Source organism: Ovis aries, chromosome 8 (genome assembly GCF_016772045.2).
Source record: "Ovis aries strain OAR_USU_Benz2616 breed Rambouillet chromosome 8, ARS-UI_Ramb_v3.0, whole genome shotgun sequence".
NCBI lineage: Eukaryota > Metazoa > Chordata > Mammalia > Artiodactyla > Bovidae > Ovis > Ovis aries.
The window spans coordinates 71,927,274-72,071,452 of record NC_056061.1 but is presented as its reverse complement, the minus strand read 5'-3'; the positions used below and the strand labels follow the sequence as shown (position 1 = coordinate 72,071,452).

The 144,179-nt window shown below is 40.9% G+C and overlaps 1 protein-coding gene across 1 annotated transcript; it reads right to left on the bottom strand.

Moving 5' to 3' along the window:
- Positions 1-64,135: 64,135 nt before the first annotated feature.
- Positions 64,136-132,640, bottom strand: SAMD5 (sterile alpha motif domain containing 5). The gene is made up of 2 exons (XM_027972533.3): positions 131,959-132,640; positions 64,136-72,328 (listed from the first exon to the last, which is right to left on the bottom strand). Exons 1-2 carry the CDS (start codon positions 132,412-132,414, stop codon positions 72,266-72,268), a joined length of 519 nt encoding a protein of 172 aa, XP_027828334.1. The 5' UTR covers positions 132,415-132,640; the 3' UTR covers positions 64,136-72,265.
- Positions 132,641-144,179: the final 11,539 nt, after the last annotated feature.

Below are 144,179 nucleotides of genomic sequence, written 5' to 3'. Positions count from 1 at the left end.
TTCCTGGGATGAGTGATTCTCACACACATTCTTCTATTCACCCAAGTCAACATCTTTTCTAAAAAAAATTTCCCTAAATCTTTTTTTTGCATCTGAATTAAATATAGATTTAAAATTTGTCTGTTGAGCATGTCAGAACATTAGGCAGCAGCAGGGGACTCATGTGTCTTGGGAGCTGTTGATCAAGGGTTTAGATCATACTGTGAATAACAGTATTTAACATCTGATAATTTTCTGCCACATGACTGACCCTTTATGAAGATTACTTGGTGCAGAAAGGCTGGACCTTCACCCAGGTTTATCTGGCCCCAGCATCTAAATGCTTAACCACTGGGCAACATCATGCCAGGCAATGGCCACAGGAAAAAAATTGGCAAGAAGTGACAGATGCAGGAATCCAATGACAGGTATCTTCTTTTTATGATCCAGGACAAGTGACATAAAAAGAACAGAATGAGATTTCATATTTCATCCCTACGGTTTCACGCAAGTACCTCAATCATATGTTGATACAAATGAACACTTGGGAGATATCTCAATTTCTCAATTTTTACTGATAGCTTTCTAATTTCTAGAATTTTGGTGAGCATGTCATCTCTGTTTACTAAAAACATGACAGTCAAACCTCACGAATGTGTACTTTTCTTGGTGTTCAGCAGAGTTTAATTCTCTTAGTTCTTACATACATTACTTTGTATTCTCATAGTCCCCCAGCCTTTCTGGATTATTCCAATCAGTCATAATATCCTCTTCTTGGAAATTCTAGAGCATAGACTTAGCTACTTGCTTGGGCACTGACAGGCACTTTATCCTGTCTTCTAATAACGTTATGGACACATCATCTTTCCTGACTTTCCAAAGACAAGATAATAAAGACTTTACTGGATGCATCTTTATAAGCCCAACACATGCTACCGTGACTGACACAAGGTAGACAAACAAGTCCACCTTCGTTAAGTCAATTGCTAACTGATGAAACAAGTGAATACTGTTATAATACTCAATACTGCCACAGGAAGTCAGTGTAACTAGCCGTCTCACCCTGGTTGTTTGCAACGTCAAGCATTTAGTCTCTCGCTCTTAGATTTGCATAGTTAAGCTGATCCGGGTGGGTTTCAGGTTGAGGGTTAGCTGGAGGTGATGCCAGACAGGTCTGCTCAGGTCTGCTCCATACATATTCATTTTTGGCCCTAGTCTTGAAGGGTCAGAGGCTATTTGGGCATTCTCTTTTTGTGGTGGATGTATGGTGCATGAAAGTTCAAAGAGTGCAAGCACATTTAACGCCTCTGCTTAGGTCATGTCCCTTAACGTTCCATTGGCTGAAGCCAGTCACATGAGCCCCAATTAATGGAATGAGAAGAGCATGCCACCTGAAGGGAGAGCAGGAGGGATGTGAACGTTTACTGACAAGTACCCATAACTATGAAATTATTAGTTATTATACCATAACTATGAAATCATCACCAAGTCAAAAAGGGACTGAAACAGAAATTAGACTAAAAGGTTAGGAGCTGCAACTAGAAATTACTTTAAAATAGGCATGGATATCAGAGTCCCTCAAATCTAGTTAAAAATCCAACCTCACTTTTCTCATATGTATCAATAAAACTGAGGATATTAATAGGCCCTACCTCACAGAACTGTTAGGAAGACTAATAAAATGATCCATGTAAAATATTTTAGCCTAGCATCCTAAACACCAAGCAATGGTCATTTTCAATATATTTAAATATGCATTCGATAAGCATGATACTGTAGCTGAAGGTGGTGGTGGTAACAGGGGTGACATGAGGGCGATGTCAATGATGGCAGCAGTGATGACAGTGACAAGGCACAAAAAATTTCAATTATTCATGAATGAACTAATTGCAATTTCAACAACTTCATGATATCTACAAAACTAAACAAACAAAGCAAAGCAAAATTTTGGCAGTTGTCCCTGCCCGTAAGCTGTGACAAACATTCTAAAATTTTGGCTCAACTCAAACTGCTCCTATGTGTCTACATGTGTCTCTAATTGGCTACTCCCACTCTTTGAGTCCTCTTTCCAAATCCCTCTGTGCCCCTCTAAGGAGTTTTGCCCCTCTTCTTTATATTATTATAATTTTTTTAAAATTTCTTACTCATTCAATCTACAATGTCAAATAATTTCTCTCATGGTCCCTTTTATATCATTTCTTCACAACCTTCATTTTGTCAAAACTAAAAGAACAAACTCATTTCTTCCACATCTACTTCTATAGCATCAGTTCAACACTACTGAATTTGTACTGTGTTCACAACCAAGATAATCACGATGGTGTGATCATTCACCTAGAGCCAGACATCCTGGAATGTGAAGTCAAGTGGGCCTTAGAAAGCATCACTACAAACAAAGCTAGTGGAGGTGATGGCATTCCAGTTGAGCTATTTCAAATCCTGAAAGATGATGCTGTGAAAGTGCTGCACTCAATATGCCAGTAAATTTGGAAAACTCGGCAGTGGCCACAGGACTGGAAAAGGTCAGTTTTCATTCCAAGCCCAAAGAAAGGCAATGCCAAAGAATGCTCAAACTACCACACAATTGCACTTATCTCATATGCTACTAAAGTAATGTTCAAAATTCTCTAAGCCAGGCTTCAGCAATACATGAACCGTGAACTTCCAGATGTTCAAGCTGGTTTTAGAAAAGGCAGAGGAACCAGAGATCAAATTGCCAACATCCGCTGGATCATGGAAAAGCAAGAGAGTTCCAGAAGAACATCTATTTCTGCTTTAGTGACTATGCCAAAGCCTTTGACTCTGTGGATCACAATAAACTGGAAAATTCTTCAAGAGAGGGAATACCAGACCACTTGACCTGCCTCTTGAGAAACCTATATGCAGGTCAGGAAGCAACAATTAGAACTGGACACGGAACAACAGACTGGTTCCAAATAGGAAAAGGAGTCCATCAAGGCTGTATACTGTCACCCTGCATATTTAACTTCTATGCAGAGTACATCATGAGAAATACTGGGCTGGAAGAAGCACAAGCTGGAATCAAGATTGCCGGTAGAAATACCAGTCACCTCAGATATGGAGATGACACCACCCTTACCGCAGACAGTGAAGAGGAGAGTGACAAAGTTGGCTTAAAGCTCAACATTCAGAAAACTAAGATCATGGAATCTGGTCCCATCACTTCATGGGAAATAGATGGGGAAACAGTAGAAACGGTGGCAGACTTTATTTTTTGGGGCTCCAAAATCACTGCAGATGGTGACTGCAGCCATGAAATTAAAAGATGCTTACTCCTTGGAAGGAACGTTATGACCAACCTAGATAGCATATTCAAAAGCAGAGACATTACTTTGCCAACAAAGGTCCATCTAGTCAAGGCTATGGTTTTTCCAGTGGTCACCTACGGATGTGAAAGTTGAACTGTGAAGAAAGCTGAGTGCCAAAGAATTAATGCTTTTGAACTGTGGTGTTGGGAGAAGACTCTTGAGAGTCCCTTGAACTGCAAGGAGATCCAACCAGTCCATTCTAAAGGAGATCAGTCCTGGGTGTTCTTTGGAAGGACTGATGCTAAAGCTGAAACTCCAGTACTTTGGCCACCTCATGAGAAGAGCTGGTTCACTGGAAAAGACTCTGATGTTGGGAGAGACTGGGGGCAGGTGTAGAAGGGGAAGACAGAGGATGAAATGGCTGGATGGCATCACTGACTCAATGGACGTGAGTTTTGGTGAACTCCAGGAGTTGGTGATGGACAGGGAGGCCTAGTGTGCTGCGATTCATGGGGTCGCAAAGAGTCGAACAAGACTGAGTGACTGAACTGAACTGAACTGGCAGGTGTTCTGTTGTATGCTGGAGAACATATAAGCCTCATAGGAGAAGAATCTGTCCTCTTAAAGTACTTGTAATCTAATAAACTGACTCGATGGACGCAAGTCTGAGTGAACTCTGGGGGTTGGTGATGGACAGGGAGGCCTGGCGTGCTGTGATTCACGGGGTCGCAAAGAGTCAGACATGACTGAGCGACTGAACTGAACTGAGCTGAACTGAATCTAATAAACGAGCCAAATCTTCGATGTCTCAAGAAGATGAGAGAATGGGAAAAGGGTAAGCTCTATGCAGTGGAATATCAGTCAGCCATTAAAAAGGCATGAAGCATTGACACATGCTTCAGTGTGAATGGACCTTGTAAACATTATTTTGAATAAAGATGCCCATTATAAAAGACCATCTATTAGACCATCTAAAAGACCAGATAAATGACTCCACTTATATTAAATTTCTAGAACAGAAAAACCTCTAGAGAGAAAAAGCAGATTAGCAGCTGCTGAAGGTTGGTGGTAGATGGGAGCTGAGGATAAATAAGGCGTGACTACCAACACATACAGGATTAATTTTTTAGGTGATAAAAGTATTCTAAAATTGGCTGAGTTGTAGTTATAAAATTCTGTGAATATACCAAAAAGCATTGGATTGTATACTTTAAATGAGTGAATGGTTTGTGGATTGTATAGTATGTGGATGACATCTCAATAATACTATTTTTAAATAAAGGGGGGAAACACAGTTTGCACCAATAATTTTAAACTTCTCAAAATGAAGCAAAGGAAAGGGAAAAGAATAAGAAGGAGGAGAAGCAGCAGTACCATAACTTTTTGGAATGCTGTCAAAAAATTATCTGGAATGTTCAAATTATATGCAAATTACCAGATCAAGTTACATGCTTTGCATAAAAGCTGTTGTGCATTGGCCTCTAGAGAAAACTATTTCCATACAGATATCAGAACTTCAGTTGGGAAAGTTAGCAGTTGTCAGCTCATGGGGGTCTCCACAAAAGGCTAGACTCGTGAAAGCAGATGATGTCCCCCGTCACTCCCTACCCACTCAGCAACCGGCAAAGCTAATGCTGTCATTGGCCACTTCCCCCCGGTGACAGAAGGAATAAGAAATTGCGGCCTAAGGGTCAGGAAACCTCATAAAGAGAAGTCAGAGCAGGAGGTGCCAGCTGGAAATTTCCATATTCTCAAAGGAAAAAGAGTATAACCCTGATGAGAGTTTATCTGCAATAATTACTACAGTTTTAAAATAAAGAACTAGGCACTTTGCCCCCAAAATGCTGTATTTGGTGCATTTTGGAAGAAACGTCATTGAGTCTTAGGCATGGAGTAAGATGGTCTCTTTTAAGAAAATAACCAAAAACTAAAACTGCCTTCTATCTGTCATTTCATTCAACTGTCTGCTGCTACGACGGGTTACACCTGAACGCTGACTCACTGACCATGCTTTGTTCTTTTTGTTTTCTAGAACCTGTGGCAAAGAAATGCTTAATATGTGTTGAAGGAAGGAAGGAGGTTAAGACAGTGGCAAGGGAAGAATGTAAAAAAGAGAAAGGAAGAATTAATATAAATGAAAGATTTTAATTAGAATAGTCTGTTAAAAATTTAAGTTATGAGGTGTAAATAGTGGAACTGATCTAATGTCCTCCATAGCCTGAACTAGGAAAGAGTATTATTTTTAAGGCTTATTATGTTTAAATGAGCATTAGCCATTGACAAATGCTTTCAAATTTTATGACTCAGGGCTGGATTAGAAGTGAGCAGTCAAGAGCAGTCTGTTGTCACAGGACCCATATCAAGCCTATAGTCTGAGTCATCCCTGATCCTTTGATTTCTTCTTCTTTAGAACTGGGGGAAACTACGCCAGCTTTGTCTTAAGAAAATCAAAGGATCAGAACTCACTGAAAACTCTTCAGTGGACGGGAGTAGGTCTTGGATATTTCAGGGCAACCACTGCTGGTGACTAGGATGGCACCCAGGATATCCCCTCCATACCCGCTCTGGGCTGTGAGAAGAGGGGACAGGAGATTCCCGATGCACCCACACAAGAAGAATTCATAGGGTCAGAAAGCCAGGGATAACAGTCCACGTGAAGTAAAAGTAAGTCTGACACAGAGCAAGCATTTAACAACCATTATGACCACACTGAACCCCACAATTCAGATCGGTTCTGACAATCAGTATGGGATCACTGTGCTGTCCATTTTTAGACATTATTATTTTACTACTTTTGACTAGTAGTCATTTTAAAATGGACTGAAACCCCCAAACCTCTTCACACTTCACTGCTAAATTACACCCTGTGTCTTGTAGGCATGTGACTGGCGTTAATAACCTAAATGCGGGGCTTTTCCTCTATTCCACTGAATTTCATTCTATTGGACTGCCTGTCACTCTACACCTAGAGAGCTGTTTAGAGTCTGATTTTGTCATCCAATATATTAATATTTTCCCTAGCATCATATTCAGGGATTTGATCATCACAAATACCTTTATCCACCCAAGAAAATTAGAAAATGGGGAGCATGAGAAACAGACGATGAATCTCTGTGATGTTCCACTATAGGATGTATTCCAGAATGTCCTCAAGATAGCAATGGGCACTACTTGGATATGGTCATTCAACCAATTAGAACCCAACCAGAGATGTTATTCTGTAGGCCAGTGGTTTCCCATCTATCCTCTGTAGAGTATTAGGAGTTCCAGGGACTGCAGACGAGAAGGGAGCAAAGGGTGGGAACTCTCTCATCTCCCTAAGCCAACTCTTTCTCATTTATTTTCTTTCTTTTTTTTTTTTTTCACATATTGTATTTCCTCATGATGCTTTGTTTGAAAAAAAAAAATCATTTGTGTTCAAATCTTTGAAAACCACTGATTTAGACCAAACTTCTCTATTTTCTATGAGTGCATTATGAGATCCTTTTGACAAATATCTTTTGAAATTCAGATAGCCTGTTCTGACCTCCCCTCACCAGCACTCCCTAATCCTACCATCAAAGCAAATCATCTTCCCAAGTTCAGTTGGTTCCTGGTGATCGGCTTCTTTTTCTCTTTTTAATTCCCCAAATATGTTTGTTTAAGGAACCCTCTTACTGGAATGAGCATTAAGATTATTTTAAAATTTGGGGACACACTTGCCAAGCCATAGAATTTTAGAAATTATTAATACTATTTCAAATACCATACAATACTATTTCAATACTATACAATACTATACTATTTCAATACTATACAAATTCTTAAAAATGGTCAGTAATGGTGTAAAAATGCAATTTTCAAGTTATTTCAGTATGTTAGATTGCAAATCATTCCTACCAAAGGGTGAAAGTCATTTAAAGGAGTCAGGAGCTCTCATATAATCTCCTTGTATTTGGAGCCTCATTCCTCTACCTAGGACTTGTAATGAGATTAAAGAAACTTCATCAACAGTCAGGAATCAAACAACAAGCACACCTATCAGCATTATCAAATGGCCTATAATAATAATAATTTAATTCATGAGGAATTATACATCTTCATAGACTAAAAATATTTACTAGGCTTTCCTTCAATATTCCATAACTATTCTGAACAAATCCCAGGCACTGGGCTAAGGAGGCTGACATTATCAACCTTTCTGCACATATCAAAAATGTAGAACAATAATCGAGTGATAGGGAATATCTGTACAAAAAAAAAGGAAATAAAACATCAGTGAAATGTGAACAGTGTCTTTAAAACTCTGGTAAAATTTCATTTTTTGCCAATGAAAATGGCAAAATAGCTTACAAGAAATAGCTTGGTTTCTTTTGAGCCAAATTTCATGTAAGTATAAGACTGGCAATACTTTCGTCTGCCATCCAAATACAAAGAAATGTTCACTACAGATTTACTAGATAGCACTGCAAAATCTAGACTGGGCATCATAAAGAACACAGGAAAAAGGAAGGATAATTATGTAAAGCCAACATTTGAATGCATTGTGTGTGGCTGGCAGACTTCTCCTGACTCACATTAATATTCACATCGGGCACTGTTTAATGATGCCATTCAGAATGGGGATATGAGCAGGAAGAGGTATAGAGGCAATCAAAAAATAATTTATTGCAAGAGAAATATTCCTCCCTTTGAAGCTTCATTTTAAAAAGAGGCACTTTTTTTACCCCCTGTACCTAATTTTACTAAATAGATTCTCTTCCCTGTCAAAACCCCAAGGGTACTTTATGAGAAATATAAATTGGTATGATAAAAAAAAATCCTACACAAAATGTATATCACTCAGGTGACACATCACATGGATCCTTTAAAAAAAATCAAACTGTGTTAAACATAAGCAGGGGCCTTCAGTTAGCAATAAGGTGCTTTTGTAAATTTTTCCAGTTTACCCAGGTAACTTTCAAACCTGAAAGAAATGCTTCCGTTGCTGTCATTATACTCCAAATCTGTCCAGTATCAAAAACCCAAATTCAAATTACATCAGGAATGAGAAACCATCAGGCTTTTTCCAACACTGAATTTAAAGGTTCAAGTTTCTCCTCCTTATGTAAGTACTTCCTAAATAGTTCTAAAGCCATTTGTACTATTAGTGAAGTGGTACAGTTCTATATTTAACTTAAAATGTTTATTTTTTGTGGAAGACCTAGAGAAAGAAAGAGGAGGAAGAGGAAGAAAAACTGAAGAATTATAACAATAAAACAACAGCAACAATACACACATATTTGAGCAGTAAATATGTGCCAGAGTAACGTTAAGTCGCTCAGTCGTGTCCAACTCTTTGCAATCCCATGGACTGTAGCCTATCAGACTCCTCCGTCCATGGGATTTTCTAGGCAAGCGTGCTGGAGTGGCTTACCATTTCCTTCTCCAGGAGATCTTCCTGACCCAGGAATCGAACCCAGGTCTCCCGAATTGCAGGCAGACGCTTTACCGTCTGAGCCACCAGGGAAGCCCTAATTATGTGCCAGACACTTTGCTAAATGTTTTATATGTATTAATTTTTAAGCCCCAAATGACCTTATAATGTAGGTACTATTATTTTTCCCATTTTAGAAATCTGGAAACTGAAAGGATAAGTAATTTTCCAAGGTTGTGGAGTTTATTTAAAATGCATAAGTTAATACAAATTACAAAGGCTAAATCTGTATCTTGGGTTTCCCTGTGGCTCAGCAGGTACAGAATCTGTTTGCAATGAGGGAGACCTGAGTTCGATCCCTGAGTTTGGAAGATCCCCTGGAGAAGGGAAAGGCTACCCACTCCAGTATTCTGGCCTGGAGAATTACATGGACTTTATGGTCCATGGGGTCACTAAGAGTCGGACATGACTGAGCAACTTTCACGTCAGTTTTGCCAGGACGAGATGGCCGAGTGGTTAAGGTGATGGACTGCTGCTAATCCACTGTGCTCTGCACACGTGGCTTTGTATCCCATCCTTGTCGGCTTGCAGCTTCCACTTCCTGCCTTCAGCTTGGGCTTCCCACGTGGTGCTGGTGGTTTTTAAGAAAAAAGCAAAAAAAAAAAAAACCTTCTCTTGCCAATGCAGGAGACACAGGTTCCATCAGGAAGATCCCCTGAAGGAGGGTATGGCAACCTACTCTGGTATTCTCGCCTGGAGAATTAATTTCCCTCAGCAAAGGCAACTACTTTTGGGCTTCCCCCATAGTTCAGCTGTTAAAGCATCTGCCTGCAATGCAAGAGACACTGGTTCGATCCTTGGGTTGGGAAGATCTCCTGGAGAAGGGAAAGGATACCCACTCCAGTATACTGGCCTGGAGAATTCCATGGACCTTATCATCATGGGGGTCACAAAAAGTTGGACATGACTGAGTGACTTTCACTTCAACTTCAAACCTGTATCAGTGTTAAGTAATAAGGAAGTCGGGCAATCATGGATAAAAACAGAGGCTAAGAAAAGTCCAATAACTCTTGATTGACCAGAAACCATTTCCTTTGGGGAAAAAAAAAAAAAACTGGAAACAATTGAAATTTTTCAGTCTGGATAGTGCCCTTATCAGTAGGAAGATACTTGATAACAGATAAAACAATTTCAGTGCCTTAAATAAACATAGATTTAATTTCCTTACACATAGCAAGATATCTTGAGATAGGTGGTTGCTGCTCTTAGTTTTATAATGTTAAGGCCAATGACCCTGCAAACCTTGTGGCCATTTCCTCACTGTAACAAGAGAGCTGCTGCAACACCAGCCATCATATCACATTCAAAGACATGAACCAGGTGTTGTCAAATTAATACACCAGAAAAGCAAAAGCTTTCCTCAAAAGACTCCCAGTCCCCCAAGCCAAAGATTTCCACTTAGAGCTCAAAAGACAGAACTAAGTTACAAGTCTATTTTTAACAACAAAACAGGCTGAGAAATATGAACAGAATTATCATGACTGACTGGATGATTTGTGACAAGTTGTCTGGAGCTGCACACCCTGCTGCCTGGAATTAAAGTGGGGTTTTGTTAGCAAGGCTGAGATTGGATCTGGAGTTACACAGTTGGACATCTGCCTTCAGGGTCTTTATTCATATAAAGAAACCAAGAGTAAATATTTTAGACTTTGAGGGCCACGTATGATCTTTGACATATATTCCTCTTTGTTTTTGTTTGACATATATTCCTCTTTGTTTTGTTTTTGTTTTCATGATCCCTACACAACTCAGCAACTAAACAACAACAAACAAAATATTCTTAGTTCCTGAGCTATCTGAAAATCAGGTATAAGTGGGACTGTACTTTGCCTGAGGTTTCAGATAAGGATCCAGATATAAAATACAGCATTGAAGAAATTCAATTAAGTTAAGACCGTTTAGAAGTATTAACATATCCCTATATCTAAACTTTTATTTTCTCAAAAGGAATAAGACTGTAAGTTAGGAAAACCAAATTCCTAGCCTAATAAATTTATTAATAAATTAACTAATAACTGAGTGACTTAATAGCTAAATTATTTCAGTAACTCACCTAATAATCTTAACTCTTTCAACCAGACCATATTCTGCAGAGTAAGAGACCAAAAAAGTCCCAAGTCCCTGCCAGCTCCAATCCTGAGTGATTCTAACCCTATGAAAGCATAAAAGATAAAAGCAGCAGCATTTATCATGATGACTAAAAGCCCAAACCGTGGGACCATACATCCATATTAACCAGAAAATATTATCAGATTGATTCTACAATCCTTGGGAGACCCTGAGCCCTTCACAGACATGGAATATTCATACGGATATTCCCTGGTATTCACACAGACTCTCCACATATGCCCCCTCCCCCATAAAATCCACACCAATGGAATATTTTGTCTGAAATAATTTACCCATTTCTTTCAGTCTCCTAACTTGAATCTCATTCCAACTCTCCACTTCCCTACAACTCCCAGCACCACAATGTCCAACCAAGGGAGGGGTGCCCTAAACAGACAATTTTTAATTTTAATAAAGTTTAATTAAAAAAAAACAACACAAAAATCAAGAGCTTCTTGTATTCACTCTATAATGTATCCCTGTTTTCTTTTTTTAATTTTTTAATTCAAGAAAAATGGCTTTACAGAATTTTGTTGGTTTCTACCCAACATCAACATGAATCAGCCATAGGTATACATATGTCCCCTCTCTCTTGAACCACCCTCCCCATCTCATCCTTCTAGGTTGTTACAGAGGCCCTGTTTGAGTTCCCTGAGTCATACTACAATTTCCCCTTGGCTATCTATTTTACACATAGGTATCCCTTTAACACAAAAATGTTTTTCATGACTTCATATTAAGTAAAACCAGTGCCCCAGGCAGATGAGCCCTGGTTCCCAAGGCCCCACCAAAGGACCCTGTTATTAGCATCTCTGGATCCTCAAGGACGAGGCGGAGGAATGCATGCACCAAGCTAGGATCCACATTCAGGTTCCTCGTAAGCCTAATTGGGGGTTTTTATATTCTTCCCTCTCCTTTGATTTCAGTACTACAAAAATTCAGAAAATAAATTTAGCCAGGAAATAAACACAATAAAAACAAATGTACATGCCCTCTGTTAAACTTCAGTCTAATTGAAATTGGCAGCTACCATTTACCGATCCTTCATTTCTCTAATGTGAGCAATCTTACTTAAGTTTAATGGCCCTTTGAGATCATAAGTCTTCAGATACACTAGGCATAATGCGGTCAGAGTTATGACGAGCAAATGCTTATTTTTCCACAACGTACACTGTTTTTAGGAAGAATTGTTACAAGGATCTGCTGAGTTATATTGGTTTTTTTTTCCGATGAAAATGTTCTCACAGGAAAACAAATCATGGAAACAGCAAAGATAATATCACATTACTCCGTCTACCCTATCCCTTCCTGTATTATCTTCAGTGGGAAAGGAGCCAGTCACCGCTTACAATGCTAATGTACTATTCTTACAGCTCAAAAGCATAGCATATATCCTAAAATATGGGCATACCATTTTTATGTCCAAGTCCTCTGGAATCAGAACAATGATTTTAACATTAAAATGGTTTGCCATAGGCGGCAAAGCTTCGCCATTAAGAATCCTATTGTGTGTGAGGGGTTATTGAAAACTAATAACCAAGTAAACAGTGAGCATATAAGAACAGTACACCTATTCTGGGCGTATGGGCAGCTCACAAGGACCCCTCCTGCTTGCCCCCGGCCCCCTCTCCCCAATATCCACACACACATACAGCTGCCCTCCTTGTAAACTGTGGTCTTACCATCCTGGGCAGTGAATTACACCAAGCCAGACCATCTGCCCAAGAATGCAAGATTGCAGTCAAGTAACTATATTCCTTTGGGTTGGTCTCTGGAGAAGAGAGACAGGAAAAGTTTCCCGGTGCCTTTGACAATGAAGGATTCAGCTCAGTCGCTCAGTTGCATCTGACTCTTTGCCACCCCATGGACTGCAGCACACCAGGCTTCTCTGTCCATCACCAACTCCCAGAGCTTACTCAAACTCATGTCCATTGAGTCGGTGATGAGATCCAACCATTTCATCCTTTGTTGTCCCCTTCTCCTCCTGCCTTCAATCTTTCTCAGCATCAGGGTCTTTTCAAATGAATCAGTTCTTCGCATCAGATGGCCCAAGTATTGGAGTTTCAGCTTCAGCATCAATCCCTTCAATGAACACTCAGGACTGATCTCTAGGATGGACTGGTTGGATCTCCTTGCAGTCCAAGGGACTCTCAAGCATCTTCTCCAACACCACAGTTCAAAAGCATCAATTCTTCAGCACTCAGCCTTCTTTATAGTCCAACTCTCACATCCATATATGACTACTGGAAAAGCCATAGCTTTGACTAGATGGACCTTTGTTATCAAAGTCATGTCTCTGCTTTTAAATATGTTGTTTAGGTTGGTCATAGCTTTTCTTCCAAGGAGCAAGCATCTTTTAATTTCATGGCTGCGGCCACCATCTGCAATGACTTTGGAGCCCCCCAAATGAAGTCTGTCACTGTTTCTATTATTTCCCCACCTGTTTGCCATGAAATGATGGGACCAGATGCCATGATCTTAGTTTTCTGAATGTTAAGTTTTAAGCCAGCTTTTTCACTCTCCTCTTTCACTTTCATCAAGAGGCTCTTTAGTTCTTCTTTGCCTTCTGCATAAGGGTAGTGTCATCTGCGTATCTGAGGTTATTGATAGTTCTCCCAGCAATCTTAATTCCAGCTTGTGCTTCATTCAGCCCAGCATCCTGCAGAATGTAGTCTGCATATAAGTTAAATAAGCAGGGTGACAGCAGAAAGCTTTGTTGTACTCCTTTCCCAATTTGGAACCAGTCTATTGTTCCATGTCCATTTCTAACTGTTGCTTCTTGACCTGCATATAGGTTTCTCAGGGGCATGTCAGGTGGTCCGGTATTCCCATCTCCACGAATTTCCCATAATTTGTTGTGATCCACACTGTCAAAGGCTTTGGCGTAGTCAATAAAGCAGAAGTAGATGTTTTTCTGGAACTCTGGTTCTTTTTCGGTGATCCAGCTGACATTGGCAATTCAACCCTACCTTACTCCTTATATACAAAACTTCAAAACCTCCCCCAAGGACTTCTCCAGCCCATCTTCCTTTCTACCCCAAGAAATACATAAGTATCTAAGAAGCTTCGCTCTGATTATCACTCTCCACAGGCATAAACTTCACCAACAACCCGGACTTCAAAGTAAAAGTCAAGCTCAGGACCCTGGAGTGTAAGAAAGCCCTGCATGATGGCGCACTGATCCATCTTTTTAGCCTCATTGGCTATTGCTACGCACACAAAAACCCAGCCATATCCACAAAGATAAAAACACAGACGAGTCTCTACTGCCTCCCTCCAACCTCGCCTCCCTTGGAACTCTCCCTCAGACCCACAATCCCGACGTCCAAATCTAACTCCTCTAAAAAAATAAAAATAAAAAGTTCCTACCATTTTCCCATCAGGATACACGCAGGAAAATATAACTCTGTACTGTCCACGGAGGAAAACTGGTCTACCTCCGGGCGTTCTAGTGGGCTGAGCACAAGAGATGAGCTCACCTGTATCCTATATGCAGCAACCAGGGGAAGAATGCTCTCTGCTTTAGGAACACGGTTTCCTTCAGGAAGTTTCTCTGGGTCTTTCTGCAAGTGTTTCGCCTTCTGTAATGTACACGCACGTGGGGCACGCGATTTACACGCTCTTGCGGCCTCGAACCCGCATTAGTTATTCCCGTATGTTATCTCCTCCATGGTGAACGCCCACCAGGCTCCGCCCACGATGCCTGCTCAGGTTACAGGAATGAAGGTGCAAAGCAAGCACTGTGCTCTGTGGTCTTGGTTCTGAGAGCAGAGCTGAGTAGAAATTGGGCAAAATCTGTGGTTGAGGGGTCCGCCAGGAGGAAGGCTAAGGCTGGAATCTGTGAGGAGAAGAAGAGGAGGGAGTCCTGAGAAGAAAAGGGGCAGTTTAGTCACGCAGGCTGAGCTCCAAGTTGAAGGGGAGCAGACAGCAGGCTGGATAGAGGCAGGGCAGTTAGTGAAAAGGAAGGGATGAGACCCACAGGGTGGCCTGGGGCCAAGGAAGAGCACGGCGCCTTGGCCCTTTCCCGCAAGGAGTACATGTGGCTTAAAGGAGGAAACACCAACACTCAATTGATTTGATGAAATAACATTATACTGCCTACAGAATCCACAACAACTGAAACGGTGATCACGTATCACCTGTCCATTAACGAGCAAAGAACTGCAGTGGAAGCTTCCCTAGTCTACTAGGACTCCACCAGACCTCTCCAGGGGGCATAAGCCTGCAGGGGCTCCTGGAACCCTAATGCCGGGGTGTCAGTCTTTTGGGTAATCACCACAAGAAGGCGCCCTCCTTTGCTAGGCAGCTTAGCTGAGACGCAGTTGGCCTCTAGACTGAGGATAGCGGTGACTATGGTCCAAACACGCCTGCAGCCAACCGCACTTAAACAGATGTCTCTAGTCACTGATACTGAGAATAGCTCCCCTGTCTGCTCTGTTCCTCAAGAATTTCTAAAGGAGGCTATTCTCCCTCATTCTTAGAAAACACAATGAAACACAATTGGTCCGATTTCCCCTCCAATTCATTTATTTAGAGACAAAACCCAGGCATCTCGTCTTGTATTAATTTGTGGCTTTAGGAGTAGCAAGGAGTATCTTTTCTTGAAAGTATCCTCAAGAGTAGCATACCCGCCATGCTTGTAGAGAAAATGCTTACAGAGAACTCAGGAAAGTTTCTCTCCAGATCAGGGGTTATGCTTCTTTTCTGTCAGGTTATAGGAACTAAAGGATCCGGAGCATTTGCCTTTATACTTTGGCTTCTAGAAAGTTCAGTGATAAATGCAATGTTCAATTAAGTATTTAACTCATTTCAAGCACATGATGACTTTCTATTATTTTTATTTTAATTTTCCAATCTCATATATTTCTCTCAAATAAGAATGGGGAAGATGTTATTTTTGAATGGTGTGAAAGCATAGCTTCCATTTAACTATGTTTTTGCAAAGAATTTCAGTTTTCTAGTTAGAGGCACAATCTCCTTAAAAGATGAAGTAACTTAAGAAACATTGTCGAGCCAGGGGAATGTACCAAAGGAATACAATACTTGAAAGAGATGAATCCTATAGGCAGACTCATGTTGCTCAAATGGCTTAAACTGAAAAATGAGAAGCTCAGAAGAACAAGCTTGGACATCCAGGTACCCTGAGGGACACATCCCACATTGGCAAAGTAAGTCATTGGTTCTAAGCTTCCTCAGAAACCGAAGCTCTCCAGGCTCCCTAGAAAATGGGTTCCCCATTACTGTCTAGGCAGAGGGTCCTCTCTGTCTCTTCATATATGGCTTTGGGAGTGGACAGTCCCCCCGAGTTTCTGACCTTACCTTGCTCTGTCTGTTTAGTTCTTGATAAAATGTAAAGCTCACTTTATTTTGACTTCTGATAGTTTAACCACTGGCTTCAAAGTCCAGCTGCCTGGTGTATGCTCCAGGCTCCCTTTAGTCCAAGCTTTCTCCCAAGCCCTTGGAACTCCCCTTCCCCATTGTTTGGTCCAAAATGCTTCCAGGTGTCCTTCCATGGAGCTCCTTGAGGACCAAGCCAGTTCTCATCTTCAGGCCCATCAGTTTTCCTACTCTTGTTTTCCCCACAACTAGGCTTTAATGTTCTCATACTTCAGGCTGTATCTTATTGACCTGTGTGTTCCTACCACCCAGCACAGTGCAAGCACTCAAAAAACACTGCTTTTATTTATATTTAAAGCACTTTTTAAAGTGCTTTAGATTTAAAGCACTCAGCAAATGCTGATCAAATCATTTCACCTCTGTGCCTCAGCTATATCAGTTTTCTCACTTATAAAACAGAGATTATAGGGCTATTGTGAGGATTAAGTGAGCTAAAACATAAAAAATATAATGTTTTAGCATATTCTAAGCATTCAATAAAAGTTAACCATTTTTATTTAGCACTCAATAAGTAACCAAATTATTAGGCATTTGATAAAGGTTTATTGAATAAATGACTGTGAATATAATGACAAAGGAATATAATGAATATAATGTCATTATCGTCCCTGGGATTGGAAGATCCCCTGGAGATGGGAAAGGCTACCCATTCCAGTATTCTGACATGTAGAATTCCATGAACTGTATAGTCCATGGGGTCTCAGAGAGTCAGACAATGACTGAGTGACTTTCACTTTCACTTTATAATGACAAAATCAATATTAAGAAGTACAAGACACACATGCCCAGTAGGCTTTGCCTTTTATACAATCTGTGTCAACAAATCTGTGTGGCAATCATGGAAAGTGCATGCATGCATGCTAAGTCGCTTCAGTCATGTCTGACTCTTTGCAATCCCTTGGACTATAACCTGCCAGGTTCCTCTGTCCATGGAATTTTCCAGGCAAGAATACTGGAGTGGGGAGCCATTCTCTTCTCCAAGGGATCTTCCTGAGCTAGGAATCGAACCTGGGTCTCCTGCATTGCAGGCACATTCTTTACCATCTGAGCCATCAGGGAAGCCCCATGATGAGAAGTAGGTATTATTATTGTATGAGGCACGGGGCTGGAATGCCACCAGAAGTATGCATTGTATGGAAGACAGAAGCCAAATTCCCTTTCTCCAAGGCCTGTGTGCTTTCCTAGAATCCAGGCCAGTTTGACAAGTTTTACATGTGACAGTGGAGAAAGTGACCCCCATAAGCTAATGTATCCCAGCATTTGTTTCCAGCATCTGCCGGAGCAATTTCAATTAGCTTCCAGAATAGACACTACCATGTGGCTGACGCAGCAATTTCCACTGAAAGCACTATGGAGCAATTTCATTTCATAAAGCAGTCCCCGCAGCTTAGATTTGAGAGCATGCCGCATTTGCGAAGATGGAAATGACATAATTATGTTCTAAGTTGAGTTTATAAGTCACAAACCAATTCCAAAGGCCAATGAATCTGAAAAGTTGCTTTTCCCAGGTATCTTTTTCAGCCCTGTGGGGCCTCGTGGCATGGCGGCCAGTGCTGTGCATGCAGCCTACACAGGAGATGCTGCTTCAACTGAGGTTCCTGTGTTTCTCGCTTCCTTTTCAAGACATACTATTAATTTTTCTTAATATGTTTTTGGGTCACCATAGCCTATGCAAATCTACTCTACAGGGAACAGCATCTTTACACCAGGTAAGAGTTGCTCAGGAAAAGACTACAGTATCCCTCAGATGATGAAGAGAGAAAGCCACATGACTCCAATTATTCAAATTCACAGATGAGAAACTTGAATCCCATAGCTTCAACTTGCTAGGTCCCTCCCACTTGAATGTATTTATTAACACTGAAAACAAGGTAGAAAAACTATCTGAACCAAAGATCACTCACTCTCTTCTTACTAATGTATATTCTGGAATTACCATATGGCACTTGAACAGAACTATTAAAAGCTACTGTAGTAGTAGGGTTAGTCACTCAGTCGTGTCCGACTCTTTGCGACCCTGTGGACTGTAGTCTGCCAGGCTCCTCTGTCCATGGGATTCCCTAGGCAAGAATACTGGAGTGGGTAGCCAGTAGCTGTTCCCTTCTCCAGGGGATCTTCCTGACCTGGGGATCGTACCTAGGTCTCCCAGATTGCAGGCAGATTCTTTACCATCTGAGCTACAGGGAAGCCCCCAAAGCTACTGTACGTATAGCGAATAAAGGGATCACAGTGGCCGTGGAATTCCTGGAAAAGCAGGAAAGGAGGAGTGGAGAGAAGCATTCATTGAGCACCTGTCATATGCCAGACCCTGTGTTTATAGCTTGTCATGCATTCGCATCTCACGAGGCTACACATGGAGGCAGGTACTAGGAGCTGGGATTCCATTTCTCAGTAAGTCATTTAAGCAACACATGTCTACCCAGGGATTCATCTCTTCAAATACGAATCCCTGTTTTTCCATGGTACATTTCCATGGCTCAACAATGAGGTTTTCTTTTTCTTTTTCTTTTTTTTTTCAGCCACAAGGCATGTGAGATCTTAGTTCCCCAACCAGGGAGTGAACCCAGGCCCCCTGCCCTGGAAGCACAGAATCTTAACCACTGTACAGTAGGGAAGTCCCTCGCCAATGTTTTTTAAATTACTTCACCCTTCAAGGACATTGGGGCTTCCCTGATGGCACAGCAAGTAAGGAACCCACCCACCAATGCAGGAGATGTAAAGAGATGCAGGCTCGATCCCTGGATTGGGAAGATCCCCTGGAGGAGGGCATGGCAACCCATTCCAGTATTCTTGCTGGGAAAATCCCATGGACAGAGGTGTCTGGTGGGCTACAGTCTATAAGGGTTGCGAAGAGTCAGACAAGAATGAAGCAATAAGCACACAAGGGACGTTGAAACTTTTTGTAAAAACACAGTTAAATGGGAGATGTGCTTTCAAATCATTCACAAGTAACTTCTTCCTCATTCGTATTTAAAAGAAATATACAAAATTGGGAATCTAAAGTGAAAAAAATAAATAGAAACTCACCATATACTTGGAATGAATTACGTACTTAAGTGAACATGCATTTATATCTGAACTTCCTAATAGCCAAGGGAAAGGGGGAAATGCATTGGGTTATTTAGTCCCCTGGGACCTTTGCAGCATTTTCTCTTACCAACATAGAAGTCAAGATTAAAGTCATGACCTCGGTCTAGAGCCGCAGAATTCCAGTGAAGAAACTGTTTATGTCTTTGGTATATTTCAAACTATGCCTACTATAATTTATTTATTAAAAAATACTTATGTATACACTTTCAGTTCACAAAAAATATGAAACTTTCCAGCCAATATTTTCACATCACTATGTTAAGGAAAGTATGTTTATACTGACACACACCCCAGGCATATTTCAAAGAACTAAACATTTATTAATATTTGGATTTTGCTAGTAGAGCGTGCACAGCAAATTCCTCAACTATTTCTGCAGGGCGTTTATAAAAACAAGTTCACAGTCATGAATGAAATAATGGATACTTTGCTCCTCAAATAAATAAAAATCACAATTTTTTTCAATTTTACTAGTTGTTGATATAAATAAAAATGAGTACTTTTCCCCAAGTCGTAAAAAACAGGTGCCCAAATGGCATGAGACAAACATTACCAGTGATCTATTTTTAAGTTGATAAATATTTAAAGGTACTCGTTTATTAAATCTAACCTTCAAATCAGAACTATAATGTATTTGTATGGCACTAATGCAGCTTAATTTTAAATTTCAACAAGCTTCAAAAAACCAGAAATATACATTTTAAAAATCAGGGTTAGTTGTCTAATAGACTTTTTGTTGGTATTTTAAGTGTACAATTCTATATGTAAACTTTCTTCTACTTAGTATTTTTTAATTGCAGTATATTTCAGTTATAATGAAAAGCAAAAACCTTACGTGTGCAGAATGATGACTTTTTACATACGCATGTTCCCATTTCCTCACTATCCAAATCAACACATAGCAAATTTACAACATCACAGAAAGTTTTTTAGTACTCCTTGTCCCATGGAATATTACCCTCAATTCCAGGTAATCACTTTACAGCTTCTAAAATCAGAGATTAGTTTTGCCTGTTCTTCACCTTTATAAAGGGCTTTCCAGGTGGCCCAGTGGGTATAAAATCCCCCTTCAATGCGTGACACACAGAAGACACCTGGGTTGGGAAGATTCCCTGGAGGAGGGCATGGCAATCCACTCCAGTATTCTTGCCTGGGGAATCCCATGGACAGAGGAGTCTGGCAGGCTACATACAGTCCATATGGTCACCAAGAGTCAGACATAACTAAAGCGACCGAGCAGGCATGCATCCGTATAAAATGGGGTCATAAGAATGCCTCTTTTGCGTCTGGCTTTGACTCAAACAGTGTTTCCGAGATTCTGAGACCACGGGGTTGTATGTAACAGTAGTTCCTGCATTTGTATCAGCTCATCTGTTTGCCCAGTAGCAAAGAATTTACCTGCCAATGCAGGAGTGCAAGAGATGGGGGTTTGATCTCTGGGTCGGGGAGATTCCTCTGGAGTCATTAATGGCAACCTACCCCAGTATTTCTTGCCTGGAACATTCCATGGTCACAAAGAGTTGGACATGACTAAGCACACACAAACACACACACACACACATCTTTTTGCAGGCTGGACTCAACTCAGATGCCTCCGTTTTTGCCTAACACAGCCTGCTGATCTTGCTGGGCTCACCCAGGGTCATCTCCTTCATCGAGCACTTCTCCATCTCTGCAGATATTAGCAGCTCCTTTTCTGATCATGTCTTTTTAAAACATATTTTAATCTGCTTCTGGGGCTTGATGCTCCCATTCTGTAGAGCAATTGCCCAGAGAAGTAAAGGAGGGAAGACCAGATGGATAGTCACTTAGTGGATAAATATGAACGGGCGGTACAGCTGTGGAGCGCTGATTGAGAAAAATGTGTAATTTAGGCAAAGAACTAGTCTCACACTTTCCTTCTCTCCTGCCTCTTCTGCCACCTTCCTTTCCTCTGGCCTCTCCTCCTCTCCCTCTTCTCTACTCTTTCCCTCCCCTTCTTCCTTACCCCTTCCATCTCCCCCTGTGTCTCTTAATTTTCTTTACTTTCTTTGCATTCAAATTTTTTTTTTTCTTTTCTTGTGTTAGTTAATTCACTTGAAAAACATTTAATGGAGTATCAGGCTACTGAGCCCAGACAATAGGTCACATGACTAGTGGTCACTGAACAGGGTATCACGAGGAGAAAATGAGTTACTCAAGTATGCCCATGGAAGAGGAGAGCTGTTAGGAGTACAGAATAATCCCTGCATGCATAACCAGGGAAGCGCCCAAATATCTAACTGGCCAGGAAGGTGTTAGACCGTGACTGTGGGTTAGACTGGTCTCCCAGTGCATGGGGCTCAAAGAAGGCATTTAATAAGAGGCTCAGGGCACTCAACAGGGAAGAAAAGCTACAGGTTCACAGGGCTCCCCTGCACTGCACAGCCACTAGAAGGAGTGCAGGAGTGAGGGGACAGATTATAGACCAAGTGACTCTATATAATATCATCACAATGAACTTTCAACAAAAGCTGAGATTTCAAATGCAGTGACATCAGAAAATAAAAAGAGAGATAAGACTGAGTTCAGGCACTGGTTCAGCCCTCCATGGGATATAAGAGGAAGAAAGAAACTTAGATAACATGATGTACTTTAGTATATTTTGTAAATGAGACAATGGCCCAGAGATGACTAGTAACTTATCCAATATCACACAGCAGTTTCCTCTGTTCTCCAGTATTGTCGCTTTTTTTTTTTTTAAGAGGCCAATGCTAGCATTGTGCCTACCACATTTCTTTAAAAAAGAGGCTCAGGAGTACAATTATTAGGGAAATAAATTTTACAGCAATTCAAGATATGAGGGAAGGTCAGAATAGACTAGTTATGGAAGGGGAGGTGAGGAAAGTAGTCTGAGGTCAGATTACTAAGAATTTGTACTCCAAGTAAAAAGTGCAAACTTGATCCTTGGGAAACAGTAATGAAAATAAGGATTTTTTATGAGAGGAGATTCAAATAAAAACAATGTTTGGGGAATGCATTAGTCCAGCACTGATGCACACTGTGACTGATGGTGCTGCTTCTGTTTGGGTGGCTGGGTCACAGGATGGTACAACCTACAGCTCCTGTCACAAGCACCACACAGGTGACCGCTCCATTACAGCCAGAGATGGGTCCTTGACCCAAGATCAGCCCACCTTCGTGCTGGACAGCAACTAGGTGATAGTCAAGCCAACTAAACCAACACCACCCTTGCTTTGTGGGAGTATGAACTTGAGACCTATGATGATAGATCAGTAATTGGTGGGGGCAATGGAAGCCAAGACAGATAAAGGAAAACAGAATCAGAGACAGACTTGAACTGCATCAATGGCGCCCCATTTGTTTTTTCATTATTTTCAGTTCAGTTCAGTCACTCCGTTGTGTCCAACTCTTTGCAACCCCATGGACTGTGGCACACCAGGCTTCCCTGTCCATCACCAAATCCCAGAACCTGCTCAAACTCCTGTCCATTGACTTGGTAATGATATCCAACCATCTTATCCTCTGTCATCCCCTTCTCCTGTCTTCAATCTTTACAGGGTCTTTTCCAGTGAGTCAATTCTTCGCATGAGGTGGCCAAAGTATTGGAGTTTCAGCTTCAGCATCAGTCCTTCCAGTGAATATTCAAGACTGATTTCCTTGAGGATTGACAGATTGGATCTCCTTGCAGTCCAAGGGACTCTCAAGAGTCTTCTCCAGCACCACAGTTCAAAAGCATCAATTCTTCAGCACTCAGCTTTCCTTATACTCCAACTCTCACATCCCTACATGATTACTGGAAAAACCATACCTTTGACTAGATGGACCTTTGTTGGCAAAGTAATGTCTCTGCTTTTTAATATGCTTTCCATGTTGATCATAGCTTTTCTTACAAGGAGCAAGCGTCTTTTAATTTCATGGCTGCAGTCACCATCTGCAGTGATTTTAGAGCCCCCCAAAATAAAGACACTCACTGTTTCCATTGTTTTCCCATCTATTTGCAAGAAGTGATGGGACTGGATGCCATGATCTTCGTTTTCTGAATGTTGAGTCTTAAGCCAACTTTTTCACTCTCCTCTTTGACCTTCATCAAGAGGCTCTTTAGTTCTTCTTTGCCTTCTGCCATAAGGGTGGTGTCATCTGCATATCTGAGGTTATTGATATTTCTCCTGGCAATCTTGATTCCAGCTTGTGCTTCCTCCAGCCCAGTATCTCACATGATATACTCGGCATATAAGTTAAATAAGCAGGGTGACAGCAGACAGCCCTGTTGTATTCCTTTCTCGACTTGGAACCGGTCTGTTGTTCCATGTCCAGTTCTAACTGTTGCTTCCTGACCTGCATATAGATTTCTCAGGAGGCAGGTAAGGTGGTCTGGTATTCCCATCTCTTGAAGAATTTTCCACAGTTTGTGGTGATCTACACAGTCATCTGTTCCCATATTGTCATAGGAAATAGGTGGGGAAACAGTGGAAACAGCGGCAGACTTTATTTAGGGGGGCTCCAAAATCACTGCAGATGGTGACTGCAGCCATGAAATTAAAAGACGCTTACTCCTTAGAAGATAAGTTATGATGAACCTAGATAGCATATTCAAAAGCAGAGACGTTACGTTGCCGACTAAGCTCCGTCTAGTCAAGGCTATGGTTTTTCCAGTGGTCACGTATGGATGTGAGAGTTGGACTGTAAAGAAAGCTGAGCGCCAAAGAATTGATGCTTTTGAACTGTGGTGTTGGAGAAGACTCCTGAGAGTCCCTTGGACTGCAAGGAGATCCAACCAGTCCATCCTAAAGGAGATCAGCCCCGGGTGTTCTTTGGAAGGAATGAGGCTAAAGCTGAAACTCCAATACTTTGGCCACCTCATGTGAAGAGCTGACTCATTGGAAAAGACTCTGATGCTGGGAGGGATTGGGGGCAGGAGGAAAAGGGGACGACAGAGGATGAGATGGCTGGATGGCATCACGGACTTGATGGACATGAGTCTGAGTGAACTCCAGGAGATGGTGATGGACAGGGAGGCCTGACGTGCTGCAATTCATGGGGTCACAAAGAGTCAGACACGACTGAGCGACTGAACTGAACTGAACTGACACAGTCAAAGGCTTTGGCATAATCAATAAAGTAGAAGTAGATATTTTTCTGGAACTCTCTTGCTTTTTCAATGATCCAGTGGATGTTGGCAATTTGATCTCTGGATCCTCTGCCTTTTCTAAACCCAGCTTGAATATCTGGAAATTCACAGTTCATAAATTGTTGAAGCCTGGCTTGGAGAATTTTGAGCATTACTTGCTAGCATGTGAGACGAGTACAATTGTGCGGTAGTTTGAACATTCTTTAGCATTGCCTTTCTTTGGGATTGGAATGACAACTGACCTTTTCCAGTCCTGTGACACTGCTGAGGTTTCCAAATTTGCTGGCATACTGAGGGCAGCATTACACAGCATCATCTTTTAGGATTTGAAATAACTCAACTGGAATTCCATCACCTCCACTTACTTTGTTCGTAGTGATGCTTCCTAAGGCCCACTTGACTTTGCATTCCAGGATTTATTAAATAAGAAAACTTACTTATTCAATAAGAACTTGAACAGGAGAGAAAATAGATATTTATTTAAAGTCTGGTGAGCTGGGGAGGTGGGAAAAGAATCAGAAATCCCAGCTGCCTTAGAGCCCTGATGACAACCATCCTTTTCCCAAATGACATTTGTATGACTGTTCCCAGAGCTCTAGGCAACTGAAGTGAGATTCCTGTCCCAGAACCTTATAATGAGACTGTACTATTCCAGGTGACTTCAGGGAGTCTCTGTTCCTCCTAAATAAATAATTTAAGCAGCAGAAAAGCTGAGGACTGCCTGGCTCCATTCTAGTCTTCAGAGAAGTCCATCCCTATCGTGGAACACCTCACTGAGGTCAGGGTGATTGCCCCTCACTCTCTCTGGGTGGATTTCCCTGCTGGTTCAGTGGTGAAGAATCCCCCTGCCAAGCAGGAGGCACAGGTTTGATCCTGGGTTGGGAAGACCCCCTGGAGGCAGAAATGCCAACCCACTCCAGTATTCTTCCCTGGGAAACTCCATGGACAGAGAAGCCTGTCCAGAGGCAGGCTACAGTCCATGCGGTCACAAAGAATCAGGCATGCCCGCTGCCTGGGTACGTCTAACCAGCTTCCACTTAATCAGTCCTCAATCTCTTCACTCACCTTCTTCACTTGCACTTTCCATCTGAGAATATCTGGTCACTCCAGAGCCAGGTCTAATTTCCTATGAAGACCTCTGACTTTTACGGACCCCCCAGTTCTTTCTTCCTTGTCTCCCCTCGGTAGAACACCCATCCCAGGTCATGCCCCTGGGCCTAGCCCCAAATCCTGATCAAATCTTTGTGGCATGGAGGAAAATGAAGGTCAGACCCTCCCCCAAATGACTGGTTCAGGGACCTCAGGCCATATCATAAGACTGCGACTCCAGGACAGTGTGCAAAGGTCTGATTTAAAGGACTAGTAGGTGATCTGAATTTCAAAGATCATCTGGTGTTACTTTGACATGTCCAGCAAGTGTCTCACTCATAGTAAAATACTGGTAATAAGACAAATTTCAGTTCCATGCTTGAATACAATTTTGTGGGCGATTCATTGCACAACAGATGGTGGCGGGGGTGGGGGGGGCACTGCTGGAGAATCACATCCCCCGGGCACTGCTTACACACAACATCGCCCGGCTTGACAACTGCTCCCAGGAGTGCAGTCACGGCACGAGACCCAGCCATGTCCTGAATAAAGTCTCTGCTGAAAAGGGACATTTTTCTCCTGTTTTCACTCTGATGGGGCGGATCAGCTAGGAATAATAAAAGTTGCAAAGGACTAAATGCTTCAGGTAAATTACTTCCTTCCCTCCACTGTGTGTGTATCAGCCAGCCCAAATACTGTTCACATATAAACGTAAATGGAAACCTGAACACGGACAGTGTCAGATGTGTGACAAGAGGTGTGTGCCCGGCATGGAAAGTATCTCATAAGTGCGAAAATTATGTGCCTCGTTTACAGAACACAGCACAGAGTATAATGTGGGATCTTCACGCTTTGCTGGTGGCTCTTTTCCCAACTGTTTAATGAAAGCGACAAAAGTCGCAATGAGTTGTGTTAACGTAAACGGGACTGTGAGAAAAATTAAAGCCAGGTGTATCTGAGGAAAATAAATATTTCATATGAAGCAACTGTTTTCTCTTATCTACCAAATATGTTCTCCTGTTAGGGACCTGGTAGAGATGTAAAGTAATGTCTTTTAGGGAGTGCACTACTTTGCTAGCACAAGTAGCTAGCCAAGTAGCACAAACTCAATGGCTTAAACAACAGAGATTTAGTGTCTGATGATTCTGGAGGCTAGAAGTCCAAGACCAAGGTGTTCACAGGATGGATTCCTTCTGTGGCCAGTGAGGAAAGGACCCATTCCAGCTTTTTCTCCTTGGCTTGTAAATGTCCGTCTCCACGTTCACCTGGTGTCCTCCCTGTACATGTGTCTCTATCTGGATTTCTCTTTTTATAGGGACTCCAGTCATTTTGGATCAGCACCCACCATAATGAGCTCCTGCCAGTGCCAGAGCCACAAGAGATGTGGGTTTGATCCCTGGGTTGGGGAGATCCCCTGGAAGAGGAAATGGCAACCCACTCTAGTACTCTTGCCTGGAGAATCCCATGGACAGAGGAGTCTAGCAGGCTCCTGTCCAAGGGGTTGCAAAGAGTCAGACACTAAGCACGCACTGTTGTATTGTATTTGTATCTAATGAGCTCATTTTAACTTGATTACCTCTATAAAGACCGTATCTCAAGGAAGACCACATTTAGAGGTATTAGGAGTTAAGACTTCATCAAATGAACTTTAGGGGAGACACAGTCAAACCCATATCAGGGGATTTAAAAATAACAGCTTTTCAAGGTGGTTCTCACCTACCTAATAGAGGAAAGTAAGCAGCTTTTAAAATGTAATTGGAATTTTAAACTCCACCAGAGTTTATAAAAACAATTCTAAACACTAAAATGGAGTAGAAACATGAGCTCCTCTTGCCACACATACAGCGTATAGGATAGGGGTCCCCAACCTCCAGGATCTACTGCCTGATCATCTGAGGTGGAGCTGATGGAGTAATACTAGAAATAAAGTGCACAATAAATGTAACGTGCTTGAATCATTCCAAAACCATCCCCCACTGTCCCCCCCTCACCCCGGCTCATGGAAAAACCGTCTTCTACAAAACCAGACCCTGGCGCCGAAAATGCTGGGGACTGCTGGAGAGAAGATCCAGTGAAGGCCACCCAGGCCTGCCTCATCTCACGCATGGCTTTTTCATTTTGTTTTGTTCTGTTTCAATAAATCCAAAGGCACTGGTATAAAACCTCAACACTGGCCAAAACAGAATGAGGAAATTGAGTAGGAAGCCAAGAAAAACAAACAAACACAGAAGATCACTTTACAGCATGTCAGAATCAAAAGAAAAAAGAAAAAGCCAGCAAACTCCCCTGACCCCATCTTCCATGCACTTCTTGAATCCTCTCCATGGCAACCACAGCAAAGGGCCGTGCAGATTGTACTACTCAGCAAACTCACCCAGAGGATGCTGGTCCCTCTTTATACAGTTGGAAGTTCTCCCTTTTATTGAGTAGACAGGATCCTAACTCTATCTATGGAACAAACCTATCTAATTCCTTTCACATGACAGTCCCCAAGCATTATGAAGACTGGTTTTCACACATTCAACAAATATTTGCTGTGTACGTACTATATGGCAACACATTTCTACTCCAACTAGAGTCTAGTCTATGGTAAACAGTCTTGTGCCTCAAACATCCTTCATGGGAAATAGTTCTTTTCCCTTTACCATTCTGGCTTTTCTGCTTGAAAGAGGAATTTTTCTCCTTGTAAAGTATATTGCCCATAACCAGATAGAATCTTTATGGTTAATTTATCTTTCAGTCCTAACAGTTAATTTATTTATCATTTGGTTCAGCTCATCACTCCATCTTGAATTACTGCATGGTAAACTTGCAAAATGTTGTGATCTAATTAGTGTAAATTCTGTTGCAGAAAACATAATGAAGTAAACGATTGCTTTTTATGGAATTTCAATAATTTTTGTTAATGTGTTAATATGCTTTAGAAATATCCCTTCTATCCTTCACATTTTTTGTAGGTTATTTTGTTTTAAAAAACTGGAAAAATATTTAAATTTCAAATATCCTACATAATTCTTTGGTTTCCAGAATAAGACTAAAGCCACAGAGATTACTCAATTCTTCACCATCCATTCTTACCAACACATTTTATAAAATTAAAAATTAAAAGCAGCAACATGAGCACAACATTGACCTGGCACTGAATGTGACACACAGATAGCGTCAGAGAAACCCTGGATGTGAAAACGCAACCAGATCATATTTTAGTGGTCAGAGCTCTGATTGTCCGCCACAAGATACAAATCAGTGGCCACAGTTCCGAGCTTCAGAAGTTCTCACAGTAAAAATTTTTGTTCTCCACTTTTAAAAATAATGATCTTTCTCTCTTCACTCCAGTTATCCAATGAGGCACAGCCTAGCGTTTTCCTAACAACAGCATGTGTGGAAAGAAGGTGTTGTACTTGGGAAGCTGTCGGTAAGGCAATTACACCCGACGTGAATTCATTTGGTAAATTTGCCAAACTTGGTTCATAAATTCCATGATGCTGAAGCTTCATTAAGTCAACGTGTCAGAGGATCAAAAGAATTCTTCCCACCAAGCTGAGCAAAGGATGCATGGTACTTGAAGGAAACATAAGCCAATGCTAGTCCCCTCCTCAAAACCTAGAATTGAAACTGAACTCCCATCTAACACTGCGGGCACATGCTTATGTGTTTCAAAACTCCCCAAACCTGACAACTGACCTCACCCCCGTACCTAGAAAATGACTTTGCAATTACATAGCACTTAATCTGACAAGGAATCTATCTCCTGGCTCCAATCTACCTGGTTGGAGGGAAAAGGATATAATTTCCTCACAATCTCATACCAACTGCAGAACACATGCGCTGTCTTTTCAAACTATATCCATCAAGAACATCCAGGTCTTTATAGTAGGAAAAATTAAGAGTAGTATTAAAGATGAGATTTTTACCTATTACTGATCCATGTTGACCTATGGTAGAAACCAATACAATATTGTAACTATCCTTAAATTTAAACTAAATAAATTTATTAAAAGTGAGATTTTTTCACAATCTTGTCATAGCTCACTTTTGATGGTTTCATTAAATCTAAAATTCTCCAGCTGTTGGTCTTCATGTTAGAAATGAAACATTGCTTTCTACTAATATTAAGTCTATATCCTAAATTTAAAAAAATATTAAATTTAAAATTGTGTATTTTTAATCTAGCCTCTGTGGAAAATTAAGGCCTAAAACTATACACACGGCCTCATAAACTAACACAAAATTTCTTTTAGAAAAATTCCTAGAGGATATTTCCAGTGAAAGTTAGACGCACACAGGAACTAAGTCTGTCATGCCCAGTTTTCAATTACTGCATAAATATGGAAAAATCTAAAAAAACCCTCTATCTCCCAGAAAAGGTAGTTTTTTGTGTGTGTATCAAATGACTTTGCTCCATTCACAGATCTGCTAAAATGTTAATGTACCTGAAATCTTTGTGTAACAACTTAATGGAAAACTAATGGTCAGGAAATTGGGAAACCACTATTCCAGACCTGACTCCACAGAGAACTAGCTCTGTAACATAGCAGGTCACCCTCCCTCAATGGACACTGAAAAAGCTAAAGAGCTGACATCAGTGAATGCGCAGGTCCTGGGGTTCTGAGAGAGGGTACCAAACGCTTATCACTCCCCTAACTCAATCTACTTATTATTGTCAGTTTCTAACTGGAGCAAATCTGAAATACTGATTCTCTAAACTTTTTCCTTTTTTCTTTGGAGTCAGAATATTTAACATGAGACCTACCCTTTCAACAATTCTTTTAAGAGCACAGTGAAGTATTAACTCTAGTTACAATGTTGTACAGCAATCTCTAGAATTCATGCATCCTGCATAACTGAAATTTTCTATCCCTTGATCAGCAACTGCCATTTCCCCCTCCCTCCAGCTCCAGAGTCAGCATCACGGACTCAATGGACATGAGTCTGAGCAAACTCCAGGAGATGGCGGAGGACAGGGAAGCCTGGCATGCTGCAGTCCATGGGGTCACAAAGAGTTGGGCACAACTTAGTGACTGAACACCACCAGCCCCAGAACCACCATTCTACTCGCTGCTTCTATGAGCTGGACTATTGTAGATACTTCCTGTAAGTGAAATCATGCAGTGTTGGTCTCTCTGTGGCTGGCTTATCTCATTTAGCTTCATATCCTCCAAGTTCATCTAAGTCATCACGTTTTATAGGAGGTCTTTCTTCCTTAAGGTTGAACAATATTCCGTTGCAAATATAAACCTTATTTTTGTTTATCCATTCAACTGCCAATGGACATTTAAGTTGCTTCCACATCCTGGCTATTATAAATAATGCTGCAATGAGTAGGGGAGTGCAAATATTGCTTTGAGATCTTGATTTTGATTCCTGTAGCTTGAAAGTAAGGAGTGCCTTCAACTAGAAATCCAATAAACAGTATCTCTCCTTTTGTCAACATAAACCCACATTAATATCTACATAGACCTCCACACACAAAATTATTGCACAAAGCACTAAAAACATCACACTTGCCTGGGTAATATTCTATCAGTTGGCCTAAAATTATGCTGACAACAGAGTTTGTTTTATTGATACTTGGGATCTTTTCCTCCCTAATATTCAATTTAATTTCTGCTGTAATCACCTAGAAATAACTTTAGTTAACATACCTGATGCAATTCCTTAGGAAGAAACATAAAATCAGTTTCTTTTTAAAAGAATGTGAATCTTGAAAAGTCTTATCTTTTCATCTTTATCTTCACATGGCTTTAAAATTACAGCATGTTAATCTGCTTCATACATAGACAATGTATTTCCATTACATCCATTCTAGTAGAGGCTCTTCAATTTCAAATAATGTAGCTGTTTTGACATGAGTTCTAGTGAACTGTGTGCTTTCAGGGTCCCCATATTTCCCATCCTACACCCTTTTGCTTCAGTATTCTTGACCCAATATTTTCCTATGCTATTTTTAATTACCTAACAATTTTCCTTATTCTGGAACTATACTTGTACTACTGGGGTGAGAAACTCTTCTGACTATGTTTCCACAATGATCCCTTCAAACAGAGTAAAGACACATTCTGAAATACAATCTAATATACTACTCCCATATGTAATTTTTAAAATAGATTAGTAAAGAAAAAAACTGCAGAATTTATGACACTGATTCAGCCCCACCATTCTTTTTAATCCAGAAGTTCTGTTCTGAATTCAAAATGTTATGTTGAAAATGATGAACTTTCACCACCCCCCAAAAAAGAACAAAAGAATGTGAGGTTTTCAGCCTGTCCAACCTCAAAGGGGAATGAAAGATGATTCATAAGTGAGAGATTTTACCAATTTTCAGGCTGTTACAGAGCTCTCAATCTGTGCTAAGACATTTCAAAAGTGTAAAATACATTTGTTTCTTTTACAAACTATGACAGCACAAATGAAACGAGTTGCTGCAATTCGGTGTGAGCAAATTCAGGCAGCTGCTGCTGTGCTAAGGAGACTGGGGGTTATCTTACCAGCTCTGCTGAGCCTTCAGCCCCTTCCTTAAGGATAATTGAGTGCTAATTCAAGGGAAGGAGGCAATGGACCAAGATAGTTTTCATAAAATATGAACACTCCCCAGCACACATTCCTTCTGGCAGCTGCTTCTTCATGAAAATTCTGAAATGCATAATCGCATTCCCAGTGAATGTGGTTAGCTCTATCAGTTCTATAGGTCAGCCAACATACCATGATTAATCTTTTTGTACCATATGAGATGAGAATCACAGTAATATAAGACAAAAATAATGCTTTAACTGAACTATTTTTTGTATCTTCGTAAGTTTTCTGACATGACTAGGATTTGGGATTGTAAGCTAAGGTCCATTTATGTTCACACAATGTGGATATGTGTTCATTCTGTGAAGGTTTGTGAAGAAAGTGTCTTCAAGATGTACCGAGGTTTCAAGTCTCTAAAACAATATTAAGCAGACACATGTACAGTGGTATTTTTAAAAAATAATAAATCACAAGTTATAGTTAAATACAAGTCTTGAACTAAAATAAACTCTTACATGAATTAGAGAAGTTGTTCCGGATATAAAAGTAACCTGATTAAACATCTGAATGAAATAGTTGCATGCAGATCAGCAGAAAAGATCTAACTGGTGGTGTTCGGTGTGTATACAATATTATTAACTCATAATCTATAAATTTTTGTGGCAGAATCCTGATGGATTTCATGATTTGCTTATTTTTGTATGCTCATTTCCTAATGAACCACTGCCAACTTGCCTGGTATGCTGCACTGATTCAGAGTAAGAGATAGACCTCATACAAGAAGTCCCACTGGAGAAGCAAATAAACTCGGTGTCTCTCAGAGTCAGCTTGTGAGTTCCACATGAAATCTATGGAATATGAATCAACCTGATAGCCTTTCATATTATGTATGTTACACAATCATCACGGTCCAGTCCCGAACACTACAAGAAAAATCTACACCTATTTTTGAAGAGTCTGTTCATGTGGTTAGGTCGTTCTAAGCTTTAGCGGTCATCCCCATTGCTTGATGAACTAGTCACACAGTCAGGAACAGAACTGCTCTCAAGCTGTTTGATTTCCTTAAGGAATTCTGATTTGGCATCTCCTCACCTCACCTCTGCCCTCATCCACAAGAATCCATAATTTGTTCTCACACTTCCCACTTTCTCCAAGTCTCCTGAAGGTGTCCTATTACCATCAGACAGAACATAGGGACCCTGTGATCGAGTCTTGACAAGCTTCATCTCATTAGTGCCTTTTTTAATCATCCAGGGTGACAACCCATGATAAATTATGTCAAAACATAGGGTTCTAAATGAGGAGAGGGAAAGTGAGGGAAAGGAACGTACTCCAAGAATAGATGTGTTTATTCATCTAATTTTGAAATTGAAGAGAAAGAAAGATAAACCCGAGAGGGCCAGGGAGCACTCTGAGCTAGACTGCGGTTGGGGGTTGGGAGGAGAAGTGAGGAAGAAGAATTGCAAATGAAACTCCCCAAAAGGGAAAAGATGGGGAAGCTAGCCATTTCTCAGTTCTGTTTAGTGACCTCTTTTACCTATCAAGGGATAAAGAATGTATCTGAATCCAAGAAGGAAGGAAACAAAGAAGGGAAGGAGGAGGGAAGGAAGCAAGAAAGGAAGGAAAGCAGGGAGGGAAGAAAGAAAAAAAAAGTTTGGCATCTCAAACTGAGACACTTGGTTAGTTCCTTTGCAGGAATACATTGACTCCTCTGTGAATTCCCTGAAGCAGCGCTGGAGTGAAAGCAGACTTAACCAGAAGAGGCAGGACCAGGGAGAATCAATCCAAGAATCATTACCATCCCCTGCTACATAGAGCATCTAAAAGGGGTCCTTCCCCTACGCTCTCCTGCCCTAAAGGAGCTTCTCAAGGACCCAGAGGCTGAATAAGCAGCAGTTCTGACCACACTGCAGAGAGAGTCCTTGTCACTTTGCTTCCTCTCTCTGTTAATAGTGTGACTCTTCCTCCTAAAAATAAGAATCCAGGGGAAGACAAAAAGGGGAGGGAAAATGGGGAGAACCCTGAGCCCAGCAAAACTTTTGAGTTTAGCAGCTATTGCTCACAGGTCAGCTGCTAAACTGACCTGGGCTTTTTTGCTGGGCTCAGGGTGACCTGACTTCACAAGTCAGGCTCATCCAATAAAAATCTATGTAATGATTGAAAGAAAGGGCCCAGGATCAGTTTGATACAGCAGGATCTTTAGTTTAACCAAGCAGTCAGGCAAAGATGTTCTCTTTTCTACAAATCTCCTATGACAAGGAACTGACTGAAATATGACCTGACAAGGGGTCTGGTTCTCATTGCTTCTAATTCCAACTCAGGAAGGAAACATCTGAGCTGAACACTGACGCGTCAAAGATGTTCATGGGAAACTGTTTAGATTGGGTCTTTTTCCCCCAAAGTATTTCACGAGTCAAAATATCAGGTTTAATCTGGAAAAACTGAACAAAAAATTTAAAGTAAATGGATTTCCCCTCCAACTCTGACAAATACAATAAATGTGTTAGGTTAGAATTTATACCTTACTTCAATCATTAAAATGGAGGTGACAGATTAATTTCCATTTTCATAATTATAGAAACCTTAGTTCATTGCAAATTTTACACTTTTTTGGCAAGAAAAACTGTCTGGAACATATCACAACATGCTCAGTCTCCTTCATTGAAAAAACAAACCTGTCTTAACTCTCCTTGACTCTTTTATTGCCTTCTTTCCTACAAAGCCATGCTTCTTTCAAGAAATTTATATTTCCACCTTCGTATCCACCTCCAAACTATGACAGTTTGGCATCCATTGCGATGACTCCATCAAGGCCACCAACGTCTTGGTCTTGCCTAATCCAAGAGGCACTGAGAATTCAAAATGTGTCCCACTGCCCACTGGCTCCTTGGAACTCTCTCCTTATCCTCTGTGACACCACCCGCTGAAGCTTTCATCCCCCTTCCTGGCTCTCCTCCCACGCCACTGATCATACCTCCTCAGTTTTCATTACCGACCCTTCTTCTGCTCTCCTTGTAAATGTCTCCATTCCCCAAAGGTCAATCAACAGTCTTTTTTTTTTTTTTAATTTCCACACATTCCTGCTGGTGAGTTCAAATGTCCACAACCTCAACTACTTCCCATGGCATATTCTTCCTTCTGGTCCTCTTCCACACCCTATGCACCTGGGACACATCTTCAAGACATAACTCAACACAGTGTTGGACGCAGTGGATGCACACTAAGTACCCACTGAAGAATGAATGAATGATTGCATGCGCTTGAGTTACAGAACATTCTTAACTCTGCTAGGGAAACCAACAGCTGAATTTCCAAAGAGGAGCCTGGATTACACTCAATCTCGCAATAGCTCAAAGCTACCCTTGTAAAGTCACCATCATCATCACTACCCTCTGTTTAATGTATGTAGACAATGGATATTCATTGGAAGGATTGATGTGGAAGCTGAAGCTTTAATGCTCTGGCCACCTGATGTAAAGAGCTGACTCATTATTGGAAAAGACCCTGATGCTGGGAAAGACTGAAGGCAGGAGGAGAAGGGGGAGACAGAGGATGAGATGGTTGGATGGCATCACCGACTCGATGGATATGAGTTTGAGCAGGCTCCAGGGGCTAATGAAGGACAGGAAAGCCTGGAGTGCTGCAGTCCATGGGGTCTCAGAGTCGGACACGCCTGAGTGACTAAACAACTAGACAACAGATGGATGAATGCCCAAATCCAAGTCTTTCTGGTTCTAAAACTCATGTTATTTTTTGCTAGTTTAGATGTCCCCACAAAAAGAGGGGAGAACCATCCTTTCCCACCTTAAAAAGGATACTCGGAAGCTTTGTCACCTTGCGGACTCCACTGCACCAGTGGCTTGGGAAGGCTGCGCTAGAGAGCCTGGCGTCACCCAGCCAAAGTAATATAACTCCAGGAAGGAGACAGCTACACAGCAGGACTGGCCAAGCAGAGCTGAGGTGCTGGGCGGCCTGCAGGGGAGAGAGGTGGCCCTATTTTAGCAGCAGACAAGGAAACAGAGGCCACAGTAATTCATGCCCAGAGGAGGAAGTCATTCCTTTACGTACTAGACAGTGACTCTCTGGGGAGTCCCAGGTATTGCCCCAGAAAGGCTATTCTGGGAACCTGGAGTCAGTCATGGGTTTGGAGTTAAGACTCAGGGAAACACAGTTTGCCATGAAAAGTATTACCTTGGAAAACAGTAGCTCTCAAAGAAGTCATGAAATTTATATGACTAGAAATATCAGTATAATTTTCTTGCTTTATTGAAATAAATAAATCATGTTTTAGAATGTGATGACTCTTCTCTTTTCAGCAGGAATGTTTAATTTTGTAAGTACACTTTCCCGTGAGGTGAGAGGAAATATATCTGAAAAGCTATTAAGATTTTATCAAATGTTATCAATTCATGACACCAAAGTATGTCTCATATGAGAGTGAGAAGGATATCCTGAAATAATCACAAATAGATTTTTGCTCACAGCAAACCCGCAACAAGCTCTGTTATAAATAGTCTCCTTTTACCGTAAAGTTGAGTAAGTGAAAGGGATTAATTCATGGTCTTAACACACATCCCAGCAGTGCTCAGGGGACAGTATCTCAACAGACATCTGGACAAGCCACTGATTAATTAATAGATTAATTAATCAGACAGCTGTACTCTTAGAAGAGAATTTAATTGTTTGGATTAATAACCCCACTAATTAATCCTAAAAATCAACAACCTTACAGTTGAGAAACTGCTGATTGTCTGAAGTCCCATCTGTATGATAAATATCCTTCTCAAGCACTTACTGGCTAACTGGACAATAGCTACCAGGATGCTCAGTGCCATGAAGGCTATTTTTCAGCTGGGTCAACATTCTTCTTCCCTCACCCCCACCATCATAACCCCACAAGTCTTTATGGCATGAAGGGGAAGTTCTGAGATGGTATTTATTTGAAACTTGAAGCTCGTGACACCAAAATAAGGCATGCCGTTTCCTAGAAAGAAGGCTCTGAATAAATTTAAAGAAAGATTGCCACGAGCTAGTATGATTGGTCCATATGACATTTTTCAAGATGAAATAGAAACATCCAGAACCTTATTCCATATCACCTATCTAACAGATAAAGCAGGCATGTACAAATGTTAATAAATGGGCATATTTGTCAAGTTAGGAGGAAAAATGGTTTCAGATAGAAGCTTATTAATAACTGGGGACAGAGAAACACTTGAGCGTTTGATAACTCATTATTCAAATAGAATTTTTTTCAAGTGACATTCTTAGAGCAAAAGATAACTTCATTTCGCTGGAAAATGTGTGTTTAGAGAATAGACGTTAGTCTCCAATTTTCAAGTACACATACACAGAATCAAAAATTTTGCCAAAGTAGCATTTATGGCCACAATGAAACACCAGTAGTTTAATAAACAGGCAGTCAGAAATATACTTTAAATCAATTTTTGCAAATCATATTAAGTTTCACAGCTTGAGAATACTGTGTAAGAAAGTTCATGGTAATGACTGTGCTGAGATAAAGACAGTCATGGACCAGTAAGTCCATCTACATCATGACATATTCTTTGACAAAAGTAGAGGAGGTATTAAAAAAAAAAAAAAACCAACAGAGAAAAAAAAGACAAGTACATATCCTGGCAAAGAAGAAAACATTAATGAAGATAAAAGAAATACTGAAATAATGTGATTTTCTAGAGAAATTTTAGTTACTTTTACATGGCCTTAAGTACCTTACCTAACTGGGAACCTGGCAAACACAGCAGGGGTTCCAGCTAAATACATCATGTAAACAGGATGTATTCCAAATATATCTTCCTTAGATACCCATGCCAGCAAAATCTATGCTGCATAAGTCTATATCACATTCATCTGTGTCATAAAGATAAAATAATAATACTGAGTTGTATAAAGGACTCCTGTTATCATTATTCGGAGAAGGCAATGGCACCCCACTCCAGTACTCTTGCCTGGAAAATCCCATAGATGGAGGAGCCTGGTAGGCTGCAGTCCATGGGGTCGCTAAGAGTCAGGCACGACTGAAAGACTTCACTTTCACTTTTCACTTTCATGCACTGGAGAAGGAAATGGCAACCTACTTCACTGTTCTTGCCTGGAGAATCTCAGGAACGGGGAGCCTAGTGGGCTATCTATGGGGTCGCACAGAGTCGGACACGACTGAAGCGACTTAGCAGTAGCAGTAGCAGTTATCATTATTTTCCAGATAAGAACTCAGAGGCATGAAGGGTATGGATGAAATGCCTACAAATTAAAATTTAGATAAATGTTGAAAAGGGTGTGGAGAAAAAGGTTCCTTCTTACGCTGTTGGTGGGAATGTAAACTGGTGCAGCCACTTTGGAGAAGAGTATGGAGATTTCTCCAAAAACTAAAAATAGAGTTACCATATGATCCAGTGATCCCACTCCTGGGCATACATTAAGAGAAACACATATAACTTGAAAAGATACATGCACCCCAATACTCATTGGCTATTTACAATAGACAAGACATGGAAGCGACATAAACGTCCATCAATAGATGAATGAATAAAGAAGATTAGTATATATACAGAATGGAATATTACTCAGCCATAAAAAAGAATGAAATAATGCCATTTTCAGCAACAAGGGTGGACCTAGAGATTATCACACTAAGTGAAGTAAGTCAGACAAAGTAAAATATCATATGATATCACTTACATGTGAAATCTAAAAAAGGATACGAATAAACTTATTCAAAACACAAATAGATTTACAGACTGAGAAAATAAACTTATGGCTACCAAAGGGAAAAGAAAGGAAAGGGATTAATTACACAGGAGTTTGGGATTAAAATATATACATTATATAAAATACATAACCAAAAAGGACCCACTGTACAATACAGGGAACTACTACACACATATATATATTCTTTCTTGGATTCTTCTACATATAGATTATTACAAGATACTCAGTATGGTTCCCTGTGATCCATCTACGTGACCACTTACCTAGAGCCAGACATCCTGGAATGTGAAGTCAAGTGGGCCTTAGAAAGCATCACTATGAACAAAGTTAGTGGAGGTGATGGAATTCCAGTTGAGCTATTTCAAATCCTAAAAGATGATGCTGTGAAAGTGCTGCCCTCGATATGCCAGCAAATTGGGAAAACTCAGCAGTGGCCACAGGACTGGAAAAGGTCAGTTTTCATTCTAATCCCAAAGAAAGGCAATGCCAAAGAATGTCCAAACTACCACACAATTGCACTCATCTCACACGCTAGCAAAGTAATGTTCAAAATTCTGCAATTCAGGCTTCAACAGTATGTGAATCATGAACTTCCAGATGTTCAAGCTGGATTTAGAAAAGGCAGAGGAACCAGAGATCAAATTGCCAACATCTGAGGTGTCATTGAAAAAGCAAAAGAGTCCAGAAAAACATCTACTTCTGCTTTATTGACTACACTAAAGCCTTTGACTGTGTGGATCACCACAAACAGTGGAAAATTCTTCAAGAGATGGGAATACCAGACTACCTTTCCTGCCTCCTGAGAAATCTGTATTGAGGTCAAGAAGCAACAGTTAGAACTGGACATGGAACAACAGACTAGTTCCAAACTGGGAAAGGAGTACGTCAAGGCTATATATTGTCACCCTGCTTATTTAACTTATATGCAGAGTACATCATGAGAGATGCCGGGTTGGGTGAGGCACAAGCGGGAATCAAGATTGCCAGGATGAATACCAGATGACACCACCCTTATGGCAGAAAGTGAAGAAGAACTAAAAAGCCTCTTGATGAAAGTGAAAGAGGAGGGTGAAAAAAGCTGGCATAAAGCTCAATATTCAGAAAACGAAGATCATGGCATTTGGTCCCATCACTTCATGGCAAATAGATGGGGAAACAATGAAAACAGTGGCAGACTTTATTTTCTTGGGCTCCAAAATCACTGCAGATGCTGACTGCAGCCATGAAATTAAAAGATTCTTGCTCCTTGAAAGAAAAGCTATTGTCAACCTAGACAGCATACTAAAAAGCAGAGACATTACTTTGCCAACAAAAGTCCACCTAGTCAAAGCTATGGTTTTTCCAGTGGTCGTGTATGGATGTGAGAGTTGGACTATAAGGAAAGTTGAGTGCCAAAGAATTGATGCTTTTGAACTGTGTTGTTGGAGAAGACGCTTGAGAGTCCCTTGGACTGCAAGGAGATCCAACCAGCCCATCCTAAAGGAAATCAGTCCTGAATATTCATTGGAAGGACTGATGTTGAAGCTAAAACTTCAATACTTTGGCCACCTGATGTGAAGAACTGACTCATTTGAAAAGACCCTGATGCTGGGAAAGATTGAAGGCAGGAGGAGAAGGGGACGCCAGAGGATGAGATGGTTGGATGGCATCACCAACTTCATGGACATGAGTTTGAGTAAGCTCCGGTGTTTGGTGATGGACAGGAAAGCCTGGTGTGCTGCAGTCCATGGGATCACATAGAGTTGGACACAACTGAGCGACTGAACTGAACTGAAAATTAATGCAACATTGTAAATCAGTACTTAAAAAACCAATAACTTTTTTTAAAAAAGCAATAAAAAGCAAGAATTTTCTTTGAAAAAATTCAATATTGCAATCACTGTGAGATGCGGTGGGAAGTCGGGGGGCAAGTAGCCCAGAACATCTTCACGACCAGGGAGGACAAAACACAAGAGCATAAGGGCTGCGCTAGAGACCTGAGTTAGAGTCTGAACTCTACCGACTAGCTCTTGGGAAAGTTATTCCAAGCTGCAGTACTAATTGGGAAAAATAATAGCCTCAATCTCAGAAGGCTGATGTGAGCATTAAGTTATTGAATGTGTATAAAGCTTTTGCACCATGTTAAAACAGTAATACTTATTGTCTTCAGTATGAAAAAAAAAAAGATTTCACGGTCTGTGTAAGCATTCCACACATAATGGGGAGTTTTGAGGGGGCTGCTCAGGTGCAGTGGGTCTCAGAGCAGGGTCAGTTTTCAGAGTGGCATACTATGTGGTGGTAACATGTTGAGGAAGTTCTAAGGCAGCTGATGAAAATTTTTCTACCATATAAAATGAAATTAATAGCTTTACCAAGGTTTTCTTTGTAGCTTTAGAGAAGCTACATTCTGTCCTCCATTTGCGCCTGAAGGAGGGATGTTCAACTGAGTAAATATAACAGAACTGTCACATTTTAAGGTACACACATCGACTTCTAAGGAAAGCGTGAAAGTGTCAGTCCCTCAGTCATGACCCACTTTTTGTGACCCCGTGGACTGCAGCCCACCAGGCTCCTCTGTTCACGGAATTCTCCTGGCAAGAATACTGGAGTGGGGTGGGTTGTCATTTCTTCTTCAGAGGAAAACATACACGCATATTACACACACATTTTAAAATCACATTGAAGTTACTTCAGTTTTTCTGTAAGTCTTTGAAGATGCTTTAAGCTCTTGAATTACCCAAGGACCAATCAGGTTGAACCTCAATTTTCCTTTAATGGCCAGAATTCACAGACATGCAAGTTGGTGACAATTTCTGATTAACCGACTATTAGTAAAGACTGATCAGTTTCCTTTCCAGTAATATGTCTCAAGTGTGGATGAGCTCTGAACGCCCACCTCCTTGCTCCATACTCCTTCCTAGTATCTTTCTCCTTTCACTACTGAAGAGGATCAGCCATCATAATAACTCTCTGAAATCCGTTTAATTATTTACCTTAAAGTGGAAACAGCTATTTACCAATACCCATCTTTGTCACATAATGGATTAGATGAAAACTTGTAAAAATCCACTCAGTTTCAATTACCTCTGCTGCTCAGAACTTGGTATAATTAAAGTCAGTGGCATTATCTGTAAACTTCATTATAATCTCATTTTACCTTCAATCTTCCCTGCCACCAAAACCTTTTACAAGAGCTGTTAATAAAAAGGAGAAGAGACTATTACATTCTCCTCTTTCTGCTCTTACCTAACCTCTGATCAAGTCTTAACAAGCAAAGAAATGAGAGAAAGAAGAACAAGGGAGGGGCGCAAAGAAGATCAAAGTGCTCAGATAATACCAAAGGACTAATTAAGGCTGTGAAATGGAAGTGCTCATGCTTGTACTTTTCTCTTTGGCTTCTTGTGCTTTGTATTTTACCTTCACAGGAAAGAGTTTGCAGAAAGACTAAGTCGACCTCCTACAATGGATGTGTCTGCTAAGCCTCAGGACATAGAGGCGGAAAGTAAGTACAAGAGATGATCTGGGAGAAGAAAGCACAATGGAGTCTGACGTCAATGAATGAATTACTGAATCAATGCAGTTTTAATTCTTCTGAAGTTCATGCTCAAGTCATGCCAGTATCTGGGACAACCTTTCAGATACAGACAGTCTGAAAAGTACTGCATTCAGCCAGCTGCGGAGAAGGAAATGGCAACCCACTACAGTATTCTTGCCTGGAGAATCCCAGGGACAGAGGAGCCTGGGGGGCTGCCGTCTGTGGGGTCGCACAGAGTCCGACACAACTGAAGCAACTTATCATGCGTGCATGCATGCATTGGAGAAGGAAATGGCAACCCTCTCCAGTATTCTTGCCCGGAGAATCCCAGGGACAGAGGAGGCTGGTGGGCTGCCATCTATGGGGTCGCACAGAGTCGGACACGACTGACGTGACTTAGCAACAGCAGCAGCCAACTGCAAATGCCTGGTGCCCAACGCCACTATACAAAGCTTGGGCATTAGCTACAATTCCAAACACATTAACTATAAGGAATCCACCAGAAGTACTAACCAATCATTCTGTAGTACTAATAACAGGTCTATTAAATTGGCAACTTTTTGTACGGAAGGCCTTTCTTGTTTCCTCGGTCTAAAGGAGGTCACCTACCCCTCCTCCTAGTCTCCTGTACTTTGGTTTTAGTACATTTATCATATATTTATTTGAATATTTATTCATATCAGTATGTTGTCTGCCTCTCTCCTAGACGGTAAGCTCTGTTAGGACAGGGAACCAAGTCTATTTTGTTTGCCATTATAAATTCATATATTTTACAGGGTGACAGAGGAGGCTGTCAATATTCAATAAAATGAATGAAAGAATGAATGAGTGGGCAAATACATAGGTGCTAGAATTCAGCCCTGGCCACGAACTTCTGATGTGACCTAGTGAAGTCACTCCCCTTCACCACAATTTCTCTTCCCTCTGTTGTTGTCACTAAGTTGTGTCTGACTCTTTTGTGACCTCATGGACTAGCCCACCAGGCTCCTCTGTCTGTGGGATTTCCCAGGCCAGAATACTGGAGTAGGTTGCCATCTCCTTTTCCAGGGATCAAACCCACGTCTCCTGCACTGGCAGGCAGATTCATTACTGCTGAGCCACCTGGGAAGCTCTCTTCCCTCTACACAGAATGTGTACGTTAATTACCTCTGCAATATCCCAGGACATGACTTCATAATTTAAAAAAAAAAAATCATCATAAGCTGATCACAAAGAAAAGCTCAAAACTTTTCATTTAAATGTCACTCAGTGAGGTCAAGCCAACTTCTAACTACTGAAGTTTGTTCCTGGTAAACAGGAAATGGGAAGGGAAGAAAAAAAAAGACCATGAAATCAAGTAGTGGCTGCCCCCCTCATATGGGGTGTGACCCCCTTGCCTTCAGCAAATGCTCACTAGTTTCTGATATGTACAGGACCCGTGCCAGGCATGTGAGGGATACGGAATACTTCATTCACTGTAGGAACTTGTATTCCGTAGGAGTTATACCTTCTTTGAGGAATTCTAAAGAAAAATAATTTCTCCCGGTTCCTATGTGAAAATAGCTATGGGCCATTTAAGAGATAAATACAATCTTTCTCTCCTGGAAAAACCCAAAGAAATATTTGGGAGCATTAAATCATCACAATTCTGGCTCTGACTTCAAATAAACAGGACCAATAAACCCTCCCTTCTCTGCATTTCTAATTTAGCAAGGCCTTTATATACCCTCTAAGAGCAAGTGAATTTCATATTTGCATCTTATTCAAAATGTGTTGGATTTTTTAACTGTAGTTGGCAGCACTGAACCATCTATTTGGGAATATAGAGCAATATCTGCTCAGAGCTCTTATTCTGGGCCCATATACACACATACACGTGAATGTACATATTTAGAATATCTATGATGAATGTTTTTTTGATGGAATTAGGGAGGGAGAAAAACCAGAGGCACATCAGGTTAGTGTCCAGTAATATCACTAGATCTCATTTACTGAGTGCTGACTATGTGTTAGGCACTTGCATTTATATCATATTAAAGTCTCTCAGAGAACTATAAACAATTATTATCACATACCTAGTACTGGTGCTCAGGCAGTAAAGACACCACTTGCAATGCAGGAGACCCGGGTTCAATCCCTGGGTCGGGAAGATCCCCTGGAGAAGGAAATGGCAACTATGCCAGTATTCTTGCCTGGAGAATTCCATGGACAGAGGAGCCTCACAGGCTACATTTCATGGAGTCGCAAAGAGTCAGACATGACTGAGCAATTAACACGTTTCCTGTTCCATGAGCCAGGTTCTATTTTAAGAGCCTGTAAATATGTCATCTTATTTAAGGCTCTCGTAGTCTGATGTTATGGCAGAGCGCTCAGGCAGTTGGGCCTGTAACTACCTCTCCATGAAATGCTGCTGTAATCCCATGTGCAAATGAAGGCTGCGGCTTGGCAGGCTGGCTGGCCTGAGGTCACATACCCTGCAAATGGCCAAGCTGGGCTCTCAAACTAAGTCATCTGTCTCCAGCTCCCAGTCCTTTATGTCCTAGTGGTCTGATGGCCATGCTAGATTTGTCTCAGTGGCATATATGAGGAAGAAAAGTTGATGTCTGAGAAGCAGAGTTAGAGAAAAGAGGGACATGTTTAGAGTATGAAGAAATTGTTCTAAAATTACAGACTGACTAACCACAAAAGTTACTGTCCAAACTTTTGAAAGTGAAATGGGTGCTGTTAATAATAATCCCTGGACAACAGGCATAAACCAAGAGGTGTGATCTCCCAAAAGAACTCTGATGCAATTCACCTTATTAGTTGAAGTGACTAAAAAGATGCATAGTAAAAATAACCCACATACCACTTTTTCTAGGCTAGGTGATACTTACAAGCAACAAAAGTATAAATCATGTTGACAAACAGATGATTTTTTTTTTTAGTAGTCCTCTAAAATGTATTTCAAAATCATATCACAGGGTAAGGAAATGAATTTTATTCAGGGAACTGAAATAATTGCCTGAAACCGGGTAATATCATTCACATGATATATTTGTCTAAAATACTTGAAAATGAATTAGATGTTTCAGACTCCTAGGAAAACTTATTAATTAGCATAAAAATGATTCTCAAGAATAAATGAGATAAATTGAAGGCAACTTTACCCTGGTCTTTGCTTCTCATCTTCCTATTGACTCACTTTATTGCTTGTTTCACCTTAATGTCTTGGCTTCCATTTTTAAAATCCTATAGTAGCAATATCTACCACTGTAAGAAATCAATAGAATTTTAAAAGTGGAAACAGGTCTTCATTCATTTTGAAAAATGCAAAGCTTCAAACATTGAAAGTTTCCAGGTTGTAGACTATCTTTCCGGCAAATGAGTCCTCACAGTCCAACTTTATTTGTTATTATAAACTCAGAAATGGAACAGAGGAGAGGAGCTAAGGTCTAGGAGACTAAACAACAAAAATAAGTCATTGCTCTGGCAGGCTGAGAGGGGCAAAGCATGTCAGACAGTGGAAGGGAAAACACAGAAGCAGAGAAGTACCATCAAGTCTGGAAAAAGCAAAGCATGTTAGACAGTGGAAGGGAAAACACAGAAGCGGAGAAGTCTCATCAAATCTGGAAAAAGCTGCAATAGAAAAAATAATCACACAGTCAATTCCAGGGCCTACAGGTGCATCCCTGCTGGTGTATTAGTAAATTCACTATGACATAAGTGGAGAATATCTCTTAACCATCTATATTCATTTATTTTACAAGATTTTAGATTTATTATACTTGATGATACTTTTACAGAACAGCATGTCTTCAAGAGTCATTAAAAAATATATCTTTAGCAAGAATTATAGTTGTTGAAGGAATGATGCTGAGGCTGAATCTCCAGTACTTTGACCACCTGATGAGAAGAGCTGACTCATTAGAAAGGACCCTGATGCTGGGAAAGATTGAAGGCAAAAGGAAGAGAGGGTGGCAGAGGATGAGATGGTTAAATGGCACCTCCAACTCAATGGACAGGAACTTAAGCAAACTTCGGGAGATAGTGAGGGACAGGGAGACCTGGCGTGCTCCAGTCCAGGGGGTCACAAAGAGTTGGGCATGACTTTGAGACTGAACAATAACAACATAGTTGTTGCAGGGATGGGACTAGAATGGTGAAAAAGTTAGAGGCCTTATCTCTAAAAGCTTACAATCTAGTAGAGAAGACAAGAATTAAACAAGTGCACACACAAATACTGCCAAACTCCCTAACTAAATCTAACAGGAAAATAACATTCATTTTATTGGCATTCATGTTACAATCAACGTCACAGGAAAACAGCTATTTTCTTCAAAGCTTAAAATAACATATAAATCCATAGATGAGGTGCAGCAGAATACATCATTTATGTGCTAATAACTGTTTATTATTTCTCACAATTTTTTTTTCTTTCAACCTATTAGAGAAAGACAGGTGAGGAGCAAAAAAAAAAAAGGAAGAATGCTAAATTTTTTTTCATTTTGACTTTTATTAATTGGCCTTTATTTTATTTTTGCTGTCAAGGCCCTTTTCCATTCTTTCTGTGTCTTTATATTTATCTTTATATCACTTACATCTTTATATTATTGCAATATGAATTATAATGGCTAATACTTTAACCCCTGATATTTTCACAGAGTATGGAGGAAATGATAAAAAGAAAAATCTAGGCAGTGTGGACTTATTTAGAGAAAGACCATGGTATTACTGATTAGTTTAAATGTGGGGGGATATTCAGGCAGAAATATTCTAGACTCTCCACTCAGCAATCTCTCTGTAAACACCCAAAGAGCTATTAATATTAACATTAATACAGATATCCCTCCTTTAGTTTGTTTCCCTTGTGAAAGGCAGAAGCATTTTTATTAAATATTTATATGAGTGAAATTTCAGAAGTTTGTGTGTTTTCAAATATATGTACACAAGGATTTTTCCCCACCCTTTAAAAAATAAGTCAAATACTTCTGTTTCCAAAACTTTCAAAATACACACAGCCTAACAAATTGGTGTGTGATGATATGAAACTAGGCAGTTTGCCCATAATTGAAGACATTTTGCCAACAAGTCCCAGGCTGCCAAGAGAAGCGGTGACAACACTCTGAATATGAGCGTATGATCCCTATGTAAATATCTAGGCATCCTGCCCTTATGAAGCCATGATACAGGCCCATATGACTGGCAGATTCCTTAATTAATCATGGCGCCCTATGATGGCCATCCTTAAGGATGACTGCTACCTCAGCTCCAAGCTAATATTCACTTCCCACCCCATTCTCTGATCTGACCCATTTCTTTTTGTCATGACCACATTGTTCAGAAATGAGGCACCAAGAAACTTTCACTTAAACTACAACTCTTTGTGTGGTCCTTACCACTAAAAGAACTTTGATTTTCTTAACACGTAATTTTCACTTTTCACTAGCTATTTTCTGCATTCATGGTGTGAATATATGTATATATTTCCTCTCTCAAACTGACATGGTATTAGGACTTTTGAAAATCAGTTCTTTACAAATCCATAATTTAAGACCAAAAATAAGAATCCTTTAAATGACACCAAAAAATGGCAGGTTCTTCATACTGTATATAGGGCTTGTTCCTCCTGAAAAGAAGGAAGTAAATTGCTACTCCATTGGAACACTTTTTCAAGCTATGAAGGAATAATTTCTTATGCTAGAGTAGTAATTTATTAAATGAATTCCTAGTGACCTGAAGACTTAATGCACCTACTAACAGAAGCACGTTGCTGCCTTCTCATTAACAGTTCTTGCTCATTACATAAAGTTCATAAGAGGCAGGAGCAAGCCCATCGCTGCTCTTAAGAGCAACATCTTACTCTCTTTGGTGAGATTAATTATTGACTTTGGGGGCATGTTTTCTTACTTAACAATCACTGAGGAAAGGGTTCATGCTATAACTCCATCCAGCCTCATCCTTTCCCTCTGATAATATTTACAGCAGCATTTGGAGTTATCTCTGTAGCTTTTTATTTGAAACTGTCAATGTTTAAAAATCCTCCACAGGCCTCCTGTGCTTAGTCACTCAGTCGTGTCTGACTCTTTTCAACCCCATGGACTGTAGCCCACCAGGCTTCTCTGTCCATGGGGATTCTCCAGGCAAGAATACTAGAGTAGGTTGCCATGCCCTCCTCCAGGGGATTTTCCCAACCCAGGGATCGAACCCAGGTCTCCCATATTGCAGGCGGATTCTTTACCATCTGAGCCACCAGGGAACCACTGGTCTCCATCCCTCTCCATAATAGATCCTCATCTAGTTGCCATGACATTCTCCAGATTCTTGTATCACTATCAGTGGTTCTCAACCTTTTGTCTGTACCATATACACCTCCTATAAATAAGAGACACTCATTCAAGGGCTGGGGCATTGGTGGTTGGGAATAAAACTTAAAGAGTCAGTGTGTTGGTAATGCAGGTTGCTCAGTCATATCTGACTCCTTGAGACCCCATGGACTATAGCCGATCAGGCTCCTCTGTCCATGAGATTCTCCAGGCAACAATACTGGAGTGGGTAGCCATTCCCTTCCCCAGGAGATCTTCCTGACCCAGGGATTGAACCTGGGTCTCCTGTACTGCAGGCAGATTCTTTACCATCTGAGCCACCAGGAGTCAATGTGGATGGGTGCAATTTTTAGAACCCTGCCCCCAAATACGGTTAACATAGCTATACACTGATATATCCTTGATAATATTAAGAACCATTTGTTTGTTATAGCTATTTCTACCAGCAAGCTACTTTTGAAAACTCAATGATTTTCTCTCATGCTCTTTTCTTCCTGTCACATTTCCTATTAAGGGTTTTATAGTTGATAGCACATTTGCCAAAGATAACACACAAGTTACATTCTGCCAGGCACTCACAGAGCTAATCTAATTAGTGGCTTGAAACCCTTTAACGATAAGTATGTGTCCTCATTTACTTATTCTAAGAAGGTATATTACACTAACAAAATAAGTATATAATTGGAATTTATATAATAATTCATCAGTGGTAAGACATTGTGTAGAATCAGGGAAGCAAATGTCACCCAAAGCCATGTTCCCACGCTGCCTGGCATAGTCACTGGGCTTCATTATCCAGTAATAAGCAGAGGGGTGTGGGCCAGGAATTGGCCAGCACAGCAGCTGTGAGTACAGAGCAACACTGGCTGGGCTAGAAAAGCAAGTGGAAGGCGTAGGCTCTGGGCAGCTTCAGGCCAAGTAAGCCCTGCCCAGAACGAACACTGGGTCTCTGGTATCTTAGGATAAGGAATATGAGTGGCAAAGAGTTAAAGAAGCAGTGGATCACACTACAGAGATTAAAGAATTCCTTTATAAATATAATATAATGAAAAGACAAAGGACAGTTCTTTGAAAAACAGAAGAAAGTCCTTAGTCAAGAGCATCTGTATGGTCTCCATGAACTGTCCATAAAAATGTATGAAATGGGTTGGTTGGTTTGTTTTTGATGGGCTGTCTTTTAGTAATCATGGAAGCAGTACATGCTCAGAGCTAATATTCATTAATAAAGGAAAAATCATAACAATGCCTATAAATCCAACCAATCAAAGATAAAAGTTGTTACATACTGCCTGGTATTTTTCCTACATGGCTAGCTGTATAAATTTTTACTGAAATCCTATATGCTCTGAAGTAGGTTAAAGTATTTTAAACTTGGTAGTATAACTGAACAATTTATGTATATACATCTTAGAAGAATATTCCAGAGATGTAGCTTTATTTGGAAAAAAAAAATGAACTAGTTTTTTTTTCTAACAAGTTTCTTCCAGGTAAATTGCCAATTTTTGCAGACTTTTTAAAATTCCACATAATTATCAGGTAACTCATTCCAGAGCAACGGAATCCTTCCATAAATTTCCCTTGCTCTTCATTTTACCACTCTTTGAGCAGAATGGCAAGAGGTTATGGACTACTTTATGAGCAGTTTTTCATTTCAGTATAAGGCTGATGGTTCCTGCATAAAAATTACCTGTAACCTTCTGGATCTATCTTTCAAGTAGTTATGCATATGATTTAATATGCTGGCCCAGGCAGACTAGAATCAGCTAAATATATGGATTGTATGTGTCAGCTCTTTCTCATAAATAATAATGTTGTACTTTCTCTCTCAAAACAATTGGCTGCCACAATAACTGATTGTAGGAAAAACAAAGAGGGTTTCTTGTGATGGATCCTTAATAGGTTTTAAATAATAAAAATTAGAACATGATAAGCTCAAAAGCATAGCGATTACATTTCCCTTGTTTAGAATGTAATCCAAATTCTTGCATTAATTCCGTGTTGTGTGTTTATATTTCGGTTCACTGAGGCTTACTGATTAGACCAGATACATCTTGTAGCATTTCTTTCAATATCCAGCTCACTGTGGTATTGGATTGAGCAACTATTCCCTCCAGAGTGCTGATCTGGCATCTGGAGAAACAGCTGCTCTGTTTCATATTGGAAAAATATTCACATAATGAAATGTTTATGCTTAAAACTGGATATGGATTTTATACATCCTGTTTTTATGTAATGAAAGGGGTATGTTATTTTAAGAAATCATTAAGTATTCTAATGTTTAGTCAGATTTTCATTTCGTGTAACAAGATTTTCCCTGAAGCTGATGCCACACAGACCCCAACCCACCCCATCCGCCTAAAGCAACTGTGTTTTCTAGCACCTGCAAAACAATGAAGGTTTCAGCTGTGCACCACGGCAGGCAGGCAGGCAGGCACCACGGAACCCCAGCTCACACAAGCAGGTGCAGCTAACACCAGGCCTCTGGATGCAGTACTGGTACAATCCAAAGTCTTGCTCACAGCTTTTGGGGCTCTGCACCTTAGAGACTCAAACTTGGGTTTCCCCGGTGGCTCAGTGGTAAAGAATCCACCTGAAACTGCAGGAGACTCAGGAGACCTGGGTTTGATCCCTGGGTAAGGAAGATCCCCTGGAGGAGGAAATGGCAACCCACTCCAGTATTTTTGTCTGAAAAATTCCATGGAGAAAGGAGCCTGGTGGGATATAGTCCACAGGGTCACAAAAAGTCGGGCATGACTGAGCACACATGTATGGTACAACTTAGAAACTCAGGGGTGTGTTTTCAAAGAGTTTTTAAAATTAAAACCACACATTTGCAATACAAAGTGCAGAGAGGAAAAGCCAAAATAGTTACTATGCTCATTTTCTGCTTTTAACATACTCAAGGGGGATACCTAGAGCCCCCCTTGATTTTAGAGCCTGCATACTGCCTGCTGCCAAGAAGTCCTTCTGCAGAGGACAGCAGGCCAGGCCCTTTCCTAAAGCCCTGGACCAACTTCGGGAGCACAGCTTATTCCAATGGGGACTCTTTTGATGAGCGTATTACTATTTCTATTAGGTCAAATATAAAGGTCACTTTAGGGATACAGAGAATCTTAGACATAAAACGAGCTTTGCCAAAACCAGCACTCAGGATTTTCTCACTATCTACTAGCCTATTAACTTACCACACTGGTCCTTTCTATCTTAGATGGAAAGACACCCTCCTCTCCCTGCCTAAGGTTGCTGTCTCCCCCTCTACCTGTTTCTGCACCCTTCTTAGGAGCCCCTCTCTGGATGATCTGCTCACTCTATTCCCATATCTCACCTTTAACCCCTCTATACAAACCCCTCAACCATCTCTAACCTGCCTGTAGAACTAAACAAAACCAAATCCAAACACCTCTCCAGCCATCTCCCTTCCCCCAGCTCCCGCCCCTTCACAGCCACACTTATTCTCAGTGGACCCCTCTTGCCATCCTTGTTGTCTCACCTTCCATCCATCTGTCAAAGCCATGTCACCCTTTTTCACTGGAGTCTCTCTACCTTCCATGTCATGGGACTTCATCTACTGGCTACTTTTCTGTCCTTCCTCACCTAGACCTTTCACAACACATGACATTGTCAGAAGTTCTTTCTCTTGGAATTGTCTCTCTTTTTGTCTTTGGTGACTGTCTTCTCTTGGCTGTTTCCTCCTACCTTGGTCAAAGCTCCTATGCTTCATGGGTTCATGTGAATACTGATGCTTAGGGCTATGTGCTGTCTCTGGGCCTTTCCTTCTCTCACTCTCCACACTATGCCTGGGCCACCCTATCTTCCCTGTGGTTTTAATTAGCATATGCCAATGACCCCCAGACATTTATCTCCAGCACAGATCACTCTCCAGAGATGCAGACATACATTCTCCATCCAACCGCACATCTCACCCCAAAGACCTCAAACTCAACGCATCCAAAACGGAGTTCACCATATCCCTAGCCCTGCTAACAGACTCCTTATCTTGTGCATCCTTCACGAATGAATGACATCGTTCATGGAGATACCTGTCAGGTCATATATGACCCCTCCCTCTCCTTCACCTCCCATCCCTCAACCACCAGGAGCCAGTAAAGAGGAATCATACCACTTTTCAGAGTACGTTTTTGTCTCAACAGTACTATCTCTTCTCTCTTGCAACTCTTACCTTGAGGAAGCCTGTTTAAAAAAAGAGGAAGAAAAAAATACTGTTCTTTTCCTTGTAGATTAAAATAAAAAGCCACAACAAAGCTGTACCCCCAACATGGCATTTTTTCCTGCCTGCTGCTGTGGCTGGAAGGCCATGTGCAGACAAACAGTAAGAGGTAATGTCACTTTCCTGCTCCCAGATCTAGGTGAGAATTTTCATTTAAAAAAAATATCAGAGATTGGCTGCAAAAAAGGAATTCCAGGTACATGAAAACTAGAAAAATCAAATGTAAGAATTTGCCAGAAATATGATCATCAACCAAACAGAATGTGGACTTGGACAGTTTTTATGAACATCTACTTCTATACTGTCTAACATGTTACTGCTAGCCACCTAAGACTATTTAAATGTGAGTTAGTTAAATTTAAAAAATTAAATTAAATATTAAAATGTTTTATCCTCAGCAGCATGAGCCATACTCCAAACACTCAGCAGTCATGTATGGCTAGTGGCTATTGTATTGAACGAGGCAGAATAAAATATGCCTATCATTGCACAGAGTGCTACCTGACAGGCCTGGTCCAGACAATATAATTAATGAGAATGGGAAATAAAATAGAGAGAGCTAAGACTGAATGAGAGGAAAAGGCCAGTGGTAGATTGGCACTGACAAGAGCTGTGCCTTTGGCCTTTATGGTATAAAGGTGGTGAAGACCAAATAAGAAGGAGGAAGTCTCAGGGGAAAACCAGGGAAAGGCTGTCATGAATTCTCAGAATAATGGTGCTCACAGGAAGACTAGCATTTTTTTTTCTCTTGGCCACGCAGCACAGCATGCAAGATCTTAGTTCCTGGACCAGGAATCAAATCTGTGTGTCCTGCAGTGGAGGCACAGAGGCTTAACCCCTGGGCCACCAGGGAAATCAAGACTAGCCTTAATATTAGCATCCTCTGGTTTCTTCTCAGATGACATCACTTCCCTCCTCAAAGACCTGAGAAGCAGTTGTCAGTGCTGGGAGCCAGACACTCGGAAGAGCTGGTGTGGATTTTCAGTGTACCAGTAATCTGCTGACAAGAATATTTAAAGCGGCAGTTTGTGCATAATTGGTGATTTTATGCACTAGGCTCTTCCTATCATAACCAGATTATCATGGATTTGCATTCTAATACAGCACTAAATGACCCACACCTATATTTCTTCAGAAGATCACTCTCCATGATGGCAGGATTATGTCACATTTTCCCTAGCACTTAAAACAGTGCCTGGCATGAGTAAGGAATCAATACACATTTGTCATATGTGAAAACATGTTGGGCATGTGAATGCCGACAGCCATACACCTTGAGAAACAAGAGTTTGAAAATATCCAGCCTACAAAATAAAGTAGGTCCTCTCAGTATATTAATAATATATAGGAATCAGAGACCACTTTCCAAGCCAACACACATATCTTCCCTTTATTCACCTATTCGTCCTATGTGCCTAGGCTCCAGAGCCACTGGCCAACATCCCTTCTTCCACAAACACCACACACTTTCATCGCTTTAGGGCTCTGCTCAAGCAGCTCCGCTATTGGAGAATCCCTCCCCCCTCACTCCTCTTTCACCCTCCCAAAAATCAAAATCCTACCCAGCTTTTAAGACGGTTCATCTAAATCAGACACATCCTGCAACAGGAATTTACTTGGCACAGCAAGATCAAGCCAGTCCATCCTAAAGGAAATCAGTCTCGAACACTCATTGGAAGGACTGATGCTGAAGCTGAAACTCCAGTACTCTGGCCACCTGATGCGAAGAACTGACTCACTGGAAAAGACCCTGATGCTGGGAAAGAATTGAGGGTAGGTGGAGAAGGGGATGACAGAGGATGAGATGGTTGGATGGCATCATCAACTCAATGGACATGAAGTCTGAGGAAATTCCGGGAGATAGTAATGGATAGGAAAGCCTGGTGTGCTGAAGTCTATGGGGTTGCAAAGAGTCAGATAGGACTCAGCGACTGAACAACAAGCAGTGCCATTTTGTTTTCATGGAGTTTGAATCCTCTATACACCCACCTCCTTCCTTTACACATTAAATACTTTATTCATTCTTCCTTGTGGTCCCTCCAGAGCCCACTGTGGTACCTGCAGGAATACTGCTCAATAAACTCTCCTTATAGCAACATTTAGAAATTGGGCCTTCGTTCATCACACAATCTTAACAGCAAAGTTGTCGAATGTGAAAATGAATTCTGATGGCAACTGCTAACATTTACTGGGCACTTACTATATGCACCAGTTCAGTTCAGTCACTCAGTCGTGTCTGACTCTGCGACCCCATGAATCGCAGGACGTCAGGCCTCCCTGTCCATCACCAACTCCCGGAGTTCACCCAAACTCATGTTGATTGAGTCAGTGATGCCATCCAGCCCTCTCATCCTCTGTCGTCCCCTTCTCCTCCTGCCCCCAATCCCTCCCAGCATCAGAGTCTTTTCCAACGAGTCAACTCTTCGCATGAGGTGGCCAAAGTACTGGAGTTTCAGCGTTAGCATCATTCCTTCCAAAGAACACCCAGGACTGATCTCCTTTAGGATGGACTGGTTGGATCTCCTTGCAGTCCAAGGGACTCTCAAGAGTCTTCTCCAACACCACAGTTCAAAAGCATCAATCCTTTGGCGCTCAGCTTTCTTCACAGTCCAACTCTCACATCCATACATGACCACTGGAAAAACCATAGCCTTGACTAGATGGACCTTTGTTGGCAAAGTAATGTCTCTGCTTTGAATATGCTATCTAGGTTGGTCATAACTTTCCTTCCAAGGAGTAAGTGTCTTTTAATTTCATGGCTGCAATCACCATCTGCAGTGATTTTTGAGCCCCAAAAAATAAAGTCTGACACTGTTTCCACTGTTTCCCCATCTATTTCCCAGGACATGATAGGACCAGATGCCATGATCTTCGTTTTCTGAATGTTGAGCTTTAAGCCAACTTTTTCACTCTCTTCTTTCACTTTCATCAAGAGGCTTTTTAGTTCTTCTTCACTTTCTGCCATAAGGATGGTATCATCTGCATATCTGAGCACAGAACGACATAAACAGTTCATATAATCCTGACATAGGTGAGATAACTCACCCAAGGCCACATGGATTTAGGTGGCAGAAAGGAAGTCAAATCCACGTGTAACTCTTTTCTTTCCACTGACATTTGAGTTTTCTTTTCTTTGCACTGTGTTTTAAGTTCTGCAATAAGTGTGGATCAGCTTAATTTTTTTTCACTTTGAATATATGACTCTATAAAATACGAATGACTGTTACCCACAGACAACTCTCAACCTCTGCTGTATGTTTTTCCTGTGGATGTTAATTCCAAAATGTTTGAAAGCATTTTTAACTACAGGATATGGATTATAACCTATTAATATTTATCATGCTCTATGTCTACTGTAACCAAGTTTACCATCAAGGGGGAAATTATGCTTACTTTTTTTCTATAACTAGATAATGCCTTAGAATTGTTTTTGAATCATGCAAAAAAATAAACTCATCCTTTATTGTGAAGACATACTTATACTCATGCAATTTTTCAATAATTAGAAGCTCCCTTGAGATCCCCAAAGTGAGCAGAGAAGTGTACTGGGTAGTGCAAATTACCCTCCTAACTGGAAGTCACTCTTCTTTTGGGAGGTGGGAATGAAAATGGGCATACCATTTTATTTGCTCAAGATTATTCACTATTTGTGAAACAAGGTTAATTTATGCATAAGTTAACATAATTTATGACTTTATACATAAGTTAACATAGTTTATACATAAGTTAATTTATACACAAGTTAAACATGGGGCTTCCCAGGTGGCACTAGAGGTGAAGAACCCACCTGCCAATGCAGGAGGCATAAGAGACTGGAGTTCAATCCCTAGGTCACGAAGATCCTCTGGAGGAGGGCGTGGCAATCCACTCCAGTATTCCTGCCTGGAGAATTCCATGGATAGAGGAGACTTGGGGGCTACAGTCCATAGGGCTGCAAAGAGTCGAACACAACTGAAGCGACTCAGCAGGCACACAGACCCCAAACATTCTACTAACACCACAGCTAAGCAGTACAGTATCAAAATGACTAAACCTTAAGCAACTACTAATTAGAGTAAAAAAAATCTAAAGACAAGATTCAAAAAACTTATAAAGCAGAAGGGCAATAAACTTCTGATGGCAGTAAGCTTAGTTTACAGCACTTTCTTGTCCTTATTCTGTCAGCTGTATGTAACTCCATGAAGTAGGCTCTGTAAATGTGTTCCAACTTCTCCTCATTAAATGATACAGTCAGAGGCCTTGCCTTATTCCTATTATTGCATTTAGCAGACCTATTATTTTGATATATTGGACTTTTTAAATAGTACACTTGATGTTAGAATATCGCCTTCATCAGTTTATTCTTTTCAATTATTGGTTGAGATTTATACTATGGTTTGTGTTTTTAAAACACTAAACACTAGATTTATGTAAAGCATCTGTCTACAATGCAGGAGACCAGGGTTCGATCCCTGGGTTGGGAAGATCTCCTGGAGAAGGAAATGGCAGCCCACTCCAGTATTCTTGCCTGGAAAATCCCATGGACAGCGGAGCCTGGTAGGCTACCATCCATGGGGTCGCAAAGAGTCGGACACGACTGAGAGACTTCACTTCACTTAGTTGCTACATGCTTTTTAAAAAACTAATTTCTCTAAATCACATACAACTGGCTGTTTTCCATACTACAAACACTATTTTGTTTTATATCAATGATGTCTGGAGATTTTAAATCTAAGTAGAGATTTAATTTTTCATTCAAAAGTCACTTCTTTGCCAACCCTTTCCTCACACCTCTAAAATCTAGGAAATGTGCCAAGATTTTCATAAAACATATTTACTTATTCTTTGAATGTTCTTGGAGGGAGATTAAAGCACAGAAAAATAAAAGCAGATGAATAGGACTTGTGGGCTAAAAGATATATTTGATTCATTTTGTTGTCAGTTATAAGAAGGAAAGAGAGAAAAAGAAAGAAGGAAAGAAGACAGGCTCAAAAATTTGAGGCAATGAGTGCAGTTTCCTAAAACTATGCTTTAGTCAATTACATCTAACTAACTCAATTAACTCCTTTGTCTAAACACGTACATAAATATTACCCTGTTTTGTATTTCATGGGGGCCAATAAAGTAATTTTCTAAAAACAATATTTCTAATGCTAATATTGGGATTTTATCAAGATGAGATCTATTGGAAGTTATAGTTTGTTATATGTCTAACTGAATGATCATTGGTTCATTCAAAGTACAGAAGGTACTACGTTTTCTCCCCAAAGGCCCAATTAAAAAAATATTTGGTCACCAAATTTCTTCAGTTCAGGCATCATGGAGAATATTCACAGATATTTGGAAATGTTTGGATCTTGGTACAAAGCTGCCCACTGGGTTATATAAGTAAAAAAAAAAAAATTTGACATGTACACACTGCTATACTGAAAATATATAACCAACAAGGGCCTACTATATAGCACAGGGAACTCTGCCAAATATTATGAAAAACCTAAATGCAAAGAGAGTTTGAAAAAAGAATATATACATGTATATGTATAACTGAATCAGTCTGCTATACAATTGATACTAACACAATGTTGTTAATCAATTATAATCCAATATAAAAAAAGGTTTAAAAAGGTTATCAATTAATTAAGACAAAATGAGAAGAATCAATATGTGTAAGAGAAAATGATTTGGGGGAGGGTCAAAAATTCCAAAATGTTTATTTTCCTCTCAGAATGTATAAAGTGACTTCAAATGGCAAATTATTATACCTTAGGGGGCACACATGGAGGAGGAAAAAGTAATTAAAAACCAGTGTAATAAAATTAGTTTCCATTTCAAGCACCTGATATATACAGTGTGTTTTCAGGATATGGCTAGTACTCACAAGCATACCTTTTATAAATCTAAGGACACCTAAAATGAAAGAGGTGAAATGAATTTTCTAAGATACTTCAAAAGTCTCTGTGTCTTAGTTTCCTTACCTATAAAATGGAGCAGCTACAGCAACTACTTTATTGGGTTATTATAGAATTAAACGGAATTTGTATACCTTGCTCTGACCAGTGAAAGCACTGGGTATTTCTCCACCAAGGCCACTCAGTAGGGAGCTGGGGTTCCTTTCTCCCAATGCCCCAGCCTCTTTCTGCTACACTACCCATCCTCCGAGCATAAGGAATGGAAGCCCAATAGCTCCTGAGAACATTTAGAAACTTCAAATATTTTAACAGGGTCCTAATATTTAAAGGTCAAATAGTAAATTATGAGCTGCCACTTGGAATTCTAATTATAATATAGAGTATTTCTTGCCCTGAAGCATTAGTGAGAACAAACTCCTGCTTTCAGCAGTGGCTGGAGACACTGGTTCTATGATGGTTTACTCTATAATAAGGCATCATCATTAAAGGATTCGGGCTTCCCGGATAGCCCAGTTGGTAAAGAATCCATCTGCAGTGCAGGAGACCCTGGTTCGGTTCCTGGGTCAGGACGATCCCCTGGAGAAGGGATAGACTACCCACTAGTATTCTTGGGCTTCCTTGGTGGCTCAGCTGGTAAATAATCTGCCTGCAATGAGGGAGACCTGGGTTCGATCCCTGGGTTGGGAAGATACCCTGGTGAAGGGAAAGGCTACCCACTCCAGTCATCTGGCCTGGAGAATTCCATGGACTGTATGGTCCATATGGTTGCAAAGAGTTGGACACAACTGAATGACTTTCATACACCATTAAAGGACTCAAGTGAAAAATTACCATTCCATAGCAGAAGGTGCTAAATTTTATAAAATATAATATTTAAATCATCATTTAAAGACACTCCATGAACCAGAGAGCCCCATGAAATGCAGAATACAGTAAACCAAACTTACCAGTATGTATTGTGTGTGTATGTATGTGTGTGTTAGTTGCTCAGTCCTATCTGACTCTGCAATGCTATGGACTGTAGCCCACCAAGCTTCTCTGTCCATGGGATTCTCCAGGCAAGAACACTGGAGTGGGTAGCCATTCTCTTCTCCAGGTTATCTTCCAAACCCAGGGATCAAACCTGGGTGTGTCTCTTGCATTACAGGCAGATTCCTTACCACCTGAGCCAACAGGGAAGCTCATGTATGCCATGACTGTAGGGTAAATCAGATCAGAAGACCACAGAATAATATTAACACAGACTCAACTACAAAAAAGGTCAAAGGAAATTCTTACAGAGTCTAAGGTAGTTACAGACAAAATTACTAATATAGAATTATCAAAACTTACTAATATATAATATATAGAGGAACAGAAAGTAAAATGAGATGGGTGGTCTAGTTTTCCTCATAATTTTATAGACAAGTGTATTTTGTGGATTTAAAAGCACACTTTGTCCCATTTTGATGACATCAGGACAGAGAACAATGGAAGGGAAGCTACAGCTGAGGACACAGGGCTAGTGACACAATTGCTATGAGGTGTGCATATGCAAACTCGGATGCCATTCCTGGTAGGACAATTGCAGAGACTCTAGCCTACATTTCCGCTAACAAACCACTTAATCACCATTTGGAGAAAGAATGAGACACTGTCTGGAAACCTTCTGCAGACAAGTAAGATCAAGATAGTACCACCATCTAAACTCACATTAATAGAAGGGCTTGGATGAAATCCAGAGATGACAGAGGCTCTCAGACAGACTCCGTCAGCCATCCTCCTGCCGACCAGGACAGTGTGAAGATAGACCTGAGTCCAAACGTGACTCAGAAGAGTCCGCCTAGAAAAACACTGAAGGATGACCTCATGCTTCCTTTGCTTTACTTTTACATCTGTGTGTGTCTGAGTGATAAAGCATAAATATCTATGTATAAAGAAGTCTAAGATAGCTCTGCCGATAAGCTAAACAGAAAAATCTTAATGAAAAAGCTGTATGGTGTACTAGTTGAACATTTCTTCTCTTTCAGTGGCACTTACTAGTGGCCTTACCCTCTACAGCACCTTAGACTTGCAGTATATTTCACCCCTTCTTCACCTTGTCTCCTGACCCCTCTAACACGCCGTCTTTTAAGATAAACATTCTCTCATCCATCTGCCCTCTCCTGCTTCTTAATGTAAGGCCCTTATAACAGAGGAGCCTGGCAGGCTACAGTCTATGGGGTCACAAGAATCAGACACAACTGAACGGCTAAGCACACATTTGGTCTCATAATAATTTAAGCCTATACAACGTAAATAAAGGTTAAGGAGCTCAGTCATGCCTGACTCTCTGCGGCCCCATGGACCACAGCCTGCTGGGCTCCTGTGTCCATAGAATTTTTCAGGCCAGAATACTGGAGTGAGTATTACTCACTCCGTTTCCTCTTCCAGGGGATCGTCTCAACCCAGGGATGGAACCTGTGCCTCTTGCATCTCCTGCACCGGCAGGCAGGTTCTTAACCACTGTGCCACCTGGGAAGCCCCACTATTTGTGTAGGATCTACACTGTTTGTGTAGATCTTTGCATCTTCTCTAGTAACACAGCATACACTAGCATTCACGTGACAAGTACATTCATCAGAGTTTGATTAACTTTAATTGCAAGAATAGATTTATATTTTATTAACTTTAATTGCAGGAATAGGTGATATCCTTCTCACAATCCATGTTAGGAAAATATAACCAAAGGAAAATCATAATTCCAACAGTGTGGCAATTTGGTACTTTCAGATGCCTTCACAAATTATATTTGATATATTTCTGCAGAAGAAAACTTAAATGAGCATGTAAATTTTTATTTTATAAAATATTTGCATTTATAGTTTTATACAAAAGGAAACAGGAAACTCAGAGGACTTGAACAATAAACCCCCAGCTCAAGGTGAACTTCTGATAAGGAGAAATTTGGTTTCTTGGGTCCTGGAGTGAAAGGCATGTATGCGTGCAACTGCTCAGTCATGTCCGACTCTCTGTGACCCCATGGACTATAGCTTTCAAGACTCCTCTGCCCATGGGATTCTCCAAGCAAGAATACAGGAGTGGGTAGCCATTTCCTTCTCCAGGGGATCTTTCTGACTCAGGGACTGAACCTGGGTCTCCTGATACAATCTGTGCTACTAGGGAAGCCCCAGTGAAAGGCATGCTCTCCTTCAAACACAACGGCCATCAAGTCTCTCCTTCAAACACATCAGCCATCAAGTTCCTGCAAGTTCCCTGAGACCAGAAATGGCCTGGTAGAACCAACTGACACAACTTGAGTTCAGTTTCCTTATGCCTATGAGCAAGTTCACTTGGCTCTTCATTCATTCAACAATATTACTGAACACCTACAACGTACTAGAAATGCACCAGAACTACATAAGGATCAGTCATAAGCAGGGAACAACTCTAGTAGGGGTGAACCAGATGTGCTCACAGCCTTGGGAAGGTCACAGTCAAAAACAGACCACGCTGCTCGGTGACTTTCTTCTAAAGGACATGATGTTAAGCACAGATACCATCTGTTTCCCAGACCTTTCACAGGGTGTGTTTAGGCAACGCTGTCCAGTGGACATATTTGGAGACCTGAGAGCAGCAAAGGGGTGAAAGGAAATGGTTAGACAGCTACTCACCAGAAAAACCAAGACTAGACTGCAATCAGGGCTTCTGATTTACAGGTCAGGATTTAGAAAAAAGACTAAATGTATATTCTTCACTCAAAAAGGCTATTTTTACAAATGCTAGTATGTAGATTCATTAATTTCCAAAATGAAGTTGAAGTTGAATTGATGGAGCTCGGCAGATATACAAGAATGCACACTGAATATATACAATCCATGATTGGTGTTCATTACTCAACCAAAAGACAGATGAGATTCCACAGATATCCTGTTAATGGTACGTGGATGTAATAAAGTGGAGAAAGTGGGCCAAAAAAGTGTCCATAATTATATGAAGGCACTCTGTCAGAGTAACTCTAGGGTCAGGGAGGGAGGGAAGTAAGCTTTTCACTAAAATTGTTCAAGATTCCTCTTTTAAATTAGGAAATCCTCAATGGGACAGCATATGACCTGCAATGAAACTAAAAGGTATTCATTTTCCGGATTCAGTTGACAGACTTTAAAGGCTGCCTTAGGCGAAGTGATTTTACTAATAACATAAACCATCTTATTTTCTATTAAATCCTCCTTACTTGGGATCACTACTGCATGCTCGTAGGGGAAACATTTTTTTAAAAATACATTTTGCAGCTGCTCACCAACATTATTGACTTTTCTAAATAATGCTCAACAGATCAAGGAAGATTTGAAGCATGAGATTTTAAAGCTGAAAGATTAGGTTTTCATACCATAATGCTGGCCCTCACAGAACCCAGGGGCTGGTTGGAGCTTTAGTTTATGAACAAAAGCATGTCTTGAAAACCTTTGAAACTAAGTTGAAATTAAAGCCAGTCTACAAAGATAGATCTTTTTTTTTTTTTTTTTTTTAAGATGCCACAGATCCCTATAGGTATCTTTCTAGGACCTGACATCAGACAAAAAGCCAGGATTAGAGGATCTGGGAAAACCTCAACTGTCTATTGCCAGTCCAGTGTCATGGTGGGCTTTTCACACACTCCAGGCTCCAGTGTGTCTTAACTACACAATTTCTGAATCTGTTTAGGTCTTCCTCAGGTCCTTTTTCATTTTTAAAAATCAGAAATCTGCATATTTATTCCGCATCTTCCCGGTTTTAAATTTACTTTCCTCTCATCTTGTATTCAGTGTGAATAAAAACAGCTATTCATTATCATCAAAACATACCACATGATACCATATATAGAGAACCCAAAACACTATTTCAAAACTTCTTTGAATTAATGTTGGGGGATGCTTATCATGTGCTAATTAGTGTGCTAAGCATTTACAATAATTATTCCATTTGTTCAAAGGTCCTGAAGGCAGAAAGTGGTAAGGCTGGAATTTAAATGTTTAGGTCTCATGACCCCCAAGATGCTGATTATTTATAGTTGAATCACATCAACCTGTGTGTGATGGAGTTTCAGGGACTCTGGGAGCCACAGCAGGATCTGTGGGAGGAACTCCACAAATGACACCCCACTGACCCCCTAATATATCCCAGCACTCTCCCTCCCACTCTGGGGGCCACAATAACTGGAAAAGAATTGCATACTATTTATCACCCTCAAAAGTACTTTTTTAATCAGAAGAGAGGTGGGGAGAGAAGGGAGAAGCCACAACACACATATACATAACCATCACACAAAAGCCTCCAAGCAAACATCATTAAGGATTTATTTGAATTTTGCATGCAGTGTGGGGAGCCAGGCTTTCTCCTTTCTTCTGTGTTAGCACTCTGATTTCCCATGCTAACCATAATGCTCCAGTATCGTAAACATTTATATATCATCCATTTAAATAACGCCCATACTAGGTCCCATTCATTGAAATGTAAATGATCACAAAAGAGCCAAGGCGGGAATCGCAGTGAAAGCTGTAACATTTATTGAACAGAGGACATATGTTTGCAGATCACAGCGTTGCATGAGCATACATTCCAGGATTCATAGCATGGTTCCAGTTCAGCTTTCTCACACAGTCCCTTTTTCAAACGGTAACTGAAAGGAAAAAGGTGTCAACTGCAATTACATACACAAAACCACAGGGCAACTTTCATTTAGAATGCATCTCTGCTCTACTACCTAGATGGACACAAGGTGCTTTTTCAGGCCCGTGCTCACATTTTTGTATGATTAGAACTTTTCAAAGAACAATGCTTTCATAACCCACAGGGTATCCGAGAATACTGTCCACCTTATCAAGCTGAGCAACAACTTCAATGAACAGCAGAATTTCTAACATTTGTCTTAATCAATATCCCACTTTGCCTTCAAGATACTCAATACAGCATCTCAGTTTTTGGAATAACAAAGGAAAATTCATCTGACAAAGGGCATGGTACAGAATATATCTATAAAAGGTATTTCTCATCAACATTAAATAGCCAACTTCTTTCCTTTTGTTCTAGTGGAAGAAATTCTGGCCAAATTGTAAAAAAAAAAAAACAAAAAAAAAACCACCAAGCTCTTGAAGTAGTCTTTAACCTGCATAACCTGCAATTTTCCTCTAAACATTATCTTTAAATAATAACAATAAAAAATAAAGTTTAATTTCTAGGAATTTAAACAATTTAAAAGAAAATCTCTATTTTGATCAGTTAAAAACAGATTGTTCATTTTTCTGAACTACTGTTCTTTTTTCTTTCCTTTTATGGAAATATCTAAAATAGTGATCATGAAATAGAAAATGATTATATTTTATCTCCTTAAGAGATTAATAACAGAAAGCTGAAGAGGATTTTTGAATCAAAGAATCTGATAGTGTAAAACATCTGATATAGGAATGCTTCATTGATTACCACGTGGATTATTAATAAGAATAAAATTAGGAAATCTAAAAGAGAAAGCCTAGCTGATTCACTTTGCTCTGAACAACTAATTTTGTTTAATTTAATACACCATCTATGATCTATGATGGCTTTCTTCTAAGCACAAGTTGTCAGCTGATCTAAGAATTCCCTATTACTCCATCCTTGGTCTGAATGGAGATCTGGCCATTTTTAAGGTGAAGCTCTTGCTTATGTCTTGCATATGTATCTGGATATAATCTTCTTCTTTATTTTGAAATTCAGAAATCCTCTGCCTGTCTGAACGTGATATTTTAACACATAATTAAATATTACATGTAAATATTAATCATTTTGTCCAAGAACTAAACTTTCTTTGACCTTCTTTTTGTTACTGCTCAGTGCTCATGCAAAGACCTTTTTATAACACCCAGACTCTTCACTGAGAACAAATCAGACAGGCTCATCTGTTTGCTGGCAGGTGCATCCCAGGCATACCACATCTGGTTTCTCTTCATCTAGAAAAGAGTTTGCTGATCCACCATCATGTGCTTCGTGTCTTGGCTGGATTCATCTCAGAAAAGGCTATGGGGGAATGCCCACGTGTACTCCTAATTTGTAAATCACAGTCATAAAATGAGAGGAAAATGCACATTTGCCCTCACTAATTTGCAGAGAAAATTTATAAGTCTAGAGCTGTTTTAAAAAGAGGTAAATTAAAGAGTTCCTTTATATGTGACTATTTCCCCAGACTTGAAAAACACTGACCTTAGTCATTGGTTCATTGTTTTTGAAAATCAGTCTTTTCATTCTATCAATAAACACTTCTTCAACCCTACTATGAGCAGGTACTGAAACCCTGTTTTATCCTTCCTAAAAGAAAGCAAGGATTTCCCAGGTGCCACAGTGGTAAAAAAAAAAAAAAAATCTGCCTGCAATGCAAGAGATGTGGGTTAAATCCCTGGGTGGGGAAGACCATCTGGAGAAAGAAATGCCAACCCACTCCAGTATTCTTGGCAGGGAAATCCCATGGACAGAGGAGCCTGGTGGGCTACCAGCCATGGGGCTGAAAAGAGTCAGACAAGACTGAGCAACTAAGCACACACACAAACACACACACAAAAGAAAGCAAAGGGCCTTATTCAGTGGGTTGACAGCCACAAGGACATGTCAATTTATGCTTGAGTGGTCTAGCTAGTTTTAAGGTAATCTCTTCTATATAAAAGGAAAAAAAGAAGGCAAGAGAGTGAGGCACTGTACACCTACTATATGTCAAACACCATGAACTGTGTGGGTTTGTTGCAGAACTCTTAAGCCTCCTAAGAACTAAGAAAGGGTATTTATTCTTCCTATTTTATGGACAAGGATAAAAAGTCTTTGATGAGTTCAGTAATTGTTCAAGATCATTTCCCATGCTATAGTCTCAGCTTGTCTTCTTTTTTAAAAAATGTTTATTGCACTGTTTGCAGATGACATGATCCTCTACATAGAAAACCCTAAAGACTCCACCAGAAAGTTACTGGAGCTAATCAATGAATATAGTAAAGTTATAGGATATAAAATCAACACACAGAAATCCCTTGCATTCCTATACACTAATAATGAGAAAATAGAAAGAGAAATTAAGGAAACAATTCCATTCACCATTGCAATGAAAAGAATAAAATACTTAGGAATATATCTGCTTAAAGAAACTAAAGACCTATATATAGAAAACTATAAAGCACTGGTGAAAGAAATCAAAGAAGACACTAATAGATGGAGAAATATACCATGTTCATGGACTGGAAGAATCAATATAGTGAAAATGAGTATACTACCCAAAGCAATCTACAGATTCAATGCAATCCCTATCAAGCTATCAGCGGTATTTTTCACAGAGCAAGAACAAATAATTTCACAATTTGTATGGAAATACAAAAAACCTCGAATAGCCTAGGCAATCTTGAGAAAGAAGAATGGAACTGGAGGAATCAACCTGCCTGACTTCAGGCTCTACTACAAAGCCACAGTCATCAAGACAGTATGGTACTGGCACAAAGACAGAAATATAGATCAATGGAACACAATAGAAAGCCCAGAGATAAATCCACACACCTATGGACACCTTATCTTCAACAAAGGAGGCAAGAATATACAATGGAGTAAAGACAATCTCTTTAACAAGTGGTGCTGGGAAAATTGGTCAATCACTTGTAAAAGAATGAAACTAGAACACTTTCTAACACCATTCACAAAAGTAAACTCAAAACGGATTAAAGATCTAAATGTAAGACCAGAAACTATAAAACTCCTAGAGGAGAACATAGGCAAAACACTCTGAGACATAAATCACAGCAGGATCCTCTATGACCCACCTCCCAGAATACTGGAAATAAAAGCAAAAATAAACAAATGGGATCTAATTAAAATTAAAAGCTTCTGCACAACAAAGGAAACTCTAAGCAAGGTGAAAAGACAGCCTTCGGAATGGGAGAAAATAATAGCAAATGAAGCAACTGACAAAGAATTAATCTCAAAAATATACAAACAACTTCTGCAGCTCAATTCCAGAAAAATAAACGACCCAATCAAAAAATGGGCCAAAGAACTAAATAGACATTTCTCCAAAGAAGACATACGGATGGCTAACAAACACATGAAAAGATGCTCAACATCACTCATTATCAGAGAAACGCAAATCAAAACCACAATGAGGTACCATTTCACGCCAGTCAGAATGGCTGCTATCCAAAAGTCTACAAGCAATAAATGCTGGAGAGGATGTGGAGAAAAGGGAACCCTCTTACACTGTTGGTGGGAATGCAAACTAGTACAGCCACTATGGAGAACAGTGTGGAGATTCCTTAAAAAACTGGAAATAGAACTGCCTTATGACCCAGCAATCCCACTGCTGGGCATCCACACTGAGGAAACCAGAAGTGAAAGGGACATGTGTACTCAATGTTCATTGCAACACTGTTTATAATAGCCAGGACATGGAAGCAACCTAGATGTCCATCAGCAGATGAATGGATAAAAAAGCTGTGGTACATATACACAACGGAGTATTACTCAGTCATTATAAAGAATACATTTGAATCAGTTCTAATGAGGTAGGTGAAACTGGAGCATATTATACAGAGTGAAGTAAGCCAGAAAGAAAAACACCAATAAAGTATACTAACGCATATATATGGAATTTAGAAAGATGGTAATGACAACCTTATATGCGAGACAGCAAAAGAGACACAGATGTATAGAACAGTCTTTTGGACTCTGCGGGAGAGGGAGAAGGTGGGATGATTTGGGAGAATGGCACTGAAACATGTATGATATCATATATGATATGAATCACCAGTCCAGGTTTGATGCATGATATAGGATGCTTGGGGCTGGTGCACTGGGATGACCCAGTGGGATGCTATGGGGAGGGAGGTGGGAGGGCGGTGCAGGATGGGAACATGTGTACACCCATGGCAGATTCATGTTTATGTATGGCAAAACCAATACAATACTGTAAAGTAATTAGCCTCCAATTAAAATAAATAAATTTATATTAAAAAAATAAAATAAAGTAAGATAAAATTTTTATTGAAGTATCATTGATTTACAATGTTGGGTCAGTTTCATGTGTACAGTACAGTGAATCATTATACACTTGCATATATCCAGTCTTTTTTCTGGATTCTTTGCCCATATAGGTCATTACAGAGTATTCAATAGAGTTCCCTGTGCTATATAATAAGTAGGTCCTTATTAATTATCTATTTTTATATATAATAGTTAGCTTATGTTCATAACACAATCACTACAGGAAAAAGCTATCAACATGATTCTAGAATTTGAACTCAGATCTGAGGAACTCCAAAACGAAAACTCAGTGCTTATTGTTTCTGTTATTAATTTCACAACAGCAAGATGGTATAAATTTCTCTAGATAGAAAAAATGCCTGAATAACAGCTATTCTAAATTGATATAAATTCCTTTGTGAGGAAAGAACTCTTAAAATTATGCATTCACTCTGCCAAGAATATGTGAGTTAAATCTCTATCTCAAAAATTTTAGATCAAATAAAGAAAATTTTGCTATAATCCTCCCAATTCCTCAATATTATGAAGTCTGTAATTAACCTCTCTCTATGGTCTAGGAAATACAAATAAAGATAATCCTCTAGTTTTGATAAGATATTTATTTATCCCTCCATTATTTCCTTCTCCTTAAAAAATTAAGGATACCATGAATGTTAGTTAAAAGAGAAAAACACTGTGAAAAATTACTCTTCTTAAGCATTATTATCTCCAGATACAGTTCATGGTAAGATTATTTCCTTTCTCATATCTATAGTCTAGCTCTTAACTCATCTTCATTTAATGCAAAGGAATTAATGGGCTTCCTTCAATACTTTTCTGCTTATTTTAAAGCTTTCTTCCTCTACTTTCAGGTAAGAAATCTTTAAACTCCACAGGCTATTTCACTGTTCTAGATTGTGCCTCTTAATTTAGATGCTGTTGTTGTTCAGTTGCTAAGTCATGTAATTCTGCCACTTTGTTGACTGCAGAATACCACAGCTCCTCTGTCCTCCATTCTCTCCGAGTTTGCTCAGATTCATGTCTATTGAGTAGATGATGTTATCTAACCATCTTACCCTCTGCTGTCCCCTTCTTCTCTCGCCTTCAGTCTTTCCCAGCATCAGGATCTTTTCCTATGAGTAGGGTCTTTTCCAGTGAGTCAGCTCTTTGCACAGCTGGCCAAAGTATTGGAGCTTCAGCTTCAGCATCAGTCCTTTCAATGAATTGTCAGGACTGATTTCCTTTAGGATTGACTGGTTTGATCTCCTTACAGTCCAAGGGACTCTCAAGAGTCTTCTCCAACACCACAGTTCAAAAGCATCAATTCTTAGACACTCAGTCCTCTGTGTGGTCCAACTCTCACATCCATACATGACTACTGGAAAAAAACCATAGCTTTGACTATAGGGACCTTTGTCGGTAAAGTGATGCCTCTGCTTTTTAATAGGCTGTCTAGGCTTAGCATAGTTTTTCTTCCAAGAAGCAAGCGTCTTTTAATTTCATGGCTGCACTCACCATCTGCAGTCATTTTGGAGTCCAATAAAATAGTCTGTCACTGTTTCCATTGTTTCCCCATCTATTTGCCATGAAGTTATGGGACTGAAGGCCATGATCTTCCTTTTTCGAATGTTGAGTTTCAATCCAGCTTTTCACTCTCCTCTTTCACCCTCATCAAGAGTCTCTTTAGTTCCTCTTCACATTCTGCCATTTTGCCAGAGTGGTATCATCTGCATACCTGAGGTTGTTGATATTTCTCTTGGCAATGTAGGTAGAGGATTATCATTTTCAAATTTCAAGAGCAAACCCAAAGAGAAGATTTAAACTTGGCAAAATAATTGAAGTTACACATTATACAAATAGAAAATCAAACTTGAAATGACTGAAGAATTTTCTAGTTCCTGTAGATTGCATCATAATGCCCAGGATGAAAAAAATAGATTTTTCAGAAATCGGGTCCTCTCCAGCAACAATTCAATAAATGCATGAAAATGCACATCTGTGAAATAAATCTGCCACAGATGCTGCACCTGGAAATGAGGTCTAGAACAGGAAGCCATTTATTATCACAATAAATCATATCTATAATCTATAGAGATCCCTACTCCATGAACAAAAAAAAAAAACCTAGTTTGGAAATTTTAAAGACTCTAGTTCACTTAAAAAAAATAATGATGAAAGATTGATTGGAATATAACTCTTACAGAGCTGCAAGCTACAGCATGTTATTTAAAAGACATGGTATACATACTTTCAGAGCTTAATTTCCTTGCATTTGTACTTAAGAATGAGACTGAATTTACCTAGTCTAAATTAATCTTTCGAAGTGACCAAACTATGTAAACCTGATATTTTTAAAGTGATTAAAATGGCCCTTGGAGAACTTAACTGCCTACTCATTCCAGTATGCACCAGGAAAAAATGAAGGTAGATTTCTTTTTTTTCCTGAGAGTTTCCTACTCTTGAGTATTGTGTGATGTAAACTTTTATCTCTTACATACATCTAAGCAGTGCAGAGAAGATTTTGGAATACAGTACTGCCTAGCTGCTCTTAGAAGCTGTTTGACAATGGGGCTGGCTGTGTTTCTAGATCTTTCGGATGGTCTCCTTTCAACTAAGTTTTTGGTCTTCTCAACATGATTGCATTTTCTAAGCAGAAAAGAAAACTGCCAACATCCAAAAGCAAGAACATCAGGAAGCAGAAAAAATTCAAAATTCATCTTCATTTCCTCCTCTCACCTCCTTCTACTCTCCTTTTAGGCTCTGGTTATAAAGGGCTCTTAATATCCACTCCCACTGCTCACCCCCCACCAAAGGCCTGAAATCAGAGTCTGGGGAGGCAATCTGGGGCATAGCAGCATCCAGAGCCGAGGAAAACCAGCCATCAAGCCACATATCTGGACCTTGCTCAACGTATGTCAGAGTAAGACACTCTTACAGTTCCCAACACTCAAGTTCAGTCAGATGAAATTTAAAAACAGAAGTTAGAAAAAAGTTTCTTCCTTTGCTTTTCTTTCCTTACAAGTAGATCTTGTAAGGAACATAAATCTGTCACTTTTATCATTCTACCTATATCTGAAATAACCATATAAAGCACCTTAAAAAAAGAGCTCCTTCAAACAAACTATTCTATATAGAATTATGTAAAATATCTCAAACTATGAAAACACAATCTTATATGAAGTGGAAAAAAAATGTTTAAATACAAAATTAAAATTACTATTCTCAATTTAAAGGCTAATTTAGAAATGATATAATGTCTAGCTATTGCCAGAAACTTTTTTGTCTTGTATTACACACTTAGTCAGATTAACCAAAAGTTTTAGCCAGTCTCATTTGTTTTCATCAAGAATGTATAGTATGGAGGGCAGAACCCCCAAACACGCAGAAGACCGTTTCTAACAATGGTATGTTTTTTAAAAAATGAATTCAGTACTTCCTTATGTGTGATATTTCACTGCCTTTTGTCTAGCTATTATGAATGTGTTACCCAGTATACTAAGTTGATAATTCCAGAATTTTTCCAAGCAAAAAGTTAGGCTGATGAGTATTTCCAGGGTCATCCTCCATTTCCCTTTTTGAAAGAAGGTTCTAAATATGCCCTTTTCCAGTCTTCAGGCACCTTATCAGTCCTCCGCGAGTTTTCAAAAATGATATCTAGCGGTTCTGTGATGACTTCGGCCAATTCATTAAGAACTCTAGGATGCCAGCCATTGGGACCTGTGGATTTGAACATATCGGGGTTATTGAAGTTCTCCTTTACCCGTTCTTCCCCTAGTCCATCACGGATTTCTGCTCCATTTTTTAAGTCATACTTGTCCCCTTCTGGTTACCATATGGACTTTTGAAAACTAACTTTAAGACTCTGTCATTTATCAATTTTCTCTTTGAAGCTAATAATAAGAAAACGTACTTTATTCTTCTCAAGTCTATATTTGTTTTTTTAAAAAGGTCTACTTCTCTTTCCTTTAATGTTTCTTATGAGAACAGGAAAGTAAAAAAAATTAAATAAAAATATATCTTGTAATAAGTTTGCTTTCCTAAATCATATCGCTCAATTCTACACTTTGGTAGCCTTAGTCATAGAATATCAGTCAACATACTGCAAAATATTTCAAATGCTACCTAGCTCACGCTCAGGAGGTATGTATCTATCCAGCTTGTCTGTGTAAAGGCTAATTCAAAATGCACCTTCCTAAATAAAAGATTCACAATCATCTTTAATCATAATCATTTGTGTGCACAAATAGTAACTTTTCCACACAGGCATTTAAAAGCATATTTGTGCACAAGCTGGAAAGAGATGAATCAGGATTTCTTACAAAGAAGTAACCTAGCAGAATTCATCTGCTATTGTGTGGTCATCTGCACCAGTGTTCTGGGATTGATATTACACTAATTATCTCCAAGCTCTGATTGGTGTTGACAGTTTTAACCCCTTCGTGGTCACGATGATTCCTCCACAAATGAAAGGCAGCAACAGATTACAGTTTCCTGCCCATCTGTCACCATTGTGCCCTGGGCCAAGAGTCCCTTGACAGATCAGAGTGGACAAAGGAGAAAGGAAAAAAAAAAAAAAAACGGTGCAAAGGAAGAATGAGGATGCCTGGGTCTCTCCCATGATTTTTGATACGACAGGCAGACGGTGCTGCTTGGATTCAACCATTTACATGTTTTTCGGTGTGTTTGTTTTTATTGTTGTTTAACTGAAAAAGCTTTTCGAAAAGGTTGAATCACTTTTGCTCTCTTTCATTTTTGTTTTTCTAGTCTACAACTTTTCAGTGTTACCCCTAGTTTTATTTCTTACAAAAAAAAAAACTGTATTGCAGGCATTATTGAAAGACTTTAAAAAATTATTCTGCACATTTCTCTAGGGTACAATAATTTGTTTTAGCACATGCTATGTTCACCCCTGCTCAAACAGCCACCTGCTGATAGCAATATGTTAACTAATATGTCACTATTAATTACTTTGGGTAAAATCATCCAACAATTGCATCTAAATGGATAGAAAGTATTAATAGCCATGCTCAGAAAGTTTCTTTCCCCAGAGAATCTGGCTGTTTTGAGATCTTTTTGTCCCTGTAATACCAAGTAATAATATCTTAGTACTCACTAATATATTCAAATAGTCACTCAGATAAACCCATCTCCAAGCCAATCCATTCTTCTACAAAAATCAAGCTCCTATTATAAACTATGTAAAAGTAATATCTGATCTAACTTGACAAGCCAAGTTTTTTGTTTTTTTGTTTTCTTTTTTTGAGGGGAGGAGTGAGGGAAATTTAGCTTAACATGAAGGCAAAACTGTTTCATTTTTAATGCTCTAATAAGTGAATAAATGAAAAAGTGCTGCAACAAAAACGTATTTGCTTTAGAGTATAAGTTAACTTGCTATTTCTGCCTGAAAAACCAGAAGGAATCTCTGGTTACAGCATTAGGGCAACTAAGAGCTGACTCATTAGAAAAGACTCTCATGTTGGGAAAGACTGAAGGCAGGAGAAGGGGATGACAGAGGATGAGATGGTTGGATGGCATCACCAACTCAAAGGACATGAGTCTAAGCAAGCTCCGGGAGATAGTGAAGGACAGGGAAGCCTGGAGTGCTGCAGTCCATGGGGTCGCAAAGAATCAGACACGACTGAGCGACTGAACAACTGAACAACAAAAGACCTCAGGAAGACTACAGCTGAATTTTGACAAAGTCACCAAGGAAGGAAGACACCATCCTGAGAAGACTCTTGTTAAAACAAAAGATTCTCAGATGTTGCACCATGCCTGATACAGCTCTGCCTGAAGTCAGCAAGATACCCCCGCCAACCATTAAAGGTCACTGTGTTAAAGATCATTGTCTTCCAGGAACCTATGGAAATAAAAAAAATGCCCTGGACAGGCTATCATCTAGTAAATGCAGGTACCCTCCACATTAAACTCAGCTAAAGATGTGCGCCACGAAGTCATTCACAAATATAGTATCAAGCTAACAGCCCCAACTGAAACCTCTTGCGTCTTAGTTCAGCAAAAACCAATTGCATTGATTAAACAAGCCCAGCCTTGCCATTTGCTAGTTTTCATTCTTTGGGGGAAAGGGTGGGAGGCAGACAAACAGGATTTCCGCAGTTGGGTCATGGAGAGTTTCAAGATGTGAAAGCAGTCTCAGAGAACAGTAATTAGCGGAGCACATGTTGCTTCATGATCAGAGGAGACATTAGTAATTTCCCTGCTAGGAAGGCTCCTTGGCGCTCTGGCACCTGGCATGCACTGTGACATCCTGGATCCTGCTCCTTATAGATCCCACTCTTCAAGCAAAAGAGAAATGAACAGATGTTTACAACTCTGATCAGCATTAAGGAGGTAACTGCTAAAAAGATGTCTTATGGGCAAACAGGCGATGTCAGTCCAGTCTCACTTCACAGAGCTGCTCCTATCAGCTCACATTTTTTCCATTTTATTTTCTCCCTAAATTGTCCAGCATATTCCTACAGAGAGAGAGAGAGGAAAAAAAAGCCCTTTCTTCATTCCTTCAAGGAAAATAAAAATCTGTTCTATATAAGTTTGGGCTTTCCAGGTGACACGAATGGTAAAGAATCCGCCTGCCAATGCAGGAAACACAAGAGACGCGTATTCAGTCCCTAGGTCAGGAAGATCCCCTGGAAGAGGAAATGGCAACCCTCTCTAATATTCTTGCCTGGGAAATCCCATGGACAGAGAAGCCTGCCAGGTTATAGTCCAGGGGGTCACAAACGGTCATACATGACTGAGAACACACACATACACACACCTTATAAGCATTTACAGCCTTCTTTGAATATAGGACTAGGTTGACTTAAAAAAAAAATCATGAAAAAAATTGCCTCAAATCTGGTCCTTTCTCAAAACTCGCAAAAATCCATCTCTGGACCAATAAACGAGTGAGTGAGTGAGTGAGTGAGTGAAAATAGCTCAGTCGTGTCCAACTCTTTTCAACCCCATTGATTATACAGTCCATGGAATTCGCCAGGCCAGAATACTGAAGTGGGTAGCCTTTCCCTTCTCCAGGGGATCTTCCCGACCCAGGAATCGAACCTTGTCTCCTGCATTGCAGGAGCTAACTGAGCTATCAGGGAAATCACAGAATCAATAAATGGTAAATTATATTTTTGGTTTTACTAATGTTCTTGAAGCTTTACTGTTTTTAAAGACAGAGTTTATAAAATTGAATGCCAGCAGTCTGTAATGTGCCAAATTATTATCTATTTCTAAGGAGATATTACTAAAACATTTATAATCCTAGCTGGCCTAATTATTCCCCGACCTGCTTTGAGACATTCAGAGTTCTTACCTCAGGGCCATACAAACCTAATTCCTGAGCTGAACTGTGGCTTTCTCAGTCTTACTTGTTCTAGGATATTAAGAAGGGTGAGAGAAGAAGAGAGGAAGTTTTTCATTTCCCACATTATCTGGCAATTCTAATCTGTTAGAGTTCCAATCAGAGAAACAAAGGGGGTGTACGGAGGCACAGAAAAAGTTATTGAAAGAATTAAAAAAACTATTATCCTGTGGCTAAATATTAAGTTTTATGAGATAATGTGTGTTTTTTTCTTAGCTGATTATTCTGATTTTTAACTGACTTCAGGTCTGCTACTCTTTTTAGCTTCTAATTTCCCCTTAATTAAAAGGCAATCACTGTCAGGTTCAGGATAAGCCATTTAGAAGTTATTTTGCTATTGTGATATTATTTAAAAGGATGTAGCCCCATTGCAGATGTAGAACCAATAAATTCTCCACTTATGGTAGCTGAGATTAAAAAAAAACAAAAACAAAAAACTGGTGACTGTATAATAATAGTCCATGCAATTTCCTTACAATTGGGGGTGGGTCAACTGCCTCTCGGAGAAGGGAATGGCATCCCACTCCAGTACTCTTGCCTGGAAAATCCCATGGATGGAGGAGCCTGGTGGGCTGCAGTCCATGGCGTCGCTAAGAGTCAGACTGAGTGACTTCACTTTCTCTTTTCACTTTCATGCATTGGAGAAGGAAATGGCAACCCACTCCAGTGTTCTTGCTTGGAGAATCCCAGGGACAGGGCTGCCTGGTGGGCTGCCATCTATGGATCGCACAGGGTTGCACACGACTGAAGCAACTTAGCAGCAGTAGCAGCAGCAACTGTCTCTTAGGAAAAAATTAATAAAAAATAATGGTACAAATGTTGCCTGGATGGCACACATGCACTAATCTGCTGATATACAAGATTTTTTTTACCACATGACTTTCTCAACATTTAGCCATGTCACACTACCTATCACTATGGACCCAAGGAAGACTGGTAATGCTCTAACAGACTGGGGAGGTGGCAGGTGTGTATAAATACAGCCTCATTTTAGCTTCAAATTTCTCCAAAGGCATAACCACATTTTAGACTTCTTTATATCCACTGCAGCCGTGAAATTAGAAGACGACTGCTTCTAGGAAGGAGAGCTATGACAAACCTAGAGAGTGTATTAAAAAGCAAAGGCATCACTTTGCAGAGGTCCATATAGCCAAGGCTATGGTCTTTCCAGTGGTCATGTATGGATGTGAGAGTTGGACCATAAAGAAGGCAGAGTGCCAAAAAATTGATGTTTTTGAACCGTGCTGCTGGAGAAGACTCTTGAGAGTCACTTGTCCAGCAAGAGATGAAACCAGTCAATCCTAAAGGAAATCAACCCTGAATATTCACTGGAAGGATTGATGTTGCAGATGAAGCTCCAGTCTTTGGCCACCTGATGCTAAGAGCCAACCCACTGGAAAAGACCCTGATGCAGGGAAAGACTGAAGGTAGACGGAGAAGAGGGCAACAGAGGATGAGATGGTTGGATGGTATCGCCGATTCAATGAACATGAACTTGGGCAAACTCTGGGAGATGGTGAGGGACAAGGAGGCCTGCCTTGCTGTAGAACATGGGGTCGCAAAGAGTCGGACAGCACTTGGCCTCCAAAGAACAACAGCAATATCCACCCTGGGAATATTATACAGCATGTCATGTACTACTACTGCTGGCTGATTCAACTGTCCACAGTAAAATTTTTCCATCCAATTTCTCAGTAAACTAAGTTGCTATCAAGAAAATTTAAGTCTAGCAAGTCAGACAGGAGTATAGATACCTTTGCCTACATGGCAGAGAAAAAATATCAATATCAATATGTTGACTAATCCCATCGGAATCTTCATGGTCACCTTTCAGTTCCTCCAAATGCCTCTAAGGGGCGCGTCTGAGCTGCTGGGAAGGTTGAGGCTGCCTCCCAGAACAACAATCTGAAGGAGCCAATGTCATGTTACACAGTGAGCTGGCATGGATATCCTTCCTGCTACAGGTGTTCCACAGGGCAGGTTTCTTAGGGATTCTATAGACTAGAAAAACATTTGCCCGTTCCAGAATGACCTGTGTATACTTTCTTTTTTTGACTGTAAACACAAATACCCAAATGCATTATAAACCGTTCTTTATCCTGTCTTCATTTATGGTGTGTCCTTGCTAAGCATTGATTTACTAGCTAGTTTCTGGACAAAACTAAATAGGTTATAACAAACTGCACTGCTACTCACCACTTTCTCTGGACTCACAAGAGTTCTAGGCTTCACTCAGGATTAAATTTGCAGGTTTTCAGCAAATTGAAAGTATACTGGAGAGGATGGAAATTTTCCTACCCCTTCTTATTCAGCAAACCCTCAGGAAAAGACTCCAAGGTTAAAAGACAAAAGCGTCTTGGTTTATTCTCTCCTCGAGGCATTAACTGGCTTTATAATTTTTCCAACTGAATAGCTATGTAAATTCCTGATTTCTTAAAAGCACTTTGTTGTCGTCATCGCATATTCCAAATATGCTAAAATTCCCCCACATGGAGAGCAGCCCACGAGGCTGTGCCCTGCAAGCTGCAGAAAACTCCAGGAGACAAGAGGCCTAGGACCTCCCTCACTCCCCAGATCAGAGTTGGTCCTGTCTTATCTCTACCAGGAAGAAATTATCAGGAATTGAACTGTTAGGAATTCTGAATTGTTCTTTCAGCAATTTTATAATAATTAACAGCTGGTCACAACATGAAGCTGGGGCTAGGTCACCACACTTTCAAGAAGTATAATAGCACAGTTAAGGAGGCAAAATAGTAGCTGGAGGGGACAGTGGTTTTAAGAACAAGGAAGGATCTGGGCACGTTTACAGAGGAGTGGAAGGGTTCCATGGAGAGAGACCAAATGCAAGAAAACAAAGGGATAATTACGGGCCATAATCATGACTAAGGCCAAGAGTAGATACCCAGAGGACGGATTAGTCTTAGAGGGGAGAGGGTAATTTTTCACCAGAAACAGAGGGAACAAAGAACAGATGGGCAAAGATGCCAACACTTTGAGATGAAGGAGGGGCGAGGGAGCTCTTGTGCAACAGACTCGACATTCTAGGTAATGACGTAGCCAAGGCCATCTGCAGAAGGGGAGGTGAGGGGGCAAGGGTAGTTTTAAAGCACCTGAAGGTGGCATGGGGGCTCTGAAACAGTCACCAAGAGAATTGTGACATGAAATCAGCTTGACAGTTCCAAGAGGGCAGATTAGGCTGGGCTGGGCAGGACTGTCACGGAATGACAATGAAAGGGCTTTTAGAGGCTTTCTATACTATGCTTCAAAGTCTCCGAATGCTACCCAAAATAGTGATCAAGACACAGGCCTAGAAACGCTCAATAGAAGTCCAGAACAGAAACAGTGATAAATGCTACAGGATGCTGAATATTAGGGCTTCCCAGGTGACTCAGTGGTAAAAATGCTCCTGCAATGCAGGAGATGCAGGAGACGTGAGTTCTCTCGTCCATTGAGTCAGTGATGCCATCCAACCCTTTCATCCTCTGCCGTCCCCTTCTCCTTCCTCCTTCAATCTTTTCCAGCATCAGGGTCTTTTCCAATGAGTCAGTTCTTCCCATCAGGTGGCCAAAGTATTGGAGTTTCAGCCTCAGTGCTTCCAGCGAACACTCAGGACTGATTTCCTTTAGGATGGACTGGTTGGATCTCCTTGCAGTCCAAGGGACTCTCAAGAGTCTTCTCCAACACCACAGTTCAAAAGCATCAATTCTTCAGCACTCAGCTTTCTTTATAGTCCAACTCTCACATCCATACATGACTACTGGAAAAACCATAGCTTTGTTGGCAAAGAGATGTCTTTGCTTTTTAATACCCTATCTAGGTTTGTCCTTACAAGGAGCAAGTGCCTTTTAATACTGTGGCTGCAGTCTCCGTCCACAGTGATTTGGGAGCCCAAGAAAATAAAATCTGTCACTGTTTCTACTTTTTCCCCCATCTAATTGCCATGAAGTGATGGGACCAGAAGCCATGATCTTGGGTTTTTAAATGTTGAGTTTTAAGCCAGCTTTTTCACTCTCCTCTTTCATCCTCATCAAGAGGCTCTTTAGTTTCTTTAGTTCTTTATGTTTACAGTACATACTATGATTATAACTAGTCTACCTCAGTAACAGTCAACAGCTACTAACAGTAACTGAATAAACTTCTGTGCCAGGCACTGTGCTGAGGACACAGCATACTTAAACATAATCTCCCTTACTTCTTACCATAAGCCCACATGATGGCTCTCCTGGACTCAGTTTTACAAAGAATCTGAGGCTTTCAAGTATAGATATCCTGAGAGTGTCAAGTTAGTGGCAGAGCAGTTCTATCCAACAGTGAAGTCCACCCTTGTAAAAGTATGCCTGCACTCCCCATCATTTTTGTTTTATTTTATTTATATATGTATTTATTTATTTTGGTTGCACAGCATGCAGGACTCACCCAATAAGGGACTGAAACCATGCTCCCTGAAAAGGAAGTAAGGAGTCTTAACTACTGGGCCGCCAGGGAATTCCCCCCACCATTTTTGATTGGGAATGTACAATAGTTGAATAACATCCCCTCAGACTCACAGCCACCTGAAATTCCAGAATGTGAACTTGGAAATACAACCTTTGCAGATGATGTAAGCTCTGCAGATGCCATCACTGGTGTCCTTTCAAGAGGAGAGGAGACACAGACAAAGAAGGCCATATGAAGACGGCCACGCAGAATGCAGTGATGCAGCTATTCATACAAGCCCAGTAATGGCAGGAGCCACCTGACGCTGGGAGAGAGGCAAGGAAGAATTCTCCCTTCAAGGCTTTGGAAGGGAGCACGGCCTCACCAAAACCGTGTTTTCATACTTCTGGACTCCCAAACTGCTAGAGAGTAAATGTATGTTGCTTTACGCCACTCAGTTTGTGGTACAGCCCTCAGAAACTAATATGCAACCCTTTCATAGAAATATATAATTTCTCAAATGAGCTTAGGAGTATTTTTAATCACTTCATTTTCAGCAGTACATGCAAATGTGATTTTAAGCAAAAAGTATTTCATTTTTATTCAGGGTAAGAAATGTGCATAATACTTACTTAGATATTATATTTAATGTCATTCATAATATATAAGAAAATTTTAACTTCATCCTATTAAATAAATGATGCCAACTATTTAATTATGTAGGAAAATATGATTTATAAAAAATACATTAAAAACTAAATACTGTGTTTCTGCATGGCCTCCATGTATATTAAGATGCAGACTGAGATTTAACTATTTCCTACACAATCAAAAATATAAAATAGTCAGCAGTTGGGGTGAATGTTTTTATTTTGCTTGATGTCCACTAGTTTATGTACCTGAATATTTATGATTTGCTTTAAATTGCAAGATAAGAAAAAAGGTTTCAGTGACTACTTGTATTTCTCTACAAATCACATACTACATACATGGACATTTTTATTTCCAATAAGTTAAAAATGAATGTAAATGCCAGTATTTTTCTATTCTGCTATCAGTTATTGAAGAATTGAAGAATGAGAGTTTAACGTGCAATGTAAGCATATTTGAGATCTAAGAGGTTTTCATTTCACAGAGGAAAATATTTAAATAATTTCCATTGTATGCTTAAAGATATGTAATGAAAGAGTTACTATTCCCAACCTGGAGAACTTTTTTGACTCCTTTAACAGTTCAGAAACCTCCAGCTAGTCAACATGGCGATTTCTATATTAGCAGTTCTCAAACATCTGGTTCCAGGAACAATTTGTAGTTTTAAAAACCACGGAGGATTTCAAAGAGCTTTTGTTCATGAATTGTAACTCATATATATATGCATATAAATAAAATAACTTGATATTTACCATATTTGAAACTGCAAATGAGAAATATTTAAAATATTTAATTCACCTAAAAATTAAAATGGTACATTCATCAGGTTAATATAAATAACATTTTTATGAAAGATATTTACCCCCAAATTAATAATAAACATTGCATTGTTTTTCATTTTTGCATATCTCTTTAATGGCTGGTTTAATAGGCTACCGAGTACTTACATCTTCCACACTTGAACTGTGATAATATGCTGTTTTAGTTGAAATGTATGAAGAAAATCTGTCATTAGAAAGAGGAAAATATTTTAATAGCTTTTCCAGGTAGACAATTGTAGACATTCTTTTGATACCATGCCAAAATTGACAACGTATAGTTTCTTAAGTCAGTTCCAATGTGAAATCTGAAACCATAGCAATAAACTTTTTGTACTCCATTAACGATATGAAAATCTGTCTGTCTTCTACTATTAACAGACCCTTTCTCATATATGACTTGGTAATATCATGCATTAATCATTTGGAAAGTATTGGGTTCCTGAGTTATGCAAATCTTCTAAATGTTAACACTTCATCATCATTCAATGTCAAAAAAGAAACATATGCTACTATCACCACCTACCTCATCAAAAAAGGCTTCAAGTCTTGGGAAACTGTCAGTTTTACTGTGGCATACACGTTTTTAATGTAAGTTTTACTTAAATATTCAAATTTTGTTATTAACAAATATTGTCCATTGTTTTTCTTAAAATATTACCAGTCGCTCAGTAGCCTATGATTCTTTGTGACCCCATGGACTGTAGTCCACCAGGCTCCCAGGATTTTCCAGGCAAGAATACTGGATTGGGTTGCCATTTCCTTCTCCAGGGGATCTTCCTAACCCAGGAATCAAATCTGAGTCTCCCACATTGCATGCAGACTCTTTACTATCGGAGCCACCAGGGAAAGGTTCACTTTATTCACTTTCAAGAAATTTAGCTGCCAAATATCCAGTAGGTAACCATAGTTTGTTCCACAGTGTTCTTCTAAGTGAAAATGATATTCCATGACTAAAGCAGCTAGTTGAGCTAGTAACTTAGACAACAATAGAAGGGGTTAGTAAGAGACAAGGTTCACATTCACTTCCATTTGCAACAGAAATCTTTGTGAGTGGTTATCAAAAAACATGTACTCAAAAGTTGAGACTTAATAAGCTTACTAATTTCTACTGCTTCATCAAGGCCATTTTAAGGAAAATGGTCATTTTCTTTGGCATGTGTACAAGAATGCCACAAGCACTAACGTAGTTTAGTGTCTCTGCCTTAATTGGCATTAATGTGATAGCATTTTTACACCTAGTGGCTTTTGTGCTACTAATGCAAATGTCCACAAAGTAAAAAAGGCAAATAATGTCAAAGAGTACTGTTATGAAATAATTACCTTGCAAACTGAGTCTTGGGGACCCCCAGGGAATCTGTGGACCACACATTGAGAACCATAGTCTAAACCACTTCTAGACACCAGAGTCGAGATACAGGCCACACACACACACACACACAAATCACCAGTGGATCACAGACCAATGCATCACTCTGGAATATAATTCTGCCCTTTGCAATAACTCCTTCCTTCCAATCACTCTGCATTTATCTTCCTGGCTCCCTACCTGCCTCAACCTCATGAAACTAGGAAGTCTGAATACAGTCTTTCTGCCTTGAAGGTGAGTTAACTTTCCTCCTCTGGGGAGAGGGTTTGCAAAGATAGCTAGGCTGGCTTGGGCGGAAGGGGTGGGCAGGGGAAACACTTCTCAAAGGGACTGTGCTTGCCAGCCTTTACAAAAGCAAGAGCTTTTGAAGTGACTTAGGCAACTCTGATTAAAAATAACCCTTTGTCTCTTGGCGTCCAGTCCCGGCTCCCGGAACACTGAAGCGTGGCCTCCACTGGGCTTTAACCTCACCTGCCAAATTGGAATGGGCAGGGAAGCAAGACAACTGTCATAATCCTCTTTAGCAATTCCTTGGAAAGCACATTTGCATGTTCAGTGGCAGCCACAGTGAAGCACTACTCAGGGGATCTCTGCTGTTTTCCATCACTCCACTTCTCTGATTTTTGCAGGGGAAAGAAGGACACTTTCAAATGTCTCAAGAAAGCCACAAGCTCTGATGGCCTCATTCTGGGTCTTAAGAACCATCAGTTAACTGTTTTAAAAAACAACAACAACAACAACAGTACTTATGAAGTCTTCTGAATAATCCTCAAAATGCTGGCCTTGTCCAAATGAACTCAGGACATGTAAATGGGTTACCTGAAGCAGCAAAACATGTAAACAGGACTGAGTTCCATCACACACTGAAGGTCTTTTGCACACATACACTTGCTGTTATGAAGTGATACTCCGAGAAGGTTTGGGTGCAAAACACAAATCAGAGGGCTTCAAACAGTTACAGTTCAAGGTAGCCTAATGTCATGTGTCCAGAGTAAGCCCAGGGTGGCTCTGTATGTGTGTGTGTGAGAGATGTCGAGGCGGGGAGGGTAGGGGAGAATGGAGGAAGCATGGGTCTACTTCCCCAGATCAAACCAGCCTGTCCTCCAGGTTTTCCTCGGCAGTCATCACATCCCTTCCTGCCAGGACAGAAGTGAAATCCTGGGGGAAGCAGTGCAGGGTTAGAGATCCGTGCTCAGACTCTGGAAGGAAACTCCAGGCTGACGACTTCCTGGATGGGTAGCCATGGACACATAGCTGCTCTGTGCTTCTTTCCCATCTGAAATGGGAACCACAGTGCTGCCTACATTTCAGAGAGTTATTACTAGAATTTAAAGAGAAAATATTTGCAAGACGGTTTAGAACAGTATCTGGCACAGTGTAAGCGGATATAAGTGTCTGAATGTTTTTTCTAATACATGCCCCATAACAGGCATGGAATTCTATTTCTTCATTAAATCACAGAGTGATATAAAAACCCACCCCTAAGGAGGCATAGAGACTTAGACACATCTTCAGAACAAAATCATAATGGATGTGCGGCAACATTATTAAGTTAGTCATCCACAAATGTTATTAGAATAAATCATGAATAGTGTGTGTGCTTTAAGCACTGTCTAGCCATTAACTTTTAAAATTTTCATTTAGCTTTGTGAAGCATGCCCTATAGAACATAACTCCCATAGCAGTTGTTCTCAGCTTATTCAAGCATAAAAACCTCTTTTTAATTGTTTTAAACCATAAGACCCCCCACTTTTGCCATAGGGCATGTGTATGCACACCCCCCCACCCTCACTATACACTCAGAGAAGAGAGTAACTTCATATTATACTCTTCTTACTTTCTTCCCACTCTTTGAGAAAAATTGTTGCTTTAAAAGTGACCGAGAGGGAATTCCCTGGTGGCCCAATGGTTAGGACTCTGAGCTTTAGCTGCTGAGGATGTGGGTCAATCCCTGATCAGGTAACTAAGACCCCACACGCCCCATGATGCAGTCAAAACGAAAGAAAAGAAAATAAAATGTACATTGTTGTACAAAAAAGTGACCAAGAGTTCAAGAACTCCTTCAAATAAATTTATATGAAACATAGTATTTATGTACAAATCCACTGAGAATAGCTGGTACCCAAGTAGGTTCCAAGACCCTTGGATTAATTCCTCAAGAGTCTGGGTTTCTCATGTTAGAAGATGCTTTCACCGAAGAAAGGGAATCATCAGAAACTAAGATCATGTTCTTGAAGAAATTCAAATACATTAAAATAAAAGATTAACCAAGTGAAAGTCAAATGCCAGAATCGCAACTTCTTTAATACTGTGTGGTCGCTCCAGTCATGCATGGGTGAGTATGCCAGTCAAGAAGTATTTCAGTACATCTGAATACAGCAGTATTTCAATAAGCTAAAGGCCAACATTTTTTATGACTTAAATCAGAATAGTTGGCTTTTATCTTCACACAATCTTCCACAGTTGAGCCTGACAATTTTTCATTGTTTACTCCTTTAGGAATCTGACCCACTGTAACAAAGATGTCAAAAAACAAAGAAATAGATAATCCCATGTAGTTTCTGCAAGAATCATGTCTGGTTCCAGAGATAATAGAAAGGACCGAAATTTCCTGGAACTAACACAGATCCATGGAAACATCCCCAAGCAAAAACAGAGAAGTTCAGTGGACTACACGTCTTTCAGACAATTCAAAACTAGGATAACAAGAGATTTCAGAAACCCCCTATTGTTGATAGGAGTTTCCCTTGTATGACATGGAACACAATCCCAAGAGCTGACTTTTTGTCCCTCAGATAAAACTGTATTTAAAATATGTATAAACATATGCTGAAATCACATTTAGGAACCAGTTCTTCAACTATTTTCTTCTGTGTTTCTCGTTTCCTTTGGGACCTAATGTAAAATCACCTCTCATAACTGCATTCTGCCATCACTTTGAAGGCAGAGTTGTTTTTATTTTAGGATATCATGTGCAAAATCATGCTATTTGACACTACATTATATTCACAGATGATGCAAGTTAAATAAAGACACCTTGCTGATTTCTTAATATAGACTCAGCTAAGATTAGTTATGCATCTGCCACCTTAACATTCAGATTGGGGGGAAAAAAAGCCTTAGTTAAAAATCACACTTGCATCGGAAGCACTTAGAATTTCATGGTTCATTTAAGAGCATCACAATCAAGAATTTAATTATGTCAGAAAATAATGGTAGCTTCTTAACAACCAAAATGGCACCTCCTCCATTTCTCTCGCTTCCACTGCCAAAGTGAGTCATTTTCCTTAACCTTTACAGGCCTGTCCTCTGATCTATGGAACACGGAGTTTGATGAGATGATTTTCAGATACCCTCTGGTCTTACCATGCTGTGATTTTAAGACTCCTGGAGAACGTCTGACAAGGAGGTGAAGGGGAAACAGAGCCAAGACACTATGGGAACTTGGCCAATTCAGTTCCTAAACAAGGCAGTATTTCCCATGACACACATTCCACTTGCCTCTATCAGTAGACTGGCCACTCGGAGCTCCTGAAAACAACAGTTTCACCAAAACCACAATTCTGTATTAACATTTAAACATCTGCCTACTTTATTCAATCCATCCTATTGTTCATGCAAGGAACTCTGTGACACCTGTTATAAAACAAAATTCAACCGAGGAAAGGTGAAGATCTAATTGGCTTTTAAAATAAATAAATAAAACTTTAACAAATAAACATTCGCCTAGTAGCAGTAGTGTAGTGCTATTCGCTCAGTCGTGTCCGGCTCTTTGCAACCCCATGGACTGTAGCCCACCAGGCTCCTCTATCCATGGGATTTTCCAGGCAAGAATACTAGAGTGGGTAGCCATGCCCTCCTCCAGGGAATCTTCCCATCCCAGTGACAGGACCTGGGTCTCCTGCATTGCAGGCAGATTCTTTACCATCTGAGCCACCAGGGAACCCCAACAGTATGTTAGTCAATAAATCACTGAACCTCAAAAAAACATGATGCTTCCCAAATAAAGTCTTTGTTACAGCATCAGAATGGACTGAGAACTAAGGACAGGAAATTAATCTCTGTGAGGTGGAGGGGAAAGTCGTATTTTGGAATCAGCAAATCTAACAATAACTTCCAGGCTGAGTAACAAAGTACTTAGGCTTGCTTCACAAGCTTCTACAAATGTAGTAAAAATCCTTTACAGTGTCAAGTTAAAGTTTACACCACTGAATTACTTAAAGAATTCACTCTGGTGATAGATAATGTTCTAATCGGAAGAATTGATGCTTTCGAACTGTGGTGTTGGAGAAGACTCTTGAGAGTCCCTTGGACTGCAAGGAGATCCAACCAGTCCATTCTGAAGGAGATCAGCCCTGGGATTTCTTTGGAAGGAATGATGCTAAAGCTGAAACTCCAGTACTTTGGCCACCTCATGCGAAGAGTTGACTCATTGGAAAAGACCCTGATGCTGGGAGGGATTGGGGGCAGGAGGAGAAGGGGACGACCCAGGATGAGATGGCTGCATGGCATCACGGACTCGATGGACATGAGTCTGAGTGAACTCCGGGAGGTGATGGACAGGGAGGCCTGGCGTGCTGTGACTCATGGGGTCGCAAAGAGTCAGACACGACTGAGCGACTGAACTGAACTGAAGAAAATGACTGGTTCCTCCACCAAACAGAAACTGAGACACAAGCTTTAGGTACAGGTCATTTATTTGAGAATGTGATCCCAGAGAGCAGAAACAGCGGGCAGGGAGAGTGAAATAAACACCAGGATGCACCTGGCCACTCTGTGATGTGCTGTTCGATTCTCTAAAATGGTCAGAGGAACCTCAGGAAATGCATTTCAAAACCATGCATGCGAGAGAAGAAAGAAACATTTAGCCCTCATCTTCTATTACCCACTTGTCAAGGTTTGCTTCGTGGGTGGCCACTTTTCTGCACTTCATGCTTACACACGTTGAATGCCCAGTCAGCTCTCATAGGAGCTAGTGACAGAGTCAAAGGAGCTCCTGGCTAGAACACAAGAAGCACAGGCTTGAGCCAGTGAACGGTCAGGCTACATCTCAGAGCTACCTGTTGAAGCTTGTGCAGAACTGTTCACCCAGCAGTGGGTGGAATAAGAAGCAAGGCCAAGATGATTTGAACTGATGCACACAAGCATCAGGCATGTGTATGAGTGAAGATGGGCCACTTATGTTGCAGGAACAAATGACCTCATGATTTCAATGAATTACAACTACAAAGGTTTCCTTTTACTCATGATGCAATTCCAAGGTGGGTATGCTAGGATCCTGGGACATTTTCTTCACTCTAGGACCAAAGCTGACAAATCAGTCTCCATCAAAAACATAGCCAATCATTGCTGTTTGAGGGAAAATATTAAATTTGTGAACTCTGCACAGTTTTATAAAGCTTCTGCCTGGAAGAGGTCCATATCACTTCTACTCACCTTTCATTGACTAAAACACGCCATCTGCCTAAATTTAATTCAAGGGCTGGAATATATAATCCTCCGGCAGAAAGGGGTATAATGTAGCAAGGTGATTGAGAGTAGAGTAACACAGTCTATTACTCTGTACTTTCATTTTCACAGGAGAAAAGCCAAGGGTAAGAGGAGCAATTCACTTTAAGGAACCCTGTGAAAATTCTTTCATGGTACCATCTTTTCTTTGAGCACATGGCAATCAATATTTAAGAATATTAAGTCTCAATCAAAGAAACTAAATCTTTTTCCAATGAGGAAGAAAAAGGCATGAGAGATACCTCATGGGGAAGGATAAAAAACCATCACACGTCCTATGTTGTGAATTTCTTCATCTTATGGATGTTGAAATGATTCTCAGAAATCACAAATAATGTTGACTTCTAAGGACGTTAATGACAGACCTGGGCCAAGGCTTCAATTCTCTGTATTCCCATTCCAGGTCAAAGTTAGGGAACATTCATCAACATTTTATATTCAAGTTACCTGAAAAGTATAAACACTTTACAGAAAAATCTCTTTTTTTTTAATTTAACAACTTAATGTAACAATGAAACAATTTAAATAGCAAGGCAAGCATTCCCTGACAAGACAAAATTCAATTTAATAATAAATACCACCGCAAGTAAGCATGTTGCAGTTAGAACATTTGATTTATCAGCCTGCTGAGCAGAAACATCCAGGTCTTTGTATTAATACAAACTTAAGTATCATCAGAATTCTATTAGATGAAACAACCAAGTGGGAAGAGGGAAGAGGTTAGAAGAGCCTCATTGAAATAAAGGGAGTCCCTATTTGGGAGAGAAAACTGTAACCTCCAAGCCTTTATTTAATTTGATCTGCCTCAGGGGCCAATGATTAAAGGGTGGTAGACCATTTCAGTCGTTTACTCGTTCCATCTGTATTTACTGAGTGCTCATCCTGTGCACAGCACAGTTCTAGGCACTGGGCTCAATGCCTAGAAGAGCAAGGCAGCTACGCCCCTCCCTTCATGGAGTGCACACTTTAGGGAGCGGGAGGGGATACAGAGAATAAACAATGAGAGGTACAAATAACTGAGATAGCTTCAAATTAGGGCAGGTCTTTAAAGATAGTACTAGCAGTTGAGGCTTTCCTGGTGGCTCAGAGGTTAAAGCGGCTGCCTCCAATGTGGGAGACCCAGGTTTGATCCCTGGATCGGGAAGATCCCCTGGAGAAGGAAATGGTAACCCACTCCAGTATTCTTGCCTGGAGAATCCCATGGACGGAGAAGCCTGGTGGGCTACAGTCCACAGGGTCACAAAGAGTCGGACACGACTGAGCGACTTCACTCACTTCACTAGCAGTTTGAAGGGGAGAGGTGGGATGCCAGTCTAAGTGGTGATCTCTCTGGACTGGCAACAGGTAAGAAAATTTTGACACTATGTATGTAAAGTGCAACCTGGCTATTAGAAACAGCAACACTATCCTTTAAGGGCTGCTGCTGCTGCTGCTAAGTCACTTCAGTAGTGTCCGACTCTGTGCGACCCCATAGAGGGCAGCCACCAGGCTCCCCCGTCCCTGGGATTCTCCAGGCAAGAACACTGGAGTGGGTTGCCATTTCCTTCTCCAATTCATGAAAGTGAAAAGTGAAAGTGAAGTTGCTCAGTCATGCCCGACTCTTAGCGACCCCAAGGACTGCAGCCCACCAGGCTCCTCCGTCCATGAGATTTTCCAGGCAAGAGTACTGGAGTGGGGTGCCATTGCCTTAAGGGCTATTGTCACTCTAGTAAGATCTCTGAATGTTTTAGTCTCTGTTCTCTCCCCCCACTTCCCATTCTCCACTAAATCTCTTTTAATTGCCTAGTATTATATTTTTTCCTTGCTTTATTAAATGTATTTTTATGATTATAGTCTTAATTTTTTAAAAATAAGCTATTTTATATCCCCATTATCCAAATTAAGTTGCTTTTTAAGTATTTTGTATACATTATGAATACTTTGCAAGAAAATTCATCCTCCCACCTCACTAACCTCAGTTTCCCCCTCTTCCCCTACCTGCATTTAATTCCTGTTGTAGAAAGATTTCTTCCCTTTTAAAGCTGTGTTTGGGGGGGGGGGGGGGGGAAGGTTCTGCACAACAAAAACTTCATTTCTAACCTATCCTGGGCAGAAGCACTAAAGGGAGACAGAATTTGAAGAATGTCGTCACTGACTCTCGCCTTTGTCCAAAGCCCTACCCTTTGAGTAAGGCTGACGCCCATGAGTACATGATGTCACCCCCATGATTAAATTAGACTGTATGACAAAACGCAGATTCCTTGGGCTGGCTTAATCTAATTCTAGTCATTTTAACACAGTGTTCCTCTGGCTAGAAGACAGAAAGAGAAACTGGTAACAGGAGAAGGACTTGGCTCACCACTTCCAGAGTGAAGAGGGAAAGGGCGTACATGAGAAGGCATACAGTCAGCCCCTGGTTGCCCAGCACTAACAGCCAGCAAAAATGTGGAATCTCGAATCTACAGCTGAACAAATTGGATTCTCCCAACAACTTACGATCTTAAGAGCAGATTCTCCCCCAAATCCTCCAGATAAGAGCCCAAGTTGACTGATACCTTGGCTTTGGCCTTCTAAGACCCTAAGCAGAGAATCCAGCCAACTTGCCCAGAGTGTGGACCTACAGAACTGTGAGATAACCAATGAGGGTTATTTTTAACCATTAAGTTGGTGGAAACTTGTCATGCAGCAAGAGAAAACTAATACAACATGTAACCAGATCTATCAACCTAGTCTTCTATTGTTCAGTTCAGTTTCAGTCGCTCAGTCGTGTTCGACTCTTTGCGACTCCATAAACTGCAGCATGCCAGGCTTCCCTATCCATCACCAACTTCTGGAGTTTACCCAAATTCATGTCCATTGAGTCGGTGATGCCATCCAATCATCTCATCCTCTGTCGTCCCCTTCTTCTCCTGCCCTCAATGTTTCCCAGCATCAGGGTCTTTTCCAATGAGTCATTGGGTACTACCAACCTGGGGAGTTCATCCTTCAGTATCCTATCATTTTGCCTTTTCATACCGTTCATGGGGTTCTCAAGGCAAGAATACTGAAGTGGCTTGCCATTCCCTTCTCCAGTGGACCGCATTCTGTCAGACCTCTCCACCATGACCCGTCCGTCTTGGGTGGCCCCACACGGCATGGCTTGGTTTCATTGAGTTAGACGAGGCTGTGGTCCGTGTAATCAGATTGCCTAGTTGTCTGTGACTGTGGTTTCCGTCTATCTGTCCTCTGATGGCCTCTCTCAGTGCCAACCATCTCACTTGGGTTTCTCTTACCTTGGACGTGGGGTATCTCTTCACGGCTGCTCCAGCAAAGCGCAGCCGCTACCCCTTACCTTAAATGGCTAAACAATGACTCCTTCCCACCTTCAGAATGTGTATCACTAATTCTAATGAAAAGAGGGGAATTTTCTGGGAACAAAAAGGGAGGAGGATCAGCGATGAAAAAGCGGGAGCCAATGTGGGACAGATTCAGGTCAAACATACTGTATGATTTACCCTGCCCAGGCGCAGGGTCACGGTTGCGCTGGGCCACCAACTTCTCTAAAGGAAGGAAAGAGAAAAGCTAGGAAAAACCAAAACGTGCCATAGCACAAGTGACAGGACACTAGGTACAACCAGCTGCTTTTCTTATCGATTCTTGGCACATGGAGTAGGGGGATGGGGGGAGTGATAAAACTGCTTAAATGATGTCATGCCTTCCTGGCATTTTTCCAATGATAAATTCACATGATTATATGCAGAGTTCAGAAGCATTTGCATATCGCAGCAGAGGAAATACTGTATGTTCCCCTGACGCCCCTTCCTTTTCCTTGGCACAAAGGAAGACTACTGTTTCAGGCTCCCCTACAAATATGTTAGGGATACGGTGGGGTTCTGGCAAACAGGACTTAAGTAGAAATAACAGAAGTCATCTCCAGGTCACACTCTTTAAAAATAGCAAGATCCAATCTCAAGCTCTCTTGTCCCTGAAGAGGCCTTGTGCTGAGATGGCAGGCTGCTAGATAGAGGGAGTCTGGATCTCTGAGTCACTGTGTGGAAGAGAGCCTCCACCAAGATATACTAGACTTTCTTGGGGCCATACATAAGTATCTGTTAAGGTTTTGAAATTGAGTGGGATCATTTTCTTATTATGGCACAGCTTAATAATATTAATTTATCCTAAATAATACATGTGTATTTGCTCATTTGATTTAATTTAACAAGTTTGGACAGAATCTCTTTATCTTAGACTTTTTCTTTAGTGCAACATCTAAGCATTACACGAGGACTTTAACACAGGAACTTGAATATCAAATTTAATTACTGTTATGAGAAACTCACATTCTGACACATCTGATATTTAGACTGGATAATTTCTGTCTTAAACATAAAACTACAATGAGGCGCACATATACACATGCAAATTTATACACATACATGTAATCATCAACAGTAGGAATAATGACAAACTCCTTCCTGCTGTCCCAATTTTTAAAGTGTATTGGCCTTAACCACATCTCTGCTCCGCATTGACCGCTCACATCAGAAAATGGGGCTAACCCTATGATCTTCTCAGCCTAATTTAAGCAATGTCAACCTGCAACAAGGACAAGTTGAAAGTAAAAACTAGCAATTGTTTAGCAGAGAGAAGGACTTACAATGAGAAGTCAAATTATTTCCCTGAATGTTCAGAAAAGGTGTTTAACCATTTAGAAACCAGGAGAAGAAGTGAATATACCAGGATTTCTAACCTAATCACCCATCTGCCATTTACTTGAAATGAATTTCAAAAGACCTAAGAAAAGACAAAGGGGTGATACATATTCTTAATGTACAAGATTATAATTAACCTAACGTCTGTTTCAAATTTACTATTATCTATTAAAGAATAAATAATTTCACAGCCCTCTAATACAGCTCTTAAGCTTTAAATCAGTGACCATAACTAATAAGCAGCTTAATAGCAAGAATATCCTAAATAGAGCCACAGACTGCAATTTCACTGAGTGTAAATCATCATCATTTTTAATGCAAAGGCAACAGCAAATCTCTGTAATTACTGGGTGCATTTTGAATCACTTTTATTATTACTGCACTGGCCCCATTAAAAATCCAAAACACTGAACTGCATGGAATATAAAACGGGAATTATGATACCCTACAAACTCTAATTGAAATCCATAAATTTTCTGCCAGTATTCAGAATTATTTTGTTGCCAAAGAATTTCAGCTATTCAGAATTAACTTTGAAAGCATTTGCTTTGTCTCAAGCAATAAGTAAGAGCATTTTACATGGCCAAATTAGGGGAAGTCAATTTTGGAGCAAAACTATGTGGATGGTTTCTTAATCACCAGGATTTTACATTTCTAAGGAAAATCGTAATATGAAAAAAGAAAAATAGAACAGAAAAATCAAATAGAATATACCACCCACAAAAGCATATTAAACAGTGCATCCCTCCCCAAACCACATCAAGATCAGGGCATCCCATCACTTCACGGGAAATAGAAGAGGAAAAAGTGGAAGCAAGGACAGATACTCTTTTCTTGGGTTCCAAAATCACTGTGGATGATGACTGCAGTCACTAAATTAAAAGACGCTTGCTCCTTGGAAGAAAAGCTACAACAGCATATTAAAAAGCAGAGACATCACTTTGATGACAAAGGTCCGTACAGTCAAAGCTATGGTTTTTCCAGTAGTCATGTATGGATGTGATAGTTGGACTATAAAGAAGGCTGAGAGTCAAAGAACTGATGCTTTCCAATTGTGGTGTTGGAGAAGACTCCTGAGAATCCCTTAGAAAGACAGCAAGGAGATCAAACCAGTCAATCCTAAAGGAAATCAACCCGAGGTCTATTGCTGAAGCTGAAGTTCCAATACTTTGGCTACCTGATGTGAGGAGCTGACTCATTGGAAAAGACCCTGATGCTAGGAAAGATTGAGGGCAAGAGGAGAAGGGGGCAGCAGAGGATGAGATGGTTAGACAATATCAGTGACTCTTTACATGAATTTGAGCAGACTCTAGGAGATAGTGGAGGACAGGGGAGCCTGGCATGCTGCAGTCCATGGGGTCGCAAAGAGTCAGACAGGGCTTAGAGACTGACCAACAAGCAAATCACTACCATAGCCACCCTCACCAATCGGATGCAATGGGGACTGCAACAGTCCCCACAACAGCAGCATCAATCTCCTTACTAAAAATGACCAAAGGATGTCACTCCATTTACAAAAAGTTTATAATGTCAACATTCTTGTCGGTGCACGTTTGAGCAATGAACACAGGATGGGCCACCAAGCCACTGGAAGGGATGGTGATATTATGAACATAACTTTATGTGTAAGCTTAATAGCTAATGATGTAATAACTGCCTCTTAAATGTATTCCATAAATACTGGCATTCACATGAATGCACGTATCTGTGTAGTTATAGTATTTACTATTTACATCACAAGGTTGAGCATGCAGTGTAACCATCCTATTAAAATTAAATTTCCTATATACTAACACCTACTAATTTGCCTAATGTCCGCTATAGAGGTTACAGCCCTGCAAAACTAAGAATTTTCTTTTAATGAGGTTGTGCCACCATAGGGAGCCTTTTTATAAACTGCATGCATTATAATTTTCCAATCACAATGCACTGGCATCTGAAGGGCCTTAATCTCCTTTGAGTATCTTATTTTGAATATACTTTGAAAAAAAAAGGATTTTGCTCTCCCTTGAACATTCCTTTCCCACTGCTTATATGTGTTTGCTTATATTTCACATTCTCCTGGAATGCCTCCATTCCTCCTCTCAATTCGTATCTAAACTTGACTTAAATTTCATCCTTTATGTTAGAAATTCCCAGATTACCCCACCCTGAAGGGCTCATTCTCCTTATTCTAAACTCAGTTCAACTAGCAGCCCCCCCCCTGCTTTCCCCATCTTTGCTGCCTTAAGCTATTACTTAAGTTACACATGTAATATTTCATAAATTTTTCTTATAACTGTAAGTTCATCAACAGAAATCATGCCCTCATCGTACTGAAGTATTTTTAAAAACTGCCCATAATTCCCAGTACTCAAGAGTTCCATAATTTTAGGTTTAGATGCTCTTCCTCAAGTTATTTAGACCTAAATGTCATAATATCCAGTTTGGCTCCAAGCAAATCAAACCTATAGATATGGCAAAGCAAAGACTCTGATAGTAAATTTGTTTTAATTAAAATTTTCTCACTTTTATATAAGTTCAAGTAAGTTCTATAATTCTGACTTTGCTATCCAGTAATGACCTATATAGGAAAATAATAAAGAGTGGTTATATGCAGATGTATAATTAATTCAATTCACTTTGCACACACTAGAAACTAACACAACATCTTAAATCCACTATACACAAATAAACTTTTTTTCTAAATTTCTGACTTGCTCTCACTAGAACTTTCTCCAGAGGACTGAGCAGAGGAAATTCTCATTTAAAATCACAAAAAAATGTTTCTAGATGTCAAAATGTACACTTGTGTTTAAGCAAATCAGTGCAACCCAGGGCAAATGACACAACTTTCAACAGAGAATTTTCTAGCCAATTTTGCAGCCAGGAGAAATGCGATGTCAAATCTTGATTTTGTCAAAGCCAGGATGGGAAAGAGGGTTAGAATGACACAAATCGGTGATTCTCAAACCAATGAGTTACCCAACCTGCTGTGCGTGTGTTATCTGACTCTTACTCCTTGCCCTAACTGTTCTTTCAGACAAGCTCCTATTAACTCTGCTTGGGAACTCCTTATGAGATTTTTGCTTCATAAAAGGTACTACAAAAAAGTTGAAAACCCAGCCCTTTCACTTCTTGACATACCATGTCTCTACAAATACTGTCATTTTATATGGAAGGAAACTCAGGCTGAAAAGGCTAAAGGATTCACCTCACTCAGGACCCCAAACTAAAGCAGCCAATGGCAAAGCAGAGATGAATCCCCCCAAAATCCACCTGTGTTGTTCTACTGCATGCTAGGTATGGCAGACCGTCACACTGTGGCGGGAGGTGACCTGCCCCCTCCCACCCTTTGTTGTGTCCAAGTTCACACTGGGCTTTGTGATGGTTCATTTTCTGTATCAATGTGGCTTGGCTATGGGGCCCCAAGACAGTCTGGACGTTGCTATGAAGATATTTTTTTTTTAATGTGGTTAAAATTTAAATCAACCTACAATAGACTAAAGCAGTTTTTCCTGAACAACATGGGTAGGTCTCATCCAGTTAGTTTAAAGTCTTAAGAGAAAAAGTGGAAATCTCCCAAGAATGAAGAAGTTCTGTCTTCAGGCTGACTTTGGACTCAAGACCATAACATCAGCTCTTTCCTGAGTCTCCAGCCTGGCCCACCGGTTTAGAAACGCCAGCCCCCACAATCATGTGGGCCAATGCCTTAAAATAAATCAGACTCTCACTCCCTCCTTCTTTTTCTCTCCACACATACATGCACAAACACACACACCATGCACACACCCTACTGATTTACTCTGTCCTCTAATATAGACTCCTCAACCTTTTTCAGTAAGTCTTTTCCTGTCTTTTGCCACCACTAAGCTTCCTGGGTATTATGTCTTGCAATCCCTGAGAGCTTTGCCTGATCCCTAAAATGCTCCCTTTACTTGATCAAAGTCAGGTCTGCCATGAAGGCTTCATTGGTGGCTGAGATAGTAAGGAATCTGCCCTCAATGCAGGAGACCTGGGTTCTGTCCCTGGGTTCGATCCCTGGATCAGGAAGATCCCCTAGAGAAGGAAATGGCAACCCATTCCAGTATTTTTGACTGGAAAGTCTCATGGACAAAGGAGCCTGGCAGGCTATAACCCATGAGGTCAGAAAGAGTCGGACGTGACTGAGTGACTAACACATACACACAGAAGCCTCCGGGCTTCTTACCTGGGCTTTCCCCAGGCCTTTGACCTAATTGTTCATTTTGTTTCTTAAAAGTGGCCCACCCACTCAATTTGACAAACCTTCATCTCCAAAAGACCTGGCTCCATCCCTGGGTTCCACAGATGGGGGTGGGGCTGGTCCCTCAGTTGGAGTCTGAGCTCCTAACCTGCCCACCCACCTCTGGCAGTGCCACCAGACTCCTCCCCTGCCCAAGGTCTGACCATTCCTGGGACCAGGCTGCATGGCAGGTGTGTAAAATCTCAGCTCAGAAGAACTTAAGTTAACCTTGACTACTTAAAATCCTAAAAGTAACTCACACAATAAGGCCTCCTCAGTGGAGTGCAGTTAATAGTTAATAACTGGCTCCCCAGCAGGCAGGACAAACAAAGGCAGTGCGCAGGTGCCGGCAGGGAAGTGGTAGCCGGGAAGTGGTAGCCTCAGTTGGAGCGGCGGGGACCCGGGGCGGCGACCATGAGCCAGCAGGGCACAGCACTGCTGAACCACAACAACCTGGAAGGGCTTCCATAGTAGCTCAGCTGGTAAAGAATCCACCTGCAATGCAGGAGACCCTGGTTCAGTCTCTGGGCTGGAAAGATGCCCTGGAAAAAGAAATGGCTACCTACTCCAGTATTCTGGTCAGGAGAATTCCATGGGCTGTAAAATCCATGGGGTCGCAAAAAAGTCAGACACGACTGAGCGACTTTCACTTTCATAGTGGGGAAATGAATGCACACAGATACAGTCATAAACATATTACACATGTAACTAATATAAATGATGCATAGCACATCACTTACAAAAAGATATCCAGTATCCTTGCCTGGAAAATCTCATGGACACAGGAGCCTGGTAGGCTGCAGTCCATGGAGTAGCAAAGAGTCGGGCATGACTGAGCGACTAACACTTACATCCCTTATGGTAAATTCCATAATACCCAAGTGATTCTCACAGTATGCTTTTGTTGCTTTGGGCTGAACGCTTCTGTTGGAAACCAACCCATAATAATAAAGAGCCTGGTTCTGACCTGAATGTTGGTTACTCGTTTGTTGAAATTAATGAGCAAGATGAAAATGGAGGCAAGTGTCCTCTTAGCGCACATTCTATTGAATGGGTGCCTGCCAGGCACCAGGCATGGTGTCCTGCCTTGGGGCTGAAGAGGTAAATAAGACAAGGGCCTGCCTTCACATCTTATAGACGGAAAAGACTTAAAAGAGCAACTATTCCGACAGTCATCTTAGATTACAATTAAGTACTGCAATTTCAGGCAGAATATTTCAAGTGTTGTGCCAAATTCACTTCTACAATTTACATATTCATAACTATTGTGACTTGAGTGTAGATTTTATATGTGGACTGGACTTCATTCACAAAAACAAGTTTAAATTTTTTTCAGAAACATTAGAACAAAAATCAATTGAGCGTTTTAAATCCTAAAGAATCTCTTTGGTCTCCAAAACGGAAAAGAAAAATATATACATTATTTTTAAATCCCTGAAAGTTCAACTGCCCTGGGATAATTGAAATGTATATTCTGGCTTTGTTATAGAGACTTCTCAAGCCAGAAGGGATCTACAGTGGGGAGGAAAAGGCATGTTTCATAAACAGAACACTGTTTAACGTGCCACAGTCAAGACAGTAGTTTATAATTTTAAATAAGGCTAATTCTAAGTGAAAGTAGGTCAAGTTCAGAGGTTAACTTGGATTAACTTGGATCTGTGTAATGTGATTTGGTAGTTCTTAGAATAACAGATTAAGACGTCAAAAGGCAGAAATTGCAAAGAAGGCTGGTTATGCAAAATGCCCAGAGCTCAGAACCAAGGACTTTTCTCCCAGTGTTCAGGAAGCACAGCCTGGCCATGCATCTCGCCAATTCCTCAACTCCACCCCAAGCCACTCTACACCCCTGCTTTCTGCCTTTTAGTTGGTGATCCTTAGCATTTACAGCAAAGCCTTTGTAAGGTTTGCTTCTCACTGTTCGTTCTGCTTAATTAATTAATTTCACAACCCTCAATAGTCACCACAAAGATTTAAAAAGCAAAACTACCAGCCAGTTGTGGTTGAGAAGGCAGGGGTGGGGGCTGGATGGCCCGTCTCTAGGATGCCAGCAAAAGGAAGGAGTGGGCAGGCCCCAGAGGGTACCGTGGGCTGTTTCACTTTGCACTTCTCTGCAGAAAGGAAATGAGAACTGACATGCCCTATCACTTATAAAAAGCTCTCTGCACCTGCCTCCTGCACACTGCCCACCGGCCCTGCTCCAAGGTAAATGCCAACAAGAAAAATGTGCATGTGTGTATGTGACACACGTGTACAAGACTGTTTTGGTAAGTAACTATTACTAAAAAAAATTCCTACACTAATATTAACCTGATTCCTTTCCTAGTCACCTCTACTTATAGTTTAAAAGGTTAATTTTTTTTCATTTTTTATTGGATGGCTCAGCAGCTAAAGAATCTGCCTGGCAAAACAGGAGAGATGGGTTCGATCCCTGGGTAGGGAAGATACCCCAGAAAAGGAAATGGAAACCCACTCCAGTATTCTTGCCTGAAAAATCCCATGGACAGAAGAGCCTGGTGGGCTACAGCTCATGAGGTCGCAAAGAGTCGGACACGACTAGGCACACACACAGCACAGAGCTGATTTTCGATGTTGTGTTGCTTTCTGCTGTACAGCAAGGTGAATCAGTTATACACATATCCACTCTTTTTTAGATTCTTTTCCTATATAGGTCATTACAGAATACTAAGTAGAGTTCTCTGTGCTATACAGTAGGTCCTTATTAGTTATCTATTTCGTATGTAACAGTGTGTATAGGTCATTCCCAAGCTATTCCTGTTTCCCCCAGTAGCTATTAGATTGTGTTCTATACCTATAACTCTGTTTCTATTCTGTAAATAAGCTCATTTGTACCATTTTTTTAGATTCCACATATAAGCAGGATCATATGATATTTGTCCTTATGGTAATTGTTGCTAAAGAAAAATCCCAATCACAAAGAACAAATATTTCCTTTCCTGTGGCAGAAACTCTAAATATGTTTGCTGGATAGCTCTGTTTGTAGGATTTTTTAAAGGAGACTATAACTATTAGAAAGTACCTTTTCCATATGTGGTAAAGACTAATCTATCTTAGGGGGAAATAAAAAGATGCTGAAGAGTCCCAACTATTTATGATATTTTTAAATGTCCTTTCAACGTGTTTCTAAAACTAACAAACTTTTTCTGCTAAATTTATTCTTTTAAACATGCAATACAAATTGTAAGTATCTCAGTTACCATTTGCATTGTATAAACTGGGCAACTTCTGAAAGAATTATTTTATGATATTATTCAAAATAGCCATATAGCTCTTCCCTTCTGTGGCCATCGCTGAAGCACCAGTGGCCAAAATGAAGTTCAATCCCTTTGTTAAAACGAAAAAAAAAAAAAAAAAGCCATATATTACAAAGTATTTATAAGTGCCCAACTCATTTTTATTGGATGTTTCTAAATATGCTAAAGTGAGTATAGGACTAGCAAAGTGGTATGAAAAGCATTAATAATAAATTGCTTTGCTCAAAATGGGAAGAAGTAGGCGGAAAGTACAAAAGGTTCAAGAAAGTCATTACCAGCGAGTTTATTCAGCATTTTCTGAGAATGCCATCATTTCTTTATGCAAAGCTTCCTATAACATTATCTGTAATGAAATGGTAATGGTGTCCAATTGTTCTGGGTATCTTAACAATACAAAGAAATAATTTATTTGCATCTACACCACATAAGAAAGACAATTAAATTTATACTGTTAACAGAATCAAATGTTCAATTCTAGAAGATAAATCTACCGAAGTCAATCCTAAAGGAAATCAGTCCTGAATATTCACTGGAAGGACTGCTGCTGAAGCTGAAACTCCAATACTTTGGCCACCCGATATGAAGAAGTGACTCATTGGAAAAGACTCTGATGCTGGGAAGGATTGAAGGCAGGAGGAGAAGGGGCCAACAGAGGATGAGATGGTTGGATGGCATCACCAACTCAGTGGACGTGAGTTGAATAAACTTCAGGAGTTGGTGAGGGACAGGGAGGCCTGGCGTGCTGCAGTCCATGGGGTCGCAAAGAGTGGGACACGACTGAGTGACTGGACTGAAACGGAAGTTACATCTAAATTGATAGTTCTCAAATTGCTGGATTAAGGCCAAGGAGAGTTATTTTTCAAAAATATTACAGTGTACACAAGAATAAAAAGTACACATTATTTGATAAGGTTACCAGAACCATATTTATAATATTTTTAAAATATATAAGAAAAAGTTTATTTATACAAATATGGCTAGAAAGACAAATATTTGGCTAATAGTTCTACTGTTAACATGCCTGTGAAAATATTCACCATTTTCATCTCTAACAGCAGCTAAACATTGAACACATATTAGTTAACTTCCTGAGTGCTTACTATGTACCAAGCACTGTGATCAATGCTTGGTATACATTTTTTCCTTTAATCTTCAGAGCAATCTTATAAGGTAGGGAACATTATCTTTCATTTATAGATAATAAAAGAGTGGCAGAGAAAGATTAAGCCATCTGTTGGAGGTCACACAGATTAAAAAATGATGGAGCCCAGGGTGTCTGACTTGAGAACCTGGGATCTCATCAACTATATATGCTATTGAGCAGTTGCTTAGTTGGTTGTTCTCTAGTAAATATCACACAATTATGCTATGGACTCACCTTCTTCCTTTTCAACCTTACTTAAAACTATTGTAATAAGGACTGCTTCTGGATTTGGGAGAGACTGAGCTCTTCAGAACGGATCACCTTCACTAAGCAACCACCTAGATCCATCAGCTTCTGAGCAACTAGCTACCTTCAACCTTAAAGCCACGCTCAGATCCCAACATATGACCTGGATTGACTTAAACCCCAACAGCATGACTGCCTGTCAGGTGGTAGAATATAAATGCAACCCCCTTACGTCAGTGTTATGGGTTGAATTGTATCCTGCCCAAAATTCACATGTTGAAGTCCTAAGATCCAGGATTCCAGAATATGACTGTATTGAAGATAGGGCCTTTAGGAGGTAATTACAGGATAATAAGGTCATATGGATGGGCTCTCATCCAATAGGCCTGGTGCCCTTATAAGAGGCGATCAGAAGATTAGGATACAGACAACGCACAGAGAGAAGACCCATCTGCAAGCCAAGAAGAGTCCTCAGAATGGAATGAACCCTGCCCACACCTTGACCTTGGACTTCCAGCCTCCAGAACTGTGAGGAAATAAATTCCTGTTGTTTAAATCACCCACTCTGTGGTATTTTGTTATAGCAGCCCCAGTCAACTAATACAGTTTAGCAATTAAATCCATGTTCAACCCTTGCAGGAATATCCTGAATTATATGCTTCTGATCAACAAAAAGGAAAAGTAGTTGATTACTATTAGAGAAATATAGGAGACAGTTTTTTAAATCAAAGCCCCAAAGTTGGAGGGTAGGGTGGAACCCAATAAACTGGTGCTTGTGGAGAAAGAGAATCAGAATTCCTGAGGAGATAACAGGGAAGGAAACAAAGAAAGGTGAAAGCATGAAGAAGCTTTGTAAAATAAATAGGTTTAGGTAACTGTCCTGGTCAAACATATCTGCCAGGTCCCATGCAATGGAATAAATTCTACACTCCCTAGCACTGTTCCACGCAATGGAATAGATTCTACACTCCCTAGCACTAAAGCAAAGCACCTCAAAAACCCAGCCCAGCTGCATCCTACACTGAATAAGCCCCTGGAAGAGGAAATGTCAACCCACTCTAGTGTTCTTGCCTATATAATCCCATGGACAGAGGAACCTGGCGGGCTACAGTCCACGTGGTCACAAAGAGTCAAACACGTCTGAGCAACTGAACTGAAATGAACATCATAAACCATCTAGCTTTCCAGATGGCATACTGGCTGTCTCAGTTGTGCTTTTCTACCTGTAGGTAAGCATATCAACAGACTGATCCTTCAAAAGCAGCAGAATTTGTCAAGCACATTCAGGGACACTGACAATAACCAGCACTTCTCTAACACAGGTTGACAGATGCTTCCCTCTTCATGAGACTCTGTAACACAGGTTTCAGCTGATTTTGCCCACACAAAAACCAACCACCATGGTTCACACCTCAACTTACCATCTTAACTGCTCTCTTTAGGAATTTGAGGGCTGTGGTTTACGTCTGACCTTTCCATTATGACTAACAGTGATGCCAAGTCACAAATGGGAAAAGGTTTGAATCAGATCCTTTGTAAGCTCTAGCTAGGTACATTCTGGATAACAACTGATTTTACTTAAAGACTGAATCCTATTTATACAGATTGAGTTCTGTTTTTTAAGGTTCTATTCTCTCTGTATGGGTGTTCCATGAACTTTTAAAGATGTATTTCCACTCCCAAACAGGCCAACTGATGACTAGCTCGCATCAGGGGTCAACCACATCATCACCTCCTCCATAAGATCTTCCTGCTTTCCAGATCAGATACCCACTCCACTGACTCTCATAACAGGCTCCCACACCTACTCACAGCATCTATCACAGTCAGGGCATTGTAATTCCCTACTGAGTGGTCTGTTCTCATAAGTTCTTGAGAGCACAGACTAAGTCTTATTCCTCAAGATAATTCCACCACCTAACAAACAAAGACTATCAGACAGAGAAGGCCCAGTCAAAAAATTTCAAATGAATGCAGAAATGAATTTATGCACAGCAGAAGCAAACATCGATTTTGTAGTAAACCAGCATGGACAAAGAATGGCGCCTGCCTTTCAGTAAACAAAGGGTGCTGCAGCCATCAAGTCATCAACCTCTTCAGCCACCCTTGATGGTGTACCTAAGGGGAACACAGGCTGGAGAAAAACAGGACACTGGCCCAGATAGTTCAACTGCATATCAAAGGAGTAATTTGAATAAGCCCAGACTCTTGCATCTTCCCATACAGAGAAAAGTGCTAAACTCATTAACTTGAGGTGTCTGTTTTTTCTTTAATTAGCAGTCATCTTTTGATATTTCGACTACCTGGATTTTTGTTTGGTTTGGTTTTGATTTTTTTTTTTTTGAAAATTCTCCTATATACCCTGGGCTCCTCACTTACCTCTTCGGACCCTTACCTCCCTTACCTCCTCTCCAAGTTATCTGAGAGGCTATAGCCAGTAAGTCCACTAAATAAAACATAATCCTCAACTTTTAGGTTGCAGTTTTTCAGTGAGCAATAGTAATATTTATCTAGATTCTTACTTCCGGTCATCAAGAACACATGGAGAGCTAAGTCTTCTGTCCCCTATTACATTCAATTGCTACAGCAACACAGAGATAACAATATTTGAGTCCTTACTGTGTTCTGGGAATTTTCCTAAGTCCTTTGTGTGTATATTTAAATGCTCACAAAAAATTCATATAAGGTATCAAGGATTGCTATCCCATTTTACAGATAAGGAAAATAAAGCCCCAAGAAGAGCAGTAACTTATCCAACCCTCCTCACATAGCACAGCATTACTGTAAACAGAAAGTATCACGTGATCTTAAAATTATATTTTAAATTTTTTCTAAGACCTTACTATGTGTCCTTCTAGAGTATACTAGCATTCGGGGATTGGTCTGTTTAAATATAATTTGCATACAATAGTGTATCCTTTTAATCTATTTGGCTCAATGAGTTTTGACAGTCATATACAATCATGAAACCACAACCACAATAAAATATATAACATTTTCATCATCTCAAAAATTTTCCACGTGCCCTCTGGCAGTCATTCCCATCCCTCCATCCCAGCCCAAGGCAATCACTGATCCTCTTTTCTGTCACTATACTTTTGTCTTTTCTAGAATATCATACAAATGGAAGAATACACCACGTAGTCTTCTGAATCTGGCTCCCTTCATCTTGCATAAGGCTTCCGAGGTTATTGCCAAGGGGCAGTTATTTGTTCCTTTTTCTTGTTTGGTAGTATCTCACAGTATGGACATATGACAATCTGTTTATACACTCACAAGCAGATGAAGATTTGGGCTGTTTCCAGTTTGGGACTATTTTCAGTAAAGCTTCTATGTATACCCATGCACAAAGCTTCTATGTATTTTTGTATGGACATAAGTTTAACGTCTCTTGGGCACAGCTATGAATGAGGCTGGTTGGTTGTGTGGTAAGCTTATGAGTACCTTCACAAGAATCTGCCAAACTGTTTTCCAAAGAGGTTGGGCCATTCTGCGTTCTTATCAGAAATGTGCATTCTACTTGCTTTATATTCTTAACAGTGCTTGGTTTTGACAGGCTTTTTCATTTTAGCCATTCTAACAGTATCTCACAGTGGTTTTAATCTGCATTTCTCTAATGACTAATGATGTCGAGCATCTTTTCATGTGCATAATTGCAATCCATAAATCTTTAGTGAAGGTCAAAATGTTTGTCTATTTTCCTGCTGAAATGATTTTCTTCCTATTGGTGAATTGTTAGAGTTCTTTCTATATTCTAGTTGCCTAGTTCATCAGTTCAGTCGCTCAGTTGTTTCCAACTCTGCAATCCCAAGGACTACAGCACGCCAGGCCTCCCTGTCCATCACCAACCCCCGCAGCTTGCTCAAACTAATTTCCATCCAGTCAGTGATGCCATCCAACCATCCAACCATCTCATCCTCTGTTGTCCCCTTCTCCTCCTGTCTTCAATCTTTCCCAGCTTCAGGGTCTTTTCCAATGAGTCAGTTCTTTGCATCAAGTGGCCAAAGTATTGGAGCTTCGGCTTCAGCATCAGTCCTTTAATCCGACAAGCACTTTGCAAGTTCTTTCAATCTCTGGCTTAAACTTTTATTTCCTTAATAATATATTTTAAATACATTCTTTAACAATATAATTTTTAATAAAGTTTATCTTAGAAAAGTTTCAGATTTATAGAAAAATCGAAAAGGTAGTATAAAGAGTTCCCATATAATCCCATATCCATTTTCCCCTATGGGTTTTTTTTTTTATAATTAATAGCCATTTTTTAACTTTCAATCTGATAGTTACAACATCCTGGTCATTCCTAGGTCTGGTTCTGTTGACTGCTTTTTCTCTGCTAAGTCAATTTACTTTTCCATTCCTTTTGCATATCTATGAGTTTTGATTAAATGCAAAACACTATTATGTAAAAGAGCAGCTGAGACTAAGGTAAATGAATTTACTTCCGGGAGGGGCACCTGTCTTCTGTTATCAGGCTATTATTGTGAGTGGCTGTGTTAATCTGAAGTGGATGAGTGTCTTGTTGTTGCTATAGTAACAAGGTACAGCAAATACTATGAATTTCTCTAGCAGTGGATTCCAGCTACCTTATGTTTAGCGAGAGATCTGGAGTAACAGCAGTGGTTTTCCTTAGTGTTCCAGTCCACACCAATACATGGTAGGGTCAAAATGAGTTTCCTTTATTCTCCTGTTGCACATGTCTTTGACAGACCTTGTCACCTAAGCTTCAGAGGTGAGGCCTTCTCAGCATCCCTTCCTTCTCTACCCATGAATGACAGCCAGTCTCTACCCTGCATCGCTAGAGGATCATAGGTCCCTGCCTGCTCCTCCCCAGCTATGGCAGACCCCTGGTTAATATCAGTTCAGATCCTGGGCATAAGTGGAATCCCCACTCCTCCCTTGGTGGTTGTTGTTCAGTCGCTCCGTCGTGTCCAGCTCTTTGCAACCCAGTGGACTGTAGCACACCACGCTTCACTGTCCTTCACTATCTCTCAGAGTTTGCTCAAACTCATGTCCTTTGAGTCAGTGATGCCATTCAACCATCTCGTCCTCTGTTGTCCCCTTCTCCTCCTGCCTTCAATCTTGTACCTCCCTTGGTACAGATGGGCTTTATCCACCGTCAGTGCAGGGCTAGGACGGTTATTTTCTATACCTATCCAACTAATGGGAAAACCACTAGACCATTCAGGTATGACCTAAATCAAATCCCTTATGATTATACAGTGGAAGTGAGAAATAGATTTAAGGGCCTAGATCTGATAGATAGAGTGCCTGATGAACTATGGATGGAGGTTCATGACATTGTACAGGAGACAGGGAGCAAGACCATCCCCATGGAAAAGAAATGCAAAAAATTCAAAATGGCTGTCTGGGGAGGCCTTACAAATAGCTGTGAAAAGAAGAGAAGCAAAAAGCCAAGGAGAAAAGGAAAGATATAAGCATCTGAATGCACAGTTCCAAAGACTAGCAAGGAGAGATAAGAAAGACTTCCTCAGCGATCAATGCAAAGAAATAGAGGAGAAGAACAGAATGGGAAAGACTAGAGATCTCTTCAAGAAAATCAGAGATACCAAGGGAACATTTCATGCAAAGATGGGCTCAGTAAAGGACAGAAATGGTATGGACCTAACAGAAGCAGAAGATATTAAGAAGAGGTGGCAAGAATACACAGAAGAACTATACAAAAAAGATCTTCACGACCAAGATAATCACAATGGTGTGATCACTCATCTAGAGCCAGACATCCTGGAATGTGAAGTCAAGTGGGCCTTAGGAAGCATCACTACGAACAAAGCTAGTGGAGGTGATGGAATTCCAGTTGAGCTATTTCAAATCCTGAAAGATGATGCTGTGAAAGTGCTGCACTCAATATGCCAGCAAATTTGGAAAACTCAGCAGTGGCCACAGGACTGGAAAAGGTCAGTTTTCATTCCAATCCCGAAGAAAGGCAATGCCAAAGAATGCTCAAGCTACCACACAATTGCACTCCTCTCACAGGCTAGTAAAGTAATGCTCAAAATTCTCGAAGCCAGGCTTCAGCAATACGTGAACCACGAACTTCCAGATGTTCAAGCTGGTTTTAGAAAAGGCAGAGGAACCAGAGATCAAATTGCCAACATCCTCTGGATCATGGAAAAGCAAGAGAGTTCCAAAAAACATCTATTTCTGCTTTAGTGACTATGCCAAAGCCTTTGACTGTGTGGATCACAAGAAACTGTGGAAAATTCTTCAAGAGATGGGAATACCAGACCACCTGACCTGCCTCTTGAGAAACCTGTATGCAGGTCAGGAAGCAACAGTTTGAAGTGGACATGGAACAACAGACTGGTTCCAAATAGAAAAAGGAGTACATCAAGGTTGTATATTGTCACCCTGCTTATTTAACTTATGTGCAGATACATCATGAGAAACGCTGGGCTGGTAGAAGCACAAGCTGGAATCAAGATTGCCAGGAGAAATATCAATAACCTCAGGTAAGCAGATGACACCACCCTTATGGCAGAAAGTGAAGAGGAACTAAAAAGCCTCTGGATGAAAGTGGAAGAGGAGAGTGAAAAGGTTGACTTAAAGCTCAACGTTCAGAAAACTAAGATCATAGCATCTAGTCCCATCACTTCATGGGAAGCAGATGGGGAAACAGTGGAAACAGTGTCAGACTTTATTTTTTTGGCCTCCAAAATCACTGCAGATGGTGACTGTAGCCATGAAATTAAAAGATGCTTACTCCTTGGAAGATAAGTTATGACCAACCTAGATAGCATATTCAAAAGCAGAGACATTACTTTGCCAACAAAGGTCCATCTAGTCAAGGCTATGGTTTTTCCAGTGGTCATGTATGGATGTGAGAGTGTGACTGTGAAGAAAGCTGAGCGCCAAAGAACTGATGCTTTTGAAAGTGGTGTTGGAGAATACTCTTGAGAGTCCCCTGGACGGCAAGGAGATCAAACCAGTCTATCCTAAAGGAAATCACTCCTAAATATTCAATAGAAGGACCTATGCTAAAGCTGAAACTCCAATACTTTGGCCACCTGATGCGAAGAACTGACTCACTGGAAAAGATTCTGATGCTGGGAAAGATTGAAGGGAGGAGGAGAAGGACGAAGATGAGGTGGCTGGTTGGCATCACTGACTCAATGGACATGAGTTTGAGTAAACTCCTGGAGTTGGTGATGGACAGGGAAGCCTGGCGTGCTGCAGTCCATGGGGTCACAAAGGCTCGGACATGACTGAGCGACTGAACTGAACTAAACTGACCATGATGCGTCTCTTCTTTCCTAGGGATTTAGATCACCAGGCGCCTTTAGAACTCAGATCTCCAATGGGACAAAAAAGAGGCATGATATTGTACATTAGGCATCTTTTTCTCATGGTTAAAGTGGGAGCAGTGTCTTCTTGTGGCTTTCTATACCTTAAATGAAAGCAGAACTATAGAGCTTAATATTATTTAAAACAAGTTATTGATCCTATAGGACATTACAGTATAACCAAAGGCTTTCTCATTATTTTGAAACTTTCCTTCTTTCCAACAAAATTAAGCCTCATATTCAGTATGTGAGTCTTTTTTTCAGACTGAAATGATCTGAGGGTTTCCTGGGCATATTCCAATGAAGACACACATGGTGCTCACAGATGTAATGTGGGCTGAGCTTTACTGGAACTCAACAATATGTCAACTAGCTCTTCAGAGCTATTTCCCCAAGTTTGCAACTGCTACTCAATTTCAAATATCCTTAATTTTATTTCAAAATAAGACAATTAAAATGGATGAACCTGAGCAAAGGGGGTACTTATTATAAATGAATAAATATATTTTTTAAATAAACAAATCAAGACACGTGTGACTGAAGAAAAGTATCCTTAGAAGTAATTTTTGTAAATAGTGCTGCAATGAACACTGGTGTGCACATATACTTTGGGGCTATTTACAATAACGAAGACATGGAAGCAATATAAATGTCCGTTGACAAAAGAATGGATAAAGAAGATGTGGTATACACACACACACACACATACACACACACACACACACACACACTGGATTATTACTCAGCTATAAAGAAGAATGAAACAATGCCATCTGCAGCAACATGCATGAGATTATCACTTCAGCAACCTAGAGATTATCATATTAAATGAAGTAAGTTAGAGAAATTTGTATGCAGGCCAGGAAGCAACATTTAGAACTGGACATGGAACAACAGACTGGTTCCAAATAGGAAAGGAGTACATCAAGGCTGTATATTGTCACCCTGCTTATTTAACTTCTATGCAGAGTACATCATGAGAAACGCTGGACTGGAAGAAACACAAGCTGGAATCAAGACTGCCAGCAGAAATATCAATAACCTCAGGTATGCAGATGACACCACCCTTATGGCAGAAAATGAAGAGGACTTAAAAAGCCTCTGGATAAAAGTGAAAGAGGAGAGTGAAAAGGTTGACTTAAAGCTCAACATTCAGAAAACGAAGATCATGGCATCCAGTCCCATCACTTCATGGGAAATAGATGGAGAAACAGTGTCAGACTTTACTTTTTCGGGCTCCAAAATCACTGCTGATGGTGATTGCAGCCATGAAATTAAAAGACGCTTACTCCTTGGAAGACAAGTTATGACCAACCTAGACAGCATATTCAAAAGCAGAGACATTACTTTGCCTACTAAGGTCCATCTAGTCAAGGCTATGGTTTTTCCAGTAGTCATGTATGGATGTGAGAGTTGGACTCTGAAGAAGGCTGAGTGCCGAAGAATTGAGGCTTTGAAACTGTGGTGTTGGAGAAGACTCTTGAGAGTCCTTTGGATGGCAAGGAGATCCAACCAGTCCATTCTGAAGGAGATCAACCCTGGGATTTCTTTGGAAGGAATGATGCTAAAGCTGAAACTCCAGTACTTTGGCCACCTCATGTGAAGAGTTGACTCATTGGAAAAGACTCTGATGCTGGGAGGGATTGGGGACAGGAGGAGAAGGGGACAACAGAGGATGAGATGGCTGGATGGCATCACTGACTTGATGGACGTGAATCTGCATGAACTCCAGGAGTTGGTGATGGACAGGGAAGCCTGGCCTGCTGGGATTCATGGGGTCGCAAAGAGTCGGACACTACTGAACAACTGAACTGAACTGAAGTTAGAGAAAGACAAATATTGTATGATATCACTGATATGTGAAATTTAATTTTTTAATGATATAAATTTTATTTGTATCATTAAAAAAAATAGATTGCATGTAAAAATATTTACAAAACAGAAACAGACTCACAGATATCAAAAACAAACATATGGGCTTCCCTGGTGGCTCAGATGGTAATGAATACAGGAGACCTGGCTTCGATCCATGGGTCGGAAGATCCCCTGGAGGAGGAAATGGCAACCACTCCAGTGTTCTTGACCGGAGAATCCCATGGACAGAGAAACCTGGTGGGTTATAGTCCATGGGGTTACAGAGAGTCAGACATTACTGAGCAAATGAACAGCAGGAGAACTGCTCTCAGTATCAGTGACTGCTGCTGCTGCTGCTGCTGCTGCTAAGTCGCTTCAGTCGTGTCTGACTCTGTGCGACCCCACAGGCGGCAGCCCACCAGGCTCCCCCGTCCCTGGGATTCTCCAGGCAAGAACACTGGAGTGGGTTGCCATTTCCTTCTCCAATGCATGAAAGTGAAAAGTGAAAGTGAAGTCGCTCAGTTGTGTCCGACTTTTAGCAACCCCATGGATTGCAGCCTACCAGGCTCCTCCGTCCATGGGATTTCCCAGGCAAGAGTTCTGGAGTGGGGTGCCATTGCCTTCTCCGACATCTGAAACCAACACACTGTAAATCAAACATACTCCAATAAATTAAATTTTTAAATTTTAAAATAAAAATCTTTTAAAAAGTAACTTGGTGGGAGACAATGCTTATTACAACAGTAGCGCCATGTCCATGATCAGAATATTAGTAAGTCATTTCTCCCTAGAATGCACATTTCTAAGAAAATCAGCTTTGTCTTGTTACATTTTTTGTTTGTTTTACTTTTTATTTGATTGTTTGGGATTTGGAACTAAAATAGGGCTATCCACTAACTAAATGGCAACCCACTCGTGTTCTTGCCTGGAAAACTCCATAGACAGGAGACTGGCATGCGGTTGCAAAGAGTCTGATACGACTATGTGACTGAGCACACACTAACTAGTTTACTAGTTACTAGTTACTAACTAGTTTACTAAAATGACTTGCAATTGATTCAGAACCCCACCTCAAACACCAAAAATGCCATTACAGATGTTCAAAGCCTGTGTTGGAGGCTACAAAAGCAACTCAGACGAAGTATTCCAAGAAAGAAGAGAATCACTTGATTAAACATCTGCTTCCCAAACTATTCTACACTTTTTCTAAATGAAGAAAAGCCCTGAATCTTAAGAACTTATCTTAAACTAAAACTGGGCTTCCCTGGTGGCTCAGCGGTTAAATAAGAATCTGCCTGTCAAAGCAGGAGACATGGGTTGGGTCCCTGATCAAAGAAAATGCCACATACCACCGAACAACTTAAGCCTGTTGGGCCAAAACTACAGAGTCATGTGCCCTACAGCTCTACAAGAGGGGGAGCATGCTCAGTCGTGCCCAACTCTTTGCGACTCCAAGGACAGGCTCTTTTGTCCATGGGATTATCCAGGCAAGAATACTGGAGTGGGTTACTATTTCCTTCTCCAGGGCATCTTCCCAACCCAGAGATTGAACCCAAGTCTCTTGCATCTCCTGCACTGGCAGGCAGATTCTTTACCTCTGAGCCACTTAGGACGTCCCACAACAACAGAAGCCACCGCAATGAGATGCCCCAGCACCACAAAGAAGAGTAGCCCCTGCTCACCACAACTAGAGAAAGTTGGTGAAGCAACGAAGGCCCAGCACAGCCAAACAAAATTAAAAAAAAAAAAAAGAAACTAAATCACAAGTTATATATATAGCAAGACAGTAATACAGTAAAAACTGGGGCTTCCCTAGTTGAGACTCTGTGCTTCCAATGCAGGGGGCCTGGGTTTGATCCCTGATTAGGGAACTAAATCCCACATGCCACAACTAAAGGTCCCATGTGCCACAACCACGATTAAAGAGCTCAGTTGCATGCAACAACTAAGATCTGGCACAGCCAAATAAACAATTTTATTAAAAATACAGTAAAAACCCTTGAAAATCAGGACCAAAAAGAACTAGTATTTGCTGTGCAGAATATGTTCAACAGTAACATACACAGTTAATGATGACTAATTGCTTCATCAGTGGATTAACACTGATGAAGATTAACACTCAAGATTGACAGGGACTTTTGTCACCAAACTGATGTGATTTAATTTCTGTATGACTCTCTTTCCAGTCTCCTTTTGCCAATCAGTATCTGTAATGCATGTTGAAAGAATGAAGGCATTCTCTTTGTCTTATCAAACATAAAATATGGATTCATTCTATCATGAGCCTGTGGAATTTACACTACATGCTAATTAGTAATTTAAATTTTTAAAATAAAGTGAAAATCTCTAGGACATATCCACCCCCTACCTCACAATTAGTCCTCATCTTCCTCACCTATAAAACGGATAGCACAAATAACGTTGCTCTCAGAGACCTGTGATGAGGACAGAATGAAATACTGTGATAAAGCACTCAAATAATATAGACTGTTACCACGATTATTATCCTGCATGAAGGAGGTAGTTCAGTCAAGAAGTCCCCTCCTGATATGAAGAGGAAAATCAGACATATCCATAATTAGTTCATATAAGGTTAAATCAAGAATGTATATATGTTCAGTCTTTAGTCGTATCCGACTCCTTTTTGCAACCCTATGGACTGTAGCCCGCAGGCTTCTCTGTCTATGGGATTTTCCAGGCAAGAATATTGGAGTGGGTTGCAATTTCCTCCTCCAGGGGATCTTCCCGACCCAGGGAGCAAATCCACCTCTCTTACCTGTGTCCTCTGCCTTGGAAGGTGGATTCTTAACACTTGAGCCACCTGGAAAGCCCTTGAATCAAGAATACGTCTAAATTTCACAATGAGTGAATCGAAGCACAGTGAAAGTGGTCATATTACAGGGTGAGCTCGATGCTCTAGGAAGCCCCTGCTTTTTCAGTTTGCCTGCCTTCAAAAGCCCCTGCCCCTACTTTCCCTACAAATCACTTGTAACATAATTCAGCATGTGCATCCCAAAACAGCAATCTTGGGGGTGATAAAGAAGATCATGCTTCCTGTCAGACAGCAGGACTAATATGACTCAGCAGGTCAAGCGTGTCACTGTCACAATGTTTTAATAAACGATTAGAAGATTCAATTCACCACTATTTTCAAGGTGAGTATATCAATATAAGGAACCATATTAACAGAGATAAACACATGGCCCAAACTGCTCTGCCAAGAAGTGGCAGTAAAAACTCTGATTTAAAATGACATGGCAATAAAACTCAAAGTTAATGTCACCAACCTAACTCCAACTCTCCACCACCTCTCTATAATGAAGTTGGTCTCAAAAGAATAAATTATTTTGCATACCCTCTGGCTCTACTCTAATCTATAATGGATGCAATATGCATATCCTGAATTATTCTACTACGCAAGCCTAAGCAAGCCAGAGATACAGGGGATTTGTGGGACCCCAGACAGGAACTAATTCCATCTTTTCTTCAGATGCTTTACAAATGACGGTGACTGGAGCACTGACTTTGGATGCAATTAACAACTCATCGAATTTTTTTTTTTCTTTCACATTTAGGTAGAGCCACTTTTCATCTTAACTGGATCCTGTAGTTAGCAAGTCCTAAGAATTACTCAGGGACTTCGCAGGTGGCTCAGCAGTAAAGAATCCATCTGCCAATGCATGAGACACAGGAAACATGGGTTCAATCCCTGGGTTGGGCAGATTCCCTGGAGGAGGGCACGGCAAACCACTCCCGTATTCTTGCCTGGGAAATCACAAGGACAGTGGAGCCTGGTGGGCTACAGTCCATAGGGTTGCAAAGAGTCAGATACAAGTGAGCGGCTAAACACACACACAAATTACTCAACTTTTTTAATGTAAAATATTTCCCTTTCATAAAGACTATCTACCACTTTATTACTTCTGGCCATGAAAATATGGCTAATACTTAAAGCAGTACTACTTTTGTCAATCAGGAGTTTCCCAAGGAGAGCATCCTAATCCAGCAGTGTTTCATCTTGCATTGATACATGGCTACTTTAAAGTGCCTATATCTTTACTACATGATTGACAGCCAGCTTGGGAAGCATTGGGTGCATCCATCTCTACAAACTAAGCTGAATACAGCAACTGAGGTAGCTGTTTCATCTAGAAACATACCATTGTTTAATATTTGCTTCAGTGGCCTTTTAAAATGAAAGTCATTCTATTTGACCTTTCAACAAATGTTTAATTGTCAATCAAGGATTTGCTCCAATAATCTTTCTTACAGAGTTCTCCAATTTTATCTTTCTTACAAGTGGACTGTTGTTTCTATGCAAAGCCAAACATTCAAATTAAAATGAATGCCACTTCAATTTCCTTTATAAGGGTTTTCTATTTAACATGGCATCTGGCAAGCAGCCCCATCTGTATTTTCCACTAAAAGGTGTGGGGTGGGGTGGGGGCAGAAAGGGCGAAGACTAATTGATCAGGGAATACAAGGTATGTGGGGGAAGTGGAAGAGTAGGAGGATGGAGGAGAAGAATATAATTCTAGAATCTGGGAGCAATTTCCTGAACTCCACATGGTGGTGGTGGGGGGAGCCCATTTTGGCTATGAAAACAGTAAAATCAATAAAGATTCACGTTAACCCCTCACCCCCCTCAGAGTCTCTGCCCTCTGGTTCAAAGACAAAATGTCTCCACAAACCAGAAAGCTAAATCATTACTCACAACTCCGTGTCAATTGCCTTTTGAGTAAGAAGAGTGTGGCGCTGGTCCCCCCATCTCCCTGCCGTCACTGCCTCTCCTGCTTGTCTCGACAGAGACGACAACTTCCAAAAGCTACTGGCAGAAGTCAGCTGTAATAATATCATGACAACAACTGTCTCAGTGGTTACCAAACTGAAGGTAAATGTCAAACATCATCTGAAAGGAAAGATACATAGTATAAAAGAATGTGACAATAATCTGGGCGTGAGATCACAAAATTCCTCCTCTCACAGTCAGGTTGCTTCAAAAGACATCACTTAAGGATGGTTCATGTCAGGAAATCTGTTCATGCAATACATCATAGCGGTAGGCCCAAGAAGAAAAAGACTCTCAACTATTTTTGAGTTGCAAAAAATGACATTTACTAGAATCAAACGTCCATTCCTAATAAAAAATGCCTGCAAAATTACTAAAACCAAGATGCTCTTCAACATCGCGAAGGATACCTTAAGCTGAGAGCCAATGGCAGAATACTAACAAAATCCTTGTAGCATGTCCATTAAAATTTGGAATAAGACAAAAACATCTACTTATCATTATTATTTAGCACTGCCATATAAACTCTAGCCAGTGTGACAAGACCAGAACAGACAAATAAAAGCTATAGTTCCTGTGAAGTAGGTGATAGAATTCTGTCTATATCAGATTCCATATAACATTAGAACTTTATCTTATATCATGTCCCTAAATAAATTTCAGATGAATTAGAGAGCTTGATCTAAACCTGAAACCAAAAAATTTAATTGGAGATATAGGTAAATATTAACTGATTTTTAATAGAGAAGGAATTTAAGGATAAAATAATCATAAATATTATAAGGATATTATCATAAAATATTAGAAAGATAAAAGTAATCAGGAAAATAGAGATTGATTATATTTCTTCACTTAAAAAAAGAGGAAACCATAAAAAGCAATGGTAAATTGGGCAAAATATCTTCAACTGTTATACCAGACAAATAAAGTATATATGTTATTGATAGTATAAAAGCTTTTTGAAATTATGAAAAGAACAACAAGCCTTAACAGAATCACAAGGACACAAACTAATAATTTAAGATAAGTCTTCATATTAAGAATAACCTCATAATCATACGGTTTTGTATTATACCACAAACATTACTCAGATGTTTTGAGGAATTACTATCCATCAGTTACTCTCTGAGGTGTTTCTCATATACCATCTCTGTATTCAACACTCTTTAACAAGTGGGTGATAGTTTACCCATTTTATAGATGGAGCAACTCAGTTTAGAAAGATTAAATAATTTGTCCAGGTAAATAGTAAAAAAAAAAAAAAAAAGATTTTAAGTTCAATTCTAAGTCTGTATCCGCTATATTCCTTCAGTCTGAAAGAAACGACTAAAATTATTGATAAGGTAAAACACATGAGAGTTCAAAAATTTTGGACATCCAAAAATAAATCATAAAATTCTAAGCTAAACCAACATTCTGAAAAACCTCTGCAACCTTTATACAACAATGATTATTTTCCTTAATATAGAAAGATTTCTTGCAAAGCAATGGTGTAAGACCAAAAAAAAAAAAAAAAAAGGCAAACACCATTAAAAGCACTATGTAATTATAAATATAAAAGCTACAAATACAAAACTATGTTGATTGGTAATCTAAGAAATAGCATTCAAAGAATGATGAAATACTACTTCTCAAACGTGACATTTTCAAATAATAAAGAAATTAAATAATCAATAATAACATGGGTAAGGCTTCAACCCAGTAAGAAAATGACTGAATTAATTATGGTGTTAAACTAAGATGGAATATGTCTTAGTATTAAAATCATCAAATGATATCTGCTAACAGAAGAATAGCCTTACCCTCATTTTTATCCAATACCAGATTTGTGCATGTGTACAAGACAGGAATTCTAATTCATGGGTAATTTTTAAAGAAATACACTATGAGGGTTAGAAATTGTACAGATCATTTTAAATTTATTCTCAATCTGCTTCAGTGTTTTCCAAATTTCCTCAATTCAGTGTATTCACTTTTCAATCAGAAATATTTTAAAAATTGTCTTAGAAACATAATGATTTATAAACTAGCAATAAGAATACTTTAAATATGTATAGTTCTTTTAGAATTTACAAAGTAACCTTATAAATATTATTCCATTTAATTCATACTGCAGTCTTTTGAGATATATACTGGTACCATTTAACAAAATAAATAACTTTTCTTAAACTAAAAAGATTAAATTTCTTTATGTCTTCCAAGGACAGGGCAGAGAGAGGGGCAGGCAAAGAAGGGCCCTTAAAAGAAAATGAAACTCTGAATTATGAGCATGCCCTAAAGAAACGCTAAACAATGTCAGTGATACAACATTTCTCTCTGAAAAAATCTTTTGTTGGCCTAACTTCTAGGCCACAGTTATTGTCAAGTGATAATGGTATTACATTCACTTCAAACTAGCATCTTTTATTACCTTTCGTTGTATAAGCATCGTGTTCTACATGAGAGTTAATTCAGAGAACTCCTGGTTATATAACTGGCACCAACCCACAAACTTGGTTATAAGAATCCTTTTCTAAAACAAGTTGGTAAAAGTGGTCATGTCTCTCCCATGGTGCTACATGAATAAGTCAAACAGACTGAAAATAAACAATGATAGCACCATGATTTGTTAAAAAAAAAAACAAAAACTTGAATTAGTTCAATTCTATTCTTCTTATGTGACCACTTAAAGAGTTTTCATTTGTGTTGAAAAGTCAAAACAGGGAAACATAGCACAAACTGGTACAGACTGCAAGGGGGTCGTATGTTAGTTTGGTTAAGTGCAAATTCTATTTCATAGATGAAATGGTTTCACTAAATTTGAGTTCTTTAAAACTGAAATGCATTCCTTATATTAATTGTTAACTGTTTAAAACAAAAAAAAATCAAGAAAATGAATACTGTGTATTATTCTCTGATTGTACTTAAAATAATCTTGTCACAGAGGTAGAGTGCTAAAAAAAATACAGGTGTCAAATCAACAGGTTCATCTCTAGTCTCACTATAAAGTTATGCTCTAAGAAAAACACCTTAAAACTGGAATATCTGTTCATTAGGATTTTGGTAAAGAATACACACGAACTGTTTTCCTTGTCTTTTGAGCATGTTCCAAATGTGGTAGATCTTATTTTGTTAGTATTTATAACTTTATGGAAACATAATAGGAAGGTTTTAAGAGCTCATCAGACCATTTATTTCAATTAGAAGCGGTAATGAAATCTGTTTAAACTATTAGATATCACTTAGTCTCTATGTAAGACAGATTGTATACTTAATGCCTTTTGGCATGATCCACAATTTCTTGTACTTAATACTTTTCATATTGACTGAAAACAAGGATTCTCTTCCTACTCCACCCAAACCTCCTCAAGCCCAAATCAGCAGTTTGATCTGAAAGAGCATTTTTCATAAACCTTAGAAAATAACTGTTATAAACCTTTAGCTCACGTGCTGGCAGTAGCAATAAGAAGCCTTAGCTATAAGCCAAGGATTCGATGCTATTTCTAGCTGTACACAGACTACGACCTTGAAAAGTGATAACTATCATGGTCCTGGATGTACCTGCCCTCACCATGGGCAATGTTCTTCCAAATGCCTTTCCTTTCCAAAAAATGACACACTGGACCACTATACTCATGACATCATGCTGCTTGGACCTTGTGGGCAAGACGTAGCAACTACTCTAGATGTACTGGTAAGACTTCTGCATGTCAGAAAGCGGGAAATCCATCAAAAATTCAGGGGCTTTCTATCTCAATGCAACTCTCAACAGTCCAGTGGTGTGGGTTATACCGAGACACCCTATCTAAAGTAAGGATGAGCTGTTGCGTCTGGCCGCTCTGACAATCAAAGAAGGGGCACAGTGCCCCTTTGGATTCTGGAGAAAACTGATGCCCCTTCTGGATGTGCTGCTTCAGCCCTTTTACCAAAAGATCCCCCAAATCCATTCGTTTGAGTGGGGCCCAGACCAAGGGATTCCCTGGTAGCTCAAACGGTAAAGAATCTGCCTGCAGTGCAGAAGACCTGGGTTCAATCCTTGGTTGGGAAGATCCCCTGGAGAAGGGAATGGCCACTCACTCCAGTATTTTTGCCTGAGAAATTCCATGGACAGAGAAGCCTGGTGGGCTACAGTCCACGAGGTCGTAAAGAGTCAGATACAACTGAGCAACTGACACTTGTACTTTCAGAGCAAGGGAAGGCTGGGCACCAGGTCCAGGCTGCCATGCAGACAGCTTGGACAGTGGGCATATGCTCCAGCAGGTCGGCAGTGCCTCTCCTCCCAGCGGCAGGGAGAGATGTGCTGTTTGGAGGTGCTTTGGGAAACCTGTAGGTAAATCAGTGCAGACCTTTAGGATCTTGGAACAAGACTCTACTGAACCTTAGTTTTGAACATCTAGCCTCCAGAACCGGCAGAGAATAAATTCCTGTTGTTTCACACATCCAGTTTGTGGGACTTTATGATCACAGTACTAAGAAACGGATAGAAATTTTGTTCTAATGAGTTCAAGGGTATTAGCTCATCTAATCGCTTTAAGGACTGCAGCCCACCAGGCTCCTCTGTCCATGCGATTATCCCAGCAAGAATACTGGAGTGGGTTGCCATTTCCTCCTCCAGTGGATCATCCTGACCCAGGGTTCAAATCCACAATTCTTTTTTTTTTTTTTTTTTTTTAGTGTTTATTATTCCTTTTATTTTTTTTTTAAATTTTTTAAATTTTAAAATCTTTAATTCTTACATGCATTCCCAAACATGAACCCCCCTCCCACCTCCGTCCCCATAACATCTTTCTGGGTCATCCCCATGCACCAGCCCCAAGCATGCTGCATCCTGCGTCAGACATAGACTGGCGATTCAATTCACATGATAGTATACATGTTAGAATGTCATTCTCCCAAATCATCCCACCCTCTCCCTCTCCCTCTGAGTCCAAAAGTCCGTTATACACATCTGTGTCTCTTTCCCTGTCTTGCATACAGGGTCGTCATTGCCATCTTCCTAAATTCCATATATATGTGTTAGTATACTGTATTGGTGTTTTTCTTTCTGGCTTACTTCACTCTGTATAATCGGCTCCAGTTTCATCCATCTCATCAGAACTGATTCAAATGAATTCTTTTTAACGGCTGAGTAATACTCCATTGTGTATATGTACCACAGCTTTCTTATCCATTCATCTGCTGATGGACATCTAGGTTGTTTCCATGTCCTGGCTATTATAAACAGTGCTGCGATGAACATTGGGGTACATGTGTCTCTTTCAATTCTGGTTTCCTCGGTGTGTATGCCCAGCAGTGGGATTGCTGGGTCATAAGGTAGTTCTATTTGCAATTTTTAAGGAATCTCCACACTGTTCTCCATAGTGGCTGTACTAGTTTGCATTCCCACCAACAGTGTAGGAGGGTTCCCTTTTCTCCACACCCTCTCCAGCATTTATTGCTTGCAGATTTTTGGATCGCAGCCATTCTGACTGGTGTGAAGTGGTACCTCATTGTGGTTTTGATTTGCATTTCTCTGATAATGAGTGATGTTGAGCATCTTTTCATGTGTTTGTTAGCCATCCGTATGTCTTCTTTGGAGAAATGTCTATTTAGTTCTTTGGCCCATTTTTTGATTGGGTCGTTTATTTTTCTGGAGTTGAGCTGCATAAGTTGCTTGTATATTTTTGAGATTAGTTGTTTGTCAGTTGCTTCATTTGCTATTATTTTCTCCCATTCAGAAGGCTGTCTTTTCACCTTGCTTATATTTTCCTTTGTTGTGCAGAAGCTTTTAATTTTAATTAGATCCCATTTGTTTATTTTTGCTTTTATTTCCAGGATTCTGGGAGGTGGATCATAGAAGATCCTGCTGTGATTTATGTCTGAGAGTGTTTTGCCTATGTTCTCCTCTAGGAGTTTTATAGTTTCTGATCTTACATTTAGATCTTTAATCCATTTTGAGTTTATTTTTGTGTGCGGTGTTAGAAAGTGATCTAGTTTCATTCTTTTACAAGTGGTTGACCAGTTTTCCCAGCACCACTTGTTAAAGAGATTGTCTTTACTCCATTGTATATTCTTGCCTCCTTTGTCAAAGATAAGGTGTCCATATGTGTGTGGATTTATCTCTGGGCTTTCTATTTTGTTCCATTGATCTATATGTCTGTCTTTGTGCCAGTACCATACTGTCTTGATGACTGTGGCTTTGTAGTAGAGCCTGAAGTCAGGCAAGTTGATTCCTCCAGTTCCATTCTTCTTTCTCAAGATTGCTTTGGCTATTCGAGGTTTTTTGTATTTCCATACAAATCATGAAATTATTTGTTCTAGTTCTGTGAAAAATGTGGCTGGTAGCTTGATAGGGATTGCATTGAATTTGTAAATTGCTTTGGGTAGTATACTCATTTTCACTATATTGATTCTTCCAATCCATGAACATGGTATATTTCTCCATCTATTAGTGTCCTCTTTGATTTCTTTCATCAGTGTTTTATAGTTTTCTATATATAGGTCTTTAGTTTCTTTAGGTAGATATATTCCTAAGTATTTTATTCTTTTCGTTGCAATGGTGAATGGAATTGTTTCCTTAATTTCTTTTTCTACTTTCTCATTATTCGTGTATAGGAATGCAAGGGCAAATCCACAATTCTTAAATTTCCTGCATTGACAGGAAATTTGCCATTAGTGCCACCTGTACAAGGACCAATCACCTTAAGAGTCATGAGTATTACGACTTTTTAGAGGGGCTTCCCAGTTAGCTCAGCTGGTAAAGAATCCGCCTAGAATGCAGGAGACACTGGTCCAATTCCTGGGTCTGGAAGATCCCCTGGAGAAGGAACAGGCTACCCACTCCAGTATTCTTGGGCTTTCCTGGTGGCTCAGACATTAAAGAATCTATCTGCTAGTGCAGGAGACATAAGAGACCCAGGTTGGATTCCTGCATTGGGAAGATCCCCCAGAGGAGGGCATGGAAACCTACTCCAGTATTCTTGCCTGGAGAATCCCATGGACAGAGGAACCTGGCAGGTCAGTCCATGGGGTCACAAAGAGTCAGACAGGACTGGGTGACTAAGCACACAGCAGAGAGAGGAGCCAAAGATGACCTTCCATGGGGCAGAGCTGGGACATGAACTCTGCAGTCTGGTTCTGAGCCTGTGCTCTTAACCACTAGACCATCATGTCAACAGAGGAGTAACAGGAACCCACAAGCCTCTCTCACCTGGATGACCTAAGTGGGCTGCCATCACCATAGAAACCATGTCCTCTTAGTTTGGGAGCTCAGCTCTCTAACTAGGCTCTCAGCACCCTGCTGTTGAAGGCAGGTTCTGAGTATCTGAAGGGTAGGTGACTGCCCAGAGTTCGACTTGAAGGCTCCCTGCAATGCCCACAAATATCCGCTATTTCCTGGTAAGGGATTGATTTTGTTAATGGCAGACTGCCCAGGGTGGCACAACCCTGAGGGTGATCCCTTTCTTCAATTTTGTACCTTGGCACCCCCTACCTTACCCTGGTCCTGGCCTTGCTGCCAGTATCTTCTTTTCAAATGACCTGCAAGAATAGCACCTTAAGTCCTAGTTCTTCTTTGATACTACTTAACGAAGAAACACATTTTGATTTTAAACTTCATCACCTGACCGGAGTCTCAACCACAGTTGATCTTTTTTTAACATTTGAAATAAACACAAGCATAAAATTCTCCAACCCTCGCTAACTTTTGGAAGTAATATTCAACTTTTACATGGTGCATCCATTTCATGTCAGGCAATGGGCTGGACCCTCAACATCAAGGTCCATTAAAGAGTAAGCAGGAGGATATCTGTCTAGTTCTTTATTATAAAGCCAAGGGCTTGGCACATGGCATTTGCTTAATGTTTATCAAATAGGGTGGGCGGATGGATTGATGGATGCATGGATGGCCGAGGGTCCGTGGATGATGAAAGTCCATAGAAACTAAACTATGAGGAGCATGATGAAACGGGCAGCCCTGCCAGCACCCAAGCTCATCTCCTCTCTCTCTCTTTTATCCAGAGTATTCTTTTCAGGGAATACAACCAACCAAACAAAAAAACCTAGAAAGATGATTTCTTGCCCAGATTGAGGATACTTGATGATATTGATTTGATTTGAAAAAATTGAAATTTGCTAACCTCCAGTCTGTCCAAAGTAACTTCATAAAGGCAGAAATTCTTGGGAGAAGGGATATTTATTGTCATTTCAGCTTCTGCCAGGACCCAAGGCACAACTCCAAAGGACACAAGCCTATCTGTGCCAATCTCTCTCTTACTAAATATTTCTTCTATATCCTTTACCCTGGTGCCAGACACAGGAGCCCTCAAGCTACCTCCAAACACCTTCATCCCAAGCCATCTCTCCCAGACATCTATGAATAACCCTATTACCATGAAACTCTGAGGCGTGAATGAAGTTTAACACTCCTATAGTATTATTAAGTAAGGTTATACTAACTGAAACAGCTCTAGTTGGTAGCGTGTGCCTAGGAGGTATTTTCCAGTGAAACCTATATACCTGCTCCATCCACGAACTACCCTAGAGCTCCCTTCCGCTTTCCCAAGTCTGCTAGAGAACAGGATACTTTTACAGTTCCCTACCATCCACATCTTCATGGCAAGTAGATGGGGAGACAATGGAAACAGTGAGAGACTATTTTCTTGGGCTCCAAAATCACTTCAGATGGTGACTGCAGCCATGAAATTAAAAGACGCTTGCTCCTTGAAGGAAAAGCTATGACCAACCTAGATAGCATATTAAAAAGCAGAGACATTACGTTGTCGACAGAAGTCCATCTAGTCAAAGCTGTGGTTTCTTGAGTAGTCATGTATGGATGTGAGAGTTAAACTGAGCGCTGAAGAATTGATGCTTTTGAGCTGTGTTGTTGGAGAAGACTCTTGAGAGTCTCTTGGAGATCCAACCAGTCCATCCTAAAGGAAATCAGTCCTGAATATTCATTGGAAGTACTGATGCTGAAGCTGAAGCTCCAATACTTTGGCCATGTAGTGTGAAGAACTGACTCATTGGAAAAGACTCTGATGCTGGGTAAGATTGAAGGCAGGAGAAGAAGGGGACGACAGAGGATGAGATGGTTGGATGGCATCACCAATTTGATGGACATGAGTTTGAGCAAGCTCCAGGAGTTGTTGATTGAAAGAGAAGCCTGCCATGTTGCAGTCCATGGGGTGGCAAAAAGTCAGACATGACTGAGCAATTGAACTGAACTGAACCATCCACATCTACCATAACCCCCATGCACAAACATGGCCAAACTTACATAACACAACATCATACATAGCTTATAACCTGCAGCACAAATATATGAATAGTGAGTGTGGTTTCTATTCATGTTTACTTCTATAAATCCTTTTAGCATTGTTCTATAATATTTCTATTTAGGCAAAGGTGCTTCCCTCGTGCCTCAGTAGTAAAGAATCTGCCTGCAATGCAGGAGACCCAGGTTCGATCCCTGGGTCAGGAAGATCCCCTAGAGGAGGGCATGGCAACCCACTCCAGTTTTCAGAGGAGGCTGGCAGGCTATATATAGTCCATGGGGTCACAAAGAGTTGGACACAACAGAAGCAGCAGCATAAACACCAGATTCAAAATACCTACTATTAATCTATTAACACAATGTTTGCCAAAAATCTCTAATCTCTCCATCTATCCCCTCACTGGAATCATGTGGGCAGAGAGAAAGGAAGACTCTTCAATGTCACCCCAACAAAGTTCCCAGTCTGTTCATCCATCCTTCCTCTCTACCCCTCTGTCACAGAGAAAGTACCTCCACCCCCTTTCCTTCCAGTTCTCTGGACACAATTCCCTCCACTTCCTTGATCTCTTGGGTCATCTCCTTTCTCCCATTATCTTCACAGGCTCCCTCTCCCTGAGGTTCTCCCACCAACACTTAGACATACTATAGCTTCTCTCATTCTCAAGAAAATACAAATTCACAAAACTCCTCGCTTGACCCAAATTCCCCCTTCTTCCAGATGTAGCTTCAGTTCTATCTTCTCAGTCTGACTTCGTTAAAAAGTTGTCTGCAGTACATCCAGACAATGGAATATGACTCAGCACTAAAAAGAAATGAGCTATCAAGCCATGAAAAGACCCAGAGGAATCATAAATGCCTATCGCTAATAAGAGAAAGAAACCAATCTGAAATGGCTACAGAACTCTTAACTATGTGATGTTCTGGAAAAGGCAAAATGATGGAGATAGCGAAAAAAAAAAAAAAATCATTTGTTCCCAGGGCTTGGGAAAGAGAGGGATGAATGGGCAGAACACAAAGGATTTTTAGGGCAGTGAATATACTCTGCTTGATACCATAACAATGGCTATATGTCATTCAGTATACATTTGTCCAAAGTCACAGAATGTATACCATCAACAGTGAGCCCTAATGTAAAATCTGAACTTTAGATGATTACAATGTACTGATCTAAGTTTATCAACCATAACAAATGTACCACTTCTGGTGGGGGATGCAGATAAGAGAGGCAACCATGCTTGTGTAGGGGCAGGGTTATATAGGAAATCTCTGTACCATTCTCTCAGTTTTGCTATGAACTTATAACTGCGCTTTTAGAGACTTCCAGGATGGTCCAGTGGTTAAGACTTCGCCTTCTAATTCAGGGCATATGAGTTTTATCCCTGATCAGAGAGTTAAGATCCCATATGCCTCATGGCCAAAAAACCAAAGCATAAAACAGAATCAATATTGCAACCAGTTCAACAAAGACTTTAAAAATGGTCCACATAAAAGAATCTTATTTTAAAATCTTAAAAAAAATAAAACTGCTCTTTTAAAAAATTAAGTCTTTAAAAAGAAAAAGTTTGTGCTCCCTGTTTTTACTTCCTCTCGGCCCATCACTTTAACCTGCTGTTTCAAAGGTCCCCGCTGGCATGGCTGCTCCTTCCCATGGATACACTTAGTTCTTATCCTGCTTGGTCACACTTTGACCTCCTGACCAGTCCCTCCTCCTTGAAGCAACACTGCTTCCAATGACTCACCCTTTCACCTCCCTCCAAGGTTCTTCATCCTCTGCCCGTCTCCCAAATCTTGGTCTTCCCCAGGGTTCTGTCTGGGTCCCTTCTCTCTTCTCCCTCTACAGCTCAGTCATATTTGTGGGTCCAACATGGGGACAACTCCCAAATCTGTATCTTTTGCAACAGCATCTTTTCTCTGCTCCATCGCCATATTTCTAACTGTTAACTACATAAATTGATGCTTTTGAACTGTGGTGTTGGAGAAGACTCTTGAGAGTCCCTTGGACTGCAAGGAGATCCAACCGGTCCATTCTAAAGGAGATCAGCCCTGGGTGTTCTTTGGAAGCAATGATGCTAAAGCTGAAACTCCAGTACTTTGGCCACCTCATACGAAGAGTTGACTCACTGGAAAAGACTCTGATGCTGGGAGGGATTGGGGACAGGAGGAGAAGGGGACAACAGAGGATGAGATGGCTGGATGGCATCACTGACTCGATGGACGTGGGTCTGAGTGAACTCCGGGAGTTGGTGATGGACAGGGAGGCCTGGCGTGGTGCGATTCATGGGGTCGCAAAGAGTCGGACACAACTGAGTGACTGAACTGAACTGAACTAGATAAATATGTACAAATATGCCTCCAGCATTGGACACTCAGTGTGTTTAAACCCAAAGGCAACATCTTTGTTTCTAAACTTGCTTTTCTCCTAGGTTCCCTACTCAAGAGAGGGCATCACAACCCTAGACTGGAACTCTCTGCTTGTCATCTCAACCTCCCTCCTCTCTCACCCTTGTCATTCAAACAGTCATCCAATCCTGGCTCACTTACTTCCATGGCACCTCCCGGTGTCGCCAAGCAGTCCAGGCTGCAGCACGTGGCTCCTGACACTGCAACCTCATCCTAATCATTTACTCCATCTCTGGTCAGGATCCATCAATAGCTCCCCTCTCAGGGTACAGTCCAAGTGCATTCAGGACCAGCCCCGGCCTGTCTCCACCTCCTGCCACTTCCTCCAAGCACTCCAGCCAGACCGAATCCCTCTACATCCCCTCTGCCCTGCTGGCTGGTGCCATCCCTCCCTTTCTGGCCCCTGCACACACTATTCTCTCTGCCTAGAACACTTGTTCCCTTTAGGTCCCTCCTCTCCTTCAGGCTAACCCCTGCATCCTTCAGTTCCCAGGCTAAAGACGGGTTCTAGAAAGCCTGTCATGATCCCGCCTCCCCAGACTAGATTGGAGGCACCTGTCCATGGCTCATGTGCCTCCCATGAAAGCAATCAGCATACTTTCTCGTTGTTCATTCTATTCTGTCTTCCTTACCAGATCACAAGTTCCTTGAGGGCAGGGCTGGTGCATTCTGCCTATCTCAGTAACCTGGAGCCTGGCAGAGCCTCCACAGAGAGAAGCTTGTTAAAGTATTGAGAAGGGGCTTCCCTGATGGCTCAGATGGTAAGTATCTGCCAGCAATGAGGGAGACCTGGGTTCAGTCCCTGGGTTGGGAAGATCCCCTGAAGAAGGAAATGGCAACCCACTCCAGTATTCTTGCCTGGAGAATCCCATGGTCAGAGGACCCTGGTAGGCTACAGTCCATGCGGTCACAAAGAGTGGGACATGACTGAGCAACTTCACTTCCTTTCTTTCTTATACAAAGCTAATACCTAATCCTTACTTTGTGAAAACATGTCCTCATTTCATGAAGGTAGAAAAATCACCACAGTCAGAGAAGCTAAGAACAGGGCAAAGGAGGGAGCCATTCAACATTTTTAGATTTTAAGCAGTGCTCTTTCCAAAGCTATACTGCCTTTGGAAAACAAAGAGAAACTTATTTTTCTTACACTTTAACTGACCTAAAAGAGGAAATTAACAACTGTTGATAAGATGTAATGAACACAGCACTGTGGCAGAGTTCCTGGCAATATTAACTGTTATTGAGGCAAATATCACAATCCTACAGTTCTTTCAAGTAATTTTCGGGGAAATTCTGCAACTTACTTTCTTCTGTAAGGGCGCACTCTTCCTGCCTTGATCATCCTTGGTAAAATCTGCTTTCAAACCATCTAATAGTCTCACCACAGTACAAAAAATTTACAAGGATCAGCCATGCAGAGACTATAAAGGAGAGGCGAGACCTCTCTAATAAGCAGAATTCCAAATGCACATAATAAACATTGTATTTTCTGATCATAACAGAGCCAAGGAATTGCAAGAAATTAAAAATTGGATCACATTTTAAAGAGGAGTCCTAAACCGGTCTGTAAAGAAACAAGCTGCATCCAAAAACATCTTAAATAAACTGAAATCCAAAACTGATAGAGATAATGGACACATAAGCAACAAATTCAGAATGACCAACATAATCTGGCACTATACATGTGCATGCTGAGTCACTAATTATATTCTGATTTCTAAGTATAATTATTTATAATTTAGTGTGTTTTTCTTTCAAAAAATATATAAAGTAACAGAATTTTTTTACAATTAAATTTGTCAGTCACATTTTTCTGGTGCCCAGTAGGGAGCATCAGTGGAAGAGGTACAAAAATACTCTGGCCCCATTTTATTCTTCAGTTTGAGAAAGAGAATTACATATGCATAGAAAGTGAAAGAGGGTACATTTTTATTATCAAACGTTATTGTTATGGGATTTATATATAGAAGTTGACCAAAATTACTATTTACATGGAAAGTAAATCATACTACAATGTAAGCTGAAATTTTCTTCAATAAATTGCGCTTACTCAAATATAGACCATATCATACACTGATTTAGGCAGGAATGCACAGTCCAAAGCTGATGGCCGGACACTCATGGGCTTAGAATCCTCCTCCACTGATTGTTTTTAGATTCTAAGTCTGATATCTAGTCTGTCTTTTTAAGCATCAGAATCAAAATGTGTTACTTCCTGCACATCAACCTCGCCTACAGCCCATCCTCTCCTCTGTCCTCCCGGCCCAGCACCCAGCTCTCCTCCTGAAGCATAAGCAATACCAAGTGATATGAACTTGTTCTTGGCATCCCTTTCCGGCCAGGACTTGACCTGCTTGCTCACCATGCACCCAGGTGCTCCCACTCTCTCAGCCCAAGCCCACCTCACTTCCTGGGCTGTTATCACAGAAGTCTGAGTGGCCTGAACTCCTCTGACCTCCTGTCTCCAAGAATGACTCTGACTGAGAGTCAAAGTCCCTATATATACACATGTCCCTATATATACACATATATATATGTGTGTGGATCTCTAACTCTATATGCCTGAGAAAACTACATTCTCCTCTTCATTGTACTATTTGGGGCACACATCAGAAACACAGAGTGGGTAACAGGAATACATGTTTAATTTGAGGTAAACTGTCCTCCAGACTTGCCCTCTTTATCCTCTTTACAGACTTCTTATAAAACAAAAGTGCACTCTTAAGCAGATTATCTGAACTGCCTATCTGTCTTACAAGACAACATACGGATAATATTAAACCTTCTATTCCCCTCTACCCTACATACTGTTGTCTACATTTTACAGTTTTCTTTGGAACTTCCTTGAATCCAGACATTATGGTCTTCAGACGTGTGAATTATCCGCCTGGCCCTGTTCGCACGCGGTGTTCACTCCTCGCCAGCAAGAGCAGCAGCACCAAAAACAAACAAGAGCAGCCCCACCGTCATTTCCCCCTGGGCCTCTCTCGGTCCTGACTTTCCCGCTGAGGCGCTCCTTTGCCTGCAGTAACCCCAGGCAGGCTTGAGGATTCCCTGTACTGTCTACTGCCTCCTTTCAAGTTAGGACCCCTCTACCCGAATGGCTACAGAAGCCTAAGCTCAAGAGTCTCAGCTGGAGGCTGAGCTCTCGAAAGAAATAAGACTTTCTGCGGTTAATCATTAAACGCCCCAATCCACAGTTCAGCCTTCCTCACACAGCGGCTGCCACAACTTCCCTGCTTCTTTCCAGGCTCCTTCCCTAGGGAATTCCTCACTGGTGACGGAAAACCTCACTTCCTTGGGTTGTGCCCTCCTTTCCCACATTCGAACCCACTGAGAAGTCCGTTGCACCTGCTTCATCTCATCTGAATTAATAATCAACCAAACTGACGACCCAGCACATAACCGAGCAGCGCACCTTCTGTGGCCCCAGGACCTCCAGCGTCCTGAGCACCCACTACCTCCCTCTACCTAAGTCGAAGGAACTTATCCCAAGTGGACCGACTTGGCTTTCTGTTAACTTTTCCCCTACACTGTTCAGGTCAGTCATTCGCGTTCCAAATGTGCAGCAGTGCTGGGATTCGACGGAATGGAATTGAGAGCAACAGGGCATCAATTCTCACTCTTGGATGAAAAGAGTTGGCCAGTTTCCCTTAGCAGCTTCTCGAAAAGGCAAGGAAAAGAAGGGGAAGAAAGAAAGGTCGAGAACCATGTGGGGTTTAACCATTCTTCTGGTACCCCTAGACCCAAAACTACATGGAGGCTATCAGGAACTGCCCGGGGCCCCCGTGGGGGAGCACCGAGCGTCCAGTTGCTGACTGAGACTACGCGGGGGACTTGGTCCTAGTGGAGAATTATTAACACCTGGGTGAGAGGTCCTGTCTTAACACCAGGGAGGAGGGAATAAAAGAGCGAAGACAGGAAGAACACAGAAAAGGGTCCCAAACACCCGAAGCATCCCCGTCTCGCGTCGTCTCCCGGAATGGGCTGCCCCACGCTGGAGCCGACGGGCTGGGCGGGTCCCTAAGCCGCGCGCCCCGCGCCGTCCGGGCGGCGCCTCCTTACCTTGCGGGAGTACGGGGGCTTGCTCAGGTGGATGCCGTCGCGGACGAGCTTATCCCGGATCATGATCTTCAGCTTCAGTTTCGGGTAGCTCACCAGCTCCCTGCCGCGAGGGGCGGTCGTCTGGCCGCGGGGGTCCCCGCGGGGGCCCTGGCTCGGGCCGCCGCACGACTCCCCCAGGCGGCGGGTGGGGACGGCGAGCGGGGACGGCCCGGGCGGCGGCTGCGGCTCCAGCGTGAAATAGAGGCCGGCGGCGGCGGCGTCCTGCTCGCGCAGCCGGCGCACGGCCTCCAGGATGCGGCGGCGGTGCGCGGGCGCCCGCACCCCGATGGCGTCCAGGTCCGGGTCCCCGATCTGCTTGCACACCTCCAGGTCATCGTAGCCGTTATCCACGAAGGACTCGGCGTACTGCGGGAGCTGCAGCGCTTTCAGCCACTCGTAAACTATGTTGGTGCACATGGTGGCCCCGGAACCCCGCCGGCAAACAGCGTCCCGGCGCCCGAGCGGCACCAGTTCTGAGAACTTTTAATCCTCTTCCTCCAAAGGGGAAAATGAAATCTCGGTAAAGTTTTCCTTTTAAAGAGGACAGCGCCGGAGACAGAAAGCCATCAGAAGCCTGAGGAGGGAGTAGCGGCAAAGCAGCCAAGTGAATTCCCCGAGCAACCCGGAGCTTGCAGGCACTGGCGGCTAGGCGAGCTGCTCCGCGCAGCCCCTGGATTCGCCGCCGCCGCCGCCGCGGGGAGGAGCGCACGGCGGGCGCGCGAGGGGGCGGAGGCGGGCGGGGCCCGGGCACACCCCTCGGACCCGCGCGAGGTCAGCGGTGCCCGGCTCCGCCCCGGACCTTCCTCAGCCGGGACAGTCCCCCGGCTGCGCGCCGCATCTCAGTCCCTGGCTGCCGCCGTGGGCGTCTGAATGCGCGCCTCGCGTTGGAGAGGCACCCCCCTCCGCGCAGACCTGCGGCCGCCCAAGAGCGCCTGGTCTCCGCGAGTGCGAGTCACGGTTGTCCTCCTAGCGGGAAGGGGGTGGTCTTCCAAACTGCCAGGCTCCAGCGGCAGCCTTGGATGGCTTTTTACGTGTCTTTTTAAATCCGTTTTCTCTAGCCCGTGGAAATCTCTGCGCTCACTTCTTCCCGAGCCTCTCTGACTCCAGCTTGCGCGCTCGCGGGCCGCCCAAGGGCACTTACCCCGGCTGGGCGAGGCTGTGAGGTCAAGTTTCCCCTCTCGTTTCCCGATCCGTGTTGGATTCCCCCTTTCGTCCGAGCCCGCGCGCAGGCCGGAGCCCGGCGGTCCGGCTTCTCAGGTGGACCGCCGCTCAGCGCCGGGAGCAGCGGCGCTTTGGCTCGGCGAGTGGGCGCGACGCGGGGACCGCCCGTTTCCAGCCGGCGCTGCGCTCGGCCCCTCCTCGCTACAGCTGGGCTCACCGGGCGGTGGGAGAGGCTGGTGCTTCTGCCTGGCTCGCGCTTCCTAGACCCCGGGGTCCGGGAAAGTTTGGTTTGGGTTGTGCTTTCCCTCCGCTGGCGCATCCCTTGCGGTCCCCCACCGGGTCCTCTCACCCTCGTGTCCACTACGCTTTCCTTCCGGTCCCACCGCCACCACCCAGCATCCTGCCCGACCTCCCCGAGTGGCTCTGTCCTCCAGGGACGGCACTTCTAGGTGTTCAGTACCGGAGCCTGAGGAGCAGAGCGCACGCCTCCCGCCCCGGGATCGCGTGGACATCGATACACCACCACCCAGCTCGCGTTAGAGGAGACGCTCTTGGGAAGAACGAAAGCTACCGAGTTGTCTCTTTCGTGCTCAACACCTGAACAGGCCCCTGGGGTCGGGGACCCGAGGAGCAGGTTGAACAGCCCGAGTACCTCGAGTTTTCTTGAGTGTCTTGACCTCTTCTTGGGCTCGGGAAATTTGGGTTTTAGGTACTCGGTGGGCAGGGTCACTGTCTCCTCTCTTTTCGGGGAAAGGCGATTCAGCTTCGCACCTGAGCCATTTCAGGACCTGAACTGGACATTTCTCCTGGAGTCTCCGTGGCGGCGTGCCAGCCACTAGCCCCGACCCTGGAGGTGGACCACGATAATTTCAGTGTCGTTTCCAGACCTGCACATTTGGTCTTTAGAGCGGGGAGAGGGTCCGCTTTACCTAAATCATAAGAGTTTAACCCCTTTGGGGCTATAGACCCCTTAAAGAATCAAATAGTTTTTGCCCTTTGAGGCGGGAAACTAACGCACCTAATTGCACCCAAAATATTCCCTATAGTTGGGGGCGGAGGGAAGAGGATGACCCGGGTTCCCAAGCCTCGGGACTAGCAGATTAAGAACAGTTGCCAGGAAGGATCTGCCTGGAAAGAACCTGGTGGGAGGTGGGAAATCGAGCGCGGAGAGCCGTGGGGCTGCAAGTAGCCTTTCCCCATCCCCTCTGAGTCACCCGGGTCACCCCTTCCGGAGCTCGAGCTGGAGTCGTCGGTTCTGTTAGGATGCTCGTCTTCTGCGCGCTTCGGCGCTGGAAGCACTAAGCCCTTTCCGCCCCTCGCGGCTCACCTCCTTTCTCGCGCCAAGGCGGACTCACAGTGCCCCCTAGCGATTGCGTGACTGAATTTTAAGGTGTTCTGCTGCTGCTGCTAAGTCGCTTCAGTCGTGTCTGACTCCGTGCTACCCCATAGACGGCAGCCCACCAGGCTCCCCCGTCCCTGGGATTCTCCAGGCAAGAACACTGGAGTGGGTTGCCATTTCCTTCTCCAATGCATGAAAGTGAAAAGTGAAAGTCAAGTCGCTCAGTCGTGTCCAACCCTCAGCGACCCCATGGACTGCAGCCCACCAGGCTCCTCCATCCGTGGGATTTTCCAGGCAAGAGTACTGGAGTGGGCTGCCAAAAGGTGTTCAAGTTGCCACAAACTTGATTTAGTTCAGTGAAAGAAGTATCTTCAAGGTTTTATACTAGTTCCTGGCCCCCTTTTAAAATACGAATGTTTATTTTTTGCATCAGATTCACCCTCGTACCCAGACACTGTTTCATAAGGACCTTTGACTTGTAGGAGGCAAATATTCCAGCACTGTGAATAATGCTGCTGAGAAAAGAAGATAGAGCAGATATTTATTTGGAACTTCCTATATGCCAGGAACCTACACATTTCTCTGTATATATGGCAAGAATCATATTATTATACAGTATGGGCTTCCCTGGTTGCTCGGTGGTAAAGAATCTTCCAGGAGACAGTGGTTCGATCCCTGAGATGGGAAGAGCCTCTGGAGAAGGAAATGGCAACCCACTCCAGTATTCTTGTGGGAGAAATCCTGTGGGCAGAGGAGCCTAGCAGGCCCTAGTACACCCGGGTCACAAAAGAGCAAAACATGACTTAGTGACTAAACAACAACATCCTACAGAAGAAAGGGAGGCACCTAAACGAACCCCTGTTCCTCCCACCCAAGATGTCACCACTGTTCACAGGAGAGTGAGGGTTAGAACTCCGGAGGCATTGATTCATCGCTTGTGTTCAGCCAGGAAGCTTCAGGAGAACATGCAGAAAACATCTGACTGGTTGTATTAGGGGAATGCATTTTGTTTTTAGAGTGGGAAAGTGAAAGGTCCAGGTTGTATTGCTTTTTTTTTTTTCCTTTCCCCAGTTGTATGAAAAATCCAACAGTGTTACCAAGGGCTTCTTTGCTTGCTTATCTACAGCCTTTTCCCCTCTGTGAGCTGAGAGATGCTCACCTTGCTCATTAATCCTTAGAGACGGGCAGCGAGTGTTTTTATTTCCATTTTATAATTAGGGAAACCGGTTTGGGGAAAGATAAATGACTTGCCCAAGGTCATACAGTAAATCAGGGCAGAGACAAGAACAAACCTGCCATGTCAAAGTGTCTCCCCGGCCGGCGGCAGTGATTCTCCCTTTATTTATGTGCAAGTCAGTATCCAATTAGGAAATAAAGCATCCTGGTACACTCTTTGGAAGGGAAGCCTTTTCTAAATTAATCACTTGCTAATCAGTCATAAATAAAACTTACTATTACCTCTAGAGAAAGCCTGCTATGTGGAGTCTTCACTAGTCCGAACAACAGAAACACTTTCCAGATACTTCTACTAACCTCTCTCCTTTCCTGCACTTGCTCAAGCCGTTTACATGTGAGCCCTCAAAGCTCTTTCTTCTGCTTGCCTTAGCATATTGAACCTCTCTAAATAGATTTAGTTCCAGAGGCAACTACGTGTAATCTCAAATACAAAAGTTTTGTAGGTTTAACAGGAGGGAGAGACACAAGGCTAAAATCCAAAGTAAAACAGGCAGTTTTAAAGATTTAGAACTGTAGCTTTTTGGAGCTAGAAGGCCTTTCAAGGTCATCTCAAGCATCCATGTTTACACGAAGGAAGTTGAGGCTATGAAAGTCAAGTCACTTCCCTAAGGTCACACCACTGGTTGGTGACAGATGTAGGGCAGGAACCCAGATCTGTTTCCTCACGTGTTCTTCACAATGCCCTGCATTACCTCATTTTGCTGTAAGCGCCTGGCTACTGTCAAAATCATTCATTTACTCATCAAGTGTTTATTAAGTAGGCACTTCAGTGCCAGGCACTGAAGCAAAAAGAGAAGAGGTTTTTTTTTTTTTTTCATTAATTGGAACTGGAGAGATTTCAGCATTCTAAATATGTAGAGAATAAACCCATAGTTTTTTGTTTTTTGTATGTGGGTTCATGAATTAAGATTACGAAGGTGATATTTTGTTCTATCTTTAATTAATTATTCAAATTCCATGAATCATTACATTAGCCAAAATTTGTAATTAAACTATTCTACATCCAGACAAAAATGTACTTTAAAAAATACAAGTGGCTATTATGCTCCTAGGCACAGTCTTAGAACACCAAATTAATTTACTCAACACACATTGTCAAGTACCTATAATTTTACAAGTATTCTCAAGTGGTATTGCTTTATTAGAATTTCTTTCCTTTAAAAAAATGTCGAAAACATTTATGATGCTGATTATTATTTAATGTTTGGGGCCAGATATTTTTTTATAGAGAGGACCCCTCGCCTGATGAAAATCAATGAAAAAATAGGTTTTCTTTTTTAACCTATCTTAGACAAAGTTTCTAAATGTTTCTTTTTAGGCATTCGTTTGAACTATTTTCTACTGGTAATAACTGGCAAAATGCCTATTGATACTCAGTGTAATAAATTAATGATAATTATATTCAAGTTTTAAATTCTAAATCTCAGAAGACAGCCTTTCTACTTTGCTCAGACTCTATAACTTGATTTAAGGATATAGAATGAAAAATAATTTGTTGTGAAATTTTCTTGGTGCCACATAACGTTTCATGAGGTTTCATACCATTTGTTTTTGAAGATAAATGTTCACGCATAGGGTGTGTAAAAATTAAATTCCATTAACATCTATTAAATGTCAGTCCCCAGGATGTCTAGGCTTGTAAAAGTCAAGGATATATAATATTAATCTTAAAATGCAGAATATGTCTTGCCTCTGTTTAAACTATGAGCTGAAAAGCATCTAGGAGGAGCATATGCCATAGGGAGAAAAAAGAATAATGGACTTGAGTGATGTAACAGGCAATCTGTTCTCCAGTGGCTGGGAGTCAGGCATTGGGCTGGCAACTTAATTGGGGGCATGGTGGGCGGGGATGTCTGTTAATATGTCTGAGCCGTATACATTATACTTGTGTGTGACAACACATATATGAAAGAAGGAGAGACATGGAGCAGTAGGGAGCAGCAGCAGGATTCCATTAGATAATTCATTACTATTATAACAGGGCTTTCTTTCTTTAAGGAAGGAACAAAGGGTAAAAAAAGGGAAAAAAGTTCAAAAACTCAGAGACCTGGAGATCACTAACAGAAAGAGTCAAGCAAGAGATTAATAGAGATAGAAAATAAAATGAGATCTATTTTTTAACAATCTTATACTCTTATCTCTGGTCCACTCTCCTGCTGTTCAGTTGCTCAGTTATGTCTGACTCTCTGTAACCCCATGGGCTGTAGCCTACCAGGCTCCTCTGTCCATGGGATTCTCCAGGCAACAATACTGGAGTGGATTGCCATGCTCTCCTCCAAGGGATCTTCCTGATGCAAGGATCAAACTCACGTCTTCTGCATTGAAGGCTAATTCTTTACCACTCTGGTAAGCCCCCCCAATTTCTATATTTTCAAATGCTCTCAGGAAGCAGAGGAAAGAATTAGTTTGGTGTTTCCTAAGGTGGAGAAGGCAATTTCACCCCACTCCAGTACTCTTGCCTGGAAAATCCCATGGATGGAGGAGCCTGGTAGGCTGCAGTCCATGGTGTCACTAAGAGTTGGACACAACTGAGTGACTTCACTTTCACTTTTCACTTACATGCATTGGAGAAGGAAATAGCAACCCACTCCAGTGTTCTTGCCTGGAGAATCCCAGGGACGGGGGAGCCTGATGGGCTGCTGTCTATGGGGTCGCACAGGGTCAGACACGACTGAAGCGACTTAGCAGCAGTAGCAGCAGCAAGGTAGAGATGATAGGTGAAGCTATTTTGTTAAATGATAGGCAGCTCTTAGGAGTAGCTTTTTTTTTTTTTTTTCTCATTTAAATCAGCAAAGTTAACTTACCACCTGAAAATTAGGTTATACTGATATAATCAAAAAAATCTCAATACAAGTGAAATGATATTGATGAAAGCTATCTCTGACAAGTGCAAGTTATTTACCTAATCACAACTGTGAAATCACTCAGTTTATGAACAGGTGTCAAAAACTGAACAAATATTAGTTGTTCCTACCTAACAGTTGATTTCCAATCCGGTCTTAGGACAAATGATATGGTGAGGCTATTTCCTGAGGTCTGTTAGGCTCCCTATTGACTGAGAGGTTGTAGATGTTCTTTTTTGAGACAGACTAATTTTATATATTTGTTTTCACCTCTTTCTTCTTACTTGGTTTAAGTTTGCTGTCGGGATATATACTCTAAAATTATTGAACACTCTTGAACCTTTGACTTAAAGGAAACCTGCGTGTAATTGGGGCCCCTATGGAAACCTTAGTTTTTCACCATGAGCTTGAAAGCTTCTAACACAGATTTTTTAAAAATAGCCAGTGGTTATTAATCAATGTGATTCTTTGATATTGAATAAAGAAATACGTCCACATTTGGAAGTTCTACCTATATCAGTATATTTTCAAAATATTGTCACAAATTCATGCCTGCTAAGAGATCCACTAAAAAAAGGAAGATAAACTTATCTGTAATGGAATAGGAAAAGTTCATTGATGTGGTTTTAGATCTCACATTGCAACTAACCTTTAGAAAACTAAAGGTTTTCATCAAGGTTTCTTATAGTACCGAGAAAAATATCTACAATTGTCTGAAAAGGGTGTTAAAACAATCCTTCCACTTCTAACAACACATCTTTCTGATGATGGATTTTTTTTTTAATGTACTTCAAGTAAAGCAACATATTGCAACAGATTAAATACAGAAACAAAAGGAAGAAGCCAGCAGTCTTGCTTAAGAGATTAATAAAAGAGATTAATAAATATGTTAAACAGTGCTCTTCTTGCTAATTTTTTATTTTGGAAAATAGAGTTTTCCACATAAAAGCTATTTATGTTAACATTTAATGTTTGATTATTGTTATTTTAAACAAATAACTATTGTAAGTTTGTGGGCTTTAGTTCCCTGACCAGGGATCAAACAAGGGCCCTTGGCTGTGAGAGTGTGGAGTGCTAACCATTGCACTGCCAGTTAATTCTCAAAGAAATATTTTAAAGTTTTCTCTGTTTTACCTTCTAAAATAGTAAACACCAGTAGATAAAATCCACAAAGCAAAAACTCTGAATGATCCTCGATAATTTGTAAGACTGTAATGTATTTGGCCTTGGAATGCGGAATGAAGCAGGGCAAGTTTTGCCAAGAAAATGAGCTGGTCATAGCAAACACCTTCTTCCAACAACACAAGAGAAGACTGTACACATGGACATCACCAGATGGTCAACACCAAAATCAGATTGATTATATTCTTTGCAGCCAAAGATGGAGAAGCTCTATACAGTCAACAAAGACAAGACCAGGAGCTGATTGTGGCTCAGATCGTGAACTCCTTATTACCAAATTCAGAATTAAATTGAAGAAAGTAGGGAAAACCGCTAGACCATTCATGTATGACCTAAATCAAATCCCTTATGATTATACAGTGGAAGTGAGAAATAGATTTAAGGGCCTAGATCTGATAGATAGAGTGCCTGATGAACTATGGAATGAGGTTCATGACACTGTACAGGAGACAGGGATCAAGACCATCCCCATGGAAAAGAAATGCAAAAAAGCAAAATGGCTGTCTGGGGAGGCCTTACAAATAGCGGTGAAAAGAAGAGACACAAAAAGCAAAGGAGAAAAGGAAAGATATAAGCATCTGAATGCAGAGTTTCAAAGAATAGCAAGGAGAGATAAGAAAGCCTTCTTCAGCGGTCAATGCAAAGAAATAGAGGAGAAGAACAGAATGGGAAAGACTAGAGATCTCTTCAAGAAAATCAGAGATACCAAGGGAACATTGCACGCAAAGATGGGCTCGATAAAGAACAGAAATGGTATGGACCTAACAGAAGCAGAAGATATTAAGAAGAGGTGGCAAGAATACACAGAACTGTACAAAAAAGATCTTCATGACCCAGATAATCACGATGGTGCGGTGCGATCATTCATCTAGAGCCAGACATCCTAGAATGTGAAGTCAAGTGGGCCTTCGGAAGCATCACTACAAACAAAGCTAGTGGAGGTGATGGAATTCCAGTTGAGCTATTTCAAATCCTGAAAGATGATGCTATGAAAGTGCTGCACTCAATATGCCAGCAAATTTGGGAAACTCAGCAGTGGCCACAGGACTGGAAAAGGTCCGTTTTCATTCCAAGCCCAAAGAAAGGCAATGCCAAAGAATGTTCAAACTACTGCACAATTGCACTCATCTCACATGCTAGTAAAGTAATGCTCTAAATTCTCGAAGCCAGGCTTCAGCAATACATGAACCGTGAACTTCCTGATGTTCAAGCTGGTTTTAGAAAAGGCAGAGGAACCAGAGATCAAATTGCCAACTCCACTGGATCATGGAAAAAGCAAGAGAGTTCCAGAAAAACATCTATTTCTGCTTTATTGACTATGCCAAAGCCTTTGACTGTGTGGATCACAATAAACTGGAAAGTTCTTCAAGAGATGGGAATACAGACCACCTGACCTGCCTCTTGAGGAATCTGTATGCAGGTCAGGAAGAAACAGTTAGAACTGGACATGGAACAACAGACTGGTTCCAAATAGGAAAAGGAGTACGTCAAGGCTGTATATTGTCACCCTGCTTATTTAACTTCTATGCAGAGTACATCATGAGAAATGCTGGACTGGAAGAAACACAAGCTGGGATCAAGACTTCCAGGAGAAATATCAATAAGCTCATATATGTAGATGATACCACTCTTATGGCAGAAAGTGAAGAGGAACTAAAAGCCTCTGGATGAAAGTGAAAGTGGAGAGTGAAAAAGTTGGCTTAAAGCTCAACATTCAGAAAACGAAGATCATGGCATCTGGTCCCATCACTTCATGGGAAATAGATCAGGAAACAGTGGAAACAGTGTCAGACTTTATTTTTGGGGGCTCCAAAATCACTGCAGATGGTGACTGCAGCCGTGAAATTAAAAGACGCTTACTCCTTGGAAGAAAAGTTATGACCAACCTAGACAGTATATTCAAAAGCAGAGACATTACTTTGCCGACTAAGGTCCGTCTAGTCAAGGCTATGGTTTTTCCTACGGTCATATATGGATGTGAGAGTTGGACTGTGAAGAAGGCTGAGCGCCGAAGAATTGATGCTTTTGAACTGTGGTGTTGGAGAAGACTCTTGAGAGTCCCTTGGACTGCAAGGAGATCCAACCAGTCCGTTCTGAAGGAGATCAGCCCTGGGATTTCTTTGGAAGGAATGATGCTAAAGCTGAAACTCCAGTACTTTGGCCACCTCATGCGAAGAGTTGACTCATTGGAAAAGACTCTGATGCTGGGAGGGATTGGGGGCAGGAGGAGAAGGGGATGACAGAGGATGAGATGGCTGGATGGCATCATTGACTCGATGGACGTGAGTCTGAGTGAACTCCGGGAGATGGTGATGGTCAGGGAGGCCTGGCGTGCTGCGATTCATGGGGTCGCAAAGAGTCGGACACGACTGAGTGACTGAACTGAACTGAATGTACTCATAAGGCAAAAAGTTCGATAACAGCTAATCTAAGTAGTATGTTAACAGCTGACAGCATCACTAAAAGAGAAACATCCAGCTATTACTATTACTTCGATTGGAAGTAGACACTACCTATGAAGAAGTTTTGCTAAAAGTTATGTTGACTTGATTCCGATCAAAGCTCTACAAATAATTAGCAATTTATAGGAAACACTATATATCCACCCTTGCAAAAACGGGAGAATAAACATGTGGAAGGTACAGTCAGCAAAATCCAGGATGAGAGGAGACTGCAGGGGAAAAAAGACCTTGTTTCTTCCACCAAAGTGGCGAAATAGAGAGTGGGTGGCGAGGGGAATTAGGAGACAGGGACTTTGATGAGGAACAAAAGGCAGATCAAACAATTAAAAAATACAGACTTTTTCTGGAACCTGACTCAAACATTTTAAAATATTTTTATAAGAAAATGAGTAAAATGTGAATATTGACTAAATAGTTGTTGATATTAAGAAATTGATAATTTTAAGGTGTGATACCAGTATTATGGTTAAGTGTGTTTTCTTTTTTTTAATGTAGCCACCTGATAGTGATGCAAATTTTGCAGGTGAAATGAGATAATGCCTAGATTTGTTTCAGAGTTAACCTGGAGAAGTAAGAAGTGAGATATCAAGCTGACCAAAAATTTTTTTTCTTACAAACCCAACAAACTTTTTGAAAAACTCAATACATGAAAGAAGCTCAACTGTGAATTAATTGTTGAAGCTGTGTGATATTAAATTGGGTTCATTATATTATTTTCTTCATGATTTTACATTTTCTGATTTTCATAATAAAAGGTAAACAAATATACAGGCAATCCAAATTCCACATTATTCTGTGGGTGACTTGAAACTCTTAGATGAACACAAGGTGGTCTGTTGTAATTACAATCCTTATCACTCTCAAGGGGGCTTCCCCTGGTGGCTCAATGGTAAACAATCCATCTGCAATGCAAGAAACACAGGTTGGATTCCTGGGTTGGGAAGATCCCCTGGAGAAGGAAATGGCAACCCACTCCAGTATTCTTGCCTGGGAAAGCCATGGACAGAGCAGCTTAGCAGGCTATAGTCCATGGGGTCGCAAAGAGTCAGACACAACTGAACCAACGGGGCACTCACGCCACTCTCAAGAGGTGATATTGACATTGGCAGAGATCAGAGAGATTATGTAAAGGTCCAGAGCTGCGGACAACTAGAACCATACCTGTGACAAAAGCTCCATTTCAAAGAGTATAATCAATGTCCAGTACACAAGTAGGTGGAACTAGAACTAAAAAAAATTTTAAATACCTTATTTCATTGATTAGTTTTTATCATTTAATATTCATTGAGTGCCTGTCATGTTTCTCACACTCTTGTAAGTGTGGAGATAAAGCAATGCCCAAAGAGGGACAACGTGTCTGTCCTTGAAAGGTTCAAATAAAACACTATATCATTTCAGATGCAGATAAAAATATAAAGAAAAATAAAGGGAAGAGAGCATGTCATGAAATACGTGGAGGAAGGAGTGTTCTGGGTGGCCAGAACACCAAATGGAAAGGTACTGAGGCAGGATAAAACGTGGTGCATTTGGGGAGAAATGAGAAGGTTTATGAACTGTGGAGGGAAAAGGAAAAGCACAGGAGAGTGGAAGCAAGAGGAATCAGAGAGGCAAGGCAAGACCAAATTGCTGTAAGGGGTATTTGGCCCTGTTTTAAACTGGGTGGCGATAGTGGTAAAGAAGTCTTCTGCCAGATCAGGAGACATAAGGGATACAGGTTCGATTCCTGGATTGGGACCCACTCCAGTATTCTTGCCCAGAGAATCCCATGGACAGAGGACACTGGTGGGCTATGGTTCATAGCATCTCAAAGAATCAGACACAACTGAAGTGATTTGACACACAGCACACTAATATGATGAAAAGTCACTGGAGGGTTCTGGGCCAGAAGAACTTCAGCTGATTCATAATTTAACAGGACTGTTCTATCTAATTCATGGAATAGAGACCAGAGGGATCAAG

Bases quoted from the DNA above. Each gene is read 5' to 3' on its own strand.
- SAMD5 (XM_027972533.3), bottom strand. From the start codon at position 132,414: ATGTGCACCAACATAGTTTACGAGTGGCTGAAAGCGCTGCAGCTCCCG. The intron at 72,329-131,958 runs GTAAGGAGGCGC...TCAAATCCACAG, and splicing joins AGCCCCCGTACTCCCGCAAG to GTCCCAATGGCTGGCATCCT.